The sequence below is a fragment of the Nothoprocta perdicaria genome, unplaced genomic scaffold (assembly GCF_003342845.1).
Source record: "Nothoprocta perdicaria isolate Ctin4 unplaced genomic scaffold, notPer1 scaffold_349, whole genome shotgun sequence".
NCBI classification, from domain to species: Eukaryota; Metazoa; Chordata; class Aves; order Tinamiformes; family Tinamidae; genus Nothoprocta; species Nothoprocta perdicaria.
The window spans coordinates 161,532-305,710 of record NW_020455587.1 but is presented as its reverse complement, the minus strand read 5'-3'; the positions used below and the strand labels follow the sequence as shown (position 1 = coordinate 305,710).

Below are 144,179 nucleotides of genomic sequence, written 5' to 3'. Positions count from 1 at the left end.
GTCTTCAGTCCTCTGAATCCCAAATCTCAGCGGGATCTCAGAAATCTGCTGTTTGTCAGAAAATAGGGATTACCTGCTTGAGGATTAGATTGCTATTATTATTTTAGGAGAAAGGCTATATATGTTGGGAGTGGTGGGTGGGAGCGGGAGACAGAGGAAAAGACAAAAATGTTTCTTTGGCAAATTTCGTGATAGGGGATTTCTTTGATTTTCATATTTTAAATTGCAACTGTGAAACATCCTTGGAGCTCAAGCAGTGGTGGTGCCATCAGGGTAAAGGGTGAATTAGTGGAAAGAACAGAGGTGTCTGATCCATAATGCAGTTCATCACACATGTGCTGTCATATGTCTTTGCCTGTGCCTACTGTTAGCAWTTCCAAAGTTAGGCCCCTAAAGCCATGTTTACAGTAAACACCTAAATAAAGGGCCTGATTTTCAGAGCATCTCGCTTTTCTCAAAAAATGAATTACTGTCAGGAACAGAGATGTCAAAAAAACGATGCTGGAATGATATGGAAACTAGCAGCAGCAATCAGGACTAAATGGTATTAGTCCTGGCGGTCCTGTCTGAGCTAGGAAACATTTAAACCTCTAGTAAAATGCAGTCTCTGATCTCCAAATTAGCTCTTGTGCCAGGAAAACGGAGGAGTAGCATGTGTGAGACCAATCTATTAGGGAGTCACGGGGGCTGAATGGATGAATTGCAAAGCAGTGAGTAGCATTCTGGTAGCAAATAAGCTGTTTAAAACTRCAGTTAAAATTACATTAAACACCTGGACGGAATAGATGTAGTCTGGAGCAAGCAGCTCAGCTGTGCAGAGGAGGGGGCTTTGGGGAGAAAAAGTGAAACACTACATGGCAGGAAGATGCTGCATGTATAGCAGTGTGTGGCAGGCAGAAAGAGAAGCAAACACCAATATATTAATGGATAAGCAGAGACAAGTGTGGAAAGGCAGAAATGGTAGTAATAAAAGAAAAGGCACCAGTGCTGTTTATATTACTAAAAGGAAGAAGAAAGCAGCAAAATTAAGCATATGTATTACCCTAAGGCAACATAACAAAGCTATAAATGCAGATAAAATATGTGGGTAATAGAAGTTTTGGGTTCTGTTTTCGTGATTTTCTTTTATTCAGAAAGATGCAACCCAGAGCTGGGCAAGAAAAGGAGGATTTACAGAGCAAAAGAGAAATCTTTTTCTGCAGTGTACTGTGTCCCTATCTTCTTCCGTAAGAATGTCTGCCCCTTAGCGGGAGAGCAGATATCCTGTCTGTTCTTCTGGATAATCTGAACCCAAGGACATCCTCCTGTCTTGGGAATCCCAGAATGGTTGAGGTTGGAAGGGACCTCTAGAGATCATCTAGTCCAACCCCCCTGCTCAAGCAGGCACACCCAGAGCACGGGGCACAGGGCGGCRTCCAGGCAGGTTTGGAAGATCTCCAGAGAAGGAGACTCCACAATCTCTCTGGGCAGCCTGTTCCAGGGCTCTGTCACCCTCACAGGAAAGAATTTCTTCTTCATATGGAGATGGAACTGCCTGTGTTTTAGTTTATACCTATTGCCCCATGTCCTATCACTGGTCACCACCAAGAAGGAAGGTCCAGAAGTGATGGGGAAGGGGGCTAAAAAAACATGTCCTTTTTAGCTTCATGTTTTATTCCTTGATAATACAAGGGAAGATTCTGGAGTGGTTGTTCCTGTTTACTCTTTCAACAGATCTAGGCAGTAGGACACAAGCTGCGTGCCCACACTGCTATGCAGACTTGCTTCCTGTATTAGAAAAAGGTGGCATATACAAGCGAAAGAAAATTGTCATCCTCCTTACTCTACTATCAAATATGTGCTGATTTTAGAGGCATTAATTGTATAATCACACTACTTYAGCTAGAAACATAGATACTAAACACCTAGCAGGGGCATTTTCACGTTGCACACTGCTGTCCAACAGCTTCATCTCCAGATTGGATATTTACATTCCCATTCACCCACAAAAGTATTCACTGTATTACTCTGTTTTTCAAATTAACYTTTCAGAGTTTCTTTCCAGTTCATATCTGTATTCCTTCATTAAAGTCAAGAATTCTTCCACATGCAGTTGCATATTGCCTGCAAAAAGCCTCTCTGCTCTCCTCTCTGTTTGCTGCTAGTAGTTTATGTGCTGCAGGAACTGGTCCCTCTGTGAGTTAGTCTGAGCCAGCCTATGTAGGGCTGGAAATCCCTATTTGCAGCTGTGCCTATTGCAGCATGCAGACAATAGAACTGGCTGTCATGAGAGAAAAATGGCACTTTTGCCTAAGCACGCCTGCTAACTTCTGCTTTCTGGTGGAAATTAGGCCTAGTGACCTCAGCGCTTAGTTCTTCAATCCAGTAAATGCTGTCATAAGCTAGGCATCTAATTGTCAGCCCGCGCACTGCTTCGTTCCTCTCCAGCTTCACTGTTTCTGCAGCCTTCTTCTTTTAAAACTGCAGTTCTGCTTATAGGCAGGGACCATAAAATGTGCAGCATTTTCTAGCAGAGGAATTAAAAGGTTTTTTTTGGTTTAATAGTAGTGCTCTGTAGGGCTTTCTTGAAAGTCTGCTTGATATTATCTCAAAGATAAACCTTTAGTGAACAGCAAGGTCTGTTTGTGCTTCCTAAGAGAAAAGTGGTGACCCTGTGGTTGCGGCAGCGAAGCAGATTTTTGAGATTGAGCTTAATCCCCAGTTCAGTCGTAGAGTTCATGTGCAACCTGGTGTGAATGAACTAAGCCTTGGAGCCTCCATATCCCTCACTGTGATACAGGGAGGGAGCTTTGTGCTCAGGCTGCTCGATGCAGCAGCTCGAGTGGACTTGCCCAGGCCTGTGCTCAGCAAAGCTCAGAGAGCCTCCTCAGGGCCGCGTGCGCATCTGAACTCGAGCAGGCCATTGATCCGAGCAGAGCGATCTCTTTGTTCTCGCTTGAGACGACAATGTATTTTTAACAGTAGCTTTGATGATATCTGGCGTATTTGATGTCACAGCTTTGTTCTATTTATGTGTTATTTGTGTCGCGGAGTTTGCATGGAAGTTATGAAGTGCCTCCTCTACCAGTGCTAATGACGCCGCTTGCCTTTGCAGAGCTACAGGCAGCCAGCGGCTTTTATTGTCACGCAACATCCTTTACCAAACACTGTGAAAGATTTCTGGAGATTAGTGTATGACTATGGCTGCACTTCTCTTGTGATGTTAAATGAAGTCGACTTGGCACAGGTTAGTCTGGAGACTGATTTTATCATGTACCTGTGTGTAGCACTAACCATTTTGGTTCCTCCATTTGATCAAAGTGTGGAGCAGCATGAGCTGCTCAGGAAGGGGTGCTGTCTGTGGTGGAATTAGACCTAGCTTTTAATCATGCCYGTTTTGCTCTGAGCAGGGCTGCCCACAGTACTGGCCTGAAGAAGGAATGCTGAGGTACGGCCCCATCCAAGTGGAGTGCATGTCCTGTGCCATGGATTGCGATGTGGTAAACCGAATTTTCAGGATATGCAACCTAACAAGAGTAAGCATCATCCTAACTATCTAATGTATTTTTAACACTATCTAGGCTACTATGTTTTTACTTTTAAATGATGTTGATGTGCTTCAGATATTAATCAGAGAAGCATCAATGTCAAGCATCGATATCTAATACTGACTTCTAGTGCTTTTCAGCTACACAGTAAATGGAGAGAGCATTAAGGTGAATGACTACGGTTCTGTAATACTCTCTGATGGCTACAAGATGTCTTAGAAGTATTTCAAGTCTCTGTACAGTGAAAGAAAAATCCATATAATGATCAAATAATGACTGGTTTTAATTCATAGCTTTCATAAGACTCTGTGTATGACACAGCAGAACCTGAAGGACTTACAGTGCATATATAACCAATACTACCTTCATTTTAAGGGATGAGAACCACAGCTTAGAAGACTGTGATACTCTACCTAGTAGAGTGTCAAAAAAACTCTAGAAGTTTGTCTAGCTCTGAAGACTTCTGCATTGCTTCACCTCAACCTACATTTACCATCTTTTCCTCAGCTTCAGTCTCACATGCTCTGTGGTTCYTTCACACGCTACACCGTGTGTCTCTCTGCTGGCCTATATCGCATCACACTGGTGCAGCATCTTCTCAAACCCTGTTTGACAGAATATGTCACCTTCTCCACATCACCTCTGTAAATCACTCATTTATGTTGCCAACAGGTAAAGATTTATAGCTATGTGGCACAATCTATACAGTTATCCCGCAGTCTGGTTGAATTATCCTTGTTACGAATAGCTTTCATTGGATACTGAACTTGCATACCRCCAGTTGTGACTTTTGCATACTTGTAGCTTGCATTAATGGTGAAGGTTAGCCATGAGTCACTGGGAAAGCAGWTTTTGCTGTGTTTACAGATCTTTCTTTGAGGGTGTCATATTTTCCAAAGAAACAGGGATCAGTTTGMATGCAGTTAATATTTTATCCAAACCTGTTATTTATTATTTATTTATGATCAAAGTTAAGAAAAATATTTTCAGTTCTCCATACTCTTTTTAGAAGATTAAGCTGTTGGTACACTGGGTAGATATTAAGCCATAAAACCTTTTCTGTTGTATTTTGAGATTTCTTCTTTTCTTTTTGTTTCACTTCTTATTTTCACTTCTTACAGATTTTAGCAGTGATGTTTTTACTACATTATTGATGCTAAGCTCCCTTGCAATACACAGAACTAAGCGAATTTGTCCATTTACAGGAAGTCAGAATGAGTTTCATTACTGTTTGGTAAACTGTGATATTGTTTCAATGTAGTTACTTTTTTTTAATCTTTAATTCTGTTTCTTGAGTCCAAGTTGTATGAATTCACAGAGAGCCTGCCATGCAATATATACATGTTGGAATCTGTCCATCATGTGAATGCTTAGGTTTTCAAGCTAATTTTCTGTTTTGGTTTTCTAAACCTACCTGTAAAGGTGCTATATTGACACAAAACTCTTTGCTTTCCCTCAGCCACAAGAGGGCTATCTGATGGTCCAGCAATTCCAGTATTTGGGATGGGCGTCTCATAGAGATGTACCAGCTTCCAAGAGATCCTTCTTGAAGCTAATTCTCCAGGTTGAAAAATGGCAAGAGGAGTGTGAAGAGGGGGAGGGTCGGACCATCATTCATTGCCTGTGAGTATTTCTGACAAAGTGAGTTCCTACTCCTCAACCTTATGCTTATACGCGTTCTTATGCTATATATGTTTATAGCATATAATGTGTGTACGTATGCTTATGCTATATATGTTTTAAGTTCCAGCAGCATTTGGAYAGCTACATTCTTATGCATATGCCATTATTTACATAAAAAATAAAATAAAAAGTACCTCTAGTACTGTAGATCGGCCTCTGGTCAACTTTCAGGTTTCTCTATGTTAGGTCAAGGTAGCATGGGAAGGAATATTGTGGGTCCAATGCTGCAGTGATATATAAAGCACTTCCATATATAATAGCATCTTTATATACAAAGTATGTGCAGATTGATTTCTTCTGTACAGTTTCAATTTTAGGTCTTTATTACTGAGTGCCAAATATTAATTTTTCATATACCTCTTTCATATGTTCTCTTACMTTTTTTCCCCAAAAGGCTAGTATATTTTGAGCTTTTTTAGACTAGCTATGTGAAATCAGAGAAATATTCTGTCATGTATTAAGTGATGCTGAAATATTGTTGGTAAATGACTGGTRGCTGCTTATTTAGTCTGATATTTAAAAGGAGATGAATAGGAAGTACTCAGTTCATTATTGTATTACCAGAGAAATTTTATCTAAAAAAAAAGAGCTAGCTTAAGAGTTGAAAAGACAGTATCTTTTCTTCCATGACCAGAAAATGACCAGTATCTTACCTTATTTAAATATAAAGTTATTGGACCATCTGGCTAATTTAAACTTAACAAGAAAAAATACCTATTCTAATTTATTTGAAATGAAGATTAAAATAGTTTGGAAGTTTTCCCAGAGGTCAACAAGATAACAGTGGTGCCCCAGCATTAGTCTGGCTTCATAATCATCCTGTTCCAGGGTRATTCATTTAAATGAATCTCCATCTAGAATTAAATGGAAAATGTTGTACTTGCTGTTGAACTTAGGTTTTAATTTTGAATGTCTATATAAACTAGACTTTAGCCTAGTTGGGTGACATAGTGAAGGTTAAGGGCTGAATTCAAGTTAAGTTATTGCATGGAAGGTCAGAAATAGCCAGTATCTCAGTCCAAATCCCCTGGATCTTCCAGGAGGTAGTGGAAGACTGGTCTCCTTCTGAAGGTCTTAATTCGCTCATCCTCATGAAATGAAAGAACTGAGGGACATACCAGGTGCCCTTTCATACAATYGTGAGGTTTAATCACCTGTTTTCCTTGTGCATAGAAACGGTGGTGGCCGGAGCGGGATGTTCTGTGCCATTGGCATTGTGGTGGAAATGGTAAAGAGGCAGAATGTGGTTGACGTTTTCCATGCTGTGAAGACTTTGCGGAACAGCAAACCCAACATGGTCGAAACTCCGGTAAGTGTGGCCTGCAGCGGATCCAGCAGATTGCGGGGTAGCCCTAGGACTAATGAGCTCAGTGTCCAGCRTGGCTCCTTCAGAGCTCTCCTGCCTGTGCTTCAAGCATTTGGCCTTTGGGCTGGTGGGTGAGCTACCCACGAGGCTCTGTGTCCACAGAACAAGGCAACCTGTGTTGGTCTTCAGTCCAACGAGAAGGGACTCGTTTCTTGGGGTTTTGGCCTTCTATTGTAGTATACGCTCCTCAGAGGCTGCTTGTGATTCTTACCACAAGCATTATGTTGGGAAATGTTGCATCCTGCTGTGTAGATGTATGCTATGTACACACTGGTTATACTTGTAAAAGGCTYGGCTGAGCTTCTCTGTTACTTTTCTTATAAGTGGTTTGGTGCTTTTCACAGAAGACGTTCTGAGTGAACAGAATGCACTTCAGCCTCCCAAAATAACCTGGTGTATTTGAAGCGAAGCTGCAGCGTGTTCTGCTCACTTAAACCATCTTGAAATTTTACAAAGCCTTTCACTTCTTGGTAGGAATAAGCTGTAAARTCTGGATCAGTAGCTGGAGATATGAATTTTTTACTTCTTAATCAAAGCTGCTGGTTTGGAAGCTGTACTGAATAATAAGATATGTCTGTTACTCAAATTTCTAGTAGTGGAAATAATACCTCCAAGCTTTAAAATCAAGGAAATTGTGTTCAGTATGCTGGAGATTAACATTTTAGCAATATAAACCTGAATTAGCAAAGCAGTGAGGCTAAATTAAATATTTTTACATACACTGCCAGAACTTGAAATCAGCTTTCAATGAATCTTTGTATCTGCAGCATGAACGCATAACTGTCCCTGTGATTCCCTTCAGTCTCCAAAACTGAATGTTGTGGAAAGTCCTTAAAAAAAAAATAAATGTCCTGAGTAGATTTTTTTTTTCTTCGTGATAGCTGAATGTGAAAGCAGGTTAGACAGTGCTTTGGTCTGTCTGCCATTTGACTCTCCCACTGGCAGCAGCCAGTGTCACTTTTCAGCCAGATGGCTGCCTGAAGCATAAAATTCAGAGATGCCAATTGAAATTAAAAATGTTTTGCAGCTTATGCATAGTGAAAATTGCTTCTGACCTTGTGAACTTGTGTCTTGAGCGGAGTGGTTTTAGCTGCCTTTTCACATACTGTCCCTTTCCCAGCTGCCAGCGCTTGCTAAGGACCATGTAGCTTCTGTGGCAGGATTTGCTTAATTATTGTTTATCCTTCCATCCACTGGAAGCAGATAAGTTAAAAAGATAGTTAGAGTGGTAGCAGGTAGAGCATCCTGTAGTAGCAGTAATATCAATCTAGTTTTTGCTGGTTTTGCTACAAATCCCTTACACTCTGCTGTGCTGTAGACGTCTCAGAGACAGCGCACTGAATTGCTGCCTGAATTTCAGTTCACTGCTGGGAGGAAAACAGGTCACATCACATGGAAAATTACTTGTGTTGCTGTAAAGAGAGGCCAAGGTGGAGTGTGTATGTTCCTGATAAACGATCTCTAGACTCGCRTGCAGTTTCAAAATGGTCCCGGATTCCATTGTAGCTCTAATCTGCGCTCACTGCATTTCCGGAGCGAGGTGTTTGTGTTGTGAGGGGGGTTGTTCAGAACCCTTGAGCAGCAGCAGCTGAGCAGTTGAGTCGTTAGAAAACAAACCAGGAAAACCAATATAACACTGTCAGGTGCCCTACATTCAGCAAGATGATCAGATAACAGAAATGAGCAGCGCAATGAAACCTTTGAGATATCCCCACCACTTCCTGCTAATGGATCACTCCGGCTTGCTTTGCAAACACAAATAAATCACCAGAGCAGGTTCATTTTGTGCAGTTGTAAGGGCAGTMGGGATTGAATTCATTTCCTTGCTTTTTTCCTCTCTTTACTGCCTCCTCCTCTCTCCTTCCCCAGGTGCTGCCTCTGAACAGCACTCTTGTTAAAGAGAATTATTAAGCAAGAAGAGGTTGGGAGTTAACTGCTTTACCTCCCCTTCTAAATGTGTCTTCCAGTCTCTAGCATTGCAGTACCATTACTGCAAAAGCAAACCTTGTTCCCGAGCTCAATATTCCCCGGCTATTAGCATCAAGCAGCAGGCACTCCTGTTAGCTACTAAATATCGGCTCACTTGAACATAAATTAGGGTTGAGGCTCTTCCCAGCAAGAACACTCTGATGGATAATGAGGACTTCTCAGGTTTGATAACTAATTCAGAAGCTGGAAAAAGTCAGGGAAGGGAATCACTGTATTTTGWGGACATTTTTTTCTTTCCAGGTTGTTGGTTAATCCAAGTTTTTAAATCAGAACTAGTAATATACTTGTGCAACAGAAAAAAAAAGTATTTCAGGCTTGAAGACAAAACTGCACAGTAGATAACAAAGAGTATTCACATTGGTAGATATCACTGCTCTTTAATATTTTAAAAATTGTGATTTAATTTTTTTTTTCCTTTTTCCTCCTAAAGGAGCAGTATCGTTTCTGCTATGACGTTGCACTGGAGTACCTGGAATCTTCTTAGTTAGAATGGAAGTGATAAAGTTCACCAAATATATGAATCCCAATAAGCTGTTTTGACAACAGTTCTTGATCCTGTGAAGAGAGGTTTTAGGGGAGGAAGGGGGAGGGGGATTTTAAATTTTAAATGCAAAGTATTTTTCATATGAAGTTGTGTATCTTAATAAAAGAACTCAATCTGTTTCTATGCCTGTATACAGTATCAACATTTAGTGCCACATAAATACTGTTTAATGAAAAACAGAGTCAGAAGAGATTTGCGCAAATTAGGATTTTTCAGTGTTTGTATATGCAGCCGTCTCTCAATTACAATAGAGCGACCATCTGTTGCATGTATCAATATTTCCTATATGGTATTAATTTTCTTTCTTTTTCTTTTGATACATTGTTAAAGTAAAATAACAGTGCAGATTGATAGTAAGGTTCATTCCTTAAACGTTTCAAGTGTTGCATATATATATATATTATATATAGTAAAAAAAAAAAAACTGGCTTATTTTGTTTTAATGTGCAATGATGGCTGGATCACATAAAGATCTTTATAAGAAACTTAAACATAAGCCAAAGACTCAAGTGTAAATATGTCTATATGGAGAAAGCACATGTATTTATTGTTCACTTGCATTCCTTTTTTGATGGCTGAAAAAAGAGAAGAATCATTTTTCTTGAAGAAAGCTTTTTTTGCTGAAATCAAGTGTAAACAATTTTTGTAGTTTATTTTTTGTATGTTTTAGTGTAAGTAGAAGACATACTTTTTATGCATAGACCAGGAAACATCGGTATAGTGGTTTTGTTGTGTACATGCTTGTGATTCAAATCCATGTAAACAACTCACTTAAAGAAGGTCTTTAACTACAGGACCAAAATCAAAACATTTTGCTGAAAATGTATAGTTTTTCACAGTTCCATTAGTTAAATACTGATCAAAAGACTCTAAATGGAAGGACACACATCAGAATGGCCTTGCCTATGACTTGCACAATATTGGAAGTAATTTTTAAGCACCATTATAATTTTAAGAGAACCAGTTGTTTAAAAATAATCAAGCACAGATCAAAAGGACAACTACTGGACAACAAGATGGCACTAGGTATGCCCTTAAGGGTACAAGGTATTTGTTGAGCAAATTGTAAAATTAAGCAATGTTTATTTTGATGTTTACCAACATGTAAACTCTGCTTCCAAGAAAGCAAAATTTGAATAAAACAATGCCAGATTCTGATYATGGTGGTGGTGTACAGAATATTACCGTGTTTTTGCTTAGTTTGTATCCATTTGTTCACAAGTTTTCATATATTTTGCCAACTAAAATCTTTCCGGTCTCTTGTTCGTCTTTTTTGAAATGACAGCAGAACAATACGGTGCTTATAAATATTATGTAAAGAGTGAATTAAACTTTTATTTAAAGATTATCCTATATCATTTTCTAGTTTGGTAACTTCTCATTGTCATTGACAAGGAGTCATTTTTGTCTTGGAAAAGCTATGTATTTAGATAAGAAAAATCTCAGCAGGAAATCATACTGCTTTTCACTTCAGCATTTCAAAGAGTATTTGGAAAGAACCCATTTCATCTGCTTGAAAATAGGAATCAAACATAAAGTTTCTTTCTTTACTTCAGACACATGGAACCATTCAATACTGTAAATGGCTGAGAAATGTTTATGCTGCTTTCAGATTTTTTCAGTGCTCCCATCTGTATTGTCTACAGATCCACCTCTTCCAGATCTTAAAAGAAAAAAATCTGTTTCTTTTCTTATCCAATGCTAGTTCCTGCCTATGAAAAGCAAGATAACAAGTCGGGTTTGAAAAAGTTTACTAGGTCTGTCTTCTGCTCTTATCTTCATTATGCAAGGAGAGGATAAGTTGCCTGCAACATCTCCCATCTTTCTTTATGAGGCCAAGGAACTTCAATTGGCGCTCAACTAACTGGCTGTCAAAATACCATATATATCATCTAAAGTTCATGTGCTAGTGGAGGAACCTCCATGGACTGATTCACCCCACCTTTTAGGCATCTGTCTGAAATTAGATGAATTGGGTTCTGGAAGAGCCTTCCTCCATTGACCCTAAAGGGCATTGAAAAGATTATACTAGTCTAAAGCTGTTGGCCAATTTTTCAACAGTTCGATGAATAGTTCTTAGGATTTGGGAATGCCAAAGCCAAAATTCTGTACTGACCAGAACAATTATTTTTAATACTTCTTTCCTGACTGAAAATATGGCATTAAAATTCGGCTGAATGGTTATTTTCAATGGCAGGTCCTTTGTTGGGCATAGTGGAGTCCATCCCCATCAGAAGTTCATCGCACTCAGGAAGGTCTTTGCATCTGATTTCCCTCGTGTGCTGAGCACAACCAGTACAAATGCCAGCACTGACCCTGGCATCACAGCAAACTGGGACAGAAAGGACACTGTGCCTGCACAGGAATGCTGCTTAAGTTATTCAGGCATTTTGACAGAGTCACGTAGTTTCTGTAACCCAAGCTGCTCCTGGCAGCTGAATGAGCTTCACAGGAGCTAACTGTTGAAAAACTTGTGGGAAATTCCTCTCTGTGAGGCCTGGGAAAAAGTATGGGGAGGAAATGGACTGTGGTGCACAAGAAGCACCTCAGAAATACCCACCTCCAGTAGTGGTATATCTTCGTGTCCTTTAGGCAGAACGTGATATTAAAAGCATCCAGTTGGAGCAAAATCAGCAAGAGGCAGGCTGCCTTCATTGTGCCAGCTCTTTCCCTCTCGTGCAGTAACAGCAAATATCGGGTCTGTTTTCTGGGAGCATCAACTCCTGTGTAAGACACAAGAAAAAGAGGTAGGAAGGCTGTAAATCKATCAGCGAGGTATAAGGGGCATTTCTTAAAACCAGTGTGCAATGGAGRGGTAGGATTCCATCCCTCTGGACCTTGAAGGAGGAAATGTTTTACTCCTTGGAGCAGTGAGAAGCCTCCAGCAGCACCATCTCAACCTGCCAGTAGCTGCTGGCCTAGAGCAATCCATGGATTTTGAAATTCCTCAAAACCTGTCAAYTGGCTACCACCCTTGTTGAAATATTAGGACAGACATGGCCATGTGGCTACAAGCTGCAAGTTTCCTGCATCCTTCTTTCCTCAGCTGTGTGAAATGAAGACAGGACCAGCATAAGGAGTTCATACTGGATGACCAAATGGGCGTCAAGTTAGAAGACACAGAAGAGACAGCAAGGAAGGGCATCATCCATGGAGGAGTGTTTGGTGATTCAAATTTGAAATGACTGAAGTTGAAACCAATTTAATGTCACATAGTGAAAGAGGAACCAAGAGAGTGTGGAAGCTACCCAAAATGTGGTTGTCCTATTTGAGAAGTGATTCTTTGCTCTAAAACTGAGAAGTGATGATTCTAGTAGCCTAGTCTCCATAGCCAGTAGTGAAAGAAATTTTGAATGTTCCTTGATGGCTTTGGACACTTTTGTAAGAAACAATAACCCCAGAAATAATGGAGGGATGTGTGTTAAAGCTAYCTGGATACTGCTTAATAGACATATTTTGGGATCTAGTCTCAAGGACCATGTCAGGCCTCAACCACCTTAAGTCCTTGCAAGTGCCTAAAACTGAATGATASCCCTTAAAGAGTCAAGTTCCCTAAAACAAGGGCTGCTAAATACCAGCACCCTGTATGAAGAAGAGAGACTTTTTTTTTTTTTTTCGCTTTTTAGCTCTGTGCCTTCCTGTCTTCATAGTGACCCCTTCCAGCTGAAAAAAAGGTGTGATGGGATCCAACTTTTCTCCAGGAGCTGAAAGATCACACCCTGGCTGGTTGCTGAGGTCCTAGAATTTACATTTCCTATTTTCTKTTTAAATCCTGTCATCAAGAAATGATGGTATTACATGAGGTTTCACCTTCATGGAAAGCTGTCACAGTCATAAGCTTGAAGCTTAGCATCCTTTGGTGTATGCAAGCAGTGAGTGGGATTTACYGCATTCAGGAACTCACTCAGAATTATGTAGCTTATGGCACATCTTCACCTTGCCCAAGGTACTACATTAGAAAACACAATATTCCTTAGTGAAACATGAAAGTTAAAGCTACTGCAGGAGTTTACTTGCATGCTAGTTCAAATAGATTAACCATTTCCAAAATGTAAGCTGTAAAGAAGTGAACTGAGGAAGCAAAAGTATTGAGTGCTGTGTCACTGAGTCTCCAAAGTGAATTGAAATCTTAAATGACAAGAAAGGGGCAGTTTGAGAGAAATTGTTGMTGAATCTCTGCATGACCAGGACACCTGGACTGATAAATGATTACATAAAAAGCCTTTTTTAAGCTTCTCTGCTGCTATGTCTGAGAAAAGAAAATAAAACCTGAAGATCTTGAAATAAACGTAGAAGCTGCTTTTATAGTGCCCTGCTCTGTTCTGAAAAATAACTAATTTTCGACTGTACTTTCCTGTGTGGCATAGACTTCGGAATTAAGTGATCCTCATCTCACAAAGGAGCCTTTGTGGTGGTTTATTGCTTGTGCCCTTCCATAGTTAAATAGGCGAAGGACTTGCAGCCTTTGCAGATCCAGAATAGGCAACCCTATCTGTGAACATTCATTTATGGCTTTATGCTCTTGAGTTAAATAATRTGTTAAAACCAGATCCTGTACCTTGATGACCTTTTCAGAATATGCATAGATTTAGTCCTATAAATTTTCCATTTCACCAAATGCAACAAAACTTTGCCTTTGTTATTTTTTWAATTTTAATAATAAGGGTTGGGATGATGACGATATAGAAGAGGTGTTTCTAGATCATTTAAAACTTGCTGGATGCTTTTTTCTTTAAGCTTGACTGAAATAACAATTTGTGATGGTGGTTGTTGACTGACATAAATATTATTTTGCCCTGCGTTCCTCAGAAATGCATTATTTCCCTGCTGGTGGGTTTGGATTCCTAATTTATACAGAGATTGACAGGTATGATGACAGGCACAATAGGTTGCTTACCTAATAATAATGTTTATTAACTCTGTCTTGGCCAACAAAGAACAGATGTTGAGATACAAAAGCTTGATTTCAATATTTTTTGTAATCCCTTTTAGCTTCCCTCTGTGTCAGAAAATAGTCCTGACTTTACAAATTATATCAAGATAAATAAAATCTCCATATGCTGAGAGTTTTTTCACCTCCTTACTAAGTAAGCAGAAAAAGAAAAAGAAAAAAAAAAAAAAAAAAAGGAAGACTGCATTAAAAAAAAGCAGCGGTAAAACCCCTCTTTTGGATAAAATGACTCTGAACCAGAACATGTATTTTTGCAGGTTTTGGAATATCATGGAGCCTTTTGGTAATAAGCACAAAATGGCATCTGGCAAAAGACAGTACCTCCAGATTGTGAGCGCACRTGCGTGTTTTGCTGCCAGGTGCAAACAGTGTGAGCTCTTTCCACTTTACGGTGGAAAACTTTTGTCTTTGTTTTGTGTACCTAGTCATTTGTAGAACTGTAACTGAAATGAGTCCTAAAATTTTGAAGAAAGTTTTTTTGTGCTATGATGGCAAACTTGAAACTAGAGATTACAGTATCTCTAGTATTATCTCTCCTGAGGAAACCGAAGGTTTTTTTTTGTTTTTTTTTTTGTTTTTTTTTTTGTTTTGGTGTAGCAGACATAAAGCCAAATTACAGAAAGGTTAAGCAAAGGTTTGAAGGATATTTGTGGTGTTAAAAATTGTATGTTTGGACATAAGTCCTGAGAGGTGAGATCCCTGTTCATTTGCAGTCAAGGAGCTACATCTCACTCATCACATATCATTAGTTGTGTATGAGCCAATTGCAAAGTCCCTGGGTGGGCGCTAAAGCTACTCCAGACTGTGGGTCCTGCTGGGCTATTTTGGTATGGGATCCGGTGTCGTAGCCTTTTCCCTGCAGTTTCAGGGTAAACTGTTACGAAACTTGATTGCATTACAGATTAGCAACACAGAATTATCTCAGTTTACTGAAAACATTGTTATGTTTGAAACTGCTTACTGAGGGGGTGTTGGCCATGAGACAGGTAAAACAGATTTAGGAAGCAATGGGACTGCTACACGCTTTCAGTTGCACAAAATCTTATTTTTTTAAGAATATATTATTGAAGTGTCAGATTTGAATACTTATATAAAGGTTGCATATATATAAATAAAATATATAAATATATAAATGTATATATAGCTAAAAATAAGTTAGATTGAATGCTTAGATTCATCTCCTAAATGATCAAGATTTGAAGCTTACCTGGCCTTAAGAAATACGGTGGTGTTTGAACAGTGCTTCTTGCAGGTCAGGCCACGGCAGGGATAAGAGCTGAACGTAAAAGCACTAGGCATAACACAGGGTTCATTTAATATTTCTCTTGAAGCAGGAGTACCTGGTTCAGCTAGTGTGACAGTGAGCTGTAATTACAGCTGTGAGAAAATAACTGTGCGGTTTTGTCTGTGGCAAAGGCTTTTAAAATTTTCTAAAAGAAAAAAAAAAGTGCTGTCTTTGTTTCTGCTTTACTGTGCCTTCCTTTCAGGTGCTTGTTGACTTCAAATAATAGCTCTGCTTAATACAGACCCTTTCTRTGATGATAGGGCTTTGAGCAGTCAGACTCAGAGTCTGTAGCACCCTCTGTTTCAAATACAAGTAAACCGTGTGGATTCAAGGCAGCACGTAGAGATATGGTAGATGCTGTAGCGTATTCAGAGAAGAACTGGAATGGGCAGAGGCCTAGGGAATAGATCTTGTGCTTTTCAATGGGCTAATTTATAATCTTTGTGCAAGAGAAAGAGAATAAATAGCCAGTAAATTGATTTGGACCAGCATGACAGTAGGAAGTTGCTGTCTGGTTACTTGCATAACAGCAGAAAAGTACTGGTATTGAAGGTAAGCATGGGCAGGATGGAAACTATCCAAAATTTAGAGCAAATGAGATTTTCGCAAAAGCAACAAATCTGTGAAGTATGTGGAAGATGTGAGAAGAAACTTCTAAGGAGTAAAGATTTCCMATTTCTGACACAATTGGACATAGGTGACTTAGTTTTCTATAGCTGKACACAACTCATCCCATCCTCTAATCTAACACTAGCCAAGATTCCTTTGCATCCCTCAAAACAGGAGCCTTGCAGATTGTCATTTAAAGTCTGATAGGGGTGGTAAGCAGGATGACAATAAATTAATTAAAGGGCAACAACTGCAGCTGCTCTTTTGTCCCTTTGATTGCTCCCCTGGGTGGGGAGAAGGTGGAAAAGGCAATTCCCTTCCAATTCTAAAGAGGTCTGTGGGTTTTAAAAGCAATAGCCAGCAGCACAAGAAAAGGTTTGGTTAGTGTTATGTTTAGGTGGGTTTCATTAGAAGAAAAAGACTAGCACCAAATGTATGGGAGGGGTTTGTTAGCAGAACTTTATAACTTTCCCCTAGGGGAAGGGAAGYATAAATATCTAGGGCTTAGGTAATCAGAACATAGGTAAAACAGGCATTTCTCTCACATCGGTTGCTGAATGTGCCATGGTACTGCAAAGTTATTTTAAAATTCATCCTAAACATTAACAAGTGAAGGAGATGTGGCAAAATTCAATTTCCATGCATTTTCCATGCACCCAGCTTCCAATGGGAGTGGGGAGTTGTGTTCTTCTCTCTTTGCTGTGATGCTGGGTTAACTGGGCCCAGAAGACAGGATTCTGAAATACTGTATACCAGGAAGGCCCACTCTATAAGTATCCAAAGARAGGGCAGGGCTAACCTCACTACAGGCACCTCTTGAGCTGATTGCTCTTTTCACTGCTGTTCTGGCAAGAAGAGAACCACAGTGAAGGCGGTGTTGTCCCTTAGAGGAGGAAGACCAGAGTAGAGCATACTGATGGGAGCGATCAACCGGTGGTCAACAAAATGAGCAACAGCTTCTGGTTATCTGCTAGTTTTAAGAGGGTGTACAGCATCCTCAATTTCATATTAGAAAAAGAATCAGCAATTTTCTTCATTTTTTTAAATCTTTGGGTTCTTTCTGATATAACTCTGCTTGCTTTGATTTTATTTTATCCTCTCTTCCATTAAGACTTTCAGTTTGGATTACACTTTTTTTTTAAGACTTTTTTTAAACTGCCTTCTTTTATATGATGTAATTAAATTTTCCCTGGCAAGCGGGTCTTCAACTTTGCTGGTGGATTGTTGGTGGATTTTATAGGTGAACAGAAAGCAGAACACAGAGAATAATAATAAAAAAAAAAATTACTATTTGTAAAGAGGCCTTCAGTGTAAGTGATGGCTTTCCAAATTTAAAATGCTATCCTCTAGCCATGGGGAGTCTGTTTGAATTAATATGTTGACATAATTCTACAAGAACATTTACATTCCTCAAAGAGATATGAGRGGAGCTGCCGACTGTCACTGTTTAAGATGTGCCTTGCTATTCATGCCAGTTGGTCCTTAGACCTCACAGGGTGCTCAGCACCCAAATGTCCCTAGCAGACATGAGGACACAAGGGTGCTGTGCAGCCCCATGGGCTCTCAGCACCCACCACGTTGGGGCCTTTAAAGCAATACGGGGAGGAGGAGTAAGGAGAAGTGTCCAACTGCTGCACTGTGCGCTTCACCCGTGAGAACATGTGCTGCGAACACMTTGAGGGAGGTGCCCAAGGGTCACAAATGTTCTTGGATGTCAAATAAATGTGGATGCAACAAACTGAAAATGAAGAGAAATGCTGGCAGAAAGACTTAAACTCTGAAGCGAGAGCCCCCAGGATGTTTCCTTACACACTATTTGAAAATTCAGATAATTTAAATTAAGTCTGCAGAAAACGACAAGGGGAAATAGCCTTGGCGGGATTTCAGCATATGTTCCATGTTGCAAGATAATATATGAAAAGAAATGGATGCAGTATATGCTACTAAGTAACTTCCATGTGAATTGTAATGTGAATATGTGAATTGTAATGAAATTTATTAAACATTTTAAAGGCAGACAAGAGAGTTGGTGAGATAGATTGAGCATCTTAATAGGTTTCTGGAGTATATTAATAGTATCTTAAATAGTTTCTGGATGGAATATCTTCATAGGAAAGGGTTAAAATACGTATTAAAGAAGCTAGAGCAAATGCTACAGGTGGGATCTTCAAAAAAATGATGTTTTTCTGCAGTCTTTTTATAGGTTGTTCTTGAGAAGAGACTTTGAGCTTCCTCTTCCTCCACAGTTGAGAAGACAGGCTCATGGGCCAATTTGATTAGAAAATATGTTTGTGTCGCAAATTAATCTCTGAAAGATAAACCTCTCCCTGTAGGAAGTGCTGCATGCTGTTAGTGAACTTCTTATTTCTAGTAGTTTATCACAAAAACAGCATAGAGTGTAGTACTGGAAGAAGGGAGTCTTTTGCTAGCTACTGGCCATAAAAAAGTACTGTGTTTCTCTGTTGTGAGGCAGGAAATGGCTTGTGTGCCAGTGAGGACCTTAGAGTGGACCTTGGTAACAACTCTGCCTGTAGACGGCACTCTGCTCTTGAGTAGGGAGAAGCAGGATAGGAAGAAGAAAACGGAATGGTGTAGGTGCTTCTCTTTGCTTGCCCTGAAGCAAAGATATTTGCTTATGATAGTCCCAGATTTCTGCATGACCAGATTTATCTGATTTTTCATTCTCTCCGAAACTAAATCGTGACTGCACTGGGGTCCTTACCTGAAACCAGATAACTTTATAGCTGATTAATAAAAATAAGCCTATGATGCAAACAACAAAATAGAGCATTACTTGTATTCTTGTTTGTTTTCCAAATGCAGATGTGTGTCCCCACCAAGATTAGACCTAGGGAGAACAGAGCAAGAGCTCCCTTGGCTCTCTGCTCTCTGCACTGGCTGAAATTCTGGTGGGTGCCAGGCAATGAATTTGTTGCCTGTTCCCATAAAAGACTCTTCAGACCCTCTATGTCAGAACTTAGTTTTCCACAACTTAGAAGTTTTCAAATTCCTTCATCTCTATTCAACTCCCTGGTGCATTTCCAAAAAATCCCCAGGAACAAGGTTCACCAATTACTAAAATCTTTATACTACTTCTTCCTTAGAAAGGGCAAGGGACTTCTGGAACGTGGCCACAGAATGCAGATCACTTAAACAGCAAATGCAACTAAAGCTTTTATATAGCAACCAAAGTAATAACAACCAGCATGCCTTGCAGTGGAGTTATATTAATACCTTGAAAAAGGTAGGAAAAGAATCAATTTAACTGATGTGTTGGCAAGTGTTAAGTGCTCTTTGTATGGAGTGTTGATTCTTTGATAAATCCCCAGCTTTGCTGTGGAAATGGTGTGCTTTTAGACTGAACTTCATACACAGAGTAGATGTAATTGCAATTAATATTGTTCTCCAACTTTCAAAGCTCTTTTCAAATTCAGGCCAATAAAATAGTGTGCTTGGTGAATTGTATCTTTCCCTGTCCCTTTTTTTAGAAAGATTCCCATTAATGTTTTAAAAAAGCCTGCTTATTTTTGTAGGTATTTTTAAATGGCAGCCAATATTTCTGTTGAATAAAAATGGGCAAAAATCTTCAGTGCCATCTCTTCATAGTTAATTTGAAAGTCAGACAACAAGTTTGTCATTTAAGATAAATATTGAGCATGACAAAAAAAATCAAGGTAACTATTATTAAAATAGATGCTTTGTTGTTTTCTTGGCTATTTAGACTAAACTCCGTGTTTTAATGTTCACATAAAAATCAATTATTACTGTTCTTTCTTTCTATAAAGCAGGCATTAGAGAGACAGGGAGTGTGAGATGCCAGTTTTCATTCTAGTTCTATTAAAGCTCTTTGCTGTCAGGGAAAGTCAAACTGTTTTGCTTCCCTTCTGCAGAAAATTGTCAGTTGATAGGTGAAACTTCAGGAATAATTAGTGAAAGTAGATGTGTAAATTCCATTGGGGGAATCAATCTTTCACAAATATATTTAAATGAATTCAGTGTCCTTTTCTTTGAGCAGTGGCAGGGTGTAAAAATTTATTTTGGATTCCTTTAACAGCATCTAGAAACCTACATTACCTCTTTAAAAATAAATTACAGCACACTCCACTCAGGAAAYCACAAAGGGAGGGCGTGATAGTTAAAATTAATTCAAAAAATTTCTCCAACATGTCTCCAACTGTCAAAAATGCATTGAAGATATGCCAAACATATTTCAAAACACTTTTTTTTTTTCATAATTTGAAGGTATCTCAAGTAATTTTTCCTGCCAAAGTAAATCTTTAATGGACCTGTACTCTCTCTAAAACTGTGATGTTGTCTTCTTTTTTTTTMTTCTTTTTTAAAYGCACACTCTCCCTCTCTCCACAAGAAAACAATCTACAGAAAGCAGTTACTTAATGAAATCTGCAGAAGGGATTGGGGTTGTTATTGCTGTGCTTTTGCTTTTCTTTTTCATTCAAGAGAGAAGAGAAAAACAGTTCTATGGTGGCAGYACACAGGTTAGGGAAATCTAGGCTATGGAGAGGACTTTGGAGATCTGGAGATCATTTATGGCTCTGCTGTAGATTTTCATGCGTACAAACTTAAAGAAATCATAAGTTCTCTGATGTGGCTCATTTTTTATAAAGCTTAATCATTTTGTCAGGTTTCTCTTTGTGCTGGAATGGCCCATTGTTTTTTGCTTCATCTTCAAAATGTTGTCTAAAAGCTTACAAATCAATCATCTGTGAGGCAGGTAGCATTAATTAATGCCTGTCAATAGAGGAAGGAATTTTTAACTCGAGATTTTGAGTGAATACAAGTGCAAGGATTACAAATCTCAGCTCACACCAGTCTCTCTGKGGCTGATAGAGCTAGCTGTCTCTTCAACATGTGACCCTACAGAGTTTCCACTGTCAAATTTCTATACAGTGCTAGAACTCTAAATAATTTTATTGAGATCATGATGCTGATCATCTTTATTAAGAGAAGGAGAGAGGGTCCTGGATATATGTTTCCCAGAGGTTACTGATTTAGTCAAAGCAATTTAATCCTTGTTGAAGAATTTTTGAGAAACGTCAGTCATTGTTCTTTAGAGGACTGTAACTTAAAGCAGTCCTATCAGCAAGGCATTTATATGGGAAGCCATGGCCAGAAAGCTACAACTCTGCCTTATAAGAATGTTCTCGAACTTGGTTGACACCAAGTTATCCATGAGTCAGCAGTGTGCCCTCGTGGCCAAGAAGGCCAATGGGATCCTGGCCTGCATCAGGAGGATGTTGCCAGSAGGTCAAGGGAGGTGATTCTGCCCCTCTCCTCAGCTCTGGTGAGGCTGCACCTGGAGTATTGGGGGCAGTTCTGGGCTTCCCAGTATAAGAGGGACGTGSWGCTTCTCGAGAGGGTCCAGCAGAGAGCGACAAAGATGATTAAGGGAATGGAACATCTCTTGTGTGAGGAGAKACTGAGTGAATTGGGCCTGTTTAGCTTGGAGAAGAGAAGGCTGAGAGGGGATATGATTAACATGTACATGAAAGAATGTAGGGAGGAAGTGACCAAGCTCTTCTCATTGGTGGCCAGTGACAGGACAAGGGGTAATGGTGCAAGCTGCAACACAGGMAGTTCCATCTCCATGTGAGGAGGAACTTCTTTACTATGAGGGTGACAGAGCAATGGAACAGGCTGCCCAGGGAGGTTGTAGAGTCTCCTTCTCTGGAGGTCTTTCAAACCCACCTGGATGCCACTCTGTGCCACATGCTCTGGATGTCCCTTCTTGAGCAGGAAGGTTGGACTAGATGATCTCTAGAGGTCCCTTCCAACCTTAAACATTCTGTGATTCTGTGATTCTGTGATTCTGTGATTCTGTGAATGTTCTTCAACCCCCTATTAAAATCAATGGAAAGACCTTTCTTACTTCAGTAGGGACAGATCCATTGTATGTAGGAAATACTCACAAGTAATCGTTGTTCAGTCCATAAAAATAGTCAGCCAAAAACTTACTATTTTTTTTCAGAAGGTTATGCTTATGCATATGCTTCTGGTCTCTTAAAAGTACCTGGGAAATCCCAGTTCTTCAAGTTCTTCCCTGTTCAGGTTCTTCCCTGTTCTCTGGAGTCATACAYTGGCAAACAACCCTCTAGGATCAGGAACTTCTGCTAACAGGCTTTTGTTCACACCTTCTAAGCCATTTAATTTTCATATTAAGAACATGTCTAAGATCTCTCTGCTGAGCCATAAGGAAATGTCAAAGAACCCAAAATATACTTCCTGAAAAGAAAGTTCTCAGTCCAATCACATGGCATTAAAATGTTCCAAGTTTTTAAAACCAGAAGAAACTATCTCAATTTGTTCAGGTGACTGCCTGCATAGCAAAGGGGGCAAGATTTTCACCTATATTTATATCACACTGAAAAACATGGGACTGGGCAAAGTAATAGCTTTAGAAGGGCAGAGTTTTTTCTTTGTCTAAGGGCTTTGACTAACAGTGAAGCAATATAAAGCCCAAGGGTTAACCATTCTTGTTCTTAAAAATGGCTCAAATTTAAGTTTCAGGTTTTAACTTCTGCAGGATCTTGTTTTATTGAGGAAGTAAGTCCACCTCTCTATACAGAGAGAAAGAGTATGGGAAGCATGCGCACTGCACTCCATTACCATGTTGCAGCTCTGCATTGGGACAGGGCCTTTAGCTGACTCAGGTCCTGTTCACTGTCAGTGYCCTGTTTGGCACTTCCAGCATATGTCATGGTAGAGGTTACACTGTTCTGTGTATGACAGGGGTGGATGATGAACAAGCCATATACTGAGATCATCAGTTTATGTAACACAAGCCATTGCAAACACCTTGCTGTCAGATGAGTCCATTCCTTCTTGTATGGGCTATGTAAAACCTCTGTGGAACTGCCAGAGTCAGTGCTGCCTGAGAGAGGAACCTCCCAGGCACTGCTTCATGCTGGCTTCCTCTCAGAAGCATCCTCCCTGTAATACTGCTCAGCCCTACTTAGCTATTGAGAGAGTCAACTCATGTAAATGATGATGACACTACAGCTGATCTCCAGCTATAGGAATGGATAACCTATCCTTTTTTCTTTATCTGAACTGCTCTTGATGATGTTTTACAGTGCTATATTTAGTTTCGACCTAAATGCCCCAAGTGTCCACTTGTCTCTTGGGAAATTATTTCACAGCTCAATGCACTTGTGTCAAGGAGAATTCCCTACAGTTTAGTCTGACTTTATCTTTAACGACAAGTGGAGTTTCCACTTTACGCTGGGTAAAAAAAAAGCACACACACACACATACTGAACTTCCTGCAGTAGTTCAATTTGATTCAAGTGGTAACATAACTGTTCAATATAAATCTCAGTCATATCTGCTTCCCAAGTCTTTGCTATTCCCAGTTACCCTGAAGCATCTAGCTCTTTGGAATTATTGTTCTGCCATCTCAAATATCAAACACATTTCCCTTGTTATAAACACAAGAGAAACACAGCTCAATAAATTGGGCATATCTTCCTGCCGACTTACATTCCCAGGAGATCCTTGATGCCTGGTTTCATATTTACAGGACCATTTGGAAGATTCCCTTCAACCAGCTGATTATGTTAAGAATAGGCTGGGCTTAAAAAACAAACCTTCACAGATTTGGTATTGATTTTATTTAAAACTTCAAACATTATTTTGGCTCCATGAAAAAGGGTAAGTAAASAGTATTCTGGATAAACATTCTTGGGAATATTTTTTTCAAATTCTTCCAAGTTAGCAAACCACTACTCTGCAGGTTTATTCCTCTACAGCTGGTTTGCATCTATCCCTTAGGGCATGACTCAGACAAGAGTGTGTGTGGGGTGCTGCCATATAGACTTGGTTCCTGTCCATGAACATGTTCCTGCTGTGCCCACAGCTGCATGGGCACTGCTGAGCATTGACAGGTTTCAGTGCGAGGCTCAACCTTCACCATAATGTTGGCTGGAGGGGTTGGAGTGACCAAAGAAAATGTTGCTTCCCAGTGCTTGCAGGACCCAGGGGATGGGGAGGAGCCCATAAACTTTGATTATGTAGAGGATAGTAAGTGGGAAAAGGACTTGTGGGAAGAAGAGGGTTGTGGCCTCTGTAAAGAACAGAGGCCATATGGAGAACAGGCTCAGAATTTGCCTCTCAGTCCCATCTCCAGCCTACAGCTGTTTTACTCATTTTGACTTCATCTTCAGCATTGAAACTGCAATTAAGTGAAAGGAATTTTTCCAAGATCCCTCTGTGATAATCTCTGATAAAATAACTCAAAAAAGTGATCTCTTTTTACCAGCAGTTCATGATGATGATGTGGCAATCTTCCACTTCAGAATGAATGATGGTTTGGAAATGGCAAATGATTTTTCTCTCTGCACTTTGCATTGCACAGCAAACATGGAAAAAGTTCCTGCAGAGCACTGGGGAGAACAGATCAGTGTTTCTCATTTACCACTCTAGGTGCTAACAGTGATTAGGAATTTTCTGGTAACTCACGAAAAGTGGATGAAAATATTGATCTGGATTGCAATTTTGGAAGACTGTATATATATGTGTGTGTATATATATATACACACATTTTTATATGTATGTTTTCTCATAGAAATCAGGGKTTTTTTTTAGGATCCGTGGTGAAGAGCTGGTCTCCACACACTGGGAGGAGCCCTGAGGAGCAATGGCAGGTAGAGGAACCTGATCACACTCAGRCCCATATCATGGCCCCCAAATGCTCCTCTTTGCGCCCGGTGGTGTTGARGGCATATAAAGTCCATCCCCAGCTGGGGGGCTCCAAACCCCCTTGGAAGGAAGGCCCCAGCTGCCCCCCAGGGCATCCCAGAGGCACCCAGCCCCAGGCTGGGGGCAGCCACCACAATGGAGAGGCTTTTCAGAACTGTCTGGACAAGGCTATCCCCATGGGAACAGCCCTTAGCACAGGGTGTGGGAGAGCAATATAGGTGCCAGGTATATTATAGGATTCTTGGGCGGGGTGGAAATAGAGAAATGGGTCAAGATTGGTCAGGAGGATCTAGAGTGGGAAAGCAGAGAGCTGAGAGAAGAAAAGGGACTGATGGAGTGTCACAAGGGCTGGTGGGTGTCCATGCCCGGCCATGGCTGTACCTGATCCCCACCTGCTGCCCTGAGTCTTCATTGCAGCCTTGTCTGGTTTTTTTCCTGGGCGAAGAGTGTGCCTCTGTGTGTGTGTGTGTGTGTGTGTGTGTGTGTGACTCCAGTGTCCGCAACCAGCAGCTGCTGCACTGTGGCCTCAGGGCCACACACAGCATCTGGGGACACTGGGTCACTTCTTACAACATGGATGGAGTGTCCAGGGACAGCTACTGTAAGAATCCACCCTGTGTTTTTATATATAAACAAACAAATGTATCTTTTCCTACTAATATATCTTCCTCCTGACCAACCAGAGAGGGAGATAGGACAAAGATGTTGGTGCTGGGACTAAAAATTGAGGTTTTTTACTCTGTGACCATTTTGTGCCTACATGTGTATGCTGCATATGTGTGTGCTTTATGTGTGTGCTTCCTGGGAATACAGTCCAACTGCTGGATGGACCTTTGGGCACAGAGTTGTGTCAGCCTCACCTCCAATGCATGGACAGATTTCGCAGCCCTAACAGGTTTTGTTTTCAGTTCTCTTTTATGAAATGCCATACCTCTCTATTCACTTGATTTGCTGGGATCAAGTGATATTAAAACTAGTTGTTAATTTTTACATCTATTTGCAGTCCAGGATAAATTATTTTTGTGGTGTTTTTCCTGGTGGTCTTATTGAGTCACAGTGCCAAACACAAGTGAATTTAGGGCAATTAAAAAGTGACCGTAAGATATCTTTTTCCATAGATAAAAAACATGTGGACAGGCAAAAACCATCTCCTGATAATAACAAAATATTTGACTATCTCAGCAGGGACAAGGATGTCAAGAGACTGAATTTGTTTCATCAGAGCTACTCAATTTTTAATCATACAGAACTGTCCAACCTAAAAAGCTGAAACTGGTCATGCATGCCCATGATCTGCACCCTATAAGAATAACTCTGCAGTGTGGCTCTTCTGATTAACACATTACCACTGAATGTGTGCAGTTTCCTCTGCTGTCTTCCACATAAATTACATTTCCTTAATTTTAGGTGTGTGTTGTTGTGAAGGGGGAAGGAGAGTCCTTTTATGTTAAAATAGTCCTTGAGTAACTGACTCTGTGTATTCTCTAGCTTGGCTTTTACTACAGGCTGTCATGCCTAAACCCAAAGTCCTGTCACTCATCTTGCCTGYAGCACTTGTAAAGCTAGCAGCTGGCAGTAGCTCTGCACCTGCAGTCTCCCTGCTTATAACCCCCTTTCACACTATCAAGACCAACATTTTCTAAGACCAAGAAAGAAATTCTTCCCATTGCCATATTTGCACCTTAGAAGCACAGAATTGCAGAATGGTAGACGGTGGAAGTGAAGTATAGAGATCATCTAGTCCCAACCTCCCCTACTCAAGCAGGGACCCCTAGAGCATGTTGCACCCAGGTAGGTCTTGAATATCTCCAAAGAAGGATAACAATATAATATTACACATAATGAATATGATGTGGAGGTGGGTGCGGAAATGACATGGCGGAGTCATCATAATGGGAATGAAATGGTGAGTAGGGAGGGTCAGGTAGAGGGTTGGGTGGAGGGGAAGGGATGGGATGTTAGAGGACTGGATAGAGAGGAGGGCCAAGGGCGGGTAGGCAGAGTAGGGGGTGGAAGGTAGGGGTTAGGGTGGCAGGTGGGGATAATTTAGAGCAGAGGGAAGGGTGGAAGGCAGCAGGTGGGGATAATTTAGAGCAGAGGGAAGGGTGGAAGGCAGCAGGTGGGTAAAGGGGAACCTCAGTATCTGCTGTGTTTTATCTTTGAATACAGGAATAAGCTTATAATCTCACCTGTAAATTATTACATAAAGATGTACCACAGCTAAATAAGCTGTTCTGGAAACAGAATAATAAATTCTGGAAAATAAGGCATTGGTTGTTATGCTTTTTATGGTGACAAAATGACAACCAGCTTCCTACTTTACCTGGCACCTTTAGGAGAGAGGAAAGAAGTAGTAGGAAATACGAAATCACATCATTTTTCTTTTGTTGTTGTGGTTAACTGATTCTGCTATTTGTTTGCTGCTCAGTCTTGTTCTTCTGAGGAGTCCTGCTGAGATAACAGCACTTGATAACTTTGATAATAGTGGAGTTGGGGACAAATCTGGGAGTTTGCCTTCAACACAGTCTGGGTTTCACAAAGTACTGAGCAGTAGCCTCCTAAAATTAACTCCTTATCTCATCATCTCAAATTTGAGCCCTCCTTCCCCCAACCAAATCACATTAGAAAATCTTACTATTTTGCATAACTGCATTCTGTTTCAATGCCCGTTTACATGACAAAGTAATTTGTATTCCATTTTTGTGTCTTAAATCTAGCTACAATCTATGGCAGCAAAAAGCATCAGAACAAAGTGGTTTCATTTTGTCTTTTCAGAGGGTGTTTGTGGTTTTGAAGAGAACACAYAATAAACTATTTTTCTGTCTTTCCACCCCCACCAAAAACCAAACAAAGAAAAGCCAAATGCAATAGTTTTTCCTGCTTTAGGCAGGGTTGATATAGTCAATATCTCCTTTTCATGAGGTCAGTATTTCCAGGTGGCGAATCAATAACTACCCTCAATGAGATAGAGTTTTGAAATGAATCCTCCTGCCCTCTCAGAAGTTCAGTCTCCATGGGAACTCCAGCACTTCCTGGAGCCATGTGTGGTACCTGCACAGGTAATGTGGTACTTGCACTGGCATRGGCAGCAGACACTAATGGTGGCAGCAGGTGCTGGCTCTTCTTATCTCGCTAGCTAGGTGTCTTTTTTTCCCACCTAAACCTCCAGCTCTCAGGATGAGGAAGTGGCCACCAAAGTGAAAAACCAGAAGTACCTCCCTTCTGCTCCTTACCCCTCCCCTCGGCCGCGGAGCCTGATGGCTCTCCCAGATGCAGCATGTGTGAAGCTGCAAGCATTGCTACCTTGAAAGGTTCCTCCTGGTCTTTAAGTGTCAAACCCATATGCTGCCTTGCTGCAGACCATGGCATCTACGTTGGAGAAGTTTATTCATTCTTTGGATCCCAGAGCCCTTCCAAGGGTCCTCCAAATCCAGTCAGGAATCTATTTCCAAGGTGAGTTTTGGTTGCTTGTTGGCAAGGCTTTGACATTAGGGCCATCTTAAGACAGGGATGAGGGTGACGCAGAGGGACGGTCCTGCTGATCTGGTGTCCCAGCATCTTCCCACCAGCTGGAAAACTCTTTTGAAGAAAGAAATGCAGTGATCAGTGGCTTTGGAGGTGTCTTTTCTATGGAGTAGACCTTGTCTTCTCATAAGTAGAGAGGAGAGCAGGCTTGCCTGTAACTGCAGACAGTCCTCATTGTATCCTGGAAAGAGTCCTTGAATGAGTCATGAACCAGCTTTACGCTTGCACGGAGCTGTCAGTCTAGCAATCTACCATCATCTCACAGAGATTAATTGATTAAACCTAGCATTGGTCTTCTGCGATTGGCAAGGAACAATTCTCTGCCTCAGAAATAGAGAAGCTGAGAGGCTGGAATATGACTTGAGGGACAAAAAGAAAAAGCATTTCCATGGATTTAAAAGGATGCTTCTCAGGTGCAAAAATGTGAAGGGATGTGTATTAGCCAGACACAAGCATCATAGGGACAATATTTTGCTGGATTTGCCTGTCTGTCTCCATGAGATTGTTTTAAGCCATTTTTTATTGTTGAATTCTGCTTACATATAAAGCACAATGAGAGGATAGGAAAGAAGTTTGCACTGGAGGGAAAAATTGTTCAGGGCATGGGTTCCATCAAATGACAGTAAAAATGCCATGTGGTGTTCAATTAAGTCCATATATCAATCTAGAAAACAAACAAAAAAAAAGTTATTTGCTCTCTTCTGCAGCTCAGTGGCTTGCAGAGAGGGTAGGCAGAGCCTCACACAAATAAAGTCCCTAGAGGGAGTATGCAGTGAAAAGTTGCATGTTACAAATTCCTACCAGAGACTAGATAAAACAGAGGGGGCTTTATGAAATGAGAGGGAGCTATATCTTCTTCAGSATCCATAGTATCTGCCTTTATGCTAATCTAAAATTCTCACACTTCTCTGTAGTAGAAGGAGACGGTATATGGCCACCATTAGTTGTGACCATGGAAAATGTGAGCTGCAACCTCTGAGCTTACCTGTGGTTGGGGTGGGTGGATTCTTTCCCTTCAGCACCCACAAAAAGAGTTCCCCTTGGGAGGGAAGGGAAAAAGACAATGACARGAAATCTAGGCTGCTATCATACAATAGTGTGTTGTCCATTTTCTGCCCACTGCTTGTCCTAGCCACTTTAAAAAGCGCCCAGGACTTATGAATCTTGCTGATGTACAAAATGGCATTCTGGGAAACAAACCAGACCAAAATTATCACAGACTTCTGAAAATATGATTTTCTGCCCATTCCTCATTTTGAAATGTGGCTTGCTCGTATTTTTCATTTTTAAAAGTGCCAAGAACTTGATTTTGACATAAAATAAATTAAAATCTTGATAAGAAGATTACTCCAAAAGTGAGGAAGAATAGAATTTATTTCACCAAAATGCGAGAAGAAAACTTCCTGGAGCTGGAGTAGCACCACATTTGTCTCTTTCCACACACGCATGCAATATAAGTTGTGTATGGATATACACATGAAAACAAAATGCCTTCAGAAATTCATGTTAGCCCAGCTTTTAGCAGGTTGCATATCCAGGGTCACTTCAGTTTGTATCCTGCTGCTAATGGGCAATGAAGCTTTGTCTTGGGAGTGGGAGCATTGCAATATGTACTTCAGTTTACTGCGTGGGCACATGTTGCAGTGGAGATCAAGAACGCAGGTGAGGCACCAGCGAAGGATATGGCGCATTGTGTGACAGCCTCTTCTCATTTCCTCTGTGAGAAAAGGGCTATTGCTGAGAGCTGCCTGTTGTAAAAGTGCCCTGCAGCCTTTGAAGGGGTTGTAGTGTGCCATGCGGACCCAGAAATGTTTGCACTGAAAGCTAGGCCCCTTGTGGAGCTCTGTTGATTCTTAAATCTTTGACAGCACCAACTCTTTTGCCCTCTGCTCCAGAGGTTTCTGCTCTATTTTACTTTCACACTTTTCAAACAGCAAGCTACATGCAATGTTAAAATGTCTCTGGATATTTCTTGCTTGTACTGTGAGCAAGTCACTGATAGGGAAGAGCTCCTTGGCTCCCTCCTCTAACAAAAGGCACATCGTTAGGTACTTAGAGTGATGTTCACTAATAGACAAGTGCTGTTTCCGCTCTCCTCCTCTTTGCTATAGTGCAAGTTTGAGTTGCTCTCTGCCTGAAACGTTTGCAGGATCTAGGGCTACAACTTGGGCCTTTCTCTCGCTCCCCATGGGCTGTCAGGCTGAGGAGGATCTGTTCTGGGCGCTTTGCCTCCCTTCACTCCTTCCAGCAGGAGCGAACACAGCGTTCTGTGATTGCGTTATGATTTATGTTGCCTATCTTGAAGGGAGTGTAGCACTTCGGAGAGAGTGAGAAGTAACTCCTGTTATATTGCTAAGTGGGAGAGYGCACCACTTTGTACAGGTTGAATTTCCATTAGGACAACCTTCCTTTAGTCCTTCCTTCAACAGTTTTTTTGGTTTTTTTTTCTCACCTTAACAACCTTTTGGATTTCTCTTATCACAGTCCATATACCAGCAATGACATGGGGGATAATGGCAGGTCTATTGACAGGGAACGTGGGTTTATTGCTGTGATTGTAGGGATCAAATCAGAGCATTTGTGCACTGATTTCTTTAGCTGCCAGCCTGCTATGGAGTCAGTCTGGATAGCTGATTCCTGTTTGAATTATCTGTTTTATGCAGCTGGATTTCAGAGGATTCTTAGTAGAACATGCAGATAGCAAGGGAAGAATGATATTTTTATGGTATTACAGTGCTGAGTTTGATCAATCACAGGCAAGGAATAAGCTTCTAAGGGTAAAAATGTAAAATAATGAGAACCTTCACATAGGGATTTTTACGTGTGTTTTCCTCTCCACACCCCAGTAAAATCATGGAGTCTCTTAATGTCAGATTGATTGGCTACATAGTGGCAAATGGAATAAACAAATAACTTCTAAATCAATAGAGCTGTCAAATCAAAGCTGTAGCAACAAACCGATGAAGATTGTGGTCTTCTTACTGTATCTATCTTACTGTAGTCTTATGAGGCACAATGATGTGATGAACCTTCCTTTAATCAGTCTGGAAGCAACATTTTGTTTAAACTGCTTTTAGTTCTAAATGTTTCTGCAAATATATGACTTGCAAATTAGTCTCCCTGCTCTTGAGAGAATTTCATTAGCTCTTGAAGCACAAGGAGAGCATAATGCCATGGAACTTCATAAGGATCGTTGCATTTTTTTCTCTGTAGGGATGTCCATTAGAAGCTGCCCAGTTAGGCTCCACGCTGAGAGTGGGGATTTGCTTGCCCTGGTGGAAAATAAGTTGGAAATGTGTGCTGTTTTGCATCCATTCCACCAATAATTTCTCTGTTGGCCTATACAAACTTATGTTTCTGCTATTGTCAAAAAGGTTATGATACATTTAACTGTAGCTGCCAAATRAAAGCATTAGACTAGACTATATAGACCCTGTTTCATTTCAAAGTATTTTATACTAGAGAGGCTAAGGGTGATTGAACTGGTGATAAAGTCTGAGATCTAGCCACCTCTCTGAGGAACAGTCCTTTCCTGTGTTCATGGCTTGAAACACAAGGCCTGCTTTCCTTGAGATGATAGCAGCTGTGAAATCACAGCATTTTTCATGCTGTGCCTGAGCTTTGAGGTGAAGTGCTACCCAGTTTGCCTCAGGTTCMATAGCCAAGGTCTGAGGAGCATGGGTACGTCCCATGTTCACAGACCCATTTGCTCCACTAGCATGCGGCCACATAGGCAGAGCTCCAGCCTRGAGTCACTGTCTACAACTGTTTGTGACTTGATGCACAAGACTGAAAGCAAAAATAGCAGTTGCCTTACATGCCTTATCTCTTTAAAATGAACATGTTGGGGCTTTACAGTAATAGCCTTGAGTCCTTTTAAAGAATTTTTCTTTCATCACATCACACTCTGAGGGTCAAAGAGAAGTGGAGAAATTGGCTTTRTCCCCTGTTGGGAAGCAGGAGGACGAGTGAAAGGAAAGGGTGGTTCTGCCAAGCCCAGGGATGTCACTCCAGGCAGTTGTTTCAGGCTGTGCATTTCACCTTTTTTTTGTCACAACATTCATTGATGCAGAAGCTGGGTAGCTGGATCACTGAAGGAAACAGAAAGCCTGATTATAAAATGAAAGCAAGTTTGCCAGATACAAATGTCTTGGTAATCAGCACTGATTAGAGAGGAACTACGGTACAGGCTGAAGTACAAGACAACTTAATAGTTCATTAAAATATGTTATTAGAAAATTAAACTCCTCAAACTCCATTGGAAACTGATTTGATTGATTGAATGCCTTTCTTTGAATAATTTAGTAAATATTGATGCTTAGTGAGCTGAGTACTATATCGCCACTGTTTTTTGCCGATAGCGTGCAAGTTCGGGCTTTCATCTTATGTTGCAAAAATTACGTCTGTTTTAATACTGATATATTTATTCTATGGGTAATTGAATTTAATATTCTGCAGGCTTAATTTAACCAGTGGTAGGATAGTAAAAAGTGCCAAACTTTAATTGTGAAAAATGTGCAGCTGATCAAGGCAACTACTCTGTTGGTGTTTCTGTCACTGGCCATATCCTCTGTGTGAGACCTTGCCACTTTCGCTCTGCCTAGCTATAGATCCCACATTGCCTTGTTTTATTCCCCAGAAGTGAGATGTACACATCAATGATGGGATTAGGACCCCAAGAACTGGGATTTGCCGCAGTACAAAGTAGCTCCTCGGTGCAGTTGAGCTGTTCAAAAGCAGCRTGTGTGTTGTGCAAGCCCCAGTGCCAGAATGGCTCCTCTTTACCGCTGACCTGTGAGTCTGGTCAGGAAGCTTTATGCAGTCCACTTTTTTTAGGGGCAGAAGGACTTTTTAAGCTGGCAAGCACCAGCACTGGAGATTGGGAGTTCAGTGAAGAAGCAGGCTGTAAAAGTAGTGCTGCTCTCTGGGTTCCCTCTCTGAGGGACCTGGAAAGAACCAGTTCTCTCCGTGCTGGGAGAAAAGGGGTGGGAAAAGATAACAGCAGATTCACACATACATCCACAGTTAATGTCCTCTGAGCTGCATCCTTACAGAGCTAGAGTTAGAGATGCTTGACACTGCCTAGAGTTAAAGGTGCTCRGTATTGCCTGGTGCAGATGCTGTCTCTGGCTGGTAGTTGGGTACACTGACAGCTGCACATAGAGGCAATGCTAAACAAAGCACTTGGGGATGCTCTGTCTCTTTGACGAATGCAAATAATTCCATTTARAACCTCTCTTAGGTGAACTGTAAAGCACATGAACATGCTTGGGCTCATGGTTCCTCTTGGTTTTCCTTCACTCGCTGCAAATGCCTGCCTGCCTGCTGTCTCCACAGTTTCAGTTTCACCCTTTCTGCATCCGATACTGGGAAACAGCACCTTTCCAGAATGAGCTTCTTTGAGCCTTTCCAGGCAGGGATGATTCAGCTGGCCATCAGCAACGCCCTGGAACCAATTACGAAAAGTCCTGTTAATCCTATAGCAGCAGCTAGGCAAACTAAATAAAAGAAGAAGATGTTTATGTCAAGCCTCAGCTGCTCAAGTTCTAATTTAGACAAGAAATCACACACAAYGCTAGCAGTTAGGAAATTATTATACCTTTTTTTACCAATTTCAAGGCAATCTAGAGGGAACAAATCCCACTTTCTCTAGCAGTGTGAAGAGCCGGTGAGTCAATGAAAAAGAGAAATTTCTGAAGTCTGACTTAAATAAGCAAGATGCCTCTTCTTGGCTATCAAAGRTGCTTTTTTCTTTAAAAAATATAATTTAAACATGAGCTAAAGCAAGAATGGCATTTAATAGCTTTGATGAAGACAATTAGGACTGTATATTTTAGAGATGGAAGATCAGTACAAAAAACCTCTGCCTTTACTGGAGGAGTATCATCTGAGTGAAAGTCAGAAAGATAATTGTACATGAAAAAAGTAGGAACTTGAGGTACAGTGTTTGCACTTGCTAATTTGACCCATTTTTTACAGATACAGAAGCTAAATTTGTCTGTGAAAATGAACTTTCTTTTTTTTTTAATGAACATTATTACATCCCTTCCTCTTGATTCAGCAGAGCAAGATTCCAAGGTGCAGCGAGAGTAACAGATTGTGTGACTTCTCTTCAGTGGTTGGTAGTCAGAGCATGCTAGTAAATTTTATCTCTATGAAAATGTGCTGCTGAAACTCTCCTGTACTTGCTCAAGCTGCTTCTAGAGYATGTTTTATTCCGAAAAAGAAGGAAAGTGCCTTTTAGTGAATGCAATATGAGAACAAAATCTGGCTTTTATGGATCAAATATTGCTCATTTTATTCACACCACTGTCCTCAGTGGGATGACTCATCCATATACAGTGGGAAAATGTGACCCTCTGCAGCTGGTACTCRGGGGGGAGCTCTTTTGAGTTTCTCCTTGGGGGCATTTTCTTTCAGCAACATTCAGCTCAAGGCCTTTCTGCAGATGGTGTAGGGCATGGGTGGAACAGACAAATTGCCTGGCATGTTTCATGAAGCAGATATTGGCCTGCCTTGATTTGTTGAAGCTGCCCTTAATGTTCTGGTTCACTGTAGTGGAGAGCACTCCCCTGCTTCTTCTTGCACGTGGACCTGAAGGTAAGAGGTCCTGCAGAATGGGGTCTGCAGGAGCCCTCTTTACAGGAGCCCTGTAAATGTGCGTCCTTTAAAAATGCTGATGACTCTCACAAACCCAGAAACAGCAAGCTCTTTGGAGGGAAGGAGGCATACATAGAAAGTTAGAGAGGAGGGAAGATCCTGGCATAAATATCTCAYGATGTGTTGGTCCACAACCACTTTGCCAAATTACAAGGCTTTTGTGCTTTTATTTTGTTTTCCCAAATGACTGGTGATCTATGCATGAGAAAAAATTATTCTCTGCTAGCTGTTTCTCATCAGCTCCATTGCACTGATGTTGATGGGTCAATGGGTCTGTCATCTCTCGGAGGAGGATGATGCTTAAGTATGTTTCCAAACTGTAAAGTGCTCTGTGCTCTAGTCGATGCTACTTAATGTAAGCAGCTTTCTTAATGCGAGTACAACAAAGCACACTTTTGCAGTTAAACATATAGTTAAATGCCATGAATAAACATACCTTAAGTAATTAGTGCTGCAAAGAAAATAAGTAAGACTAAAAAAATCATGGACAGTTAAAACAGCAGTGGTTAATGCTGCTCAAAAGCAGCTTTCAGCATTCTCCTCATTACTGCAGTAATTCCAGCTTGTGAGTGTAGAACCAACAAAAGGTCAAAGATGTTGCATTTGGAGCTGTGGTTTCACTTGCTCTTTCCATTATAGTGAGTGTTGCATGAACAATAGCTGCACTGCCACACACAGAGCATGAGCCCTCTGAATAGATGAGAATCATAAAAAAGAAAAAAGCCATAAACGCATCAGGAAAGAAATAAATCAGAAATCACAGAAGGGTTTCTCTTTTTTTTTTTAAATTCCATTATGATTGAAATTGCTTAAAGTATTTGACATTTAAAGTTTGACTTTATATGGCAAAAGATAAATCTTCAGCCTTTATTTTTGATGGTTTTGTGCTGGCAAAAATCGGAACCTCTGCAGCCAATTAGATATGAGCAAGGTGAGATGCTCTTTGAACAGCTGTTCAAAGGGTGTTTTCCTCCACGGCAACTCAGCACCAAACCTTCTTGGTGGATTTGCGCCCCAGACTCATCAAACCKGCAGCTTCTTCTTACTTAGGCATATGTTACCGAATGAAGCCCTAGCACACAGCCCAGCAAGCAGTTCTACTGCTTGGCAGGTGATTTACTCTAGCAATGTACTCTACCTGAGACTAGTGCTAGCCCTGGACTTCTGGAGCATCCTGGGGACACAGGGGAGCTAGGAAGTGGCAGATAAAAAACATACAGCTAGTTCATATTCTTTGTAGCCATTCTTACAGTCTAGGATTGGAGAGAGAAGCTGGAGGTGTGCTTCATGCTTTGCCTGTCTTTACAAATATGATTTTCAGCCTTTTTTTATCCGCCCAGCCCACAATGTTAGCTTGTTGTGGTGTGGAAAGTCCAGGATGCAGATTATCATCTTCAGTTCTCAAGAGATGGAGCGAAAAAAAAAAAAAAAAAAAAAAGAGAGAGAAAAGAAAAGAAAAAGTACCTTCTCAATGTCAGAAATTCACTGTTTAACCATAGAATAATCGTACTTACTGATAGAGGTAAGCAAGACTCTACTACCCACAACTTTGACATAGATTTATTTCTTGATAAAGAGCGCAAACTCTGAACAGTTCTCTTACCCCTAAATAATGCCTATAAAGAATGATATCTCTTTTAATGACAATAATTATAGGTACATTATGCCCTTCGTATTACTTTGAGAGCCTGCAGCAGCTTTAATACAACTCTGGTTTCAGCTGAACTGTGTTGTAGCAGAAGCAGACTATTGTAATTCTGAGTGACTGAATACTCCAGGGGGTCATGCCTCTTCATGAAAGCAGAACCATCTCACCAGCTACTGAAATGTAGTCACCTCTGATCTGGGAAGACAGCACCCATATGGGCAACCGATGACAACATAATAGTGGAGAAAGGAGTATTTAGAAAAGGACATTGGGACAAAGTTCTCCTCTTTCAAAACTTGTCGAGGCATCTTTCATCTGCTCGCAAAGCAGCCGGGTTCCTACTTCTTTGGATTGTCTTTCAAAGACTTCTCAGCCTGCCAACTGCAACGAATTCAGTGGGTACCACGGAGAGATAAAAGGCAGATATTTTTCCTTCAAGAATTCAAACTCGTAGGGCTAGGGAGTCAATGCCTAGAGCTTGGCCTGCAAAGCCATTTGGTTTTGTTAGGAGAAAAAGTTGGTCTTTGTTAGGAGAAGAAAAGAATCGGGGGTATTGCACCCTGTAGCAGAGAGACTATTAGACTGGGAGTCAGCCAGTCTGGATTCAATTCCAGCTCTGCTGAATGATCCTTTGCATGACCCTTGCCAGGTCTTTTGTCTTCATTGCATCTCTCTGCCTAGCTCTCCTTGCAAAAGTGCCTAGAGCTGTGTGAGCAAAGGGAGCTAGGTAGGAGTGATATATTACTACTATTTAGTCATGGACCTAATTTTGAGCCTTGCTTCCTATTGTCATCAGCAAAATGTTCACTCTTAATGCAGTCACTAAACACAGCTATGAGGAAAAGAAGAGACAATATTTACTTTTTCTCACTTATAAATATAACAAAAATGCTTTAAGTGCTTTTGTAATATTTATAAAATTATACAATTTTGTTTGCTATTCTACAGTGTATTATAAAATATTTATTTCAGTGGTATCTCATATGGTATTTCACATGAAGAATGATATGATCCATCTTGGGCATTCACTGTATTTATAATTCATATTGTTGTTTTTCATTAGAAAAAGACCCTTCTTGTATCTATAATGAGAAATAAATCAAATAAAGAAGAGCTTATAATAAGGATGAGAGTGTTGTAAAAGCTTAACATTTTAGGAAAGATGGAGGAAAAAGATACTGAACTGATTGTTATGGTTGCTTTGATGTGATCACAGCAGTTGCTAATATGGATTGTCAAACTAGAGATGAGCTTGTAAAAGGACATAAATGTGTTTTTTATTCAACAAAATAGCAATCCAAGAAAGGTGATTTCAGAGGCAACAAGCTCTTTAATTACAGCCTTCAGGGGCATTGTTTGATCACCATAAATATGATGCTTTATTCTAGGTTTTGCAAGAAATGAGAGTTTGTTTTGTTTTGTTTTGCTTTTGCATTATGTTTCATACATCTTTCTCAAATCAAAAACACTCAATCCTTAAGGTTACTGGATTTACATTTTCAGTGCATCTTACATTTTCTTTGTGGCTTAAATGGGAAAAACACTGGGAATTTATGTGCAACAAGAACTAAGTGCTCTAAAAGAACCATTTTAATTTTTATTTTGTTTTTAAATATATTGTATGTGGGGGTTCACATCACAGAGCTGAAGTAAAATATTTCAGATTTACACTGTTGCACAGCAGGTATGTTCAATACGTTTTAAGACTAATTATTCTGGCTTTTAATGGAAAGAGGATTTTTATTGTCCTTCTTGAAAACCATATAGTTTCCCTCCCTCTCTTTTAACAGCACAATATTTGCTGCAAATGCCTGGATGACAAATCACACAGGTAACGGTTTTCTTGTCTGAATGTAATCTTCATTGTACTATTCCAGGCAAACTGCCAACCAACGTCTGAAATCAGGGCTAAGGCAATCTAATTGCAGACAAATGTGTAATTACAATCAATACTATATGTACAATTGCACCTTCCAAAAATGAATCTGATCTTTAATGGCTTGCAGTTGCTTTAAAAAAAAAAAAAAATCTATCATTAGAAATGAGGTTTATGCAATCATCTTCTCGGACTGTTAAGCATCCTCCTCCCAACCTCTGACCCTTCTAAACTTTCTACCTCTTGGTCTGTTTGCAATGAATCTGATAAAGGAGGAAAGACCTTGAGAGACCTTGAATTAAGGCCCGTGAACCCATTTTAATTGGGTTGACATGACATGCATATATGTTGATAGACATATACTTATTAACGTAGATGCATACATATACATCTACCTATCTATCTGGTCATATATATAAGCATTGCTAAAGATAAGTTGTGTTTTTGGTTGGTCTTTGACTTTGCTAATTGATGGAAAATGTAGCAGTTACTCTGTGTTTCTACAAGCTGTCTAACTAGTTCCTCTTCTGGGCTGTGTTTTAGAATGAAAGGTATTTTCTTCTGACGATAAATCCTGATACTTGGGCACTCTCCACTTCTGTTCTGTTAAGAGCTTTTCTATCCCTTAGGAGACTCAAAACATACTTCCTAACTGCTTAATTCCCTTTCGCTTCCTGATAAGGCCAAAAATAAGGCTTTTATTTCTTTTTCCTTTTTAGATTAAAAAACATATTCTCTTTTCTTGAATTAGTACAAAGCAATATCTTTGCTTCTACCCACTGTCAGTGTATTTCCTGAATGGTAGGACACTCATCTCTTCTTGATTTTTTCTTATTCAAACTTTGACTTTTTAAGTTTTAATTTCAATATCACTTTTTTTTTTCCCTAGAAATGCTTTTAGATGCATGAAACATTTGATTTCTGCAGCAATGTTATGTTTTGTTCTTAATAAAGACTCTGAGATTTGGAGTGCTGCAAGAGCCCTGGCTGTCTATTCGGTGCACATTTTTTTAGTGACTTGTAGTTTGGCATTTATAATACATCTTTTTCTGAATGCAGTATCTTGGCCCTTAATGTTTGCAACAGAGCCTGCAGCTCCATGTAATGCTTTTTGTAGACTCCAGCTTGAATTCCATATGCTTATCTGCCTCAGGTACTTTATCTCTTTTATGAGTGCAGATTTCTCTTTTCTTGTGTATTTCACCCTTTTCTTGCAGTGTTTTAGATTCTTTGCCATTTCTACAGTGCCAAAMCCTCTATAGATCATTTTAAGTATATATTCATCCTCTGTAGATCATTTTAGGTATATATTTCTTGCATTTTGCAAATTCTAATTTCTTTGTCACAGAATAATTTTGAGATGGTTCAGTCATCTATTTTTGAGTGTTTGGCAAAGCTAGCCTCTTTTTATGGATACTGTCTGATTGACTCTTTAGTCCTGGACCTGTCAAAAACTGACTTTTTTTTTTTTTTTTTTTTTTTTTTTTTTTTTTTTGCTAGCTCTACTTACACTTTCTATTTTGTGGTGGAGCATAGGACTTCTCAAACTCTGTGTGGTACAATTTACAGTTAAACTATTGTTCCTGAGGAAAAGTAAATCAGATGAAAGTAGTAAGTCCTTCAGAACCAACCACAATCAGAAAAAAGGCCMTCTTCTGACTCTCGTTTTTATTTCTTCATGGTGCCACTCTGCTGCAGATACCGACCCAAGTAGTGGTTACATTTTCAATAATATGTTTCTACTCACATTACTGCTGTATTTGAAAGTTACTCAAAGCCAGTGAGGCCAYCCGAAGCCTGAATCTCTGTGTTCTTATGGATCAGCACTGCCTCACATGTAGATGCACAGCAGGTCTCTGCTGGATCGAGTGTAAGATTTGCAAACGACTGTCTAGCAAAGATGAAAGCAAACGTGCCTCGAGCCTGTAATTAGTCAAGGTAGTTACTTTTGGGTAGTAAATGGTTTCTAGGGCTCTATTTTCAAATGAGGCAATCTGGAGAAGCCAGCTGTAAATTTGCAATGAAAACAAAAAAAAAAACAAAAAAAAAAAAAAAAAAAAAAAAAAAAAGAGAGGGAGGAGATTCAAGAAGCAATGAACTATTTGAATACATTTTTGCAAATATTCATACAGGGGGCAAGAATACTGGAAAGCTTTGCTCATCTTTCCATGTTTCTAAAATGCAGAGTCCATCATACTAGGTCCTCTGAGATTCCCTCTGTCTAATTTAATACCACAGTTAGCTGTGATCTCTGTGCTGTGCCTGGTGTGAARAGAGAGGTACTTCAGCACAAAGCARTATTACCCTCTTCACAGCTGCTCAGTCCTCCCTCACTCTAACATGAAGTAACTATTGCACACACACTTTACAGACCGTCATAAAATATCCTATGGAGCTCGACCAAAGCCATGAGAACCACAATAATTCCTCATGTGTTTACTAGAGCAGCAGCCAGGCTGTTGATGGGAGCTGCAGCAGTATCCAGTGAAGATGGCTGAGTTAGTCAATGTGCAGGGACTAAAGAGAGAGCAAACCACTATGTAGTGTACTTACAGTAAGAAAAACAGATTGTTCTTTTATTAGTTAAGGTTTAGTAGCTCTCCTGGTTTTCTGCTTAGTAACAGCTGAAAGGCTGCATGAGCAATATGTTCTTTTACTTGAGTGTTGTTAGATTATGGGGGCAYGCAGGACATCTCAGTGCTAAACATCATGCTGATGTGTGAGTCACTAGCCCACTGGGGTACTTCAGGGTCCAAGTTCACTAATTCTCTTGGTCCCATCTGGAAGTCATAATAGGGAAACTTGAAGGTTGATGCTGCAACCTTCAGCCTGCCAAAAGCATCTGCCACATGACTTTTTGCCTAGGATCCCACTGAATTGTGGTGAAAGCTTTATCAGTACGTGTCTTCCTCAGAGGATTTATGGTGCCCATCTCAATTGCAAGAGAAATCCAGAGGCAACAAAAAGATTGCCTAAACATTTTTCCACAACAGAATAAACTTGGCAAATTCCTCATTGTAAATGGTACTCTACTTCCTATCTTGACACATACCTGTTGCCTGTGTGATCTTCCACTGAGGCTTTGAGGAAGATGCAAGAAAGGCCTACTAGAACAAAAGGAAGGRAAAATGAATTCATCCAAAGATGAAATGAAGAGAACCTGCTTCTTTTAGGCTTTTGTCAAAAATCACAGAATAACAGAATGACTGAGGTTGGAAGGGACCTCTAGAGAACATCCAATCCAACCGCCCTGATCAAGCAGGGTTACTCAGAGCATGTAGGGTGGCATCCAGGTGGGTTTGGAAGATTTCCAAAGAAGGAGACTCCGAAACCTCCCTGGGCAGCCCGTTCCAGGGCTCTGTCACCCTCGCAGTGAAGAAGTTCTCCCTCACATGCAGGTGGAACTGCCTGTGTTGCAACTTACATCCAATACCCCTTGTCCTRWCACTGRCCACCACTGAGTAGAGTTTGGCCCCATCTTCTTTACATTCTACCCTCAGGTATTTATACATATTTAAAAATGCAATTAGAGAAGGGACAAAATTAGCCTTTTAAAAAGTCTGGGGGAGGGAGAAATGAAAATGAGAAAAGAAAAATATATTCAAGCAGTTGAACATTAGTAGTAGAATGAACAAATATACATAGCTAAAAGTTAACAGTGGAAACAAGAAAAAGGTTTCTTACCACGAAGGAAATAAGTTTTGGACTGAGATTCCAAGCAGAATACTTTCAAATTGTCTCAGAAAGAGATTAATAAGTTCATGGAAGGAACTGCACAAAATCAGAAGAACTGATGCTGGMATTAAAGTTAACATTTAGGATGAGAGGCTTTCTGTGTTCGATTTAGTGCTATCTACAAATAGAATTGAAAGAAGACTTAATCCTCATGTGTTTGCTGCACTCTCCTTATATATAATTAATTAATCCCATTCCTCAAAGCTTTTGCTAATCTCCTGCAAGAGGCCAGAGAGAATTTTCCTTCTTCTGCATAACTTGGCTTTTGTTTTGATTTCRTTTTATTATCATTTATTTATTTATTTTTCCTTCCTTCTCTGAAACTGCAGAGACAATTGGCTACAGCTAGACCAGAAAAAAAGGACAGTACTTGGTAGGGTGAGCTGGCGTCCCAGGTCTCATTGGGGAAGTTTTTGAAATGATTCGGTTGCCTTGCTCATGTACTCAAAAATTAAACTTCTGAACCTTGCAGACAACAGAGGAACTTTTTTTGGTGAGGGCAGAACCAGCAGTTTCTAGGAGAGCTTTCTTCTGACACAGTGTGGGGCAGGGGCCACTTCCTAGGATTACCGCTGAGAAGTCATCAGCATTCGCATTTCTTGTGCATTCTTGAGGTTTCCTGTTGCTGTAGAAATTTCAAATCTTGATTGCATTTTGACATTTTTGATCTCCTTAAAGGCATCTCATAAGGTCCGTGCTTTTTATCTTTTGTTGCAATATGCTGTTTTCATTAGGATATGCGATGCCTTGAGCTGTTCCGAGGAACCTTTCCTGCCTCATCCTATTGCCTAGTGCTTTCCTGAGGCTGCCCTTGGTGACCCAGGCAGTTTCATGCTCTGAGTTGTTCTCTTCCAAAGTAATGTCTGAAATGCTCCTTATGCCAGTATGGAGACACGTATCTAAGAACAGTATGTATAGATGGCTAAGTTAGAGATCACTGAAGTCGCAAGATAGATTTGCTTGTGCCAGTAAGGAGGAAACCGAAAATCAGTTTATTTACTGAAGAATATTTCATACAGCTTTTTAAAAGTATTTTTGCTTTCATTCAAAGAGACAAAGATTCTTAAAAGTTTGGGGTAAGCTGAATATCACTTTTCTCTCCTTTTGTATTTCTTTGCAGGCTCCATCTATGAAATGTTTGGAAATGAATGCTGCCTGTCAACAGGAGAAGTGATTAAAGTTATTGGATTCAAAATTAATAAGCTCATAGCAAGTATCTGTGAGAATAATGAAGACAGCCAGATTTCAGCCAAAGTGGAATTACCACTGAATTTTCCTGGTATTGTATTTCATGAATACATGTTTCTGAGGAATTATAACCCTGATTAATCACCTTTGTTCATTTTATTGATTTGCTGTCTCAAATGATATTTGTCTGAGCTTACAGCTCAACTGTCAAGGACGTAATTTTACTGGATTGCACGAGACACAATTCATTTTTAAATTTCGGCTTTCTTATGGTTCTCTTTCCTGCCTGGATAGAACTTATGATTGTTAAAATTTTAAGTAGTAATGTTTTCTGCACTTCAGAACTTAAATTTGAGAGCCATAAAAGCATCTTTTCAGTTAGTGGAGACTTTGGTGAACTTCGAGCTGAAGTTTTACTTGTTGGGTGCTCAAACTCTAAGTTATTTAATATTGATGCGTTATTACTTTACTGTTCTGAATGTAAAATATTTTAAGTACTTAATTATATTTTGTTTTTATTTTAAATTTTAAATTTTAAATTTTAAATTTTAAATTTTAAATTTTATTTCAAATGGCCAAAGTGGCTGGTCCATGCCTGGGAACAAGATTAGGGGAAAGCATATATTTTGGAGTTTTTCTTCTGCTGTAAAAATCCCAGGTTATTCTGCAGAGAAGTCCCAAGATGGTCATTATTTGGAGACTGGACCTGAAATTTGGCCTCTGGTATTGACTTGATATTTAAGACATGTCTTCCTCTGTTCACGTGGCCTTGTTAGGGAGAACTGGCCAAAAACTGCATTTTTGGCAACTCATACATGTAATTCATTTTATTTTTCAATTCTGCTTTCATCTGAACTCTTCTGTGATTAGGGCCCAGTATGTTTTAAAAAGGAAAGTGACTGAATTGCAGAGGGGGAAGCACTGGAGTCTGTGTGTGTGTGTGTGTGCGTGTGTGCGTGTGTGTGTGTGCGCGCGTATGTTGAGGATGGGAGGAATGTGATGGGAGGTTAGAAAATTGTTAAGATTTGACTTGGATTTGGGAGCAGGGAAGAAGGATAAAGCCTTGACATACATAGAGATGGGACTGGAAATGGAAGCAAAGCTGGGAATTTGCATTCCAGGGAGACTATAACCCCCCTAAGAATAGATATGTACAGGATTTCCTGTGCTAGGAGAGCTGAAGAGAGTCCTGGATCCTCCAGGTGAGAAGGCTGGAGCTGAGGGAAGCTAGGGCTTGAGGATGGCACCTGGGCAGGATGGCGGCTCCAAGGGAAGCAGTGAGATGCTCACAGATGGGCTATGCAGGGAAAGGGTGCAAGTCATGCCTCTGCAGTCCCTGAGGCAGTTTGCAGGATGCCAAATTATGGGATTTCATGGTGAGAGGGATGTGCTTTTTTTTTTTTTTTTTTTTTTTTTACACAGTAAATTACATGCAGACATAGGAAAGTAAGTAGCAGTAATAGTAATGCTAGAAAAATATTCAGATATTCAGAAGATGGCATCTGTCAGAGAAAGGTTATCTGTGCAAGGGAGACAGTCAAGATCTGTAGGAAATAGTGGAGAACTCCCAGATCATTATTTGCCTGCAAGTCCATGTCACACTTGCTGCCCACTTCTGCTGCACCTTCTGCAACAAATGAGATGGGGATCTGAAAGATGACAAGGGTTTTCACTACCTCACTCTGATTCAGTCCCAAACCACAGTCTAGATAGTGCACTAAGGCAGCACTAATATAGAAAAAAAAAGTAGCTCATAAAGATTTAATTAATACTGTATTGCAATGGGTGCATATAGGAGGCTATATTAAGTCTTCATAGGGAAGCATAATATAGATATCTGCTAATGTTTGACATGTACCTTGGCATAACTGCTTGACTTCATAAGGTCATTGGTGTTCTTCTAATATACTGCTATAAATATGAGGACATGTGCATATATATTGCTTAGATTATGCCAGTATCCAAACTGTTACATGCATTTACATGCATTTTTGCACAGGAAGGCAAGATCTACTTCTAGACCCAAATAAAAACACATGTTTTTGCACTATGTAAAAACACATAGGAGTTCACAATTTCATCTGAATTCCACAGGAAAACTACTTATGTTATGCCTTCATTTTCCATCTTCAAAATACAAATTTATCCCTGAAGTAATCCTATGCATCATTTTCCCAGTTTCCCAGCAGATCTTCACTTTACTTTCACGTTCCCTTATTCTGTAAATCAGAAACATTTGTATGACCATTTATTAAAAAGGTTTTTCTTTTAGAATAAGTGCCATTTTCAAGCACTGATAGGGCTCAGGTGTCACAATCAAAACCATTTTAATTATTTGTGGCTATCTAGAGATATTAAAGGACTGCTATTTTGTGAACTCTCTATATACTTTGCATTTTTCTGGAATTCTAAGCTTCTTTGCTATTATTAAAATTTATTCCATCACTATTGGAGGTTATATTCAAACCCTTGATTGGCAGGAGTTTGAACACTAGAATCCTAAAACATCCAATGTAATTGAGTGATAATAGTAATCCTACATTTATTAATGTTGAATCTCCTGAATTTTAGGAGAGAGTGACTTGTCATTTCAAATGCTTCACCTTGATGATTCTGGATTTGTTGGCATTTAACTGATCTGGTTCACAGTTTGTCCTATCAAGCACATATTCAAATTCAGTGTAAGCACTGCAGTTTGCATGCATGCCTACAAACTTTCACAACTAGTATTATAGAAACTTGGGTATTCCTTTCTACACTAACTTATTTCACCAGAAGTATAAACTCAGGGTGCAGTTTGCTAAAATTGATTATTACTGTCCTATCAATAGCTAGTATTGAAGAGCAGCACTGAAGAGAGTAATAATATCACTTTTTATCAGCCCAATAAGGAACACCATTGTCTCTGTTTCTCTTGACTGTTCTTTACAAGGAAAAATTGCCCTCCTCGGGTATGGGAATTTTTTTTTTAGCTTAATCTCTTTATTAAAGCTGATTTATGTTAACTTTAATAACTTTATTAATACTTTGATAACTTTTTTGCAATTATGATCTGGGTGAAACATAATACTAGCTTGCTGCTGGCTTGCTTCCTCTCTAGAACAAAACACAGAACGGAATCAAAGTTGGCTTTTTTAACACTGTCACTGACTGACTTCAGTAAAAATTGTGTCTGTAGCACTCTGGCACTGTATTTACATTGTACTTAGAGTGTTCTCTTGCCAATGCTGATGTAAAGAAATCTTTTGTTTTAATGTTATTTTCCATTTCCTTTATTGTGAGTTATCAATTCCATCAAATGGGCCGATTTATCCTTTCACTATGTGCATGCTGGCATAAATAAGCAACAATTCTATTTAGGTTACACTAGGATAACATCTATGTGAGAGAAGAACTGGGCTCATTGGCTTTAAACAAACCTTTCTCTTTGTCTTTTTGAACATATTTGCAATCTACAGAATTCCTTTTTTTTTCTGCTCTGGCAAATCAGATTCTAGATAAAGGCCTAATCTGGGTTTTGAATTAGAGAAATCACTGCAACTGCAAATTCACTATCTATGTTATTTCATTTTAGTCTCATTCTAATAATTTGTTCTTTTTTGTTCTTTTCCATGCTTCAGAGGGCCAGGCTATTCTTTCTGTGCAGGCTATTCTTTGTGTGTTCATACACTGGACCAAAAAAAAAAAAAAAAAAAAAAACAAGAAATACTATTATTTTACCTACTTCAGTACTTCAATATCTGCATTTAAAAGAATTTTGAATCACAATTTTCCCTACTAGCAAGTTTGCAGAAACAGGTAATTTATACACCTTAACTGTGTACTAGCACAAATGATTTCTTTTTGTTTTATATAATCCTTGTTCTGCAAAACCCTTGCTGGATTCTCTGTTTTCTGAGACCTATGACAATTGTTGCTGCTCATTACTACATGATCTCCCGAATATATAGCTGAGCACTGTTGTCCCTTTGAGCTATCAGCTTTCATGAGCCACAAGACAGGAGACCTGTCTGTAGACATGCATCACACAAGCAGAATTTTTATTAGACCATAGAAAGTTTCTTCTGTGAGTTAAAATGCTGTCAACCTGAAGGAACCCACCTGCAGCTGGCAGAGTAAAATGTCAAGGCAAGGGTGATGTCTACTACGCTGCTTTTTGGATGGTGAAGGAGGGATGGTAAGGAGCTGGAGAGGGCCAAAGGCTCCAAAGATTTGCCTTTCTTCCTTTGAGCTTCACATCAGCATGGTGGACACTGACTGGGAAGGTAGTGGAGAAAAAAAATCTGGGGAGAAGATAAAGGACATATAGTGGTGATAGCAAGATGTCAGCCTTGAGAGAGGATGGGAAGAGGATGATGCTGGAGCAGAGGAAAGGGAAGAGGGAGGGCAGTGGGCATAAGAGAAAAGAAGAACAGCAATCAAGTCAGCTCCAAAGAGTTTGGGAACTGAGCTTTTTCACTTTTTCATTTTTTTTTTTTTTTAACTACAGAAACTAGTAGTGTAGGACAAGTTCTTTTTTTCTGCTTTTTTTTCCTTGAAAACTACGAGGTGATGCTTACTGCTGTTTATTTTGGAGGGGAGTGGGGGCAGGAAGGAGAAAATAAGAGAATGAAAAGGAGAGTCCTCTTCCTCAGTACTCTAACTGAGACTGAAAATGGGAAGTCTATAACAGTACAGGGTGGTACACTTTGTAGCTATGTAAGCAGTATGAGAGCCACAAGTTACTCTGTGAAAAGGTGTTTGCCAGAACAATGCTTTGCCATAGGACTAAATGGGTGATCCTCAGAGATTCTTTTCTTTTCCATACCAACAGAAATTACTTTTCTCAACATCTCAGCCCCCGCTCCTCTCTTCATTACATTTATATACATCAATGCTTAGAACCTTTTCTGGAAGCTAGCTTTGAGACTAATTATCATATTACCTTACCTACTGAAACGCTACTAGGTGTATTTATGTCAGTATTATGTGTGCATAGTTGTTCCTGACTCTCTCCATATTTTTCCCAAAACCACTGGTCAATGATGAGCCTTGGTTGCAGATCATACTATGTTTAGAAAGCAGATCTACGTGAGCAATAATGCCAACTCTAAATATGCCACATGGAACTTTTTCCAGATTCACTTTATCCCTCTACATCTAGTTCTCAAATGCCCACCCAACTCTCTCAGAAAAGTCTAAGTGAATTTAATTAAGTCATTCACTTTATGATTTATGAAAGAGAAAAAAAAATATTTTTGTTTGACCTCAAAATGTCCAAACTCAAGCATCTCAAACTTACCATATGTTTCCTAGTCCAGACGATTMTTCATTATGTTAGGTTTGGAAATCATTTGATTTTGTAATTTGATTCATAATGACTTTTGTGAGGTTCAGAATAGTTACAGAAAACAGTTTTTAAAGGCATTTCCCCATGAAAAATAAATAAAAACTTCAAGGAGGGTATTTGTGGGCAGACCGCATGGCAGATTTCAATTGCTAGTTAGGAAGCACAGGAACTTTCACCCATCATGACGGAGTAACTTTTTACATATTCACCTCTTATCTGCAGAGGGAGAAACATATGGAACTTTACATACCCATAAGCAAAAACAGGTGGCTCTTTGGTGCCACCTATTCCTATGCTCATCAACAGAGAAGCTCACTCTGCAGGGCCGCGTGGTTCTTTGGTTGCCTGTGCAAGCATTCTGTTACTGAAATGAAGAAAAGCAGTGGAATGGGAGGGGAAGAATTTTCTGCTCCCCATGCTGACAAAGATGGCCTGGGTCTAAGAGGATCATCAGTTGTGTAGTTTTGTGTGGGACCTGATGATTACACTTCCATATGAGGGCTGCTTTCCAGTTGCGGCTGCTCATCAGTTTGCTGCTGATTTCACTGCCTTCCAAATAGCTCATTTGTCCCAGGGAAATCAGTAGAGCCAGAGTCTAGTGTCAAACTCCCAGAGGAAAGGAGTGTTTCTCATACCTGTGCATTCCCAAATAGTCTCAACTGCAAATGTTTTTTTCATGTGACTTTTTAACAAACTTCTGGATGTTTTCTAGGGGCAGTAGGCATGCTTCTATCTGGTAAATGTGTAAAAATAGTTCTTGCTTTCGGGACCCTTCGTGTATATTTTGAACACATATTTTTAATGAAGAGTTTTCCTATGCCATTTCTTCCAGCACTGCCAGCATGACATTCGGACATTGTTCAGGGAATGTTTTCCTTTCCACCACTTTGGTTTATCATCAGGATGTTGTCATTAATATTTTGTAAATGCTGATGAGCCAAGCTTGTCTTGATCTGCATTGGCTGCTCTGATGATTAGGTCTGGGGAAGCTAGCTTACTTTCTCAAAATGATACTAAAAACAGTTGTCAGAAATGTTAAGCAGACTGGCGAGAATAAAATGGGTATTTAAGTAAGTTGTGCCTGTGTAGTTACATTCATGGACGCAGCTTTGCTGCAACCCAGATAAAAACTGGAGTCTTTTCCATAGTGCTGCCATAAGGACGTATGTGTAGAGGATATATCTGCACAAGCATTCTCATTTCCCATAGGATAAGTTAATTATCATGAAGACATGTGAGGCACTAAACTGTGGAAAGCAGTTACATAGGTACAACTAGTGACTATTTCAGCAGTAAATCAAAGAAGTGGTTACTGTTCAGGCTGTTGACGAGTGTGGTCAGAGCTGGTCACCGCAATGACAAGTGGTCTCGTGGGATACCTAGAACCCACCATGACCAGCCTGGTGCTAAGTTCCGCTAAAAGCTCTTCAGCACACGAAATCTTAACGGTATCTCCTTTAGCAACAAAGGTGCAAGACATGAATGCAGCAGTTTCTGTTGCAGTGGATCTAGGACCACAGTGATTCTGTGACGAAAAAAAATGGTTGTTATAGTGGAAGGCATAGTTTGATGCAACTTGGTTTTAGGAATATAAATCTGTGAAGCCGCAGTTGAAGAAGCCCCTGTGTGTAGGCCCCTCGGTTGTGTTGATACAATGTTGTGTTTCTGTGGTACAGGTGAAAAGGAACCAGTCTGACAGAAAAGAAGCAGTCTGGAGGTTATATTTTTAACCACAGCAATTTCCTAACCTAATTTGTTGAGCAGTCACTCAGTTAAGGGAAGTATACTGTACTCTTTTATCACAGAGTCACAGAATGGTTGAGGTTGGAAGGGACCTCTAGAGATCATCTAGTCCAACCCCTTGCTCCAGCAGGGACATCCAGAGCACGGGGTACAGGGCGGCATCCAGACGGGCTTTGAAGTTCTCCAGAGAAGGAGACTCCACAACCTYCCTGGGCAGCCTGTTCCAGGGCTCTGTCACTCCCACAGTGAAGTTCTTCCTCAGTGTTGGAACTTGTAGCCCTTGCCCTATGTCCTATCACTGGCCACCACTGAGAAGAGTTTGGTCCCGTCCTCCATACATTCTCCCCTCAGGTACTTAYGCTCTGTAGGAGGCAAAAATGTGGAGCAGCAGCACCCAGGGGTTTCTGGCCATTTGGCTTTCAGGGAGGGAGGGAGGGAAAAAATACCATGAATGTCCATTAAGAGGTTGTCTTTGACACTGTAGCTTGTGACCACCCTGGCTTGCAAACTTGGCCTAGGAATAACCTCTGCATTCAGTTATATTCCTTAGGAAGAGAGGCTGACTCCATGACCATGCAGGAAGGCTACAATATAATTCCAGGTGGCAGCAATCACACCACTGTGCCCTGGGAAGGAGACAGCTTAATCATCCAGCTCTGCCAAGCCCCGCTGTTTAGTCCTCTAAACTGTCTACTTCATCTTCCTCTGTGGAAACGCTCATACAAATACAGATATGTACACATTCCTCTGGCTGGGTGGACTCTTAATGAGACAGCTCCATGGTGCATGATTAACATGAAATAATAATGTCTCTAGGGGCTAGGGAAGCCCAGATGTATCTTTGACACTGCAGTTCTTCAGCACTTTAACTGTCTTGGGAGAGTCACCCTGCTCCTGTGGCCAAACTATGAATTACTCCATCTGCTTGTCTGGGCTATCAGTTGTGCTAAAATCAAGTTCTTTYATTCATTCTTGTCTATATGTGTTATTTTTCTTGCATGTGCTATTTCTTTAAGCATATTTGGTCTAGGAATACCCAGTGTACATGTGTAAGTGCAGGTAGGATAGATTTTTAGAGAACAACTTTATCTTGCATTTCACTGATCATATTAGCAYTACTCTTCCTCATATTGTGTCTACATTTATTTCTTTAAGGCTGCTTTCCTGAGAAGACAGATAGGAATTTGAGATAATTTGTCCTTTTTTTTTTTTGCAGTAGCAAAGAATCTAACTTTTTTTTTTTTTCTTTTTATCATGGATGTAAACAAGTCAGAGTTTTTTTCATTGCAGAGTAGAAAGGGCTAATTCCAGCAATTCACATTTTGTATCACACAGTTGATTTTATGCTGTATCACACAGTTTTGACTTTATAGAGTCACACTTCTAGCAATAAAATTATCAGCCACAAATTATTTAATATGCTCTGATGACCATTCACAATATAAATTATGGCACGGCTTTGTACTTTTTTTTTTCCCCTTTTATAACTCAACCTTTCCATTTTAGGTCTTTATAAGGTTGTAGCTGATAAAACTCCGTACCTCAGCATTGAAGAAATTACACGAAAAGTCTCTATTGGGCCAACACGATTTGGTCATCCATCTTTCTACTGCACTGAGGATATAAAATTGGCAAACCTCACCATCAAACGTGGTGAGCACATCACCTTCARCTCTCTGGAGGAGGTCAATGGAACAATGGCAGTGAACTGTGGCGTGGTCAGAAATAACCTGTCCCACTCCTTTACTTTGCCCCTTTCGCAAGAAGGAAAATTCTATGAATGTGAAGATGACCAGATATACACCCTGAAAGAGATTGCAGAATGGAAAATTCCTAAGAGCAGAAACCGGACTGTGAAACTTTCCAATACTTTACGCGTGTGGGACTCCTCTAACCCACTTCCTGAGAATTTTGGTGGCTACTTGATTCTCACGCCTGTCTATGAAGTAAAGGCAGTAATGAAATGTAAGTAAGAACCAGTTCCTCATGATAAGAATTTTCTTAATCAAACACAGGTTGTTCAGAATTCAGTTTCAGGCGGGGATCATTTTGGCTAAGAATTCCTGAATCATGTTTGCCGCTGCTGCTAGTTTCAARATTGTAAAACATAAAAATAATATTACAATTTGGTTCCTCTACTATCCCATAGTTTCTTTGTATTTCTTTCTCTTGCTATTTTATTGATACTARTATCACAACAATTAAATTGTATTTGAAAGGAAAATATGCTGCCAAGTGAAAAGCAGGCTTAGGAATACAGYTCAGTTCTCAGATTTTCTTACTTCAAATTTCTGACTTTGACCATGGAGAAGTCATTTGGCCATTTAGGACTCTGGCTAGCAATTGGAGAATAGAAATAGATATACATGTTGTAACAGAGGCTGGTTTTGAACTACATTTCATTTCTCAGACTGCTGCAGAAAGTTTCCCCATTACAGAAAGAAATGTCGATAGAATGTAAACAGAAAGACTCATGGACAATTTCTGAAACCTCTGGCTTTGAGGAAAAGGGAATGAATTAGAAAAGCACTATCCTTAAGAGCTGCGATTTGTGTACGCATTTAAAAAAAAAAAAAAAAAGGAAAAGAAAAAGAACTACTGTTTTGACCAYGAGAAGCAAACACTGTTCTATTTTGTTCCTACCGAAAAAGCCCACGCTGCTGGGTTCTGTTCTTTGCAATGTTTATACCTATGCCTATTTATGAGAATAAAATCAGAAGGTAGGCAAGGGTATGAACACAGCAAGATGCTCCTGAGTTAGGGTGGCTTGAAGAGCTGAGCAGCAGTAATGAGCCATGTGTGCATGCACAGCCTACCCTCATTGAGTGCAAAAAAACTGCTTAAGCCAAAAAGTTTGACCTTGCTTCTGAGACTGAGGGCAGCCTAGGCAGTAGATGGAAATTTGTAACCCTTCTGCTTTTCTGTGCACTCATACTGGTAAGGTTTGCATGATAGGAACTTAGCTTTTGGGTAGATTTTGCTGCTCATTTTCTTTACTACAAGTATGTTAGGCAGCTCTATAGAAACAAAATTGTATTACTAATATTCATCAGGATATTAAGCAGGAATCTTTTCACACTGGAGATTTTCCTGAGGAATGACATATGTAATTGGATACAGTAAACACATCCACACAAGTTGCTGAATGCTTTTCCTGAGATATTGCACTGTGTCTGTTTTTCTTATCAGAATCAATGTGCAAATTTGGAAAGTACAATTTAATGGATTAAAATACTTAGTTTTTCCAGTCCTGCAACTGGATCAACTTAAGTGTATCCTTATGCCCTCTTAGCAGCTATAGGTGCTGGAGTACTAAAAATTCATTAAATATTTCTTTCTTTTTTTTTTCTCTTTTCTCAAAGTGTCTTATAGTTATTTAAGAATTTTAAAGAATAAAAAGTAGGAACAAAATATTGGYTTATGGTACTGCAAGAAAATGTGATTCCAGGTTATAATATACACTGTGTGCACATCTAAGTAATATAAGTCTTAATGAAGAGGATCACTAAATAATATTTGCCTGTTAAATTTTATTGTCCTGGTCAGTGATCTGTGATGTCACTGATCTGGATCCAAAGTCTTAAACAAGCTTTAATTACATGGTCAGTTTTGTGCTTGGAAATTTTGCATCCAAAGTTTTGCTGTGATAAAGGAGTTGTTGTTCCCTTGTTGTCAGATCATTAAATGTGGTGGCTTGGTTCTGACAGTGAGTAAAACCAGATGCCTCAGAAAAAGATGCAACGGTTCAACAGAAGACCTTTGTAGGGAAAATGTATTCATTCATTCATGATAAATTTGTATTTGTTACATAAAAGTTTTTCTTTCTTAAAAAAACATGATACTATTTTGTCATAAGTATAGATTTTTTAAAATGATTGTTCTTATAAGTATCAGTATATTTTTTCCTACCATATTGAGCATAGCAATATCTTGTAATAATGAATCCTTAAAAGTAAATAAATTACTATGAAATAAATTAAAAAATGAGAAATACATCTTGTACTTAGTAAAAAGAGTTTGATAAGAGAAATAGCTAATTAAATTTGGAGGGGYAGTGAGAAAGACAGTGAACTAGATTTTCCTTTTCCTTTTGCTTAACCTTTTCTTCATTTGTGTACCTTTCTCTCATATCATCTTGTTTCTCTCTTCCTCCATGGGGAGTCTGCATTGTCAGGTAACTAGATAACTGCATATCTTGAATTAAGATAGGCAAGCTTTGACTGGCACTGGCAATAAATCCAGGCACACAAATAGTTACACAGCTTCTCAGAAAAGGTCCTTTACAAATTTGGCCTATAGGGCATGTATATTTTATTTCAGTGTCAGACAGAAAATAAAAATGAATGTATTTCTTTTTCTTTCCAGTTCGAAAGGATATAGTCCATATCCTCTCAGATCTGGATGTTGAAGTCAAAGATATAACAGACTGTTATGATATTAGCGCTTTTCTTCAGCCACTGTCTTTGGAAGATGTATTTGAGAGAACAAGCAAGGAATTTCCTATGGTTGCTGAGATAATGGAAGGGCCCCAAGGAAGCCAGAAGCCTTATAATTTATTGTATACGGGGAAAGAGATTGTCATCCACAAAAAGTATCAGGCAAAAAGAGTCCTCGCTTCTGAGATCAGAAGTGATTCCCCAAAAAGATATTTTTTAATCCCTATGAGCTACAAAGGAAAGTTCAAGAGAAGACCTCGGAATTTTCCGACTGCCTATGACTTAGAGATAGCAAGAAGTGAAAAAGAGCATCTCCACGTTGTAGCAACTAAAGCCTTTGATTCTCCCCATAAAGAGCTCTTTTCTGTTTCTGTTGGAGATCAGTTTCTAGTTCATCAGTGTCAGACTAGTGAAGTTCTGTATGAGGGAAGAAAGGAAGTTGTAGATGTTTTAGCTTGTGAACAAATACTAAGCAATACTTATAAGAAGGTGCTTCTCCCTATGTATATGGAAGGCGGTTTTGTAGAAGTGATCTATGACAAGAAACAGTACCAGCTTTCGGAGATTTGCACTAAATTCCGCCTGCCTTTTAACGTCAAGGTGTCTGTGAGGGATCTTTCCATCGGGGATGATGTCTTGGCTGCTGTGCCTGGTCTGCAGCTTGAAGAAGAAATCACAGATTCATACTTGTTGGTCAGTAGTGTCAGCAGACCAGGGGACAGCTGGGAGATCCCTGTGTATCGCCTAAGCATGTCAGTCCATTTGCTTGGCAAAGATGTCCAAACGGTTGTACCCGCTGCCAGTAGGACAACAGTGGAGGAGATCAGCGAAGAGCAATACTATATGGTGCGAAGATATGAAAACCAAACCCTATATCCACCACCCAGGCCTCCCAAAAAGCCAGCAACACTCGCATCCAAGCCCCTTCTTGCAGTACCTGTGCAAGCGGTATCTGGTGTACTGAGGGACCCAAAGGTAAGGCATCACTTCTTTGCCTTTGCTTTGAATCTGTTGCAATCACAGTTCACTTACTATCAGTTTATAGTGCCTATCTCATTTGTGTATCCTCGTGGCACCTTACACAGATGGCTCTCACTTCTCTGTAACAGACAAATTAGCAATTATAGACAACAGCTAAAATCTCCAGTGTGCATTAATTGAGCCATAAAGGAAATGTAGCCATGCGGACTCACAGTGGAACGCTTGTCCTGGCAATTCTGTATGGATAAACCTTTATGGGACCTAGGCAAAAATGAAGAGAGATGCTTGAAATGGCTGTGTTTAGGTGGTTATTACCTGTGTGTTTTCAGGATACATGTGAGAAGAATTTTGCTTACCTGGAAAAAGTAGAATTACATTTCACCAGAAAGACAGGTTGTATAGATATTTTTGGCTGCATGTTTTTGCACATACCCAAGTGGCAAATAGATTTTGAGTAAAAAGGGCAGCTGTTTTAGAACAGTCTTTGATGAAAGGAAAAAAAAAATGTCTCTCCTAGGACAGTTTTCTTAGTAGCAGTTAACCTAAGACAACATTCATTAATTTTCTTGCTTATAGTGAAAGAACTATTAAACCAAACCTTCAGCAAGGGAGACTGTCCAGCAGATACATAACTTAGGTGATAGTTTCTCTCTTTCATGTGCTAAGGCAAATTCCCCTGCATGGAGAAAAAAAAAGAAAAGAAAAAAGAAGGGAAATGTTGGAAACTTTTTCAAAATACTTATGCTGCTGAGGCCTCAGAACGAGACCCCAGGGTGGTTGTGCTGAACTTCAAATGCAATGTAATTCATGGAACTATATTTTGGGGGTTCTGGGAAATGTGAAATAACGATCAAATAAAGATCCCACTGTAATGATCCTAGAAGGGAGGCTTTTGCAATACCTCTCCTCACCTGCTGAATGATTGTTACCTTAGTGTCTATTCCACTGCACAGGTCCGTATTCCACATAGATCCTGGTAAGTGATTACAATAAATCATTGGAAAAGTGGATGCATAAAGTGGGTCCCTCAGATAATGTTAGTTCAGCAAAAAGCTATGCCATTTTCTTCAATGTGTGCTTGTGCTAGGAAAACTTCTTTCTGATCTTTTGTACAGTAAACTGTAGCAGCTTAATCCATTTGGTAAGGCTTGTGTGAATAAACAAGAGATTGGGTCCAGAACTAAGAGGAAGCCTTCAGCCTGGAGCTGAGCCTTGAGCCTTGAGCCTTGARCTCAAGGTACAGAGCTGGGCACTGGGGCAAGGCTTCCCCCAGTGCTGTGTTTCTGGTATGACTGTGCCCTTGGTCAGAAGAACTCAGGCTGTGTGTGGACACCAGCAAGTACGTGCTGACTTGTGCAGGAGAGAATATTTGTTTGAAGAAGGGAGAAAGCAATTAGCATAAGAGAGGGTTGAGTTCAAGTTGCCTTGTACATTCATGAGCGAGAACGAACTTAGACTGCAGCTGTCCAGACACAGAAACGCATTTAAGCAGACTGTTCCAGAGGACATCTTTTTGCCACATGCCTTGCTATAAATAAATAATAAACTACAGYCAGAATGCTTAGACTTATGCAGATTTGTAAATCTCCTTCCATGAAAAGGTGAAACAAGTAGAAATCCCTTATTCATAGGATTAAACATCCTAAGCTTTCATGTAATAGGTTTAAAGTTGTGCAGAATGCATTATCTCATCTGTCCTGAGCACAGCAAATCCTCAGAGAGGATGTGGATCTCAGCTGATGGGCTCTGCTCTGGCCTTTCAGTCAGTGATGGYAATAGGGGTGTCTGTGTTTTCTTCTCAGGGATGTCTGAGGTTTCAGAAAGTTGGAGATTGCACCAAACTGATAAGTTTTTCTCTTTGCATACTTTATGACTATGCCTAGATGTATTTGCATGAATAACAGACAAGAGTCCTAATGAGCCAAACTTAAGCCTGACAAAGTGGCAGCCTGGAATAAGCCTTAGGATTGCAGGCATTGCCACATTGCTTCTGCATAGCAGTCTACCTGGCATTTAGAGAACTCTGGAGAGAGGGTGGTCAATGAGTATTTTTTGAGGCAGGATCAGGCTTTCTGGGTTTTCAAGGTGAACATCCATGCGGAATAGTCAGCACGTGCATAGTATTCACATCTCTGGGGCAGCATTTTTCTCTTTCTTGTCCACTGGTTGGGACACTATGGGGTTCCAACTGGGTTTGGCATTCTGGAGCTGAATACTTTTGCTGGAATAGTCCAGCAAGGACTAAAATCTGGCCGTTCTATGTCAGGACCTGAGGATGTTCTGCCCAGGTGGATCACTGTTAGCAAGTGCTTCTGCTTGCTTAAAGCAAGGTCATGAGCGGAGACTGGCTCCAGCTGTCTTTGCCTGCTGCTTCCTGACCTTGATAAGGGGAAAACTAATGCAAGTAGAGGAGCTATATAGTGTTTGTTTCCTTGTGTACTTTTGGCCATGCTAGTCATTAAACTGGATAAAACTAGCAGTCAAGATGGACAGGAAGTTTCTGTGAACCTGAGGTAAGTGTAAGAGCCGCTTCTGCATCTGCACAAGGTGGAATATTGCAGCAGTGGRTATGTGTGTGTAGTTTGGCACAGCAAAACACCGAGATATCAGATAAATTCTCAAACACAATATAGCTGCATTCACAAAGAACTCTGCCCAACCTCTTTACAGAGCTAATTAAGTTGGCTTTGCTTCTGCTGACACAGCTTTCAACTCCAGAGCCTGGGGATCTCTTTTCTCTCCCCTCTGCAGGGCAGTGTGGACTTTACCTCTCATCTGACCATTTAGTCTGGATAAAAAACACCTAAACTACATAGGTCTGCAGTTTTGTATTAACTGATAATTGAATAGGGGAAAAAAATACTCAAAAGCATACATGCAAACTAAATCAAGGAAATGAAATAGCCTATGCCAAGCCATCAAATTCCTCTGATAGATCAAACTGTGTCTACTAAAAGTAGACAGATGTAAGATGCTACCTGTGGCATCATGTCTGCCCCAAACCCTAGCTGTTTGCCCTTACTCCCTCCAAAGCCACAGGTGACAAAATGACGCCTGGTTTGTCTTATAAAGCTTAGTGCTAGCAGTCATTCACCAGGCACACATTTCCCACATTTGATACACTGGAATAAACTCCTTAAAAGGCTCTCTCTGCCACTTTAGATTAAATGGTTTAAACCATGCCTCATTTGCAAAGTTGGCTGGAAAATGGGAATGGTCTAATAAACCCCTAGTAGTTAATGCCACTGATTTTAGAACAGGGGCATCTCACACTTGCCAAGGAGCTCTTGGAGAGAAGTTTTTCTAGGGGGATCCAGTCTGGATGTCACCTTCTCGAAATGAAAATTAATTTAAGAAAAGCAAGCCAGGTGTGTATTTGTAGGTTCTTTTCATAGTTAGGTCCCCTGTGCTGAATATAACAAAGTTATYAAAAGAGGGAGTATTTGCCTGTTTATAGAGTAAGAGAAGTTAGCTCCATCCAGTGCTATTTTTAGTGGTCTGCTTAGACATGTATCTAGCCTGTGGAACATTAGTATCACATACATAGAGTACTCACAAGGTTCAGGTTAGGTTTGCCTTTAAATACCTTTATGAGTGTGGAGCTGGAAAAGTCAGTCACAGACAGTGATTTGCTGAGCTCCAGCAATCAAGCTAAGAGAATTCCAGCAGGCCAAACTGGAATTTAATAAAATGGTAAGTATAAAGGCATGAGAGTTAATCGTCATTCAGTGCTAAGGTCCATTATCCTTCAAAAAGTCATTACAGTGATACAGTATCAGGAACTTTCTTGCTTTCTTGCTTTTTATTTAAAAATTAAAATGAAAGAAAAATTATCGCTTCCATCTGGGTTTGCAGTTCTACAAACTGAACTACCGAAATCTGTCATTAACATAGTTATCGCATCTGTCTTCACAGCAAAATGAAGACTTATCTGGAATTAAATTGATAAGACATAAGCAGCATTTTTCAGCAAATGAGTTTTCCTGCAACTCCTCTTYTCCTTCTTCCTAACTATTTCTTTTCTGCTTCCAGAGCATTTTTTAAGGATTTGGGCCCTTTCTATAGTTTGTTTAATGCACACATTTCTGCTGTGCAAGAAGACAGTGAATTTCCTAAATAAATGCATAGAACAGAAAATCCATGCAGGGAAATCAGCAAGGAATATGTGAGAACAGAGTTCATGGATCAATAATATTTTGGTACTAGAAATGAGGGAAGACAGCATGGTTCCTTAGCAGATGCAAATACAAATGTGCAAACGTGCAAATGTAAGAAACAGGGCTGCTGTCTGAGCATTGTGGCTCCTGAGGCTGCAGCTGGGCTTCCTGYTCCTCCCCCTTTTCACTCTTTACCCACGAAACAGGAAGTTCCCACCTTTTACTCCTGGAGTTTCACCGTCTTCCCCAACCCTCCCTTCTGCTCACCACAGGTATYGTTTCTCGTATCACTTTCCAATAGCTCTGTAAGTCCATAACAAATAGTGTGGGAAGGCTGGAATCACTGCCCATGCAGATTTATGATTCATGGTGCCCCAGATTCTGGATGTCTCCCAACATCTGTAGCCTTTCCCCAGCCCTGTCTTGCCTGCACATCCCCAATGTTCCTTCATACTCCTTCAGGCACCATGCCCAGTATGTGCTGCAGAATCCTTTGCCTCCTAAGCCCCTACTCAGTGCCCTGGGTACCCTRAAACACTACCCTGCAGTGCCAGAGTCCTTCAGACCAACATCCCTTTGGTGCCTCAGCTCCGCACATGTCTTCAGCTGACCAAACTTGTGTGACCACAGTTTCCCAGTCTTCTCGTCCTCTCTGCCATCTTTCAGCTCTTGATTCTTCTCAGAACATCGCTTCCTCTTGGTCTCCTCCTCAGTGAGCTGACATTGCAGAGTSGAAACCACAGAGACTTTCCAAATTACATATGGGTTTTCATCTTCTTCTGCAGCAGCGTAATGAGCAGACAGCAGAGCAGGAGTCTTCACTGAGATTTTTAGGAGCAAATCTAGAGTGATATGTGATGTCTAACTACTTAATTATTTCATATAGTCTGGACAGCCTCAGCTTCAGCTTAAGAAWTTGAATAAGTGCTCTGTCATAGAGATCATTACAGTTGCATCTATACCCTAGGGCCTGTGACCAGGTCCTAGGAAACCTGTATGAAAGCTGACTCCATACTAAGGCCTGCACATATGCCACACCTCATCACATCCTGGGCTTCTATGATAAAGAAATCAAGCAAGGATGGCTGGAGAAGAGCTTAGATCTCAGTAATGAGGGACAAGAATGGCCAGCTCATTTACTACATTTGTATGGGCCAGCTGGAAAAGGGTAGAGGAGTAGGAAACCTTAAAGCCCCAGATAAAAAATGGCTGGAGTTTTCCTGACATTTTCAGGATGCTGAGCTGGTATTAAAGGGTTTTTTTTTTTTTTTTTTTTTTTTTTTTTTATGATATTATGAGTTTAGAATTTCCAGAGAGAATCATCAAGTCTTTAGTAGGCACTTATTGTGGATTGATGTTACTCTCAAAAACGTGATAGAATTGGAAAGATTGCAATGTGCCTACCAGAAGGACAGGGGGTAGATAATTTTCTGAAAAAAAATTGCAGGGCAGTCTGAAGTGTAAGTCTCCTTGCAGAAAGTCATTACTGCTACAGGAATTGCTGACATGAAATTAAGGAAGGTACAGATGAACATTTGGTTATGCTGACTGATGTAAATGCCAACTGGTTAAAAGCAAATTGCTTAATTTAGAGCTAAAAAAGAATAACTTGGAGAACAAAGAGAGAAGAAATATCAAAAATTAAAACATGCCCAGAAGAAATAAAAAGAAATGAATGACAGAAAAATATGGGACCTCTGATAAGAGAAAGGAAAATCCTGAGTATATTGTTTGAGCCAAAGGCCATTGATGTCAGAGCAGAATTGGCTGGCATGTATCTTTTTTTTCTCCTGCAAAAATATGTAACATAACAAAACTGCATATTTGGATAATCAAAAATCAGGACAAAGAAGTAAAAAAGTTGACTGCAGCRGGATAACTCTTTTTTTTWAAAAAAAATGCAGGTTTCTGAAATGGATTGTTTATCTTGGGTTGCAAGCAGCCTGACTTCCAGCAAAGACTGTTCTCCAGGTTGGGATATGTCATTCTTGCCTTTCTCCTCCTGGCACCGAGATTGGAAAATCAGCTCCATAGAGGACGTCATAGGTGGCTGTTGAAGTGTGACTCATTGTGGCCTATATTTTGGTCTGCTGTGGAGTCCCCAGAAGGTTTTCTGTTTTGAACAGGTCAGAGTAAATCTGCACTGCAACGGATTTGCAGTGGAAAATACARTTTGCATAGTATTGTCATGCCTACCTCCTTGCATTGACTTGTCTAGCAGTCTCCAGGAGCTCCTCTCAGTTGCAGGTTCTCAAATTTGAGGCCAGTGCCAGACTCTTTTACCATGTCACTATTTAAATACAGCTGGGGACTTTCCTGGGCCCTGGGGAAGCTTGGCATGACATGGCTGATGTCTCTTCTAGCAGCTCTTGGAGTCTCCAGATATGTGTGGCTGCTTGCAAACTGCATACTGGCAATGAGCCTTTAGGGTATTCCAACTCTCACATTCTGCCCAAGAACTGTTTGGGAAAATGGTAGGTAACACAGGCCAAAACTGAGTATGGGAATGCTTAGAGGCAGTATTTGATCAGCTAGTGTTGAAATAGCCTCTTGCAGCTGGGCAGCCCAAAGGTCCCGCACCTGGGAAGCTGGCTAGCTGATAGTGTTTGTGACATGAGAGACAGAGTCCAGGTCTTCCAATTTCTGAACACGCAATTTTCTAGACACTTACCATGGAGTAGCATCAACTCATTAAACAAAACAAAGAAACAAACAAACAAAAACACACAAAAAAGGATAATCATCAGGGTCACTGAAGTACTAAATGAGGTCMATATAAAAGAAAGCACTGACATTTTTTATTTTAAGTTATGCTTCTCTTTCAGAACTCCATCTTTTTCAGTGCTGTCAGAGCAGGGCCTGAGTGAAAGCATCCCAGAAGGTTGGGATTATGCTTTGAGATATATTGCCCAATGAAATGAAATATTAAATTTGCTGTCAGTGTGACAGTAGGGTCAAATCTCGAAGGACCTGCAGGCAAGGCTAACATTTTCCAGAGAGTACTCACAGCAAGGAATCGAGTGATTATCAGGAAACAGAGACTGCTGTGGAGAGACTAATCAAATACATTAAAATTTATAAAGAACCAGAGTTCTTTATAAGAGTTTCTCTCTGCTTTTAGAAATTGTTAGTACATAGACATGAAGTAAAAATAGGACGATAGTAAAATGAATATATTGGGGTTTATCCATTGTTGTGTGAAGGACTCTATAAATGCTGAAACATAGTGTTTAATGTCTGAACTTTAACAATGAATTTCCCATCTTTATTGGTAGAGAACTATAATTTATACTCAACTTTTTCATGGTTGATATAGCACTTTGTTGTTGTTCAGGATATGCAATAATCTTACAGGTAAGTATTTTAAATGGCCATATACTTTCCTTTTTCCTTTCTCGTATATATACACATATATAAATATATAAATATATATGTGTGTGTGTATGTGTCTGTGTATATATATATATATATATATATATATATATATATATAAAGATATTTGAGGATACCCAGGCTTCTTTATTTACACCTCTCAAGTCTCTTAACAGCAGATGACTTGATACTCCAGCCACTGGAGAAAAAGGGGAAGTAGGAAAACTCCTTCCTAGTTTGTGGCATGCCTCTAGGGCACAATGCTGGGACAAAAAAAAAAAAAATCTGAGAATATCTGGTAAATTGGATGCTGGTTTAGCTCTAAGCGGAAGGGTAGTGAGACTGAAATCCACCAAATAAAACAAGATGTAGCTATTCCAAGTATCATTTTGTTTTTACTTTGCATTTAAAATCCTCTGAAAAAGAATGAAGAAGTATGAAATGAGGAAATTGTACCTGGCAGCTACCAATCTGTCTGTTTTGAGTATGTGGAATATGTATGTCCTGTAATGCTAATGGAGAAAGGAGACTCTGAATTTGCTTTGAAACTGCAGTCATTTGAAGGGAGATGTGCCAAGCAAGCCAACAGAGGCTGCACAGGAAATTCTGGCCATGTGAGGAATGGTGTATGAGCAGGAGCTCCGTGGATCTGAGTTAAGTTCCCCCTTCCACCACAAACTTCTTCCATGACACTACACAAATCACGTAGTTATCATTCCCTCAAGACATGAAGAAACCGCTGTGTAGAAAGCTAGGGTGTGGATTTACAGCTCATTAGTTCCTTTATGTGGATGTTTTAATCTCGGGTAAATATAAGATACGTTTCCGGGAGSTCAGAGCTACCTCACATTTACTCCGGAGCAATCACCTCAAAGACAGTTGCCATGGAGTAGCTAATGAACTGTAAATCCACACTCATTTACTTTGTGGCAACTAGTTCATGTAGCTGTCTTGTCTGTCTATGAAAAAAATGGGACATAATGCTTCTTTTCTCATCTTGGGTATTTATAGAGAGTCAGGCATCATTTCAGCATTTGTTTATAAAGCATTTTGTGCATTGGCTGCTACTATAATAGGAACAACAATAGCAACATAAAAATCGTGGCAACGGTGAAATTGCGGAACGCGAGCGTGTGGTAATCTCGGTTAAGTTTTCAGCTGAATGTTACTTTACAGAAAGGGTACAGAGAGAGACTCACCGTCATCTAGGACAGCTAAATTCTGAAGTGAGTATATCTGAAAAAAGAAAAAAAAAAAACAAGGCTAAAAGAAGTGTGAATTTGTCCTATTTAATATTGCATGGTGTTAACTTTGAGGCTCGCTAGCACATTTGTAAGCTTGATCTTTTGTTAACCACTTCTTAGCGTATTCTCCTAGCAGACAATAGCCTTTGAACTTGCCTATCACATATTTCCAGTTTCTTAAGTCTTGTCTTCACCTTGTGGCTTATGAAACATAGCCAGTAGTTTCAAGACCTGACAAGTTATGGATAGAAATTGAGAYGCTTTTCAGGATACCTGTGTAAATTTCCCAGGTTTGTTCGGCTTTTTGACAGACTATAACATTAAACTAAAAGTTACATGCTAAAGGTCAGCCTATGGAAGCATAGCAAGGTGTCAGCCAAGAGGAGAAAAGCGACTGCTACTGTATGAGTTATGTATGTATGTATGTATTTTTTATTGATAGATTGTATTAGGGTAAAAAGAAAGTGGGACATAACTGATGATGTTTAAATGCATGTTGACCTGAAAGGCCATTTTTCCAAGTCAGCCTTAGCACAGAGTTTGAACAGCAAATCATTTGTACTGCTTACGTTGAGCAGCCCCACCATACGGATGGAAGAGAGGATTAAGGAAGGAGGATAGGAAAGCGATACTGAGAACTAATGAAATAGAAAAATCGGATATCCAGTTATCCTCCATCAAAATGTGAAATGGGACAGGAAAACAGAATGTATGTAGGATGGTGGGAATTGCTTTTCTGTTGTGAGAAGGGAGAGGGTTTTTCTTTTTAAATATGTTGTTTTCTCCTTGTAAATATCCTAATTTTTTACTGTCCTGCCATATTTGTCTCTCACATAAAAAGATAAAGTAGTGGAAAAAAAATCTCTTCTCCTTGAATGACGTAATGATTTTAAAATGTTTGTGTGCACTGTAGTAGCATGCATTAGCTACTGTTTAATTTACTCTGCTGCACCTCACTGAACAGAGATTGACCAGAGAGGTTTTGGTTTGCCTCCTACTTATACTGCATCCAACTGTGTGGACACTCAGGTTACAAACCTCCTGCAGAACTGAAATTCCGTTTCTGCCTTTGTAGTTCAAGCAACACAATGTTGTTATGGATGCAAACTACTGAAGACAGGAGAAAAACAGAGACTAACTTCTTAATAGGGTTAGACTTTGCATGAGACTTTTTGCTTGCCAATATGTTCAGAAAATACAGAGATAAATTGTCTCATGAAGGATTGAAACCACTGCTGCCACACACAAACACTTGTATGTGAGAAGAGATCTCCCTCTACCCTCCAAAAYTGAAAGTAAACCTTCTTAAGAATGTTATAAGTTATTGAATAATAATATGTCAGCGTTCTGATGCTGCTATTGTTGAACTTACATGAAAAACCTTATTAATCATGGATTTGACAGCTCATTCAGTTATAATAATGTTTCCTGTCAATCCAAGCTCTCATTATAATTGGATCTTGCTCAAAAGGAAAGATGCTTCATTGACTGCTCCAGTACACGAAAATACAGGTTTAGAAATTAAAATATCAGTCTGAATATTGTTTCCAGGGAGTGTACTTATGCATGTGCAAGTTGGAAAGCACTTTAAAGCTTGCTGTGTGTCACATTTGGACTCCACCGTAATAAGATTCTCCTACTGACTGGGTACCAGCTCCAGAGTCATGAGAGAAAAAGTGAAAAAAAGAGGAGTAAATAAATTTTTTTTCTCAGGGATGCTGGTATATCTTCACTACAACATTCATTGCACTGAATGAACCAAAATAGATGACTTGTCTGTATGATGAAGTGTGCTAGACTATGAATTTGCTAACATTAATTTGTTAATATGTTAATTTGCTTTTCTGCATGGCCTCTTTTTTGGACAGTCAGTAGGCAGCCGTTGTTAGATATTTTATTTGCTACTGAGAGAAGGTCAAGTTGGCGGAGGCTCTCTAGAAGTGTCTGCAAACAGAGATAGTGACAAGGAGCCGTAAACTCRTGCCCTAACTTACTGTGCACCGTCTGTATTTAATAAATAGGCCCAGTGACAGGACAAGCAGCTGAGAAGGTTATGTGTTAAGAAGGCAGAAAAATATTTAAACTGAGACTAAAAGCCCTTGGAAAAGCATCTCAAATAAATGCTAGTTCGAAGTAACTCTGCAGGCCCAAACTCATGCACTGTGTATTGGAGGCCCTGATCCCACAAGTATAACAAAGAGAGGTGGTGTATTTCCAGAGAGGCCACAGTTCATTAAGCACACAGAGGCCACAATGAAAAAAATATATTAAAATTCCTATTAAAAATAAGGTTTTTCTATAGAACACACTTTTCAAGAGRGTCTGGGATGATAATTCCCAGAAGATGCTCTAGTGTATGGATAAACCATTGTGGCTATAATAAATAGGAGATTGAGGTAGTTTTTCGGAGTGTAGTATAATGCCAGCCAACATAGAGAGGCTGTATATTTTCTTCATTGTCTTACAGCAGAAGTAGTGAACAGTAATCTGATGACATCAGGGCTGTGTATGGATGTGAACTAGGGAAGATAATCTCTGATTTATAGGTACAAATAGGAAGTGCTCCCTACATTAAATCATAGGAGACTCATAGGTGTAGTTTTTGATGGAGCTATTTGTGAAGAAAATGTAAGTCAGAAAGCAGCACCAAGCTCTGCAGACAGAAAACAAAGAGAGGTAAAGTAGCTGATGTGGAGCTCTTGCAGCTGGTGTAAAGGGTATGGCAAGTCCTTTGGCAGTTCTTGTTTTGGGCATATATGTGTCTGACTGATGGACAAGCAACTTGAGCTCAGCTTCAGGCAGCCTCTGCCTCCCTTTAAAACCAGTTCAGGATCACCAGCAGGTTGGGATATGAGAACCACTTGATTATTTGTAGTGGTGACAGTGAACATGTCCYTACTGTGTCCCAGGAGTCTTTCCTGATGACGTGACTTGCAGGTGTAGGGGGGCTACAAGGCCTGCAGTCATAACTGCAGCAAAGCTAGCCTTGCTCAAAATATCCATTGAAAAAGGCCTTCCTTTTGGGTAAGCTAAACATTCAGTAATGCTGTTAACATGTAGTAGACTTCGGCTATGGAGGCAAAATCATGAAATTATTTTAATTAATCAGTGCCTGGCTTGTGATTTGTGACTCCCAAAATTTTGTTCTTAAAATAAATAAAAAAAAAMMMMRRAAAAAAWWARRAAAAAAAAAAGAAAAAGGAACCTAGTGTTCTGTAAATTAATATGCTGTTCTTGGAACTTCATGCCCTGGTATGATGAAATGTCTGATTTTCAGAGTACACCTAAGCTATTTCTCTTAAGGCCTATATATGCTTAATTTAATGGAATTCAGTGCACAAGAGTAAGCACAAGAGTAAGGGCTTATTGTTTGTGTGTTCGATCCTGTCCTGGATAAAAGGACATCTTTTCCTGATGAAAATCAGGAGAAAAGCATACGCAATCTTTTCTCCTTCAATGGCTTGACCATCTGAAGCACAGAAGGAAGGAGAGGCTGCAGTCCACACCAGGATTTTGCAGCCTCATTGAGACAATGTGCCCTCTTCTTTATTTGTCTTCAATCAGAGCAGCTCAGCACTATCTTTTACTTTGTTGTTTGTACTGGCAAACAGTAAATATCAAAGGGAATTTCTCATATTAATGAAGTCCAAAGTTCATTCAGTCATAGACTGAAGGTTGTCATGTGTCTCTGCAACCTCTCACATAGTGCAAATTTGTGGAGGTTGCACAATAGTTTGTAAAGTGCTTATTAGTATTAAAAAATGTACAATTTGCCATGCGACTATGTAATTTACATGATGGAACAATATTTCAAAGAGTATTTTTTCACAATGTATAACTCGATCAGCTACTGTTGTATGCATATAATTTATATTCATAGGAGATCTGTGAGAAGGTCAACTAGGAGACATTTTAATCTACGTTTTCAATTTGTGCCTATATGGCTATAGTAATACATCATAGCAGCTTTCAAAAGTAACAACAACAACAATAATATATGATGCTAAAATTTCTATGGACTATARATTAAACTAATTTGTTTCTCTTGAGCACCTAAATAGATTTTCTTTATTTGTTGKTTGTGATGTCTTACATAATTACAAAAGGAAATTTGATACCCAGTGATATAAAATGTATATTCTAACAATTTCAGATTAAGGCTAGCTTTCAGTTGATTTCAGAAGACATATTTCTAGGCGCTGCCTTCATTTTTTCTTTCAAAATCCTCATGCAAATCCAACTGCAGGTACAGCACAATCGCAGTAACAYGATGACTACCTGCAATATTAATTTATTGATTTAAAAAATCCTTGAGGAGTGTTTTATGTATTCAGCAGTGAATATACATTGTATGTATTCCTAACCAAAATGTTTTCCTGGGCCTCTTAAACACGTAGTGTAGTTCAGGCATAACATCCGATACTGCAGTATGGAAATGCCTGTCAGAAGGTGTGCTTGGTTTTTCTCTCTGACATGGATCATTAGGCAGTGCCAAACTGTTTCCTGTCYGAAACCCACACTATGAAGGCTCTTTCAACTGTTTCGCTAGCTGCTCAGCTGTGAATATATTTTGACTTTGTGTTCTGTCTTAGGCTGTCTGTGCTCAGATAGATAGAGCTCCTGGGAGGCGCGCAGGCTTGGTTTCAGAGAATAAAGCTCCATTTGCCTTACTGGAGTTGCAGTGTCTTCCAACGAGCATGAATTTGACTGGTTTGTGTTGAGAATGGCACGTGCTGTCCTGATGAGTGAGCCTGCCTACAGCACTCAAGGAGCTGGCTGAGCCCAGCTCCAGAGAGGCCTTTGCTTAGCTACCCACATGTGCACCATGTCTTCAAGCTCCTGCAATGGCCAGCACTCCCAGCTGTGTTGAGAGAGCTGAGTGGCTATTTTGGGGTTACCTCAGTGACCCATGGCTGTACTGATGAGGTTTCCTGAGATAATCACAGCAAGGACATGTGAAGTGTGTATATAAGTAAGTTCCAGCTCTGATGGATGAGCTGACCCCCTGGTTTAGCCGGTAGTGACTTGGCATGGAAAGATGAGTCTTATATACACTCATGTCATCCAGGAACCTACAGCATGCCCATTTCTAATAGAAAAATTACTTCAGCCCTCAGGGGTCTGTTATCATTTGCACCCAATGAGCTATTCTAGTGCCTTATTGTTTGGCTTTCTCAGATAYGTGGCATGTGTCTCTCAGTTTTATGCAGGGGTCTCATAGGGTCTGGAAGTTTGGCCATGTGTGTATCCAGGGTGAAGTTCATTTCTGCACTTCACATAGGACAGTTACAAATGTAATTTCCATGTAGTTCCTCAAAACAAAGATTTGAGGATTCATTCTGTCCTACAGTACTCATTTTATTTCTACCAAAGCGAGAAGGTCTTCAGCAAAAATGTAGAATTCATTATATTACAGTTTTTATTAATAGGACTGAGAAAACATGCTGTCTTTCAATTTTTTTTTAATACATATAGTCGTGCGAATTTCACTCTGGATAAAGAGAAAAAATCAGAATTCAAATAGAAGATATTCTTCCTRTATCACAGCTTTTGCAATATTAATAACTGAAGAGTATACTGGATTGTAAGATATCTAACAACCCTTGCTTTCATCCATCACTGTTGGATGAAAGGTGTTGTAGCTCCTTTTAAAATGATGACAGGCATGGATGAGAAGGTCTGTATGTGTTTTAAAGGCATGAGAAGGTCTAACCACTCAGAAGTGACAGCTATGTGGGTTTTTTTTAAGCAAAACTTTTGTTTAAAACAGATTGTGTTTGCTTAAGAGTTGAATCTTTGTTTAAAGTGAAATTCTTGAGGAGTCTACTTTGCCCTCTGCAGATACACATACACACATAATTAATTAGAAAGATGAAAGGTGTTTGACAGTCTAACCCCATAGCATGTCCTGTGCTTTTCTTATGAAAAGATGAATAACAAGGAGGTTTTTGAAACCTTCATCTTCACTCCTAGTGAACATGTCAAGTAGCAGCTTGAATTAAAAAGTAATTCCAGTAAGCTTTTAATACCTTTGTTGTGACAAAGAGAACTTTAATTGCATCAATTTACATTTGAAGAATCCATTTACATTGGCAGAAATATTTATGGTTTTATACTACAGCTATGAGTTTTGACTCTACTGTGTTGAAACATTGTGCATGTCAATGTGTCTGTTCAGCTCTTTTAGAATGGAAAAGAGCTGAGCTCATACTGTGGTTTTCCATCTCTCTTGGAACAGAAACTCTAATAAATAGTCCCTGCTAAAATTCTGTCGCACACATTCACATATGCATAACTGAAGAGATGTCTCTTCTCCCCTCCACTCCATTCTGCTCTGCTCCTTTCTCTTGGATATTGCCAGCTGTAGCTGAACAGGCAAAATCAAAGCTACAGTCCAATATGAATTTGTCRATTTTATTTTATTTTTGAGTATTTTTTAATCTGGACTCATTCATGCTCATCCCAAAAATATCTTATTATACTGACCAGCTGTTCTGTATACCTTTCAATGGTAGATACAGAAAAACATCCACAAAATAATTTCACACTGAATTTTTTTTTCTTCAGTATTTAATAAATGAGACTCAAGCTACTAATCTCACAGGGTAAATATTTTCATAAATAGATGTGATAAAGTATATTTATTTATATTTCATGGTTTCTTCTGGTCTTTACTTACATTCTCTAACATCTTTCTCATCTGGAATGTGTATATGAGTAGATATGAGTTGCAGAGAACAATGTTTTGCAAAACGCCACACCATACTGGGAATTGCCCATAAGACCTAGCAAGTTTTTTCTTTATATCAGCTCACATGAAATGGTCATGGCTTATGGCTGTGTTAACATTGGATAAGACTTTTTTTCAGTCTGAGAGAATTATCTACTGACATACAGACACTATGTATAGATTGGTACATGTATGGCAGTATTTCATTTAAAAGTCATTAAGTTAAGGAAAGAAGTCATCTTCACTGTTTCAAACAATCCCTTTTGTAGAGAGAGGAACCAAACCCAGAAAAAGCACACATTTTTTATTCATCTTAATCATATTCACATAAGAATGTAATTCATTTCTGCCTAGCCTAATAAAAAAGGTAGTATTAACTCAGCTAAAAGTTCTTAGCTACTTAGCCCATGGTTTATACCTWACAATAAATGAGATGATATAAAATTCCTGTTTAACCAATTGATTAGTCTGGGAGAATATCAATATCATGCAAGYTGCAGAATCTGAGTAGTAAGTAATATGTTCCCAGGAAAATGAATTTCATAGAAGTCCAGAGGATGAAACAATTATTAGTTCTGTTTAAAAGCATCATCTAGTCTCTTACTGCTGCAAATCCTTTTCCTTTTAATAATAGTTAAAATATATAGTATATATATTTTTATAAATATAAATAATTGAAAATAATTAAAAATATTATTTTACCTCAGTATCCTTCATATATTTCTTACTTGCTTACTTTACATTATTACTATTTTAAAATAAACAGAAAGGGCAGTGAAAATGGCACATAGGAGCGTGGGTACTGGCTTCCCAGGATTCACATGTGAACAGCTCACAAGTGAACTGTTTTAATGCGYGTCAGCGAGTAAAACTGCCATTACCTTTCAGAATTTCCTGAAAAGAAAAAAAAAGCAATATWGCATCACCTTTGAAGGACCATCAATGTTCCATGTAAAGATGAATAGCCCAGTTGTAATTCCTCTGTTTGATAGAATCATAACTGGTTGCAATAAAATACAAATGCTTTGGCTCCAAGGCAATGCTGAGTACAGCTATGCCATTGAGTCCTGTGATCTTGATGGATAGTATCATGGATTCTCTTCTTTATGGGTTTAAAGTCATGATTCCTTCTGGCTGTAATTTGTACTTTTTTTTTTTTTCTTTTTTTTTTCTTTTGCCAGGGCTTTAAATTCCATTACAGCAAAATTAATATTTTACCACTCTTTTGTGACTGGCAGCCCCTTGGACAGGATATTACATTCCATTTATGGATATTAACAGTGCATACCAGTGATGTGAGCAGCGTGCACATGCCTACTCGACTGCTGTTCCTTCTCTTTAGAAGGACTAATGTTCTCCGCCAAGGGAAAACTCAGTGGACTCTGACAAAAAATTAGTAGATAAGGCAAGGAATTTTTGTCTTTAATGTGAGCATTTTTACCTTATAAGCCCATTTTTTTCCTTGCTGGTATTTGTGGGGGTTGGAGACAGAATTGCACAAGGGTTATATAAGCAGTCAAGAAGCCTTGACTATAGAAACCACTTGTCCTACACAGCTTATTCCTGTGTTTCCTCTGCTTGAGAGCTGCAAGGTCTATTCCCATGGCTTTGTGAATCTACATATAGATTCTCCACATCTACAAATGTTATGAAATCATTGACACACTGRAGATGCCCAGAGGATTAATAATTTAAATAAAAACAATGAGGACAGGGTTGATCTTTTACAGACAACAACAACAAAAAAGGCCTTTTTCCTACACTGTTTCCCTTCTGGTGCATTTTGGCATAAATAATTCCTCCAGAGTTAGTGAAGCTATGCTAATTTATACCCACAGAGGACCTGGTCTCAAAAGTCTAATTTAGATGACAAAGCTGAAGTACCATTTTTCTTTGTATGCAAAGTACCAGGCACTCGAATAGCAGGGTGTCATTAAATTATTTCTAGAAAATAAATTGCCATTTGGAAGGCTAGCTCTTGGGTAAAATTATATCTTTTTGTATGACTTAAGACAGATGCAATGAGTTAATCTAAACAGCTCCTCTTCACTTGTCTAATTTTTTTCCTCTTCCCTATCCCCCATCTCTCCTCTGTTGAGCATGCCTTCTTTGCTAGATCTGGCTGAAATAAATACATCCTTGGATGGTAGCTCATGTATTTCAATGCAATATTCCCTGTGCTCTAAAGGGCTCTGGTAAAAAATGAGGTAGTAGGGCATAAAACTGGTTGATGTCAGTTTTAGCTCCTGGGGCAGCTAAAAGTGGGATGATAGGAAAACTATTTAAGTCATTGAAGCTCCCTCTTTCTTAGCTGCAAGTTTTTTTACTGCCCAGCACAGAGTTTTATCGAGGGGTTTCTGACTGAATAGTGATGGATCTGACAACAGTCATGTCTGCAGACTGGACATGTAACCATTAACAGGGTGCTTAGTTTCAGCAGAACCACATAACTGAGCCAGGGGATGTGGTTCTGTTTTTCAGGTCTCACGTTATTTGGTTGAAGCCGTATGCAGTTTTCCTTAAGCGGTTTTCACCTCAGCATTAAAAAGTGATGTATTTGCATCAGCTGTACCTAAGGCACATTTCCATATAGCCCAGGCCCAGCTGGAGAACCTCCTAGAGCTCAGACTCTGCCACTCTTGCACATTAGCCTTTACTTCTGACAAAATTAGCTCAGAGTCAGCAGGACAGCTGTGTAAGTATGTATACATAAGTGCTGCTAAACAGCGGAGAGGGCTGTCCATTGTGCAAGCACTGAAAAAGAGATGATCCTTACTGAAGTGCTTGCCATCTAAAAAGAAAAAGTATCTGGAGAGAAGAAAACGAGGTTGAAGCTTGTGTTGTAGTTAATATAGTAGTTAATATAACTGAAATGGAAAGCTTGCATACCCTATAAAGAAAATATGGGCAGCAGGGCATAAGGAAATCCTATTATTGCTGGAATTTGATGCTRTGCCTGTCATTTAATCTATATATTCATCACCGTTTACTTGCCTTGCAGCCCAGTGAAATACAGTGTACAGAGTAGGCTGGGTCAYGCTGGGGGCCAGTCAGTAATATTGTCATGGGCACTGGGACACATGGTGGAACCTCACAAAAAGCAACTCTTCATCTTTAGGAATCATTTTTAAATATGATAAATCATGCTTCTGCAAAGTCACTGTTTTCGATGATAGAAACATTGCTGGAGACAGCATTCATTCAGTAGCAGACACAGAGACGAAAAAGTCTTCTTTATTGGCAGAATGCATTTAAATTAACTCATCTTCAAATCCTCAAGTGCAATTTAGTGGATTTTTTTTTCTAATTTCAGACCTGTGTTTCAGTTAGGTGGTTTCCAGCATTCTGTATTTGAAATGCGAATATTTTATAAAGATGTAAGTATGAATGTTTTCATATTTCATGAACACAAATTGACTAAGCTGTGACTTTGGGGAAAGGGAGGGGATTGTATCAAATACACAAAAAGACAGTAAAAGCATAATACAGAAGAGAAGACAATAAAAATAGTGCTAGCTAGGATTGATGTGTGTGTGTGTATGTGTGCGTGTGTGTGTGAATGTGTGGCATTTGCTATTGCAGCTGTTTGTAGATTCAGTATCTACACTGCTGGAGGGTTACTGACATCTGGGGACTTGATTTGACCAATCACTAGAAAATGAGTGGGATATTTGTATGAAATGAGATTAAATTCCAATAAGAAATGGTGTAATGTAAAGTTTGCATGGATATTTACAGTTACTGGTCTTGCATAGAGCTCTCTTGGAGGGAGAGTCTAGAGGCCTTTGAACCCCACAGAAACAGCAAGGAGCAGCCCCAGCACTCTCGACGTTATTCTCTAAACAGGTAAGATAGCGAAGGCATAGCAGAAAGGACAGACAACAGATGACTTGCCTGTAGTCACACAGCAGGGTAGTGGCTAGGTTTATTGGCTTGCAGACCTCTTTTGTCATGAAATAAATCTCTGGACATTAATTTTTCTCTACAGTCTTTGGGGAAAAGGATAGACTCAGATCACAAATATGGAGTTTGTCGAGCCATCAGCCTATAAACTGAACTTGCAACCATTGCAGTATTTTTCTAGGTCAACAGTTTATTGTTCAGGTGGAATTAATGCTGTCCCTGAAAGGATGCACTTTTCACGTAAGTGAAATATGTCCTTATAAATCTACATCAAAACCTAGAGAGAAATTCTGTATTAGAATGGTAATGTGAAGGACTGTTTAGTATTATTTTTGCAAAACTATTCTGGGATGGCTAGAGATCATCACCAGACAGCTCTTTCATGAATGACACCCACTCTTGTACTAAAAGCAGGAAAAGCTTTGCCACCTTAGTCCTCTGGGTGCACCTTCTCATCCTCTGTTTATGGCAGAAAGATGAAATACAATAGATTAGAAGAAATCCTGGAGAAAGTGATTGCTGTACTTGGTTCTTCAAATCTTCGAGACCTATGCTTGACGATGCATGTTATGAGTGTCTCTCTGCCCCAGAACCTTAATTTCCAACATGTACAGGAGGAGTTGAAGTCAGAGGACTACCTGAAATGAAGGATTTTAATCAGGAGTGAAATCAACATTTATAGCAGATTGAAGTTAAGAGAAAATAGTTGAGGGGGTCAAAAAAGTTATTTTAGCAAAGAATAAAAACCGTCTGCATCACTGCTTTAATCCTGGTCTACTTTTAAACTGTTTCCTCTAAGGTGCACTGCTCAAGCCTGACCTGCTGCAGGGTGACAGCCCAGCAAAAATCTGGGACAGGCGAAYGGTTGGTATGCACAGCACAATCATCAGAAATAATATTCCCTCTTGATATGGTGTCATTCACTTCAGATCTAAAAAGCTGGCCCACACTATCATTTTCCAGATGGAGAAAAAAGAAAAACAAGCATGAAGAGAGCTGTGCAGGGGACTGCTGCAGTGGGTACTAAAACCGTGCTGAGTCCCCATCCCTTCTCAAGGCTGTTGGCTTCCCTGTTCCTGTAAGCGTTACCATCAGCCCCATCTTCTTCCCATCACTGGGAAGAAGTCTCTCTCATAACCATGAAGAACCAGCAGCAGGGGCAAAGCAGATGACTCTGTTCCTGCCTTCATAAATTATGTGTTGAAATCTGATGGGTTGTTGAGATATACTGTTCAGGCTTGACCAAGTCTGCTGATTTTATTCAATAAAGTAACACCTGCTGAAAACTCTAAATCCACAGAGAGCTTTGATTTTGTTTGGTCTTCAGCTTAGGGCTGTGACCTAATAATTACCAAGTGAAAGCAGAAAGTTGTTAGTTGATACATATCTGATAAATAATATATAACTAAGCAAACCTTTTCATCTATAAGAAGAAAAACATCGCTGATACTCATGTATTCACTGTGCTGCTTGAACCTGGGTTGATCTCCTTACTTTTAGCATTTACAAGACAGAAGTAGCCGTCACGAGCAAGAGATGCAACACTGAAAAAAAAGTGTAGTGTATTAATGACATATACTCAGCGGAGAGCCTATTACAGTATCTGTCCTCTCTCCTGTGCCACTGCAGAGTTAAAAGTGATTGATAATAACCTTGTAGTTACTGCACAATTTGCCTACAATTTTATAGTTGCAGTCATGGCATTGATCTACAGTTAAATGAGATAATTCCTGTGTGCTCYCTTGCCAGTCTGCCAGGAGCAATGTAGTAAATGTATCTGTAAAATCACAAAAAAATGAATACCTGCCCAAATCTAGAGTTTAGTAGAGAAGTTTTAGATAGTTATATTATGAAGTTGCTATAAAGAACATTCTCAAGTTTGTGAGAGAGATGTGATGATGACTACCTAAATCCAGAAAATTCTATTGTATTGCTGCTATAGCCAGTAGTGTAGCTTATAGCCTTTGCTTTCTAACTGTCACTGTCTGAATATTGTGAACCATTTTTGATGACAATAAGAGAAATTTGGTAACTGCAGACTTATTAATAAAGAGTTCTAAGTCACGGAAAAATCTTTATTCAACATTTACTAAATTAATGTGCAAAACTGGTAACTAGTAAAAATATTGAAACAGACTATTCAAAACACAAGATCTCTTCACTCTGTCTTTGCTTAAACTTATTTACTGTAGATCAAAACTGAAAATGTTAGAAATTTTACTGGAAGTTTCCAGCGAATTTCTGTTTAGGAGCAGAAAGCAATTAAGATTTCTTGCAAAATACAAAGATACATCTAAAACTTATATCTAACTTCTTCTAATCTCTAAACTGTACCTGTCCAGCTAGATCCCAGATACTACTTTGCAGGGTTCCCTTCCCCGCTGCTACTTGCTTGTTACAGGATGGGCCAAACGGACTCAGAGGAGTCAGGAGTTGCTATCCCAACAACTTTTGACTTGGATGGAGGCATCATAGGAGCCTAAGACCTGACTCCCCGGGTCAGGAAGTGTTGTTTCTGGGACTGCAGCCTAAAGTGCTGTATTTGAGATAATCTGTTTTAGGAAATGAACAGTGCTGAAAAGAGGGATTTCACTGTGAAGCCATTTGTTCATCTGGGTGTTTTGTCATCTAGAAACTGCTACTATCTCACAGAAACTGTCTGACRATTCCTGCAAAATGAATGAGAGATTTTAGTCCAACTCCAGGTAGTCAGAAGTTTTTCTTTCAAGAGCTCTTGTCGCATGCGGTGCTGCCTGCTGTTGAGTTTATTAGCTCTCCAAGGAGCTGAAATAAGTGTTCTAGGGTGAGGTTAACCGGAGATCTGTATTATTTATATACATTTTAAAATGTCACCAGGCATCCAGAAAAATAGATGGATTTGATAGTTTTGAAGTTTTATACACCTATGTAAATAGAAAGATACTAAGCCACAGAATTAATGATAAAAACCRGTACATTCTTCTTTTATTCTTGTCAGTCTTCTCATAATTCCTCAAAGAACCAAATAAATAAATGATGCCAAGTTATTTTCTTTATTTATCATTTGAATTTTGGTACCACACGTCATATGTTAAACACTGAATTCGTCTCAGAAAAATGAGATGATTTCCCTGAGCCTTCCCTGAATACCCTTAATTTTAAAATTTACAAGATTTGTGCATCTGATAGATTATTTACCTATGGTCTATGATTTTCTTAGTGCCAAGATTGGCTTTTTTTTTTTTTTTTTTTGGGTAGAAAACATACATTCCAAGGCTATGATCTTGCCAGCTCTTAGGCTTCTACAATATCATGGTGAGTTTTTCCAATGGGATTGCTCACTGTAGCAAACTTAAGTATGTGTGAGGTTGGCAGGGTCAGAACTTCTAAGGCTCTGCTCCTGTAAACACTCAGGCATGTGTACAGCTTTACTCACATGACCATGCTCATGAATTTTAATGAGACTGATTTGCTTCAGCTGATCAGATTTTTTTCATGCATTTATCTCAAGGGGGGCTGAAGAACAAAAAAACAAAACCAAGCAAATGCTTTTGAGAGTTGGGGCTGCTTTCATTAAATGCTCAGCATGTGCATTCTCAACCGTCTTGAAAGAACYATCAACCAGCTCATCGTTCTGGGATTTGCTGGGGCTCATTTCACTCCAGATTTGCCATTTTGTATGCATGATCTACTACTTTTTTCTTTTGTTCACTGTAGCAGCCAAAGGAGTGTCTCCATTTTTCAGGGTTGTGACTAGGATGAGAAAATGGTGGTATGAGAGACAGGCTGGTCTCCCAATTGGTGTCTCACTCAGTACTCATCACTGCCAGCTCAGCTCCAAACCTCTTCCTACAAAAAGACACGCACTCCATTTTTCTGTTCGAAATATTTTGGCTTAATTTAGTTTTGGGAACTTCTGTTTGCTATGCAGACACGGACTCCACAAGCATATATATTAACAAGGTGAAGAATGATAGCTACAGTCACAGGTCACAGAAARCTGGGACAAGAGAAAAATAAACAAGGCCGGCTAGGAGTGTAGAATTCACCCAAAGTCCATAGTACTTTCTATACTTAAGTTGACTTAGTAAGAACAGGTCATTGAATTTCCCTGGAATTTGGATGAATTTCAGAGCTGGAAAAAATATAATTGCATATGCCCTTTGCCTATGAAATTGTCCAAGGAATGTATGCAGATGCCTGTCATTTGRCATTTTTATTTTCTTCTTGCATGCAAAAGATAGTGCTTCAGAAGTTTTCTAGATTTGCTGTCACTGGGATTGTGCTAAAGACCTAAATGTCTGTGTTGTGCTGGGGTTTACTSTAGAATTTGTATAGCTCACGTGACATCAACATAAGGCTGCCAGGTGACACACAGGATCAGTGGTTTGTCATAAAATGCATGCATGTTGTGGCTCACTCAATTGATTTTGTACTAACATGATTTATTTGCACTTCTGCCTGCAAATATGCTGGATGTTACAGATGCTGAAGTGCAACAGATCATTGCAGGGTTTTGGTGTTGCCTATTTTTCCCAAAGTATTTTCGTATGGTTGGTTGGCTTGTGCAGAATGAAAAAAAAATCATTCTTTTAACACAAAAAAGCTATGCAGATAGATTTTTTTAAAACTCTAAAATCTTCCTKACTGACTGAAATGGTTTTGTAATGCAAGTTGTGGAAGCGATGTGAAAGAGATTTTGATACTACAGAAACCGTCAACATCATAGCTGCTGTTTAGCTCATAATACCTTCAGCATCATTAGCTTTCCTAAGCTGTTATCAGGCTGAAAGCAAGACTAGCCTTTAAACCACGGTGGATCTTTTCAGACCAGTTAAATGCAATCACACTGCCTGGAGGAAGGTGGAATCAGCCCAAATCAGTGCATACATCTGGACTGGACTATTCCGTGGACTGAAGAAACTAAAATAAACCCATGTGATCAAACTCATGAGAGACAAACAACTCTTTACCCTCAAAGAGCTTCACTGAAATCCACTTTCTTTTCAAGAAATGGTTCCAAGCATTGTCCACAAAACAGTTTTTCATTTGGTTAAATAGTCTTCTGTCTGGTGTATATTTGTGGTCATTTTGGAAAAGTCTTTTGAAGATATGTGAAGATGTATCTTGACAAGCTAGATCAACAGGAGCATGGAGCAAGAGTATCCATGCCAGAAGTTACTAATGCATTGATCAACTGTGAAAGTGATTTAAAAAATAGCACTTTGTAGGTCATCCTGAGCTTTGAAAACATGGTTTAGGATACATACCTCTTAGAACTTTCTCTACACACAGCACCTTTCAGAAAAAAAATAACAAACAAGCATTTTAAAAGATCTGGTTTAGTATACAAAAGCTATATGCAAAGATTTTTATATGCAAAGATTTAAAGACAAATGCATATGTAGCAGGGCTGAAATTTCCTGCTCTTCTTTTGATCTGCTGCATAGTAGCTCAATTGTAGAACTGAACAGATGGGAGGAGAAGAAGCTATTCAGTGAGATTAGTGAAATCCTCATCTGCCCACTTTTAATGGAAGCAAGATATCCATTATTATAGCTGAAGAATCTTTCTGAAGGGAAGTAATGGTCCCATATCAGAAAAAGACAAGTTTGTTAAGCATGCTGTCTACCTTAAAGCTCTAAAAATTGCTAGATATTTAAGTATCACAGGGATTTTATCATATACTTTTCTGTGTCCATCCAAAATACATCTCTATTGATTACTCCCATAAAAACATCTTGATTCCCTTAAGTATATTTGCCATGCATCAATGTTTACTTGATGGACTACTCATTTCTGATGAACTGTATCTTGATGCTACAGGTGTGGTAAAAATATTGTCACTGGTATCCAAACTATCAAGCCAGCTGCATGACTGCACATCTAGAAACAGGTTGTGGCAATAAGTGGGCTGATGGCGGTTGGATCCAAACTCACATTTTTGGTCATATTTTGTCTACTTTGCAGTCAGTGCCAAGAGCGGTCCCTAGGAGATGAGGTGGATCCTGATTATGCAGCAGACTGAGAACATAACCATAGGATTTTTTTCAGGGAATGAGAAYGAAGGAAATGTCTTTGAGCCTTTCCTGCAAGGGTGAACATTGATATATCCTAAGACCTCTGTGAGGGCATTACCAAGACTTGCAGGTGCAGTAATTTCATTCCCCATGTGATTATTTTCCCCCATGTGGCCTTTTGTCTCCATAGGAAAAAYCCATTCTGTATGATATATCCAAGAGGTCAGAGCAATAAACCAAAATTACTTATACCTTCAACTTTTCCTTATCATAGTGTGTGGGGCCTGACCTGTTTCACGTGGCTGGTCAGATGTCAGGTACCTTCTTCTCCATTGCCCAGGCTGTTATTGCATCCAGGATGCTATGCTTCCTGCATGTAGTATAAGAYAGTCTTGAAAAAATCAAATTATCAAGGTTGAATACTGGTCGCAGCTCAAAATTAATGGGAGTTTCTGTCTACCATGTGCAAAACATTTTATCATTTCCTCTTCACTTCAAACTCTTGCAGAGAGTATTGAAGTTTCAGAAGTATCACAGAAACACCAAGTGGCATTGGTATTACCATACCTCASTTCTGCTAAGTTCTTTAGCAGCTTAAATCCCTGGTCCTCTTCAAGAATAGTAATATAATGGCTTGAAGTAACAACAACAACAACAAAAATAGAAAAGGGAAAAAAAAAGGCCGCACAGAGCTCAACTTTTGCCAGTCCACCTCAAACCACTTCTAGTGTACATCATCCCCGTCCTGTCAAAGAGGAGTTGTTTGCTTCGAGTGCCTGTATTGGCAGCCTGTCAGAGCAAATGCGCTGTGTGCCTTTTGATGGGAGCTGGGATGGAGTATCTAAAAAGATGTCATGTTTTTCCTGTTACGTGTGTCCTTTATCAACCATGCTATATAAATATGTAGCATTTGCAAGAGATAGAAAGAGGAAGAGATCCTCTTTCCATCCATTTTATCCATCCATCCATGTCAGTGTTCTGCTCCATTTCTTAAATGTTCAGTTCAGAATTGGGAAAAGCACATGCATTAGGTTTATGCAAGGCTATTGTTGCATCATATGATTTATATTCCAGCTGAAATAATTCTGAGAAATTACATGAAAGAAAAAGATTTTTTTTTCCAAAGTGACATTCTCTTTCTTCTCCTCTCGCATATATATATATTTCGCTATTTTTCTATGTGTCTTATATTTGTGGTGAAAAAAATCTAGATTTAGATTTTCCTAAAGATTTTCTCACCTGTTTTAGGTCTAATTTGAGTGTGAAAGTGGATATAATTTCAAAAGTCAATACTGGAGGACTATTTTAGTTTTAGTTTACCTGAAACATAGTTACAACTTCAGCCATAGTTCTGCAGCACAGATAATGGGAACATTTTTATGTTCATGTTTTTAACAGTAYTCTAAATAAACAGAATATGTTGAAAATGAGTAACTGTAATCTCCAGAAGAGTTCTTTTAGGAGCATCAGAAAATATTGCCAAGAATACCACCACAAAYACCACCAAGGAAGAAACCACCTGATTGCTGCATAAAGCACTGGAGAGAAGACATAGTAGGCAGAATGCTGTGGTGGTAAAAGCCAGTGGTAYGACACATGCATGTATGTACAATGAACAATTGGAACTAGCTCCTCACACATTAACATGAACATATGTGCTTCAGGTTCTGACATCCACAGTACAATGTGCAATGCACAGTACTGGAATATGAACTTTGCTCTGCTATCAGAAATTTCTTAGCACATAAACAACGTACCACAGTTACTGCTTGTGGACCACTGGAACACCAGATCTGTCCTACAACTAATTAGAGACTAATTCTCATCCTCACAGCTTAGTACTAAAGTAGCTCCATGGTTGAATCTTCAGCTTGGCTCTAAAGTCAGACGTTGACCTCGACTAGTTGTTCTCCGCGCTCATAGCCCAGAGAGACCTCTTGGATCTCATAGCTCCAGGCAACTCCAGCATCCAAAAGAAGGATGATAATAGAAGAGGAGAAAGAAGCAGAAGTGAGACTATTGTATCACACAAAATTTTAATTTTGATGTCAGAGGGGGAATGGTCCTGCAAGCCTTTCCTGCCCTTCTCTTCCCTTTTGTTCCCTGATGTGAAATGAGGAGATTCAAAGTCTGAATTACTAGCAGTTGATTATTTATCAAACAGGTCTGAAATGTCCCTTTTTAATAGTATTGWTGCATACCTGTGATTATGAGTGATTATTAAAAGTGATCATTAAAAAGTCATGCTTTGCTGGAGGGAATATACTTACCAGTTTGTGAGACATTGAAATATTCAACACTTCTTTCTGATGAGAAAGAATCTTCCCCAGCACATTTTTCAGCACTGATAAGAAACCAACCCCTCGATGATTAACCAGATTTGTTGGCCACCAGTGTGAAGTTTAACACATCTGTGAGTGAATTCAGTGTCAGAGCTTTGAACTGATGTCAGAGAATAAGGAATAAATGGGGAAAAAAATTAAAAAGGGACAGAAGATTCTTTTTTCACCAAAATAACACTTRCTTCCAGTGCTCTGAAATATTTATATTCTCAAGCCTCTGTGTACATTTTTATATATTTATGTATATATAAATATGTGAGAAAGCAGATTCTTGATGGGATTCAAAGTTACAAAAATACCTGTTGGAATAGGAATGCATTTTACTAATAAAATAAGCCATTTTTTCCTTTCACTCCTGCTGTTAGATTCCCCACTGTGGTCTGGAAACCGAATGATTTTGAAAAAACAAAGAGTCTGATTCGGAATTGAGTTATGAGTGAGTAAATCCAGAATAGCTCTTTGGGACTGCAGGGAGTAACTTCAGATTTACACCTATTTTCTGAGATCAGAATCTGCTCTGAAGTATTTAATTCCTACCAACGTGGCGTCCTGCTGCTTTACTGAGGCTGCTGTCTGCCACACACAGCATTTTCTGTCACTCAGAGAGAAGCAGCCCAGTGTGAGCTCTGCAGCTGGACTTGCAGACTAATGCTAGGAAGGGCAGCACAGCAGTTAGGACTTGAAAACAATTTATTTGGAAAATCTCGCTTCCCCCACCCTGCTCTCTGCAGGGCCACAATTACAGGAAATGGGACGGGATACGTTCAGACCAAGGTGGAGCCAGAACAAGGCTGGGAGTGTATCAGGAGTTCAAGGGGAGACTGGACAAAAACTTGGAAGAGAGACCCCTTTGAGAGTTACTAAATAGACAAACCACATAAAACTCAGGAAATTCCCTGACAGAAAAATATTTAGAGGCTGAGAGGACATTTGGAGGCAGTTGATAGTCTTACCCTCTTCTTGCTTGTCTTTGGTATCTGCATATGGCCATCATGGAGGGAAGATATTAAGTGACATGTTTTGGTCTGAAACAGTCTGGCTAAGTCTCCTAATTGTTAGGGGAATAAAAGATCTGAAGATCGAGGGACAGACTGCTAGGAGTTCAGTGCCAGATTTGAGATTCTGTGTCAGGAGCTACAGGAAATTTTAGCCTTTTTTTTCCATTTGGTTTCAGTTTTAATTTTCCCCCCACTGTATTGAACTTTTTCCCCACACTAGATTGAACTTACTTTCGTGTTGACTTCAGCATTCAGAATTCGTTCTGTTGAATAGATTCCATCGGCAGTTTGGCAAACCTGCAGATAATTATCTCTCCCTTGTGATTAAATTTCCAGTTAATGTCCCATTAAGATAAATGAGAAGAGTTCATGTCTTTTGCTTAAGTGGTGATTTCACAAAATGCAACATTTCATAGCCTTTGAACAAACAAGCACTTCCATTCGCTGAGGCAAAATGTGTTTGTAATACAGGAGCATATCTTAATTATTAGCATATTTGGAACATTATTTCTCTTAAAAACTTCTCTGCTTACTGGATGGGTAGGCAATGAAAAAAACTGCTTGAGGTTAAGGTGTCCAACCYCCCCATCCAGCATCGGGGCTGTGCTCCTGCTTTGGTTCACACTTGCCTTTTTCGTACAGCGAGTGTCATGGAAACCAAAAATTTTCACAAGTGGCTACTAACTGTTTTTCATTGTCCAATTTGAGACAGCTGAGGCCAAATTTCTATAGCCGAGTGCTCCTGATCGGATGAAATCAATGGGCAAGGTGGCTGCGCGGTGCCGCTGGCGCTGAAGGCACTGTGACGAGGCGGGATGTATGGAGAGGTGACAGCAGGGGGGACTTGACAAGTTACTGCTCACCTTTCAAGGCTGTGTGGAAAAGGGCATGTTTCAATTTGCCAGCACATAAAGCTCAGAGAATAATACTTATTTCCCTTCCCTCTCCGTCGTGTTTTGAATTCAAAAGTGTTGTATAATGCTGTGTATAAAAAAAAAAAGGCCCCAGATACAGGCATAGCTGCAGAAACAAATAKCATGCAAACGTCATATACATTAGGGTAAAGATAAATAAAACTCTGCTGTCTGCTGTGAGGCTCTGGGATATGAGSCTTTCACCTCTTTATGTGTTTGCCAGTGAAGGGAGAGGGAAAGGATGGAGCTGGAAGCCCATATGCTGTTCTRTATTTTGCATTTTGAATTACTATGAAACAGATTTAAAAATATCTTTTTTTGATTTGCATTGTTAATAGCAAAAGACATAAGCCTGGTGGTTTTGTGCTGGATAAATAGAGCGCTGTTCATCCCAGGCCGCTCAGGGGTGCCCTACATTATTTTATGTTCTCTTTTGCTTGTAGATATGCAGAGCAAGAGATAAAAAAAAAAAAAAAAAGTCTCACAATTCTAACTGCCCATTGGCAATATGGATATTTTAGCAACAAAGCTTCACAATATAGATATATTCTATACCATTCTGGAATAGGTTTTTGGAAAAAGAAAATCTGATCCAACAAGAACTGGTTAAATGAGTACTGTGAGCAGTGAATGAGTACATGAAAGTCGTTGGATTACAAACAAAAAGCCCCGGGCTCTGAAATTCTGAAGCAAGCAAAGAATTTTGCTAGAATGTTAGAAAGGCACACACTTGCATGTCTATTTTTTTTTTTTTTTTTTTTTTGATAACGTTAAAGAAATTATCTTACTTCATTCAGGTGCTGAATATTCACCTCAACTGTGGGAAAGGTCTGGAAAGTGCAGTGATATTTAATTACCCACTCAAAACACTCATGAAATTTCTGTGAAAACTTTTACTGTGTTCACACAAGAGCTGTTCCTTAAAGGTCCCCCAGCTGGCTGGATGCCCATTTCCCCTCCATTTGCTCCTCCTTCCTCCACACCATTGCTTCCCAGTCTAATGACCATATTTCAACATTTCAGTGTGTATCATTGTTCCAAGAAATGATCAAGCCAGATGAAGAATATTTTCTTTCAGCCTATACCTAGATATAACAGCAAAATCCGTTCTTCTTGCCGTTTTAAAAGGCCGGACCAGAAGTATTTGTCAGATGAGAGTCTGTATGCAAAGTTTCTGCCTACAGTTCTGCTGCTGCATTGTAAGCCCTTGAAATGAAGTTTTAAGTGCAAAAGTTGTGCTGGAGCTGCTGGGATAAAGCAGGGAATACAGCCATCTAGTGGCTGTATCCCATTCTTTCTCTTCTCGGCCTCTTTGGTTCCCTCGTGAACAGGCAAAATCCCACAAACGGAACAGCTTGTTTTGCTCTTACAGAAATGCCATTTCCTTCACTGTTTATTCTGTTTTAAGTAGCGTGTATTTATGCAGGCTCACTGATAAACTGCTTATTGGGCAAAACTCTTAATGTTCCATATATCTGCTGATTTCTTCAAGACAATTCAATTCCCTACTTTATTTGGTTTGCCTTTTTTTGCAGAATTGGATATAGCTTGAATCTAGCTTTCTGCTTTGTTTCAGTTTTTAGATCAAAATGTTTCAATTCAAGCTCTGAACATGGATAATCTAATTCTTTTCTACTTTTAGGGAAAAAAAARAAAAGAAAAGCTTTTATTTGCTTTTTTTTTWAAATATGTGTTTTGATTCCTACGTATATGTTTACAGTGGCATTTCTCTGAAGTTTATCATGACTTCATTTCTTAGCATCTCCACTTTAATCCCTGGAAAATCCSAGACTACTGACAGAGAAGATCAAATTAATTGTGATATTGTGGCCAGGTACAAAAAGTACTTTGTAAAGGGGTAATAGTTAAGAATTTTAACACTGATCAAAAAAAAMCCCCAAACAAACAGTAATTTAATCAGTGGTTCTACATGCCTTTAAGGTAGACTATCCAATGTAATTTTGTTCCTGTCCTTGAAACCATGTAACCTTGGCCTATTCTTGGGCAAATACAGTTCTTCTCTAGCTTACAGTATCCTAGGAGCTCTGCAGGCAAATAATAATTCTCTGAAGGATTCCTGTCCTGTGTGTTAATGAGCCTAAATGAGGGTCCTCTTTATTGCCTATGGCCATTCTGAAGCTGCTTCTAACTAACTCCTCTCCTTTTCCACAGCCCAGTGGACTGTGGAAAATGAAGGTTTGATATCATGCACTGCAATCAGTGCAATGGGGAAGGCACTTAAAATTCTTCACTACAAAATCACGGACCCTTGTCAGTACCCTTAACTGTAGGTACAGTGTGCCCTTGCAAAAATTACCTCCATGTGCAAGCTAGTTGGCTTGCCAATAGATCAGGCAAAAAGGCTACCTTGGGACACAAATGAGTAATAATCGAATGGTAATTGTTTCCTTTCTAGTGGTATAAATCAGTCCTAACCGTCTGCCATAATAATGCAAATTTCCTGTGAGGTGTCAGCAGTTTCCAGCTGTGTGTTCCCATTATTGGAATTTGTGCATTCGTTCGCCCATTCATATCATGCGTGAAATTTTATTTTGACTAAAAGTGGTGTAAATCTGGATTGAAGTATTTGGAAGGAATGTAGCTACCCCAATTTACACTCCTGCAAGCCACCAGAGAATTTGGATCTGTGGTTCAGGATGGCTTACGGATCTGACTGTATGATCACTTGCCCTGGTTTTATATTTATACAAGAAGCAAAACCTGGGACTCTTCTCTGATTACTGCAGTGTTGAATTCTTTGTGCAGAAAGTGAAGCATATGTAAGGAAGATTGGAGTAAAATGATCCCTKTTGGTTTAGGATGTCATCCTGTGAGTTTTCCTGAGACTTATGAGATCTTCTTTATAAAACAGCAAAAATCATCTTCCTGTCTCACTTTTAGACTGATTTTTCCCTCTCTACCCTTCTCTTATCATGGCTATAAAATATTCTGTAAAATACTAAAAGCTAAACCTGCATAAATTCTGGTTTGGACTTCCCCATGAGTACACTGCCATATGACTCTTACCAAATATTCTTTTGTAGCTTGTGTTGACAAGTTGTCTTTTGTTTGAAAATGGTGAAGAATATGTGGACTACAAAATTATTTATCACTCTCTCATTCCATGTATTCAGCTTTTTTTCTTTTTTTCTTTTTTTTTTCTTTTTTTCCTGATTGAAAGGTCCGTGAAGCAATTAAGCATTTTACGGGTAAATATACCAGTGCAGTATATGCCAAAGCAAAGATATATGTCTAGAGCTCTGACTTGAGTTTCTGGAGTGTGCCACTCCAGATTGCAGTAAAAGGTTTATGATCTGTGTCTAGTAGCAGGGGTGACTCATAATAAATGTACTCCAAAGGTGTAGTGCCATGTCCAACACTGATTGCTCCGATAAATGAGTCCTCCTCTTCACCAGAGTCATTTGTAATCATATAACAGCTTGACTTTCTGTCTGGAAAGGCAAGGCTTTTTCACACTGGTTTACGCCATTACATCTCTCACAGAGTTATCAGAGACCATGACAGCTGCTGGTTTCATATTTACTCCCACATTTTTCAGTTCTTTAAACAAATGCTTCTCCTTCTTTGCTTTGAATGTTCTAGATACTGTTGAGGCTTTCCCCTCCCACTCAAAAAAAAAAAAAAAAAAAGGCATAAAAAAACCCCCAAATAATAATGTGTATTATGAACATATATATCTATATATTTAAATAGATTTTACAGATTTTATTTTCTCTCTTGCTTGAAGAGCTTCTTTTTCAACTATTTGGTCTTGGTTGTTGCTGTTAATATTATTGGAGCTCCCCTCCAAAGTTTTTATAACTTCTGGGCTATATTCTTAGCTAACTGAGCAGTTGTCAATAAACAGTGCTGTTTCACGTAGGTGTCATATACAAGGGGCCTTCGGCAGCTTTTGGGCTGTTTCCTGAAAAAAAAAAAAAAAAAAAAAACAGAATTCTATGATCTGCTCCATTGCTGAATATAATTTGACTTCAGTAAGAGGAGAAGTCAAGCAGACTAGAACTCTTGGGCCATAAGAAGAGGTGACTCAAGAGAGAGCTCATGTATGCCTGTAAATTCTTGAATGCAAGGAGGAAGGGAACTGCAAGTGATTGCAATAGCTGCTTGAAATGATTAGGTAGGAGACTTAAATAAAGCAAAAGAAATTTATACAGTGTAGAAGTAAACTCGGGAACTCATTGCCACATGATGTGACTATCAGAAGAGTAACTGACTTCAAAAAGCAATTAGACATAGAAATGAAAGAAAGTCATGAGGAGACCACTTAATTTCTTCAGGCAGGGAAGTTTCCTAGTTTGTTCCCTGGTTTGTTCTTAAACGTCTGAGTTCTACGTATTTTAATTTATTTGTGGCGTGCCCTGGGAAACCATTGTATCATAGTGTGTGGTTTTGCTGAATGACTGACAAGATTTGCACTAGTTTTTTTTGTAATGAGAGGATTTTTCCCTTTTGACACCAAAGCATTTTCTTAAATTACTTAAGACAATGTAGAGCACATAAGCTGAACGTACTCCATGGTACCAACTGCTGCAATTAATATGTTCAAAAAGGAGCTGACTAGACAAGAATTACACTTTCAAAGATACTTTATTATTTATGTTATTTTCACTGGGTTTCTCGAATAACTTAAAGGCTGAATTTTGAGGGGAAGGAATGTTCTGATGCAAATCATCAAGAAAAGAAGGGTCATACTCTGCTGGTGAAAAAAAGGCAAATCTCTTATAATTTCAGGGAAGTCCCTACTCTATAAATCAGCYGAGAATTGTCCCAATTTGAAAAAATAGTATCTTTTCTATTAGGTTATTTTTTCTTCTTTGCTGTTAAGAATTTCTTCTGACATTCCTGTCCTCTTGGCAAGCTATTCCAGGATAGTATTTTTTTTTCTTACAAATCCCCAAGGTCTTTGTGAATTTTATCAGCGCTTACAGCTTTGCTTGATATCAGAGGTTGTTTTGCAATCGAGAAGAGCAGTACCTCAGAGTGCCCAGAGACTGTACCTGGGCTGCTCAACCTTGCACTGAATACTGTCACTCAGTTAACCCCTGTAGATAGGGCTTCRTTTTCACTGTTTATTTCAGAGAATGCAGATAATTTCTGTAGGTTCCTTTAACGGAAAAATGAGATTCCTCCACTTAATGTCATGCCATGACCCTCCCACTGAGAAAAATTTACCACACAGATTTCATCTTCAGTTGTTCTACTAAAAATACTGTCTCTAGTTTTCTGTTTCAGTTACCAATGGCTTTTTTTTAACTTGCTGATATTTCTTTCAAAATAGACAACTTGTCATAAACTGTGATCTTGTGCTGTGCTTTCYCAAAGTGCAAGTTGATTTTAAACAGATCAGACATTACTACTGTGCAACTACTGTCAGTTTTACTAACATCACTTTCTGTCTCTGAATGAGATGGCTTTAGCATTGCTGATGAAAATCTACATTTGATTTTGAAAGGAACATCTTTTTTTTTTTTTCTTTAATAAGGACAATTCCTGATATAGTGATTACAGTTGGACTATAACTACACTGAAATTAGTGTATAGTTTTGATGAAGGTTTGATTTATGATACTTTTAATTGACATTTATACAGGTAATTCATACCAGTGAAAATATACATACAATGGAAAGTGCTTATGATATAAATACCTTCTTGTTAAAAAAAAAAAAAAAAAAAAAAGAATTATAAAAGTGCATATACCAAGCATGAAATTTAGGAAATGCAAGTGTTATAATCACATAATTTTGCTTTTGCAATATAACAACATTATGATTAATACTGCTATACTTGTCTGCTGTCTAACTGTCTAACTATTTAGGCTGCTGAATAAGTATAATTGAAATGCCAGAATTTATATGATTTTGTAATGTACTATATAATAGAACTCATTAAATTAATGAACAATACAATAGAAATAGTTGATCAGAAAGAAATCGGTATCAACAGAAAAGGATACATCTTTCTGTGCATTTGCATATCCGTATATCAACACAAAGGAGAATAGAGATTTTTAAGGGTAATTGCCTCACATATAGTGCCATCTTGTCATGTTATTTTGTGATGCACGTGTCTCAAAGACAGGCATTGGTGTTAAATGTGATTGATAACTTATTATGAGAAACAGAAAAATTGTGGTTAAAATTCACAGAAGTGCCCAAAGAATGATGCTCTTACTTGTCACAGCTGTGAAAGTATCCAGTTTGGAATAACAATTTATGTGTGAAATCAATGCGCTCTTCTATCTAATTTCAGAATTTCTGTGAAGACACCACCAAGAAATTCTGCTCAAATCAAGCCGCTGATGTTTCGGATTTACAAGTTAGTTGTCAGAATGATTTGATGCACCATGAGAAAGAAAGGGATGTGACTAGGACAGCTACATTAGTGGAAGCCAATGTGATTAAAGGTCAGTTAAGCTTTAAGATTTGAGTATAATTAATATAAGCATTTTTAACACTAGCCCTGATAAATAATTTACATGCAAGATTATTTTGTATGATTTCATTTGCAATCTGTGAATTAGTCAAAAGAGAGAAAATGTGAACAACTCTGTTCTTCCACCATAAATGCCACAAGGCAAATTCATTTGAGTTCTCAACAGAAGCATGGTATTAAACTCTGTTTGACACTACAGCGTGAATATTCAGTAGGTTTCAAGAACTGACTTGCRTGGAAAAGATGCAGCTTCCTTTTGCTTTAGGAATCTACACATCATCTTCTCTAAAAAATGCTGTTTCCAAGAAGCATTGAAGATGAGCAAGCAATTTACATCAAAGATAGGAGGATTTCTTCAAGTCACATTTTTGTATTGAGAAGAAAAAGTAGTATTGAGCAAATTGCAAATTACTTGACTGTTAATTGTTTTCAGTCACGCTTTCCTTAGATTTCCTGAGTATTGATAAATACTTAGGTTTTCTACTTATCTTTCAACTTTTTCCTTTCTCAGAACATATTGAAGCTTAGAAGCTAAATGATATAAGGGCAAATCCTAAAGACTTTGAAGTTAGTATAAAAATTTCAATTGATTTCACTAATCTGTCAGTCATGGGTTAGATCTGAAATATGAACACACATCACATTAATTGCATCAGTGGAACATTTGGACTGGGGCACTGTCATTGCATTTGTTAACTGATATTTGATATTAATATAAAAACTTCTTGTAAAGTTTTTCTTTATTGTCTCATCAACCAGTGTGTAACACTCTCCAAAATGATGGTCCGTATATTTAAAATTATTGTCACTGAGACTCCTCCAAAGTCAAATTAAATAGTTTTTTTYTTAGTAAAAAATCACTGTAGGTTGTTGAATATTCAGCAATTCTCATGTCAGTGAAGTTAATTATTTGGGGGCAGATTTTCAAATTATATTTTGGTATTCAGCTACTTGTGAAAGATAATATTAAATTTGTTGTTTTGTGGCTTTGAAAACCTCCCTGTAGGCTCCATTTTGTCAGTGCATAATAATTTGATTAGATTTTATAGCACTGAATGATGAAATTTCCACACTGCCAGCTCTGGAAAATGATACCTCCATTTAAACCACAGAACAGAAATAATGCCAAGGTGGGTTGGTGTTTTACAGTCTTGTGCCGAGAGTCTTACATGCAAAATACTGGGGCTTGACTTTGAAAATGGTTGTTCATGAAACAGGAATCATCTGGATCAATCATACGGGTTAATCTCTGTGAGGYAAGGTAGGTATGAGGTATAGGAAGGGACACCTGAAGAAAAGCTGCCTAAGTCATCCTTACTGAAAACAACATCAGGCTTGCAGTTTGTGTCGAGGGCTGCCTTTTCCRCAGCTGCATAGCTCTGTGCTTGTGCAGCTGCTTTACCACCTTGTGCTTGAGCTCCTCGCAGGCATGAAAAGCAACACACGTTGAAGTCATGTTGCAAGTTTTATAATGGAGATTTTTTAAAGATTTTTCTAAACGCAGTGGCTCAGTTCAGCACACTAATGTAGTGAAAAGCACTATATTACAGTCACTTCCTGGGCCTCTGTTACACAAACAGTGCAGTGGTTTCTGAACTGAGATCCTCCAACTGAAAAGGAAAAAGAGCTTTGAAGATCCTGTCACTACTGCTGCAGTTCAGTTATAGCATTAGAAGGTGGCTGCTCTTTCCCTTCTTTTTGTCAGAACCATCTTCATAGTCTGAGACATTGTTATTGCTCTTGCATCTGCATATAGGCAGAAAGCTGGTAACTGTGTTCATTTCAGCTAGTACCAAGTTGTCTTTTCTTTCTCTGGAGGACAGGTTTAAGGYTAAGGGGAAGGTCTTTCCTGCCCTCATCCTCAATCTGCATCCCTCTGTAGTTCAAGATCTCAAAGGGAAAAGAAGCAGTTCACAGTACAAACAGAGGCTTACTAACTGACTTMTGATGTGCATGCATTAATGCTGTGTCTTCAGTAAGAAGAAGGCTTCCTATTCCACTCTGAAAGACTTCCTGGAACAGTAGTTAGTCTTCACATCATACATTGGGATTGCTGGCTACTTCACTATTGGAGTGTTCAAGCAGCTCTGAGAGTATATGTAATGTTTTAGACAAACAGACATGTCTTTATCTAGTCTCTGGTGACTTGGTCAGTCACCACAACAGGATGCTACATAGGACTCCTGCTTTGTCTTGCTACCCTGAAATTACTTGCAAAAATTTTTATGATTCTCAAGGTTTTATAGCACCACAGCAAAGTCAAGGCCTGGAGAAAACTCTGGGGATCCACTAGTCTGAATCTTCCACTCAGAGCAAAATCAGCTAGAAAACTATGTCCAGCTGGGTTTTGAATATCTTCAAAGACATTCTGCAGCATCTCAATGTAACCTGTTCCATTGTTTGATCACCCTCACAGTAATAAAGTGCTTTCACACTTAAATGGAATTTATTGTGTCAATTTGCTCCTGTTGCCTTTTGTTCTGCTGCTGCAGCCACTGAGAAGAGTCTGCCCCTATTTTCTTCACATCATCCCACTTAAACACACTGATAAGATATCCCTTGAGCCTTCCCTTCTCCAAGTGGAGAAGTTCCAGCTGTCTTAGCATCTCCTTGTATGATGTTCCCATCTCAGTCATCTTCATGTTCCTTTTCTGTACCTCCTCTAGCATGTCTATGTTTTTCTTGTACTGGGGAGCCATATCAGTACTCTTGATGTGGCCTTGTTTATGTTGAGTAAAATGAAAGGACTATTCCCCTCAACCAGCTGATGACTCTCTTTTTGTAATACAGCCCAGGAAGTTAGCTGGCTTTGCCATGAAGGCACATTGCAGGGCCATGTTCAGTATGCTGTCCAGCAGGATCTCCTTCCACTGCAAAGCTGCTCTCCAGCTACTCAGTTTTCAGCTTGTTCTACTGCATGATGTTATTCCTCTCCATGGGCAGGACTCTCCATGTCCCTTTGTTGAACTTCATGAGGTTCCTCTTTGCCTATTTCTCCAGCCTTTTGAAGCTCCTCTGAAAGATAGTGTACTCCTAGTTGTATCATCTGCAAACTTGCTGAGGATAAAATCTCTTCCATCATCCAAGTAGYTGGCTGTTCACCCTGGGTTGCTAATGACTGGCCTCCAGCTGGATTGTGTGCTGCTGCTGAGTATCCTTTGAGCCTGGCATTTCTGCCAGATTTTAATCCTCCATACTTAGCCATTTAGCTACACCTAATAGATTTATGTCTCCCCTTTGAGCATCACACCATCGGTTACTCCAGTRTCTGCTGGGGACTGTGCCTTGGGAGTGCATCACCACCATCACTGAAGATATGCATTTTGGTCAGAACAGTYGCGAGCCCCTCTGTAAAAACTACTGGGCCTATTGACTGCCTCTGTGCTTGGATCCAGCACTTTCACAGGCATTTCATCAGAACTTGCTAAAATGGTGTTTGACCYTCCCCAGTCAAGAGTCAGTTGGGATCAAGAGCTCAAAACACTCTTGTGTCAAGAAGAGCTGTCAGAGCTCAATGGAAGTTACTGGAGTGTACCAGATGTCACAGCCTCCTGCAGCTATCRTCACCCAGCAGCAGCAGGCACCCTGGCGTTCCTTAGAGGGCTCCCAGGAGACCCCTGGCCATTTCAGATGATGATGTCATCAGAAGATCAGGAAGGTCTTGACCAGAGTCCAGAAACTCCTGCATAAACTGCTGTTTGTTGCTATCTCAGTCAGCTACACTGGTGGCAGGGTTTCTGCCTTGTTCTTCACTCTGCTCATCTTTCGTGTTAGTTTGTGTAGGTTGCAGGTCTGGACTCTACAAACAGTCCTTTTACAGACGTTGTTGATTTGAAATTTTCCATTTACTTGCATTTATTTGAATGAAGCTCCCTAGGTACGCTTCAGTAGTTAAGTAAAACAAGGCAATGTTTTTCGCAGTTTCATCTGCATTGCTTAGAGTCTCTGACTGTTTTCTATCTCTTTATTCATTCTGGGCCAATAGTGTTTGTCTTTTGTCCAACCCATTTATATGCCTGATAAACTTATTTATTTGTTTGTTTGTTTTTGAATCTCTGATAGCATTTGAGTTTGATTTGCTGTTTTTTATTTTTTCAGCACTTTCTTCATGTTTTTAATTCCAAAATACTCTACTTATCAAGGAAGCTTGTTCTAGTGTTAAATTATTCTGTCTTCATTTTTTCTCTATTTCTTTTGGGTTTCATCCATTAAGAAAGATCCTATCCTTTGATGTATAATCCCTCCTGTGAAAGCATAGTGCTTTCTTATCTTCTGGTTGACACCCACTCATCATTTGTAACAGTAGATTACTGACTTTATACTTCTTGCTTCCAGTAGAAACATTTCTTTAAACTTTAGGTATCAAATAGGCTCGGTTATTTTCCTCTTTCACTGAGTTTATGCCTAGAGACCTGTGTTTTGCAAGTAGCTATAGATGCATGCCTAAGAACACGAGAGAAAACATAGTTATTAGTGCTACAGGATGCTGCTTGCCTCTGGTCCTGTAGAGGTTTAAAGCACTAACTATTCTCACCAAGTCCAGTTTCTAGCGCTCCTAATTTCAAAGCCCAGGGAGTATCTCTCCTACCTTATCCTCACAAAAGTTGCAGCTAGTTTTTTAATCTCATCCTATATACTGTCTTAGCTCTGACTGCTCACAGCAGTAGATTAGATAAAGAATAGCTTTATTTATTGAAAGCTTTCAAACAAACAGTTCTGTTTTACACATAGAAAATTAAGCTGAACTGTCTTCTTGTTTTATAAGGTTCTTTGTTTTACAAGGTTAGGAAACTGTGTCATCTTTAGCTGTACAGGGATATACTCTAAGGCAAACTGCCTAAATTTGGGTATAGCATGAGTTAAAAGTTGGAGACTGATTTAACCTAGACCAAAGGGCTGAGGATGGATATACTGATATATTCAAATAAAAGGTAAAGATGTGGTGTGTATTTTTTTTCTAGATGTGTGTTAATATAGCCTTTTTTTTTTTTTTTTTTGGTTTAATGCAATGGTGGATGGAGAATTATATAGGAGATTGGTTTAGAGGATATAACAGTTCCTCCTGGCCAGTCAAAGGAATCCAGAAGTCCAGTGCTGCATGCATCAAGCTGTTCTGCTGTGCTAGCCCACAGGACAATGGATTAGAAAATATGTCAAGACTGAAAATACAGACCTACTCCTGTGGGTTCTGAGTGGGAGTAGCTGTGCCATTTACTGACTAATCTTTAAACTTCTGCTAGTGAATGCTAAGCCATCCTCCAAACACCAACCTATTTCAAATGCCTAATAAGGATATTGAATCTGTGCTGTCAGAGAAACCAGTTATAGACACAATTACTATTTTTACCAGAGGCCAGGTAATTCTGAAACAAAAAGCAACATATTTTTCTTTCAGTTTTAAGGTCTCTCTTGTGTTTCCTTGCAAGATTCTTGTTAATAAAGATAGGATTTATTATCTTTGCTTGCAGGAAATTGCACCTTTTTTCCTCTGTTGCAATTAAACCCTTATTGGCCAGTTAAGATATTATCTTTTTTATGTATATTTGAATTTGACTGAGTTTGAATTCATTAAAAAAACAGCAGTATTTGTACAATCATAACTATAATCTGAAATCTGCTAAATCAATTTGTTTTACTTAACCTTGACATTTATTTTAAGTGGAGTTTCTAAAGCATTGCCTAGTCTTCTTGCTAGTGGTTTACATTTCTGGAATCATTATATTTTGTAATAAAAATGTGTTTGCATTGATTTTGCTTATTGATGCTAGGACATTTCCAGGCAGATATTTATATTTTCTTACTTTAGGCACCTGATTTAGGAGGCTAGTGTGCTGGAAAAAGAAGAAAATGAAGAGGCCTTCTGCTTGCGATTGGAGATGTACACGTAGCACATAATAACTTTCATAGTGAACATGRTTTTAGAAATTTCTGAAAAGAAAAGAAAGCAAAACATACAATTCTGAATTAATTTTCAAAATAAACATGCGAACAAAAAAAAATCTCTGTCTTTGATGGTATCATGGAAAAGCCATATGACTGTTCTAAATCAGAAACTCAGACACATAGAAATAAGCAACATGATTTAGGATTGCTAATGTGTGGTAATACATAGGTATGAAAACTCTAGGTTTGAGCCTTTGGCTCCATCTTTGACTAGGCCAAACCTGTTACATTACACAACCTTATTCTTGTCTGACACATATGCTACTTAAGATTAAAAGAAAAAGAAAGAAAGAAAAAATCAGATAAGGAAATGACTTAAAATGGCATTTAATAGGATGGTGAGTATACTTTGGTAGACTATATTTAATGATTTTCAATCAATCTCCAAGTTGTTATGATGCAGAGTAAGTAAAGCATGGGCCTTGTATTCCTGTGTTTTCCTTATTTATTACTTATAATTCTTTTTAATTACAATAATACTTCAATACTGCCATTTCGGAACTTGGAGAAGTAACTAGCAGGAGAATGAGCTGCAGGATTACTTGCAGAGTTACTAGAGATGACTGCTGAAGCAGATGCATGTCCTGTAGCTTCTGATTATTACATTTTTAATGATGGCCTTTAATTCTAAGTGAAGTGATGCAGTTGTTTAAAACTTGCAGCAATATTTCTCCTCTGTAAGATTCATTGATATATTAATATATTTATATTACAAAAAAAATGAAGAAAAAAGAAAAAGAAGCAACAGCGGTGCAACAATGGAAATTCATGATCGAAAGACTTAAAGAAAAATACAAAGATAAATTATAAGAGAAGAGACAAAGAAAAAGATTTGAAGCTAAGAAGGCAAGAAAGAGATCAACAGCTGCACCCTTCAGATTTTTTTTTTTTTTTTAAGAAATGAGGTTAAACTTCTTTGCACAAAGATTCAGCACATTCCAGAAGGATATAAATGCTAATCAAATATAATTTTTAACCCTGCAATGTATATAGCACTTCACAGCTTTTAAAAATGTGCTAAATCATCAAGTGAAGAAATAGTTGATGGATACCAGCTGAGGGAACAGTCCATTAGTTTTATTGGCTCTGATTCTGCTGGCTTTCAGTAGCACTCCTGAAGGAATTAGCTCTTGTTAGCATGTAGGASAGCTAGAACCAGGCCCACAACAAATAAAGCACTACTGTTCATAAAAACACTTTAGATTTACTCCCATACTCTTCAGATCGGTGTGCTTTTAGTGCAGTGATGTTCAGAAAGAAAGGCATGATTCCCCCTTATTTATTTCGCAGTAGGCCTCGAATTGCAGCATGATAATTCACAACTGTTATTTTTTATATTAGGCATAAACAGTGAAGGTTATTAATGTGGCTGGTTGTTAATTCATGAATCATAAATTCTGAACTGAGATACCTCACCATAGCTATAAAACTTGCTTGTGGTCATGGATGGGTGTTTTTTGGTGCTCAGTCTTTTACAAACGAGATTGAGTTTCTAGCAGTGGTTGCATTTTAGCAATGGTCTTAGTAGCTGGATAACTTCAGTTGCCTGTATTGTGAGGTAGGATGGAAGGGAAGGTTAAGACAACTCTTTGTGACCTTGGAGTTCCTGAATGAATAGCAAGTACATTCAGAAATCAAACACACACACAAAAAACACATATACAAAACACACCCCCACACACCCCCACACAGCCCACTCAAGGAACTCAAGGATGTGATTTAGATAAATGGAAAATTTTACTCTGCAGACAACTCTTCCCCAATGGAAAGACTAACACAATTATAAAATTTGTTCCAGGAAGAGCAGAAATAATGAAATTTGGTTTAGTAAGGATTCAGGTCTGATGTCTCTTGCTGCTTCTTTCCCCCTTCCTTCCCTGACAATAATGAAAACTCTCCCTATGGCATTTTTATCACATGAAGAGTAGATCTGTAGCTACCTGTGTGTTGAGTGGCCAACTAATATGCACATGTTGATTTATCTGCTGCCTGCTGCCAAGGGAGTGGGTAGCAGCTGTGTTCTGCATGCCTTTCCTTCCACAGAGGAACTAATCTAAGGCTGCCGTTTATAATCATGCATGCATTTTCACTAAATTTGGTAGTTCTGCCCCTTTTTCTAATTTGACTGAAATTGGCAGCCCTCCGTAGTAAATACCGAAAAGCCTGACAGATGGGTAGATAGACAATGTGATGACATAAGCCTTGTCTTCTTAGCAAGTTAAAATGACATGCCTGATGCAATAGTTTATGGTTGAGACTAATGGATTTTTTTTAAAGGGAAAGCAAATTGCATTGATTTCAGGGTTCAATACTCCCTTGAGATTGTTCAGCTTGTCCCATTTGTTGTTTAATGCTTTATTGAAGTGTAAATGTATACATATCAACAGGAACCCCACACAGGTTTGGGATTGGGGACATCTGTGATTTAGTCTGGCCTTATGACATTAATTTCCTTTCTCCTTGAGCTGTCTTACTTAGAAGCTTACCATTTTGTTTGCATATGTTTAATAAAGAAAGTTTAGCCATGACTTCCATAAGCAACCAGTACTTTACATCCATATTAGCAAGTCTAAGTGCACAAACAAAATTTCCCCTGCTGAAACACAGGGATTAGCTTATTCCTTCARAGTCTGTTTTATTCATTAGTTTACTTTTACTGATATCACACACAGGCCACTTGCAAATGATCAACAAACTTAGAAGTGTTTATTTAGAAGATATATGACTAAAATTATGAGAGAAACATTCATTATATTTCTCATCATAGTTTTTCTTCCTTTTGGTGCACAGATCTACAAATATGTTGCTGATTTACTCAGTGCTAGAAAGAAATAGGAGAACTAGTGGGTGAATATGTCCATGGGAAACTCTGCTCTGAGAGGCTAGGTCTGTCTTAACAAACATAGTCATTAGCTCAGGCCTTAAAAAGATCTTTTATGGAGTGGGAAATGAATCCATTTTTTCAGGGATATGCAGCTCAGCCTTTGCAAGTCCAAGCAGGAGCATGAGGGGATTTGGTTCCTGCTGAGAACATATGCAGCTATTTCCTTTGTGAAGGGGAGCATGGTGGCCTCAAGGATAGGCATGGGAGGGTTCGTGTGTGAGAACCCATAAACAAGGAGCTCTCTGATAAGCATGGCCTTGCCAGGAGGTTAGACAAACAGGGAAGGCCTGTGTGCACATACTGGCTGTTGCAGGTCACATTGCAGCCTAATATCCAAACAGGAACAGCTGCTCCACGAGCCGTGTTTCACACCACTTTGCCACTGCACGTAAAGCCGCTCGCTGCCTTTTGAAGCATGTTATCCATTACTGGGCCCAGGGTAGATATCCCACGCACTGTCCCGTACTCAAACACAGCCGAGTGACATGAGCTCTGCCGGAAGCTGCTGGTGCCTGCGGACTGCTGCGGTGTCAGGTGTGCTGCAGCGATACCCACCAAGGCCATGGTCCTGAGGGGAGTGAGAAACCATTTCTGCATGAATTTTGCTCTGAGTAGCTCTGCTAAATGTGAGACCGCATGATAAAACTGACCTGCAGAGTGAGCAAGAGCCCCTGCTCCTGTGGAAGAAGGCATTGCCTTTGGGAAAGTTTTTCCTTAGTGTTACTGCAAGTTGATCTGGGTAGACACAAAGTTACATCTGTCAAAACTTTTAATTTTAACCTCAGGCCACATTCAAGCCTTCCTCTTTGTTTGTTATATTGTCTTCCAGATGAGAAGAAATTGAGGCTTTTCATCCTAGGAAAGAAATAATATTGATTCCTTTTGACAGAGATTAATTTCTTCAGGCAATGAAACATAGGAGCATATTTGCGATAGAGATGGCAGGTGGACTGCTTGTGGCAGGTAGACTGCTCTTTTCTTTATATTGTAAGATTTTTTTCTGTCTGCTTTTACACAGTTAGTGATCACAGGTTTTCACCATTTTATTAGATCTTAGAGTTATCTCTGGACAGAGAATAGCGAATGGACAACCAATTTGTCCAGAGCCTTTGAGCTACAAGTAAAAAATGGAAAAAGATCTCCTAAAAAAAAGTGTGAAGACTTTTATAAAACACTCAGCTGATTTCATTCCTCATCTGCCACACAATATCCTTCGGAAAATTGAGAAAGTCACTTACAAACTCTGTGAAAATGAGAGAAGTGAGGATATTATGAAACAGCAAAACAGTGTGAGACTTTGTGATACRGTAAAGCTTTGTTTCCTTTACTTTTTACTTTTGTGCTCCTTACAGTGCAAGAGCAGTATCTGCCATTTACTTTTACTTTTTTTGTGTGTTAATTATTTAGGTCTGACAAGCAAGGTGCTTGGAAGGTGTGAGAGAGAAAAGGAACAAAAAGAAGAGCATACCAATGACTATGTGGATGAAAAYATAATTGAAAACATAAGAAAAGCATTTCAAGACACTGCAATTCAAAATAAGCATGTAGTCTCTGAAGAAAAAAGGTGAGTGTGTCCTAAGATCCCTATGGATGYAAACAATGCAGTCAGAATGATTTTTCTGACTGATAGCTAATCATCATTTTTCAAAACAAGCTAGTTTTCCTAGGAAGTCATCGCTGTTGCAAGCATATGTTTTAGGAGCCAGTCAGGAAGGGGTCTCTGATGCTGACMGTGCCATTTATGATCCACTGCCACTCTTAGGGGTGGCATCTTTATCAGAGTGATACCTACTGCTTTCCTGGGGATATAACTGCACAGACTTCTTGGTGGGGACAAAATCTTAACTARACAAACAATTATACTTAGAAAGAAAAATGCAAGAAAGAAGAAATGCAAGAAAGAAGACTCAAAGAAAGTCTTTGTATCTGAAAGCTTGTCTAATTTTCCCATTTGTACCAATTTTGTGTAACAAAAGCTAAACAGTGAATAGAGACCTTGCCAGCAGAAGCCATGTAATGTATAATTAAGGTTTGTCTATTTTAAATAGATACCCGGGAATTATTTGTATTTCCACTGCGCGCCTGTGGTTCTGCCCTGGCTATCTGCAGGAGGCTCAAAGAGCTAGTGAAGAGGCCTTTGCTTCCCAGGTGCTCCAAGCATAATTTCCAGCTAAACACATCTTGAACTTGCATCTAGATCTGAGTGAAACTGTGTAATCTAAACTCTTTTCACTCATAGTTGAACCTCTTATGAACGTTTCTTTAGTTACCTCATCAGTTTCTCTTCTTAAGAGCAATCTCTGGCAGCCCAGCAAAACCTGAATGATTTCAATAATGGAAAAGATAAAATTTATTCTGAAGTGATTCTTTTTTTCTTTTTTTTTTTTTTTTTTTTTTTTTTTGTTAATGTCATATAACATTTCCATCCTGTTTGGACTAGAAAGTGAACTGGATCCAAAATGAGTTTTCCCACCTTGCCTATGTAAATGGGAGGATATGATATTCTATCCCTCATCTAGTCCTGGCATTGGCTCGTTGCAGCTTGTTCTGATTTACCTGGTTATTTCTGTGCCTTCCAGGGCAAGGTTTAGCATCACCTGCTCACAGCCACAGAAATCAAAAAGTTACAGGAAAGGCAAGGAGGCAAGGGAGGCAAAGGAGGTGCTTTGTACAATGCATGGTCTTCAATCCATATGCTGGAAAGGATGGGGACTTGATATAGAGTGGAAACAAGGCTAGAAGGAGAGGAAGGGAAAACAAAACTCCCTTTTTGACCAAGATAGCCCTTTTGACTATAGACATTTCAAGAAGCAATGAATGCCTGGAGGGGCAGTCTGTTACTGTACTGCTTGCTGCAGTGTCATTAGCTATTCAAGTCTTCATCCATATGCCCTTTAAACTCCCTATCAGTGGAAGACAAGTGACACTTAATTAGTTATCTTCATTGAGGGCTTTAGCAAACATGAAAGTAAAAATCTTGCTGTCCCCAACAAGATCCCATTTTCTCTTGAAAAGTCCCATAAATTGTAGCCCGCAGTGGATGCCAGAGCAATGTCCTCTCTAAGGTCATTAGACAGCCAAAGAGCACATAGCTCTTCTAGTCTGCTGAACTTCCCCAACCCCAGTTATCCAAAATCTCCCATTATGGACCTTATTTGTCATTTAAAATTTCTATCAAGTTCTGTCCTTGCACTTCTGTGAGCATTTTTAGAAAAGTGATTTTGATTTAGGTATTTGACACTAAACTTTAATGTGTGCAAAAACAAATTTATAAAATTGATAGAGCCTTAGAATCAGCTTTGGTATATGTATGCCATACGACTAGTTGAAAAGACTTTAAAAACAAACAAATAAACAAAACTCTTTTAGGCTTACTTTTAGTCAACTAATGAAAAACAAAATGTCTCTTGCATCTCTGCCAAATTGCCAAGGGAGAACTCTTTCAATTAACTCTTTCTCATGCATGATCTTGCCCTTCTTCAGGACCTTTTTTTTTTTTTTTTGGAGAGCTATCAAAATGAAATCTATTCAGCCAAATTACTTAAAACTGTAGGAAAAAATAATGAAGTATAGACAGAAAATTCAAAAGTCAGACATACATTAAGAAAATCAGTCTTCATTATTTTCAATGCTCATTAGTGCCTCACAAAAAAATCCTTCCAGAGTCAGGGCCAAAGTACAATAGGATGACACTAGTAAGAACTAGTCCTCATGGCAGACAGAAGGGAGTAACAAAGAACAGAGATTTGCCTGAAGTTATTACTGTGTTAATTTTAACAAAATAAAAGTGTCCAGAGGGTAAATGCTGTTAACATGACCTCATCATTGCAGAACAATAAGCAATTAAACAAGTGATTTGGCTACAGAGGCCTCAGCTTGCTATGGCAACAACTGTCATTAACATATTTTAACCTTTCTTTAAAGAATCAAGGGAAAGTAAGAAAAAAACATTCAAAATGCATTGAGTAAGGCTTTCTTTTTAATGACATCAGAAATGTCTTTCCTTTTACTGTTTTTTTTTAATGCATAAACTCAGTTCGACTGTCTTTTAGGGGGTGCAGRAGTTCATAATAATTATTCTTCTTAAATGGAGAGAAATTTATTGAAAGGAGCTGGAAGAGCTCTAATGCTGCTATGATCACTCATCTCATGTCCCTGAAAAGAAAAACGAGACAGAGGCAAGCAGAAGTGACACAAACAGAACATCAAAACAGCATCTGTCTCAGGAGCTGATAGTAGCATCGTGTCTGGAGACAGACAGAAAGGAAAATGATCCAGAAATGCAGAGAGCTGAAAACATGCTTGAGTTTCAGGCTGCTGCAGGATTGCTCTCAAGACTTGAACTTCATGTGATTTCTACCAAATAATGGTATTATTTGACTAAGTCCCAGTTCTTAKCAAACGAGCCAAAAATTGAGAGGTAGAAAAAAGAAAGGAATAAAGTATAGAATGAAAGAGCTGCATGGGAAATGTTAATAACAGGAATTAAGTCTTGTATCAATGTCCTAGTAGTCTTTAGATAAAGTTGTTGACAACAGGTGGTTTCACTGCCAAGTCAAACTGGTGTTCCAACTTGTCTTGGAAAAGGAAAGCCCAGAAGGAGCATGATGGGATCAAAAACCCCACACAGGTTGAGGAAGCAGATGTAGTGAGAGATGATAACCGTCTTTTAGGCATTCATTTCCACTAAATCTTCATTTTTAATATCTCCGAAAGACACTTGTGGATAGAAAAGTCCATTTTGTTATTATTTTGGCCTAGTTTCTGTAACACTGTCATTTTAGTGCCTTGGTTCTTGACTTTGTTCTCTTCTTGCCATGAGTTCCGTAATGGAAATGATTTTGTTTGGACAAATTGAACCTTTTATTTTTARCTTATATTAATTTTTCTGTGATTGTATGAAATAGACTGGAGTCCTTTCAACACTGAATATGCCTTTTTATAGTGGGAAAAAAAATGAATGGAGGATCCACTGGCTAAGTCTTAGTGGTATATTGCCACTAGCTTCAAGAAAGGATCAAAATTTCCCCGCAGTCTCAGGCCTGCAAATCTTTTACCTTTGCTGGAGAGCCCACCAGTTAGAGATGGCAGCCMAAGAAGTGGGCTCCTGTTCTGCTCAGTCCACCAACACAACGAAGGCTCCATGGGTGTAGTTATGCTGGAGAAATAAGAGGAAAATTCTTCACTGGAGTCACAGCTTGTATGGAACTTCTTCACCTGTATGGGTTAAATATTTCCCTTTACAGCATAAACTATACTAGTAAAAGAACAATTTACTGATATGAGTTTCATGTACTTAGGCAAAGTTGCTGGCATAGCTGCATCAGTGTCATATATTAGCTTTATTCTTGCTGTAGTCTCTGGATTGCYGGTATAATTGGACTGACAAATCCTTTTATGGCACAGAAGAGCCCTAACTCAAAGCCATTAATTTGATTGAAGAGATCAGTCACTTGCACTCCTCATGTATTTTTTAAATACAAATGTAAAGGTTTCCTGTTTCATTCTGAAATTTTATTTTGTTTGTTTTCAGAGACATCTGAAGCAGAATAATTTGGAAATTAAGCAGAAACAAATGGAAATTTGCATACTTCACATATTAAGATCAACCGCTGTTATTAGCAAAAGCTGTTCGAGAAAACGGGTCCTTCTTCTGTCTCATGAAGAGCATATAAGCTGTAATTCAACTACTATAATACTCTGAGAGACTAAACTACCTACTAGTCCTAAATAAGAAGCAACACAAGYTAATGTCTTACGACCCTGTGAAGGGACAGTGTTCTTCTTGTACATATTTATTCATGAATTCTGACAGTAATGACAAAACAAATCCTTCATTCTTATTGCACCTGAAATATCAGTTATTTTTCTGAACCACTGTAGGGCATATATGTAAGGAGCAGCCCTTACTGAAAGAGCTGCAGAGCCATTTTGCTTTCTGGAGGATGGAAGGAGAAGTGTCCATGCCAGCCATCGTACCTGAGAAAAAGGAACATTCTCTCCTTGCTGGACCCCTTTAAGAGTGTCTCCTGCTTCTCCTTGTACCTTGTATTCYCACATCATCCTTTGTCCTTCCAGTGGTTAGAACAAGCAGGCAACATCTGGTGCTTCTCTGCTTCGTATGTAAATAGTAAAGACTACCCCAGAAGAGTGAAAGCACAGGAAGGAGAGCAGAATGTTTTTTCTCTAAAAACAAACACATTTTTTTTCAAAGGGTTTCCTTTACCTCTAAATTTCTGCAAAATGAAAAATATAGAGGCTATGTAGGCATGGCATCTGAAATGATGCAAATGTTCCTTTCCCAGGGCATGAGAAACCTTCCTTCATTCCCTACTTTGGTACTTTGTGTGCTGAGCAGTGATGCTGAGAGGTCCTACTTGCATGGATGAGTATCTCTACACACCTTGCAATGAATATACCATTAGTGTTGGTATTAAAGCAACTGTATTCCTGTGTGAGAATGCTGTGCACCTGGCAAGTCACACACAAGCTGCACAAATTCAGGGCACTTAATAATCTTGAGAGGTACCAGACCTACTGCGAATGTCCTGGCAGAGCTAGTCTGTGTTTGCAGAGTGAGTTTAATACCCAGCATCTGTGGCACATAAGTGAAGAACTGGGCAGTGCTTGCACAGTACATACTGTGTATCTAGAACCTTAAATCTAGAGCAACTGCATATACATCTGGCAATGTTTTTATTTTCAGTGAAAAATGTTGAGAACTGATGTGTAAATAGGCAGTGATGTGCCAAGAATTTTTAGACTCCCTGAAGCTTGATCTGAGTGGCATAATCAGAAATCCCAGACAACTACAAAATGCTCAAACTTCTCCCAGACATCTTTAGGGTGAAGAAAAGAAACATATTTAGAGAGGTTAGACATACTGTATTTTTTGTCTTACTGAAGAAGCACTGTGCTTTAAAGAAAATATCTTTTCAGACTGACAGTATGGTATATTCAGACTTGATTATTAACGATCCACTAAACGATTAATCATCACTAATGAAAATAAATTTAGAAATGCTCTATTTTGTTTTACTTAAATATATTCAATATGTTCATCCTCATTATGAACATCCTCAAATATTCATCCTCATTAAAAACAGTTACAATCTAAGTATAAAGTACAATATTGACAGTATTTTGATCCCATGCCCATGTAGCATATAGTATTTTGCATATCTCCAGTTAATTTTGAGGGGGARGCTATGTGTATAACTGGCTAACACATTGCTTGTGGATTTTGAAATATATTTAAAATACTTGCACAAAAATGCATGTATTTCTCTGTGTTCAACACAGCCCAATCTGTTACGCCATCAAACCCAGTTCGGTGTGTGAATAAAAGGAATTTGTTCTGTTTTCTTCTGTTTTCTTGACTTTTTTTTTCTTCTGAAAATGATTTTATTCTTTCTCTGGATGGCAGAGAGGTGTTATGTTAGGTGTTAACAGAATTTTCCTTTGCTCAAATGTCAGAAGTCTGAGTTCTCTAGCTAGAAGAGTAGAGAATGAAGCCCGTGGTGKCCTGGACTGCATAAGGAAGGTTGTCCCCAGCAAGTCAAGGGAGGTGATTCTTCCCCCTGGCTCAGCATTGGTAAGGCCACGTCAAGAGTACTGGGTCCGTGTCTGGGTTCTTCAGCACAAGAGAGAGATTGAGCTCCTGGAGAGTCTAGCAAAGGGCCACAGAGATGTTTAATGGCCTAGAACATCTGTCAGATGAGGAGACAGTGAGAGATGTGCAACTGTTCAATCTCAAGAGGAGAAGGCTCAAGGGGATCATATCTGTGTATTTAAATACATATTAAGGAGTGCAGTAAAGAAGACAAAGCCAAATTCTTCTCAGTAGTTTCCAGGGCTATCACTGGAACAAGAAACAATGACAACCAGCTACAACACAGAAAAATTCATGTTTATGTACCTGTGGAGGTAGCCAGCATCAGGACAGGTAGCCCAGAGAATCTCTGTTCCTTGAACATAGTCGAAAGCAAGTGGAACTACATGATCTCCAGAGGCCCCTTCCAACCTCAGTTATTCTGTGGTTCTGCGATTTGGAGATCAGTCCTATGTTTTGCTGCACACTAGTGATGTGATGCTGAAAAACCTGGACTCTGCTTAGTTCTGCTGTTAGGATGAGGAAGATCATTGGGAGATAGTTATTTTCATGGCAAACCTAAGCTTGTTTCACACATACCGTAAAAGCATTTGTGATGTGGTTTGTCCACAAAAACAAGACTTATCAGCCCTCTTCTGCAATATTTTCCTTTAAAGTGCTTCTAGAGAAGCRAATTCTCTTCTTTGCACAGGTTTGGTTACATAAAGAATCTAATTTTGCTCCTTTGTCATGTCCAGCAATCCTGTCTCATATATTCAGCCTTATTGTGTGCAGTGGGCTGTTCTCACGTAAGTAAAAGCAGAGGAAGYTTATGAGCCTTGTAAATATATTATTGCAGAGATCTCTGCAGTATCTTTTCCTCAGGCACGTGAGCCATCGTATCCTATCCCTGCAAGAGAACTGGCCTGGCAGTTCAGCTTGCATGTCACAGTGGGACAGTGATGCTGGCATTTATTGGTGTGGAATGGAGGCCCTGCTGCTGTGCTGCTCGTACAGGAGATATGGACTGCTGGGGAAAGTGGGAGGGAGGGAGGAGATATTAAATAACATTCAAGAAAAAGKCTCATATTTAGTATTTAAGACTTAGTAAGTGATGTGACTGACTTCAGCTGCTAAGAAGATCACTTTAATTTYCTATTCTTTGCTAAGGCATGTTTGGAAAAGCTGCAATGTCACCATGTTCCTGGAGGGGCCTGGTTATCAATCCCAGACGTTACTGCTCAAGTAGACTGTGTTCAAGAGGAGAAATGTATTTGCAGCTGAACACGGATCACGATCACTATGCCTGAAGAGAATACAAGTATATTTAAATAATAAGGCATTTGCTTTGCAAAAGATGGGCGTAAGCTTTTGCACAGACCTGTTAGCTTAAAGGCTTATCTCATTTAATGCTAAGAAGCGTTTCCACTGTGTTCTCATTGAAGGCCCATCTGTACACGGAGCTGCTCAGGAACAGCTGTTTCTGCACCTCTCCATGTGTACATAAGCCCTTAGTGAGGCAGCATTTTCTATTTGGATGATCAACAAGCTCATTTTTTATATACCCAGCCTTTGTGTCTGGTAAGATAAGAAGAATCTTCTCCCAGCATTTTTTTAAATGCCAAAAACCCTTTTGTTTAAATACAATGTGCTCCTTCTGTATGTGTCAAATAAATCCTTATCTATGATACTTCTTCCAGTAAGAAGCTGCTGTTTATTCTTTCCGTCTCTTCACTTAATGCATTTTATACTTATGCTACCTCTCCTAAGTCTGCCTCAGTGTTTTCCTAATGTTTTTCACTTTGATGTCCCTCTATCATGTTAACTTTCAGCTCCTTGACATCATATTAAAATTGATAGTCCTTGAAGAGAAAAAGTTTTATGATTTTACTTCATGAATTAGTGGCAGGTTTTTGCTGATTTCTTTTTTTTCCTCTCTCCCTCTTTCTTTCTTTCTTTCTTTTTTTTTTTTTTTTTAGTGCATTTGCTTGCTGGGAGTGTTCTTGAGCTTTGCAATAATACAGCTTGCTGTTTCACTGACTTCCTGTCACTTTTCTCAGGAATATGTATTTCCCAGGATACCCTTTTATGAATCTCTCTTAGACTGATAAATCATGAGGGTCTGGATTTAAGTGCTCGTTCTCAGCCCCTGGGTAGCTATATCAGAGAAGGATTATTTTGCATTTGCCTTGCTTATCCTGTTCCTTCCCTATTCTACTATTACCAGTCACTGTCAGAGACAGGGTTTTAGTAAGACCCATTCAGAAAACTTTTATATTCTTATTTAACTTAAAATTTATCTTGTGTGTTAAGTTTTGGGAGCATGTGGAAATGTCTAGGCAATGATTTAAGACCCTAATCCTGTTGGGATTTTTAGAGACACTTATATGTGTAAGCACCTTGTCCCTATAGTCTCTTTGCATGCGCCTCTGTGGCTCTGGGAGCTGCAGCAGCTGCTCGTAGCTGCCGAGCCTGCTTTGCTCTTCTGAGGAGAGACACAGAAATTATGCACTTTCTTCCTTGCAAATACACCAGTTCCTTCAGAGAATCTCTGGTCCTTACTGAACAGATGAAGAGTCTGAAAGAGGCTTTAGGGAGATTATCCCATGAGACACTTCATTTATGTTTTAAGAAGAAAGATTCTCCTTTTTCTGCCTTATTCCATTGGCGTAAGATGCRGTCTCATGCTTTCTGTAGGGTCAGTGATCACATCTGCTAGTATTCACAGGCCTAACATTGCACAAGAGGAGACTTAGAAACTTAGCCTTTCTTTGTAAAATTAAGCTGCTTCTCTCCAGTCACCAAGRCTGCTTTATATTCACTTTATCTGTCCTACCACACCTGCTGCAGCTTTCTCCTGCAAGCATTCACACCAGTGGCTTGTGTGACTCTATAGGATAGTTACAAAGGGTTTGCAGAAGGAAGTGAGAGTCTTTATAGATTTACCTCCATTGCCATTTCTGTTGTGCAGAGTTTGGCTAGGAATAGATCAGTAGAAATAAACAAACAAACAAATCCACTATTTTTTATTTTCAAGATAAATATTACATAAATTGAGTCACATTTTGATAGACATATCAAATGTACCAAATCTGGACATGACTCTGCCTCTATTCCTTGTCTTCTGCATGGTGTTCAGAGGTACTCTGAAGCTCAGCACTTCCAAGCATAAGCTACAATTCCCATCTGAAGAATAAGCTGCAATTCCCAGCTGCTGCCAGGCTGGAAAGCTCTAGTTTTTTTTCAAAATCTTTACCAGCCCTTACCTGGAGTAGTGTGACACTTCATGTAATGCAGCACCTTGTGGCCTGTTTTGTCTCATCTCTAGCACAGAAGGTTAGAAAAGATCTASAGACATTTTCAAATTCTTAAATTCTATTGAAAGTGATGGGTATTATGAGTCAAACACCTTGTGGATCTGGGCTGCAAACTTAACGAGAACAGGGCACAGCAAGCATTCAGATGTCCAGGGTCACTGTGAAAATGAAATGGCAGTGGGAGAGGTGGTATCAAACAGAGATCTTTCTTCAGATATTAAGCTGGAGCACATTTCAGGCCTTTCTGTGGTGCCTGCTCTTTGCACATGGTGTATGGAGACTCAACATGGGATCCAAAATAGGCTACATGCTGTTCCTGGAACTGCTGAGAGGACAGAAATATTGCAAAAAGAATGTGTCTTTCATCTCTTCCCACTCAGCAGCAAGAATGCTGCTGCTCAGAACATGCTGCTGAAGGCAGCCAGTCAACATACCCTGTACTCAAAATGAATATTTTTATGTTGTGCCTCAACTGCTAAAATACTTATCCAAATGCGAAAGGATGCTACCGTATAAAAGTCTACAAATGCTTTGTTTTCTGCGTGGGAGGGTCCAAATCTACATCTCCTGCTGCTTTCCAGCAAGACCTCCTAACTGCCGGGTTAAAGATCACTCTGGGCAAGAATACCTTTGCTCTTCTTCCATACCCACCAGGTCTGGACATAAGTGMTTTTTCCTATTGGAAGAAAAAGCTTCCTTCCAGTAGCAAGGAAGGTTCCAAGCTTCCTTTAATTTTGCTTTAGAGAACATAGGTTGAAAGGGAAGAGTGCCTAAATAATTCTGCATAGATTAAAGATTATAGGGAAAGGGAAATCCAGGAACCCAATTTCTAATAGAAAGAAAGATTGTTTCATGTCTTTCTGCTAATGATGCTCATGCACATAGGTTCTGTGACCCCTATCTATGTCTTGATGCCTAAGAAACCTGAGAATTGCCTACTGGTATGTGCTCACTCACAGGCCTGTGAAGCTTTCCTAGAAAAGGAGAAGGRTAAACTATCAGTTCTAGTGAGGCCGCACCTGGAGTACTGGGTGCAGTTCTGGGCTCCCCAGTATAAGAGGGATGTGGAGCTCCTAGAGAGGGTCTAGCTAAGGGTAACAAAGATGAATAAGGAACGGGAACATCTCTCGTATGAGGAGAGACTGAGTTGGGCCTGTTTAGCCTGGAGAAGAGAAGGCTGAGAGGGAATATGATTAACATGTATAAGTTCATGAAGGGAGAATGCAGGGAAGAAGGGGCCAAGCTCTTCTCATTGGTGGTCAGTGACAGGACAAGGGGCAATGGGTGCAAGCTACAACACAGGAAGTTCCCTCTCCATGTGAGGAAGAACTTCTTTCCTGTAAGGGTGACAGAGCCCTGGCACAGGCTGCCCAGGGAGGTTGTGGAGTCTGCTTCTCTGGAGGTCTTCAAAACCCTCCTGGTTGCCACCCTGTGTTCTAGGTGTCCCTGCTTGAGCAGGAAAGTTGAACTAGATGATGTGTAGAGGTCCCTTCAGCCATTCTATGATTCTGTGATTCTGTGATTTTGTGTTTCTGTGATTCTGTGTTTCTGTGATTCTGTGAAACTAACAAGCTACAATCACTTATGAATTTAGTCCTTACCGTATGCCAAATATATTTGTAACATTGTTTATTAAAGAACATGTCAGTTTGGAGGAGGAGTTAAATATAACACTTGTTTCAAATGGATAGACAAGGACAAGATCTCCCCCATGGTCCTCTAGCCCTTCCTCGGAAAGGAGAATACTCCTGTAGGAGAGGGGCTAGAAACTGCATGTCTTTGAGAGATCAGGAGCAGATCTGCCTAAAATGAGCCTAGATGACCTACCAGGATGAGCTTCTAGGCAAGCAGCCTAGAAGCAGCAGGAGAAGACAGTGATTCCCCCATCAGATGTATGCAGCTATGGTAGGAGAGTTGAGTGCTATTGACAAAACTTTCCAAGTGACTCTTTTTTAGGTTATTTTTACCCAAGTTGCTTTTTTTCCCCTTTTTTTTTAAGCATGTACTGATTTTTAACCTTCCCTCCTGAGGTTTTTTGTTTCAATTCCTTTAGGTTCACTATTTGCGAATGTATAATACAGTTTAACTTCCTGGCTTTCTGCTGACAGTTGCATTTTTGTTTTTTTCTAGCTACGGATCTGTGAAATAGAAAGTGGTCTTTCTTAGAAGCAGGCAGCAAAGAGATTGTGCATTTGAAAAACAGAAGAGCAGGCTTTAACCCCCCTGCCCCAAACTAACACAAAGTAAGCAAACTTGCCTCATTTTGCAGGTGCTGTTCCCTTAGACAYCCCACCGTACTGCCTTCTCCTGGTGCTTTTCTCTCTGCCTAATTTCTTACACCCATAGTATGTTTTCATACTAAGCCATATCTACCCTATTTTAGGATACCTGGATCTGCTGTGCTTGTTTGAAGCCACCATCCTGTGGTCTGCATAGACTTTTCTGTATGGCTCAGCCTTCCAGTCATGACTGGTGCTCAATTCCTAAAGCTTTTCCTTAGCTTTTCCTTAGCTGACTGGCATGTTGTACCAGGAAAGACACGGTGCCTGAAATCAGTATGTGCCCAGTGTTAAGAAAGACAGCTCTTTTTTCAGAGTAATTAAATTGTTTCATAATGTTGTCCTAAATTTGTATAAGGAAGCATTAGCTTGTTAAAATGTGCTTTGGAAATATCCTCTCAAGAGCATCAGTATAGCTTTGTTGTCAGTGTTTGTGTTAGGGGCTTATTGTTTTCTCAAAGTCCATCTAAGGTTAAATCTAAGTTAACCACAGAAAAGGTCAAAAATTATTTCAAACTTTTCTGGAGCACAATTAAGTTAATATTTTAACATCTGGCAGCTGCAGTAATTACTTTTAGATTATACCTAAAGTCTGTTGATATATAATTACTCTGATCTATGAACCAGGTAATTAAGGTAAAAACTCCCACATTTTCTTGGACCTTATTAACTTATTTCCTTTGAAAATTATTAGCTAATGATGATACATTAAGAATTTATCTATAAAATGACAATGAATAATTGAAATCTTTGTCCTGGGACATTAAAGGACAAAATAGTACTTAACTGCTGAATGTCTTGGTAATTATTTCTTAATTTCCAGTGTAAATATCTAACAGTTTTAGGATGGAGGACCAATAAAACTCAGAAAATGGGGCAGAAAGATGCAAATGGTTTTCTTTTCCTTTTACTTACGAGGTATGCAGCTAATAATTCGGGACTTCTTCTGAAGTTCATTTATGAACTTCATAACTTCATAACATGAACTTTCACTTACGAGTAAGTGAAATGAATTAAATGCTGGTACAGCTGCTGTGGAATAATATTATTGGATTCAGGACTTCTTTGGATTGACTTAACTCTACAGGCTTAGGTACTTTCTTGGTGTAGAGCACTATAGATAGAATCCGTCTGTATTGAAGTACTTGATTTGAGAATTTTCAAAGTTGATTGCTGCTGTCCTGCAAAATAACAACTGCTAGAAAAATGTCATGACATGTGTTTTTAATCCTTGTTTCAAATAAATGTACTGGATGATTATTTGTTAGACTATCAGGAACATGAGAAATTGCATATGTGGTGGGATCCTTGTATACAGGGGAAAAACAGTCTGAAACAAAACATAGTTTGCCTATATTTAATTTTGTCCCCAGTAATGACAGATGATATAAAAAGTTCAAATAGCTAATAAAGTCAGATATTATGTGAAGTATTTTATTTATCAGAAAAAGAATGAAGTCAGGAGCTAATTAGGAAAATTAAGGATAGAAATGTTGATCCAATAGGAGAGCAAAGCACATATGGCTCCTCATTAAATCCTGCTCTATGAAATTATCAAGGCCAGATTACCAGATTCATTGCTGTTAAAAGATTAAATCAATCAATACTGATGCTGTTTTTTGTCAAGAAACTGGGTGCTGCCAGATCACCTCCCTTCACATCATCATATATTTCCATTGGGTTAAATTCCTGGCTTGCAACCAAGTCTTCAATCATTTTTCGTCCCAGTTCCCTTCCTGCTTCGGTAGACATAGCCTTTCTCCAGAGTTTCAGCAGCAATCCTCCTTGGAAAGAGACACAACGTGACACTGTCAAATTAACACAAAGCATATGCACACACAACACAAAGCTTGCAGCACACAGGAGATGTAGCAAACATCCACTACTGCTGTGGACAGCAAAGTGGGGACAAAGCTGAGACAGACTGAGGGGATAATAATTGCCTACAAGAATGTCCGTAGACACAGACCATCCATTCAGCTCAGGACCCTTGGTATTGATTGAGAGATGGGTTTGCTCTCTTTTCATCAGCATGGAGAGTCAAAATCATTGAAGACAGATGCTCGGGTCTTGTTCTGCAATTGTGCAGAGCTCACTAGCCTGTTATTTACAACCATGTGCTTTGTTGCCTTCTGCTGTAAATCGGCCCAGGTTTTGTGCTCCTGTCCAGCTAAGGCCTCAGGCTAAGGAGGCAAATGATCCTAATTCCTCCATCAAGGCTATAAGAGGTCACTCCCTGTGCAAGTACACCTGGCCAGTCTAGTATTAGTACTGTCAGCTTACAAGACATTCACTGCCTGTCCTCCTCTGCTGTCCATAGTGATCTTTATGATGAACAAGGAGGCCACAGAGGAAATCTGAAAGTCCACTAGAAAGCAAAGAGGAGTTAATCCGTCTCCTGAAAAAGAAGCTTCTGCCAGTTTCATTCTCACAGGATTTTACCAGGGAGCTGAAGAGTTAAGAGAAAAAGGCTGCAAATATCCCTCTTCCCTATCCTAGCAGCCACATACCTGTACTGCTCCAGGCAATCATGTGAGAACAGTAGGAGAAGTCCAGGACAACAAAGCTTCTGCCCTTTCCCCTTGGCAGATCAGTGAGGGGCAGAGCATCAAAAATAAAGCTTCTGTCTCTGTCACCCAAGAGATTTTAGAAGTAGCAGAATACTGTCTGAGCGCAGCGCTATTCTAGATGTAGAGAGGCAGGGGTAGAGAAAATAAGGAGTATTGAATCGAGAAATCAAATGTCACTGTTTTGGACAAGGTCCCATCCTGTGAGGTACTCTATTTATTACTGAAGTTTCCAGCACCAGAAGAGCACTCCACATCTCAGAGAATGTGTTTGAAACTTTGAAGCAGCTGAATACTAAAGCAGGATGTCAGGTTTTATCACACATGAGTGTTACTACAATGAGACCTAGCATTTCAGTTCCCCGCTCAGATGTTGGACCCAAACTCAAGCCAAATACAGTCGGAAGCTCTGTTTCTGATGTGCAAAGCAGTCTTTGAGCTGAGTTAATAGGCATTWACTAACTAGGAGGTATTTACATCCCTTCACAGAAGGACCAGGAAATCCCTGGCTAGCGTTTCCAGCCTCTGACTTCGTTATTCATGGCCTGCACACATATGAAAGTTCTCCATTCTTCTCTTCCTACTGTTGTCTTCTGCATATATGCTATTTTTCCTCCCTCTTTCCACTGCTGTCTTTGTGCTCTGGTCCTCACTTACCCATGCTCTGATGTATTGGTGTCTCTGCTTGCTGATCATGCCTTTCTCCCCCTCTCACCAAGGGGATGGATACTGGAGATAGCTATAGGAAGCCTGCATGATGGGAGAGCTGACATAGATATAGAAAGCCGGCATGGGGCAAAGCTCTAAAGCTGCCTTGATCAGACTGTGAGGCTTCCTTCGCTTTTTGTGTAAGGTGTAAGGGAAGCACTCTGAGTGTWAGGATGGTCTTTTGTAACATTTAATAGCTTCATTAATTGGGTTTTGTCTACTAGGAAATACATTAAGCATGAGACATTTCACTGAAATGTATAGGCAGAAGAAAAAGATTACAAAACAAAAGTCACGGCTATGGATAATCATTTTATAATGTAGAAATCCTATATTATATTTTCACTTAAAGATACAAAAAAAAATCCTTCATAAAGGAGGGGAAAAAGGCGGTATCTGAATAAACTGAAGTTGAATGAAAGAATGAACTCAAGCCACAGAAATCTGTAGTTCTGCATGTCACCACTGGATGGTGATGCACAACTTATTTTGAATAAACTGATGCAGCCAAGATTGTCTAACAAAATAGTTTGCTGAAACAGATTATATTTGKTTATTATGTTTGGACTGGGAGAAGAAAAAATAGAGAATACTTCTGGGCACACAAACTGTTGTTCATGACTGTCTATTTTTTCTAATGATTCCAGCTGATCTAACAACTTAATTTACAGCCTTAGTGGGTTTCAGATTTATCTGGAGAAATGGAAATTTTTTTTTTTAAATCTGAAGAAAAAAAGTTAGGTCAACTGCTCAAGCAAATGATGCATTTCACTCATGAAATCTTCTTGTGTGAAAAATTCATTTCATGAGTTTTGCCTCAAGATGCTTTTGGTGTGTTATGATTTTGTTTTTATTGTACTATGCTATCACTAGCATCTAGGAAGTGATTATACTATTTTATATTGAAGGTCAGTATGATCATTTCAAGAGAAGTTTASAGAAAATAAGATATAAAATATATGAACTATGGATATATATTGATCAGACTCATACCTGTTAATTTATTTGTATTGTAAAGAGCACTCAGTGAAAACAAGACTTTGTTTTGTTGTGGACTGAAGTCATGGATGAATGGGATAACATCCCCTTCAACAAGCATCCTCTGAGGCAGGAAAGCCTGGAAGTGGTGTGTATTCCACAAATCTGTAGAGAAGTGTGTTGCTGCAATGAAATCTACACCATTAGCCCAGTCTTCTCCAAAATTTGCTTCTGGATCAGAGAGATATATTAATCTGAAATAAATCAAAAGGAAAATGTAGCAGATAATTGCAATCAAACATAGAACTTATTAGTCTACCATTTAYGCTGGAAATATTTATTCATTATAACATTCTGAGCAGTCTCAATGTCACAGTGTCTTAAACTCACCTTCAGGCTTTTATACTTAGAGGCATCATTGCCTCTAGGCCAGATTAGACAGAGTTTATGGCCTGAATCCCAGATCCCAGAGAGTGCATAGCATCTTATATTTAAGCACGGCATGGCCTGCTGGTGTCAGCCTGGACAGTTAGCAATGCAGGGGATAAAACTCTTACTGCCATGTAGATCTTGGCTCCAAGAGAGCCAAAAGGCAGAGCTTAAGAAAGCACATATTGACTTTACTCAAATATTATCCTTATCAACAGGCAAAGAGGTGGTGAAGGTTCCTTTTGTCCATGGATCTGATTCTCTTACCTCTCCTGGAACTTAGGTAAAGCATGAGCAATGGAGGCCACGTGTGCCTTCCACATGTGATGGAGGGCATCATCCAGGCTGAAGGAGGATTCTGTTGTAGGGATCTCAGCTTTTTGGTCTGTAGATAACAGATACTACAGCAAAGGGGAGAGAAGTCAGAAAAAAAGTGTTCTTTTTTYTCAAAATCTGATTTTGGATTGTGTGCATAGTTCACAAAATGGTCAGTTTGCAAGCTGAATAAAATTGATTCTCAGTAGACCGAATGGGTTGCTTTCACATTCTAAGTAATAGCTGTACTTGGTTTTGAGATAAAAGTTGATCAACATGGAGGTCCAAAGTAAATGCATATCCCCATTGAAGTTAAGAGAATTTGCACTTCTTTGCTTTTGACTGACCAAGTAATGTGATTTAGGCTAAATGATCTGTTGCAATAATTCAGTGAAATTTTCTGTCTGAGTGTCATGGAAACTTTCATGCTGCAATAGCTGGATTCCTTGAAATACTTTTTGTASTCTTTAAGCTGCAAGTAATCAAGATTTTCAGAAAATAACTGACTCCTAATGGCTGTCAGTAAGTTTATTAAAGTAGAAGACCTTTTATACTTTCTCAACTTCCTAGTTAAGGAAGAAGAAACAACAAAACGGATAAAAACAGATATAGTCATAGATCCCATCTTCCTTTATAATCTCTTAAACCCAGAAGGGTTTATATTTAATTTTTTTTTAGATGTTAGGAAGAATAAAAGATGCTGTAAAACATCATTTCATTTTTCAAGGGTAATAGTCTGTCTCACATGCTTATCTTGCATTGCTGGTATAAGCACTAACACATTACAAGCTTAACTGTTAAGACAACAGCTTTTGGGAGCACAATCAAAAGTATAGAATTATTTTGAAAGGAAGGAACAAATCTGTAGCCTGCAAAAATCCTAGACTTCTTATCTCTGCTTCACTTTATGTAGTGCTTTTCATTTTTCCTGCTTATTACTTATGTATCATGTTACTACTGACAGCAAATAAAGCCCTCTGAATCTTATAAACAATCATAATAATTTTAAAGTAATATGCTGGCTTAATTTCCTGCAAAATATAAAAATAAAATTGTTTACTTCAAAATAGGCCTTCCACTCATCCATGAGCTTGGGAATGCGAGAACGGCAGTCAGCAACACTATAACAAAAATCCTCTCTTAGCTCCTCTGGTGGTATTATCTCTATTTCATATGGCAACTCTCCAAAAAGGCCAGCTTCCACTGCACCCAAAAAGGGTATCATAGACAGGTAGTAATTCATACCTATAACAATAATTAAGAAAGAGGAGATGTTAACCACAAGCAAATTAAAAAACAAGCAAAAATCTAATCATTCCCTAATATAAAATGCAAGTCTTTCAAATTGCTGCTGGCACAACTGTGTTCAGCAGCAGGGACATTTTTACTGGAATGCACTAATGGTGGCATTTATATTGATTTAGATATGATTTATAACTTTCCTTTCTATTTCGCTCATGAATAACCTTGCATGAGTTAAGTCCATTACATTAACAAATGTCTCAGGATGAAAGCTGCTCTCTAGTAGCTTTGTATAAGTAGCTTTAGACCAAATGTACATTAACAAATGTCCCAGGACCAAAGCTACTCTTTAGCTGGGCATCATTGCTAAGCCAAGTCTTGCTTCTTGTTCACTATTTTCATGACAAGTGTTGAAATGCGGACTTCACGTTGCAAAATATTTGTGTTCYTTTAAAAGTGCCTGCCTACATTATGTATTTATGCCTGTCTGGGGACTCATGAAACAGAAAATAATACAAAAAAGAAATACAATTCTGGAGGAAGAGACCAAACTTCTTAGGCAGCAGTCTTGTGATGTCTCACACCTCAGGGAATATTAAATGCCAACTCCTGGTTGAGTTTCATTCCCATCTTGGTATGACTACATGGGCTAGAGAGGACTGCCCTAAATGCCCATCAAAAGCACTCATGCATGTCTTTAGAGCAGTGCATAACATTTCTGCATGCTCTGCAAGACTTCTGCAGGGCTTCTGAGTTTATAAATATTCTGGAGGCAGCAAAATCAGTGTCAGGTGATAGCATTGTTTTTGGAAGCAAGTGAGGAACAGGAATGCAAACACTAAGGAATTAGAGGAAGTTTCTGCTCCAGGGAGGTCACCTGGCGCAGCTGTAAGCAATGACTGTTCTTACTCAATCACAGCCTGAGACATCTTTCCTTGGAGGATCTAGTGCTCGCCACCCTCAGAGACAGGAAATCAAACTGAATGATTGCACCAAGTATTGCCATGTCGCTTGGCTGTACTGTAAATTTACATATTTAATTTGCTTACATCTTTGATCGCATGAAGATATATATATTTAATTTTGGGCTCACTGCCTGAAGCTTAATGCAGCCTCTACAACAAYGTAGCCGTGTGGCAATGAGGGTAAGTATGTTGTTTATGGCAGCTCGCCAGCGGGTCTTGTGAAGAAAGAGACCGTATAACAAGAGAGTCTGAGTAGGGAAGCAAAGGCAACGAGGAACAGGGGTAATAGAGGGAAAAGCRCTAGAGCTTAAAAGAGGGGCAGTTGTCCTCTAGGAAGAGAAAGAATATGGAAAATAAAAGACTGATATAAGGCTTACTTACTTAAAAAGAGATTTTTGTCATGCTATTGCCTTTATATAGAAGTATTGATCGTAAGCTATGTCAGGATTATCTTTTTTTTTTCCATCCTACCTGTCAGTTCCATCTCTGAAAAAGTAGAGAAAAGAATCGAAAAGGGTCTGAGTTCCAGTTTCAGAAAAAGAAAGAAAATAGAAGAGAGTCTAAAAAATATTGACTTTCACTCAGATTTTAAAAAATAGAAATTGTAGATTTTTTAAAATAATGTGTTCATTCAGTTTTGAAAAGTGCAACAAAAGCATTTAGAAGATTTCCATTCAGAGTGGCTATAATGTACAACTCAGTTTGGGCATAGGCAATAATTGTCCTTTATGTTTTCTCCTTGAGCTCAACAACACAACAACACAGTTCGCAATGTCGTTTTGTAAGACCAGYTCTGTGGAAATCAAACAACAACGCATTGTTGTTTGAGTAGTCTACTTCCATATAGGTACCTACTGTAAAAAATAGCAGAGGGAAATAAGRTTATTAGAAGATCATTAAAACCATTAACATTAAGAAGTAACATTAWGAACATTAAAATCCTTAGTTGGCAGTTTCAACTGTCAGGTTTCTTATTAGAGCAAATATAAGGCCCTTGAGACAGAGCATGTTGTACTGTTGGTGCTTTTTCTATAGATACTAAAACTGCTATCCCTTAGACTACCTTCGTGCATGATATAAGGATACCCATGAGTTGTACAGAGCAAAGATTATAAAATTATCATCACCATTTTTGTGAAAACATTGGCCCCTATAAAGCTTAATATTTGATTAGGTGTAATGAATAGGCCCATTCTCCAGTTCCATCACAGATATATTTTTGCTATTAAAATGCTGATATGCTTCATGATACAGGAAACTGTGTAGACTATCAAAAAYTGTTACTTGGCCCCTCCAGTTCAGTAGGGACACCTATGAATGAGCTGAATTATCAAAACTATCCAAGAAGTTTGGATGTTTCTATTTCAGAAGGACTGAGTGAATTAGTTGGATGTATATTTTTGAAGCGTTGAAAATGTCACTGGGAGTGACACTGGGAAATCTGATCTTTAAGCTCATTTCTCTCTCTGTCTGTCTTCAGCCTCTTGCTACTTATTGGGATAATGTGAGATGTTTAGTACAATTTCAGCTCACTAGAAATTTAAAGATGGTATTAAAATGAGCATAAATTATCTTATAGCCTGTGCATCTTATAGCTCAAGTTTCATATGGATATTTGAAAATCCAGTGGATAAATGCTATCAGCATAATGAAGATAATGAAGTTGTTTGGGTGCCATGGTCATAATGTGTCCCTTTGTTTTCCCTTTTGCAGTCAACCGTGAAGATACAAATGAAGGCTGAAAAGTCTGATCATATACATGCTATCAAGGATGATACAAGAACCACTAAAGTTCCTGTTTGACATTCTTACACTAAGTTTGAGTTTAAAGTACCATGGTTAAACAYTGTTGAACAAATCTGGAGTCTCCTTCTTTGGAGATATTTAGAACCTGCCTGGTACAATCCTGTGCCACGTGCTCTAGGTGTGCCTGGTTGAGCAAGGCAGTAGGACCAGATGATCTCTAGAGGTCCCCTCCAACCTCAACCATTCTGTGATTCTGTGAAATCTGGCATGGAGTGATTGAAAAACATAATCTCTACAAATGTCTACAAATATAGGTACCTATCATGGTATTTCCCACTTTTTTTTCATGCTTTTTTGAAATACAAACATCTATTTAGGCTCTTTTTTCAGAAAAGTTATCAAGGTCAGTTAGTTTTAATTTACTTAGTCATACTTAGGTGCAAGGCTCAATTTTTTTAATGGAAGGTTATGTAACACTGAAATTAATTTTTAATATAGAAGATCAAGTGGATGAAAGATTCTAAATTGCCACCTGGGACATTAATTCCRTATTTTGGAGAAGAGCAGTGTAACAGCATATACTTACAGGCCCACCAGCTTCTTATAGATATGCACAGAAGGTCTCCAGCTTGGTAGCCACAGGAAGTCACACTGGAAGGATCTGCTAATCTGCCTGAATCAAATGAAATAACATGCCAAATGCTGCTTAATTTTTTTCATGTAACAAGCCCTCTGAGACCTAAAGAAAAGAACTTATATAAGTAAAGCATGCAGAATTTTGCTCAGAGAAGCAAAACAAATGCTGTTGTTCTGCTTCATAYACTACTGTTCTTACAGTAGCTGAATTTCTCAGTCAGTACTTCATACAGTGCATAGAAATCTGACTGTGTTTTACAGTTCAATTTACTGCTCACTGAAAAAGTATTCTGAGTGTTTATGAAGCTGTCTGAAAGTAGAACTTAACGATCTGATATTTTTATAGAGATATAAATACAGATGTGCATACAGACATAACCACATGCAAAACTAAAACATTTTTGATAGAGGTAAAGCCGATAATATAACGAGCAGAATATCATAAATTAAATGTGAGGGTAATTGCTACACCTAACAGACTGATATGATACAGAATCCCTTCCAGTTTAACCATGCATACAAAAAGACTTTTAATGTAAAAAATACAAGCAAACATTATTGTATCTGGTTAGAAAAATTTACAAGCATCTATGTTCTTGCAAACATTCAAGATATTTCACATGAAGAAAAGTAAAGACATTTAACTTTAAGGAAAGATTGATGAAGCATTGGAACAGGCTGCCCTTCTTCCAGGAWGCAGTAGASTCACCATCCCTGGTAGTRTTCGAGAAACATCTAGAAGAGGAACTTAAGGTTATGGTTTAGCAGGCATGGTGGTGATGGATTTACATTTGGATCTGATGATCCTGAAGGTCTTTTCCAGCCACAATGATTCTATGATTCTACATTACATGAAGAAATAGCTTAACTCATCAAAGTACTTAGGTATGTACATAATGTAGACATGTCAGTATTTATGTAGTGAGTCAGGAAGCCTGGTTAATGACATGCAGTTCATGGCATGCAATGACATGATCAGGTCTACTAACATGAGCTGATCCAGACACTCACAAACCACCCTGAAGAACACATACCCTCTGATGACTAAGCTGAATACAGTCATTGCCATTCATGTCATATCAGAACTATCCTTCATGCCATTTTTAACAACCAGCATTTGTGGTAAGACACCTGATACTGTTTCCTTAGGGTGAAGAGATGATTGTGGATCATGTGCAYACAAATTTTCCTAATTATCCTCCCCAGCTGACTGGATGGAGCTTGTAGGCTGGGGSGTGCTAGCTGATCAAGCACAAATTCTTTCAGTAGAAAAACACTGAGAGCAGGAGCTTGTGCTAGAGAGAAATGCACTTCTTTTTTTGATTGATATTTCTAAGGATTCTAAACCTTTTTTTTTTTTTTTTCCCCTTCACACTTTTTTTTTTTTTTGTGTTCAGTAGACAGCTGGAAGTAGCATCATGATCATAGGTCCTGGTTCCCCTTGGGATCTTCAGCTACCCTGATACCTGCTGGAAAGATAACACAGGTAGGCACAAACAGTCCAGTAGGYTCCTGTACAGCATTGATGACAACTTCTTGCCACAGGTGATGTCATTGAGGTATGCTGCTGGAACTTGTACTAACAAATAAAGAAGGAGTGGTTGGAGATGTGGAAGTTGGGGGCCACCTTGCCTGCAGTGAGCATGAGATGCTGGAGTTCGGGATCTTGTGAGAAAGAAGCAGGGTAGTAAGCAGGATTGTAACCATAGACTTCAGGAGAGCAAATTTTGGCCTCTTCAGGGACCTACTTGAAAGAATCCCATGGGCTAGGGCCCTAGAAGGAAGAGGGGTGGTCCAAGAGAGTATGAAAGCATCACTTTCTCAAAGCTCAAGGTTGGTACATCCTTCTGACTAAAAAGTCAGGTAAAGTGGGCAGAAGACCTGAATAGATGAACAAAGAGTTCCTAGCAAAACTCAAACAGAAGARGGAAGCATACAGAATGTGGAAAAAAAAGAGAGAAGTCATTTGGGAGGAATATAGGAATGATATCAGATACAATATTGAGATATAATGAGGAAGGTTAAGACTCACTTATAATTAAATATGACAAAGAATGTTAAGGACAAGAAGAAGGACTTCTTCAAATACATCAGTAGCAAAAGGAAGGCTAGGGAAAATGTGGGTCCACTGATGAATGTGGTGAGTCCTGGTGATACAGAGTATACAGAGAAAGAAGAGTTATTGAGTGTCACYTTTACTAAGGCCAGCCCTCAGAAATCCAAGACTGTGGAGACAAATCTTGAAGTGAATTTCCTTTATTTGAGGAAGATTGTGCTAAAGATCATTTAGGCAAACCTAACAATGGCAAATCTGTGGGCTCCTCCGAGGATTATGATCAGCTAGCTGGCTCACCAAAGTCTAGTTGGAGGCCTGCGACCAGCACTGTACCTCAGGGGTCCATATCCAGTCTTGATCAATTTCTTCATCAGTGACCCGGATGAAAGGACAGAGTGCACCCTCAGCAAATTTGCTGATGATCCAAGACTGGGAAGAGTGGCTGATACACCAGAAAACTGTGCTTCAGAGAGMGCTGGACAGTCTGGAAATTTGGATGGAGAGGAACCTCATAAAGTTCAATGAAATACAAGATCTTGCACCTAGGKAGAATCTTACACTCCATGCACTAGTACAGGTTCGGACCTGACCTGATGGAAAGCAGATTGGCAGAGAAGGATTTGAGAGTCTTGGTGAACAACCAGTCTTCCACGATCTAGCAATGGACTCTTGTGGCCAAGAAGACCAACGTTATTTTGGGTTGCACTAGAAAGGGCATTACCAGCAGATGGAGGGAGGTGATCCCCCTCCTCTACTCAGCACTGGAGAGGTCACATCTAGAGTACTGTGCCCAGTACTCTAGGGCTCCCCAGTACATGAGAAATGTGGAACTACTGGAGGGAGTCTAGTGTACGGCTGTGAAGATAATTAGGTGACTGGAAAATCTCTTCTGTGAGGAAAGTGACAAATGCACTGAAACAGGCTGCCCAGAGAGTTTGTGAAGTCTCCTTCTCSAGGAGGAAACTAGAATTCAACCCTCCTTTGGATATGAACCTGGGCAACATGTTGTATGTGACCCTGCTTGAGCAGGGACATTGGACTAGATAATCTCCAGAGGTCCCTTCCAACCTCAACCGTTCTATGATKCAGAAGTATCTGAGGACAGCAATACTTATTCTCAATTCTGTATGGAGAAAGTCAGAATTTTACATAATAACTTAGGATTATCTGGCATTACTTTCTTTGGATTACTTTCTTTGGTAGCATTGTAAGCATAGTGGTTCTTACTCAAATCCAACTTTGGTTGTAGAGAAGATTCCACCATCTTCCTATTGTATTTTCCTAAATATTTGGATCTTTCCTGATTCTATCCACRCTATCCTTTATTCTTTACTGTCTAGCACATCATTAAGATACTCTTTTTTATACCTTTAATTTTCATATTTTCTCAGCAACATAACTTTCATAATGAGAGAGAACTGTGAATGCAACACATTTCACTTGGTTTCTGAGGGTGCTCTGTTGTCCTGCACTATGAATTCAAGTCTTTCAAGTTGATTGTCCAAGCTCATTATGTTGATACACAAATACATCAGTCGCTTCTCACTATTCTAAGCAGGTTGCCTACTTGAATTAGGTATAAGAAACTACTAGCCTCACTACTACATATGCCAAAATTTTATCTTTTTATCCACTTATCCACATCTTTTTATCCTCTTTATCCACTTATACTTCAACATACTTTTCAATTTCAGCTATGTTAAACTCTGTCTCGAAGTCTTGCACCCCTCATGTCCAGCAGGCATCAGTTCATCAAGAAAAGGCTTTTGCCCCTTCCTGCTTGCGAATACTGAAATTTYGCTTGCATCAAGTTACCATGACTGTAAATCTCTGATGGCCTTTATTATCTTGTCATACTTTCATCAGATCATCCTCTGCTAAGATCTGAAAGAAGTAAATCATTCCACTGAAGATAGTCCAGATTTCTTTCTTTCCTAAGCTTCTTTCTCAGAACTATAGGAGATGAGACCACACTACCTAAACAGATTGTTCACTGCAGGTCCACRTTCTAGTGCAGCTTCTGCAATTAGTCTCTTTGTCCTTACCATGTGCTGGGTCAACTTTTCTGCTGCATCCCATATATAAAGAAGGGTAGGGTAAAAGCTTACTTAAACTCCAAAAATACTTCTCCTGCTGCTCTCTGTCAGCTAGTTGTCTTCTTGGACTTTGCTTACTCTACCTTCTTTCCCTCTTTTTTGGTAACAATTGTTTTCCATACCAGGAGCTTTCCTTCACCARCTGCAGAGTCTCTTTCTACAAACAAACATATAGCCAAACCACCACCTCAAAAAACTTTGGATTGTTGCCAGTAAACAGAGCAAGTGGAGAAATACATTTGCTTATAGGTAGGTCGAACGATTTACCACACAGTACTAGCACAAGTTCCAACAAGCATTGATGATTATTGATCTCTGTTCCTCTTCTAGCTGCTAGAATAGGGTTGATTAGTTAGCCAACTCCAGCTTTGAATGAAAAGCTTCACTGTATGTGAAGCAGTGAGTGGAGATCAACAGACAAGGATGAAAGCCCCAGACAGCAATCAGCTTTTGTAGAATAAGYTGATAGAATTTGAAGCTCATTAGAAAAACCCAGAAATGTATATGAGGTAAAGTGCATGCATTGTTCTAATAATATATATTTAAAATATAACAAGCCTACTTCTAAATTCATCTAAAAGAGTGAAAAGTGAGACAAAACAAAAGTGAAACAAAAGTGAAACAAATAGACTAAAAAAAACCTAAAAACCCAACAGTTAACAAATGAAGAATAATACTGCAAAGTTGCAAAGTGCAAGCCATAAGATTTAACTTCAATATTCTTCAATAGCTAGAATATCTTTTGAAGTGTTTTCAGAAAACTGAAATATTACTGTCTTTGTTTAATCTAGTAGTATTTCTTAATCACAAACCTTCTTGATTCTAATCGGTTAAATGGGTTGCAATGTCTTTTCCTATTGGAAAGGTCAGGGTGCATTGTTCAAATAAGCAGAAGTTTGCTCTAATTCAGAAATTCTCATTGAAATCATTATTTTAGCAGATAATGTCACAATTTAGACTGTCTGAGGGCTTGCAAAGCAGAAAGTTTGGAAGCAGTGACCCTAAAGGGGTCTGACAAAAGTGTAGTTTTTTCTACTGCCTAAAGACATAATTCATACCTGTATGAAACTGCCACCCATGTTGCAATGCCAATCCCCAGAGAATATTAGCAAAATTTTGGGATCCAAAAGGAGAAAAATATTTGGCTGAAGCATTTAGCAAAGTCTTGTATGCTCCCAGACGTTCTCTATAGTTCCAAGCGTTGATGACAATTTTGTCGCCTTCTACTGGGAAATCCAGAAGGTTTTCAGGGACAGAATCCCACAGAGGAGGATAGACATCTTCTCTGACGGTATTTTTCCCTCTGATGGCAGCCTCTGAATTCAGGGTAGCAGCTGTTACAAGCAGCAGAGCATGTATGCCACAGCATGTCCACATTGTGGAGGTTTGTGATCCAGGTGTCTGTGGCCACACAGGCTTTATTATGAAACACGAGGGCTGGGCAAAAAGAGTGAGTCAGGCAGAACAAGTCTCCTGTCTTTGTCCTACTCTTTCCTATGAGCCTGACGTGGCGCTGCCAGATTAGCAAGCTGTGAGTAATACGGAGACCTCTGTCCTTCCATTGAGAGCTGGGGAGGAGCCCACAATATATACCTAGCCCCCAGGCCAGAGCCCACCCACCTGAAAGGCCACTATGCCATGGTATTGGTTATAGTGGTATCATATACCCTTTAGTCCATGTATTAAGAGCTGACAGCTTCCCTCTCCCTGCCTAGCTCTTCAGCATTAGCAGTGGACAACAATATTGCAGAGCTGATGCCTACAGCAACACTGCCGAGGGACAGTGAGCCAGAAAGCTGAGTCTGACACTGATGTCTTTGGCCTTGAGAGAGCTGACTGTTCCCTTGCCAGCAAAGTGCATAGGGCAGCATCCTTCTAAGCTTTGAGTTGCCTGTGTTTTCACATGAACAAAAGGACTTCAGTAATTCGTATTTAAAGAATCCAAAAGTTGTATTTTTTTTAATAAATCCCTATATATAATAAAAATACTTTTCCCGAAGCTTATTATAATGCATTGTATAGTTCTTATGTTGTTTTCCCGCTTGTGGGAAATTCCCACTTGAGTAAATATGTGACTGAAGTTTTATAAGGCTCTAAAGGCAACTTTCCTTTGAGAAATCTCTACACTGGAGTTTCATGCATGAAGTCCTGTAGCTTTGCTTCCCTGAGCGGATGTGAGGACTCCTGTGATATTAGCTGGACATGAGTGGTGTCACTTCATGGACATTGATTCATACCACCCCCTCAGAGATATCAGCATTTTAAATAAGCAGAAAATTAAGGAAGTTTGGAAATAATATCAGCATCACTATTTTAATCATCAGTCTCTTAAAAAATACTTTCTTTACTAGTTACTCACTAATGTTTAGTTCTTACAGACCTCAGAGCAAAAGCAAGTCCTGGAAAAGTTTGTGGATAATGACAGACAACAAATTCAGGACTGATATGCAGTTATTTCCAAGTTTCATGAGAAAAGACTACAGTTTTCAGAAGAGTTGCAGAGCTTGCCTCAAGATAACACCAAAAATGTTAATAAGCAGTAATATTAAACTAGATGAGTCAAGGCCATCACCTATTAGTTAATAGGTCATCACTTATTAACAGCACTATTCTGTTGCCTGTGGAGAAAAAGCAGGCTGTTGATAAAAAGATTATAAAAGAAGATATGCTATCATTTATATTGTCATGATCCTAATGTCATGTCTCAAATCATGTAATAGCTAGGCAGCTAGTCTAAGTTAGTGGTATAAGTTCCTTCTGCAGTCAGTGTTAGGAGAGAGATGCTCCCAGAAGGTGATGCATCTTAATAAAGATTCTCATGATACTGACAGAAATTTCTCTCTAGCGAGAATATCCTCTTTACATTGACTACAGATGAATTTTAAACAACTATATCATTCTTTCAAACAGTTACTCACTTGACTGGGTGAGCTGACTCTTACCTTTAAAGGGAGTACCGTTTGGAATACAGCAATATAGGAAGGCCAAACAAACAGAAAAAACAAAAAAGCCGTTTTTTTTTCAAGGCTGTACAATATCAAAACATCCTTAATGTGTACAAGGAATGACAGTATTCATCAGGATTTTTCCATCAGTTTAACAGAAATAAAGGCCACAACAAATAAAGTCACAAGACATTGAGGAAAGAAGTGACAGGCTGCTAAAGATGACCCATCATTTCACTCACTGGAAACAAACAAAAAAACTAGAACTCATACACAGCTTTGCAGGTGAGAAACCTTCATGTAATTTAAGGATGGCCTTGTCTTTCGGTCAAATAAGGCAGCATTTAAGAGAAAGGTTCACCTACGACTATTTAGGGCAAAAGTTCTATGGTGAAGAAGAATGAATTTTGTTCTGGATAGAATAACAATCTAGTTAAGTCTTTTTTCACCTGTCACCTTTGCCATTTGCCCCAGCTGCTATGAGTGTTTCTGGACTATGAGTGTGCAGCAGTCTAGTGCTACAGCCGGGCCAGGATAAACAAGATTATGCTGTAGCTGAAGACATTTGTGATGTGTTTTCCTGGATAAACCTGTAGCAGTGCATATAGCTAGGTGGATTACCAATTTCTATTGCTATTGTATGGTTATTTCTCTGAACACATTCTCTACTTCTTTTTGTCAAAGGCTGTTGGTATTTGACATGGGTGATCTTTATAGCTCCAGCGCCTCCTCAGCAAAACCCCATGAGAAGGCTATAAACACGTTTCAAAATTCCTAGCGCGCTTCTCTTAGGTGTGGCTGTAAGGAAAGATCATGGGCCAAACGTCATGGCCGTGTGGGCGGACTCCATTCCTAACTCAGTGGAACAAGTGAGCTTCTACAAAGTGAGTGATTACAGTTCACGTGTGGTGAAGCAAGCCAAAGGCACTGTGTCCTCATACCTTGGCTCTTCCGGGCATCCTTGGGCTTAAYGTTTCTCCTCCTTTTGAAAACAACGTTCTCATGCTATTTCTTCATCTCATTGTTAAAAGAAATGTGGGCTAAACTGATCATAGGGTATCTATAGTGCTCAGTCCCTTCAGGTAAGGTCTTCATAATCTTTTCTTCAGTAAYATTCACCATTAAAGACTTCAAACATACCTGCAAATTGTGATGAAACCCATTTGTCTGAGGCAGACATAAAAAATCACTCATGGAACACACATTTAAAACTGGTGAAATCAAAATAGACATAATCTTGAAAGCATCAAGAAGAGGGCAAATTTTCGATATATCTAGTTTGTCTCAGAGATAGTTACTCAAATATAGAGATAAATTTGCTTGCTTATAAATTCAAATAAATCTTTTCCTGATCATCTGTATATCTAAACTAAACTGCAGAAAAAAATAACACGAACAAACTGTTATTTGGCTTTATTTCAATTATTATGCATCCATTTATAAATTTATAAAACAAATTAATTGAAATCACATTTATATTTTTAGCATAGCATTTCAATTAGATGAAAATGAGAATAAGTGGAATATCTAATTAGAAAAGAATCAGCATAATGCAAAGATTCATTAAAAGGAAGTCACAAGCATCCAAAGCTGTAAATCTGGAGCTACATGTCAGCTTGCCCAGATTACCTGTTGCGGAGTAGGCAAAATGACAGAATCAATTAGAATCTTGGACTGCAACAGATTTTTTTTTGACAGTTGGAGGAGATAAAAAATGAATCAAAAGAAAATTACATCAGGAGATATTTTCTCCTCTTCAAATTCAGAGATTGCAGAGAGTTTTCATAGGGCTGTGATCCATCTTTTTTTTTTTTTTTTTCTTTTGCAGTAATTTTTCCTTGGATGAAAAAAAATAGAAATGAAAGAGAAGAAGGTTCCTTGCAAGAAAGCAAAGTCAAGCTATAAAAAACGCTTCTCAATAAATAAATWAGATGTTATTGAGAAAGCAAGCAAAATAAGTTTTAGCACAGGACATTCCTTAAAAAAATGTAGTAATAGTTATTTTGGAAGCAAAAATGGAAGATATAAATCATTCTTATACTTATTGCCTAATCTACTTTCGCCATTAGAAAGAATAACAATTCTGTTTCTAATTGAGTAATTTGTTTCTTCTGTTTCATTCACYATGACAGTGGAATTTTTTTCAAGACCAGACAGATTGTCAGGCTTGTATAGGGAACTGTGAATAACTTGATAAAATAAATATCAAACACATCTGATTAAATTAAGATGTTGACCTAATATGTTCTTTCTACATTGTATTAGTAATATCTGAAATATAAATATGGAACTGTGGACCTTTGAAAAGTGTGTTGGGTGCAAATAAATGCATGGGAAGATGCAAAAAGGGAGAGAAAAGATTGGATATTGAAAGGCATTTGGCAATAACACTGGCCAATGAAGTTGGTATTATCTTGAAATGAAAGCTATTGACAGTAGTTGGAGAGATGTCACACAACAATGTGAAGAGATGGTGGAGTGTACTTCTTAAAAAAAAAAAGAAAAGAAAATTTTCCTGGAAATTGWTATATTTCTATTGTTCAATTTTCAATAACCTTGGTTCACTTTTCTTCACTTTTGTTTCTGTTTCGCTTGCATCTCAGACTGTATTACCTGGAAGCTACCCAGAACATTACTGGTGAAATTTCTGACATACTGTGAATTCATATACACCTATATCACTTCCATAGCAGAAGTGCATAATAATGCATTGTGAKTCATGAGAAATGTAGGTGATGCACTTATCTCTGTACAAAGTACTTGCTCACAGAAATGAGGATGTGAGAACTAATGCATGATATTTTTTGATAGCTGACAACAAGCACAGACATGATTACTAAATACTGCAAGGCCTCCATGTTCTAGACTGATAATGAAAACCCTGGTTGCATAYAGCAAGGCCATTTCTGTAGGACAGAGCTTTCTAATCCCTTGCCTGTTGTCTTAGAAAGATTAGGCCTTGGCTTTTCAAAAGTATGGAAGAAAAACAGCTGGGTGCTTCGGCAGCAGGAGGTCCCTAGCTGCAGGATCCAGCCTGGCAGCAGCCTCACGGAGCTGCTCTCCAAGCTCGCTGTGCTGCCAGGGAGGAGAAGGTGGCTGCTCTTCTCCTTCTCATGATAAAGGCTGCTTTCCTGGAAAATCATGACCACTTAGAGACACACAATASTGTCCCTGAGAGAAGCAGCATGTCCCTTGATGGCATAACTTTCTGGTATCAGAAAGTCTTTTAGTATAGTCTAGCTTTAAAAGAAGGCCTGGGGATAACTTCTTAGCCTCAGTTTTGACTTCAGTGTAGCCTAATTTACACCTTTTGATGTAATACATAGTCATTTAAGTAGTTATGTGCCACTCAAAGAATCTTAAGCTTTCAAGAAAGAGCCAAAAGACAAACTCCTACAGAACAGTGAACATAAACACTAATAATAACGCATGGGATAGGTTTGTTCTATAGTTGTCAATGCTAATAGTATGGGCTTGATGTACCTCCTTACTTAATGATCTCTTTCTTCCTTAGAGTCCAAAAACTGACAGCTGGAAATAAAAGATTTTCATACTTCATATTTTCCATTCAAGTCAAAATGTGACAAAGGATGGTGGGACTGCAGCCCCTTGTAGGTTTGTATATGACCACTAGATGATGCTATTTAACTTTTCAATTTGTTATTTTCAACTATAACTGAAAAATTAACACCAAACTGAGATATATGTTTTTAATATTCTTATATTCACATAATATAAACGTATTTAGCAGCYAAGTAAAAAGACTACATTCTTGTCCCAGTTTGCATTTGTTGGCAAATGAATACCATGAGCGTGCTTTGGAGTATCCTTATGCCAAATCAAAAATAGTGTGGTTATGTGATATGCAATGATTTTGTACAAGCCTCTGACAGTAAAGGTTTGCTCAAAAATGGTAAAAGGGTAACTTTGCCTTGCAAATTTTACTCTGGATCAGATATCATCTGTTTTCCTGTAGCCAGGATAAAGCCTTAAGCCAGKGTAAACATCATCATATGCCATATTTAAATCAGTTTGCTCTTGACCCAGATGAAGCTTGTTCGGCCAGGTGATGCTGCAGAGAACAGGATGAACCCCGATGCACAGAGCACCCCTGGCAGAAGGAGATCCTCGTGGCCAAATCCATGCTAAAGCTGAGCTGTGCTATCGTAGTGCATCTTAAAGGCTGTATGTAATAGCTAGTCTGCTCTGTGATTTATATTTTAGATTCAGCAAAGCTGTGAATATATGCTTACTTTCCTTCATTATAGATCAAATAGGAGGGTTTGAGGCATCAGAGAAGGGAACTAAGAAATACAACAAGACAAAATGTGGCAACTCACCATGCCACTTCTCACTCCAAGAAAAAGACTCTCAGAGGCACTCTGACTTCTATTTTTTCTTATAAAAAAAGTCATAAAGTTTATTTTTCTCTATTGAGCTTCATGATATCTGTAGATAATCCTTGAGTGTGATGTCTTTCATACATTTTATGTTGCATCATTGCTCAAGAACAAACCAATTAGTAAATCTAAGTCTTTGGATGGATATTGCTATATAGATGAGGCCTTGTACATAAATAAATGACTCCATCAAAAATTTCCAAAAAAGGTGAAAGGGACAATACCAAATTTTACTGCCTGGGAAGTGGATTAACAGCTGGTCCCACCTTAGGGAAATATTGATCTATTTGCTTTCCAGAGCTCCCTGGTCAAGGGGATACTGCTGATGGACTAACRTGCTAATCAGAGAGAGTCACAGAAATAACTACCCTTGTAGATGTGCTCATTTCACATCACCATGGAGCAGGTCATGGCTATCTTGTGGTAGCCTGACTCAGACCAAATGAAAGAGTGATTGATGAGAGCACACACACTTAAGATATGATTTATGCTTGTGTGAAGGATAACTAATTTGATACTATGTCAAAGTTTTTATAGATTGCAAGACTTAGCATTAAACAGTTCTTCAACAAAGCTCCATGAACCCCCTCCAAAAAGTGAGTAATCTTATTTAACCAAAACTAATTATTTTTTATGCATTTTTGTCTCTTTTTTTTTCTTTTTCTTTTATAGTATTGCAGTAGTGATGAGCAATTTTAATTTTATTTCAGGACCTGATTTTACAAGATACGACTTAAGCACAGATCCATCCACTGGATGCACAATAAATTTCTAACTCAGGCATGTGATTCAAATGAGTTTTATAAAGCACTGATTATTAGAGGTCTTAGTGAATGCAATTACCTATTTTGTTTGCATTAACAAATTTAGTCAATCTGCCCACCTGCTGAAGTTTAAAATATACTAATACATTTGATTATATTCATTGTGCTTCATATTATTTATCTGCTTCTTGTCCACAGACACAAGATAATATGCTTGCCACATGCTGTTCACAGAATTCCCTGCTTCATATCCCTTAATAATATTAATTATAGCATACTGTTAATGAATACTATTAATATATTACAGTAAAATGACAGTATATATATTCAATCTCTAGTTATTAAGACACAAATTATGTATGTGTATTTTTATGTTATTTTATATTAGAAATAATTGTGCCTGTACAAGAAGACCTCTACATAGCATAAAAGTATAAGGATTTTTACTAATTTCCAAACCAGTAGTCAGTATTCTTTCCTATTTCTGCATCAAACTGCAATAAGAAAATCAAAACAGGTCTAGTCCTTTAAAAATAGATTCAATGTTACAGACCATTTTTGCTTGCCTGGAAATTTGTCCTTTTACTTACATGTTGCTGTGCTTTCTTTGCTGTGCTTGCCTTTACAAGAGCCTGCAGTGATTTTATTACTTGTGAATACAGTGTGCTTGTCCTTTTGGGATATCTAGGGAGGAGGGAGGATTAGWTTTTTTGGAAGTGGATTTAATATTAAGACAGCACTTGCTTGGTCATACATTAAACAGACCCCTACACACACTGTGCTGTTTTATATATGAAGTCAGATATATAAATGCGTAAATGTTCTTCTGCTCTTATTACCCTTCCAGTCCTGCTGCCTCTTGATGCATCTATCTCCCCACACTCTTCTTAAAGCTGGCTCTAAGTGCTGGCTCTTCTCTTTCTTCCTTTTGATTAGATCAGAGGAAGATATCCTATCAGGACTCCCTGATCTGATTTTCTTACGGGATTCTTACTTTTTAGCAACTTTTAACAAAATCCTCCAGTGTTTACACCAGATCTACATGACAAATAGCTGATGTGTTTAATCACAGAAATTGCTCTTTCTTCAGCAATGTAGGTAGTCTGTATGGAAATAAGGAATAAATAAGAGTGAGCAAATCAATGATCCTTAATTTCTGATCTAATGTCAAGAAGGAGATGACAACTGCAAGTAGATAAAAAGTCTGATAAAATATATTATTAAAAATATTCTAGAGTGAATACAATGAAAAAAAATACAGCAATTCTACTAGTGTGCGCCTAATTACTAAGATGATGCTCTTATGTCTGAACATATTTAGTACTTGTACTTATTGCAGCTGCTTTTCATTTACCATCTATGCTGAGGAATAAAAGTCATCAACATGCACATGGAAAACAATAGATACAGGTTTGAGTTTAGTAAATTTCCACTGTTCTACTAAATTTCCAAGCATCTCAAATGGCAGAATCCAATTCTGATTCCAATTGTGGGGACAATTTGTGTGGCCCTTTCCTAGTCTCAGAAAGGTGCCTTTTCTGGCACTGCTGCATGTTCCTCTATCTTCCCATACCCCATATCTCCCACCTCTCTTCCTGACGGCTCGGGAAACATCAGGAGCAGGTTAGGATGGCCCAAGAGAGATGGAGCAGCCTGTGGTAAGATTGCTCCATTAAAAATGAGCAGACCTGCATCAAATTACTCATCTGTCTTCTGTGAAAACAAATAGGGAGATCATCCAGCAGAAGTCAGCAAAATGTAATTGAGCAATCCTGTTCAAGGCAATCACCCCTATAGCAGAGATGTATGTTCTCAAATAAGATGCAATAAGCAKCTGTGAAAGCTGATACTATTGTAGAAGAGAAGAAAGAGACCTCTGTAATAGTAGGAGTTTATCATACTTGAATTTTAGCATTGTGAGGATTAGAGTACAGGATTTTATARTGCTCTGCCTGAGCTTGAGAGTAACTCTGGTGTGTGTCAATTCAGTATGATTTTAAGACTGCAATTACTGAATAGAAGCAGCTGGATCTTTGATACACACTAGAGAGCTCTGCCTTATATTTTCAATCTCAGCTACTTATTGCATTTTTAAGATTATACTTACATCAAGAATGTTTTAATGTACCAATGAACTTATTATTTCTGCCCTATAAGCATTTTCAGCTTCYTGTGATGAAAAATAAAGCTTCCTTGCACTATGGCCCATCATTTTCCTTTTCATTAGCATTATTTCAACACTGAACATCTATCTTACAGTTCTCTTCTGTATGTCTCAGAAGTTAATAATCACAGAGATRAAGCTAAATCACAGTTGATCAGATTAACATCCTCTTTTGTGCATGTGAAGAGATTATTAGCTTTTTCAAGTATGCCAAGAATGTTGCTATAGAAATGTTAGTACAAATGTGACAGTTTCATAATATTTGTGGTCCTTCTGCAGTAATATGTGGTCCTTCTGCAGGACCACAACATTATTTTTGGTTGCATTGTACAGACAACACCCAAATGCAATCCAGTTTTCTGCTTTGTTATAGTTATGAAGCTTTCACATATAGCCTAGGAAATGCAGCTGAAAGGCTATAAAATAAACATAATCAAATCAGATTTGTACTTCAGGGCTTGGACTCCCAACATCTCACAAAACATCTTGCAATGTGAGATGCATTCACTGCAGCAGTTGTTGGAGAGGAAGCTATTTATTCTTACTGGAAGGGAGAGATCCTGAGCTCAGAAGGAATTCTGACTTACATCTTTTGTGTGTTTTAATGATAGTGGAACTTTCTGCACTACACTTTTCCATGCTTCAAGCTGTTGAAAGTGTGATAAACATACATAACAAAAAAAAAAAAAAAAAGGAATTATGCTTATTTAGGTAGTTTTTTGAACTAGTATGCATTAACAGAAATTGTATGCAAATCAAAAGTGCATATAAATCCAATTTTTATTTCAAAAGACAGAATTCAATCATCTCTGAGAGAAGGGACTTACCTTCCCTGAACTAATCTGTTTTTCATCACTCTTCCCAGGATTAACTCTCAGGGCAGGAGGGGAAGAGAGACTAGCAGTCATTATCATCATTTTAGGAGACTGCAATACACAAGTCACGCGATGCATCCAAAGCCATAATGCAGATCAGGATGCATTGCTCGAATCTTCGTAACCACAAATGGGTAGAGACCCTTAGTTTTTAGTAACTACAGTATTCCTCTCAGAAGAATAGCAGTTCTATAAAATTAGAAACTACTGCTTTCCTGCAATAAGTGAATTTTATCTTGCTTACATTTTTTGTGTCATGGAAAAATTTCTTGCAAGCACAGGCAACAAAGACAAACTTTGCTTTAACAAAGTCCTTTATATGAACAATTTATTATTAAATTTGTAGTACACTTCATTACACGCAGGTTATTTTTATGAAGCTTTTCAAATGAAGAGCACATTGGATTTTTCTGATCCACAGTGGATATAATTACTGATTTGAAAAGATGCATTAACTTTGCAGCAGTTAATCTAGCAAAGATTCTAAATTAAATCTGTCGGTATTCAAATCATTGTGAATGATCCTTTGCCACCTTAGAGGAGACATTGAGTGAAATGGCCAGTACCTACAGGGCAAGCCATGTTAATGGCAATGTGAGATTTGCTAAGGACTTTAGCAGAGACAAGATTTCATTCCAGAGGATTAGCTGGAAAATTTTAAGGAGAAAAGTGAAAACTTCTGTTGTAAGAAGTTTGGGTGCTTCCAACACTTTCTCACAATTACGAGACAAATTGGAGCCCAGAGTAAGAAGGCAAGTTCTGAAAGAGCGGATAACATATTTTTAGTGAGCATGATCTAATAGCAGCACAAGTTTATGTGCCTTCACTGGATGGCATGGAACCTATAGGACATGCTCTCACAGATGCATATTTCATTAATAACTAGTTAGATAGACCAATCAGAAGCACTAGGATTTATTGCTGACCTTACTGAGACAGATAGCACCTCAGATTCAGAGAAAAGCAGAGAAAGGTGTTAGTTCAATCAGTGCACTTCTTTACTCAAAGGCATTATCTCAAGCTTTAGGGTAACCTGTAATCACGGCGCCCCAGATCAATACAGGATTATTTCAGATCTGTCCTGTAATGTTCTTCTTCTCTATGAGCACGATCAAACAGCCCATGTTCACCATTGCTATAGCAATGTGGCACTGAGCCCCTGGGCTGAATTCTGATCTCCTCTGCACCAGTGCTACCCCTTGAGCCTGATTGCTATTTCTCTTGTAATAGAATTACACCAGCATGAATGTAGTGCTGAATAACACTCCTTGAATGGGATTCAAATTAAGAACAAGCTAGCAGAGCTTTGTGCCTCATGTGGCTCTACAAAATGCGGAGCGTGCATGAGAGAGTTAAGGTAGAGACGGATAGCTGCCATAGGCGACTTACCCTGCAGGAACTAGATCAAAAAGGCATTTGTCTTTTCTGCATTGTCTGAGACTACCAAAACAGCTACCAAGGTAGCACGCTTATTCCTGTCATTTCCCAGACCCCTCCTTAGAAATCCGGCTTCCCGCTGCCTCCCTGCCCCCAGCAGGCAGTGCCTGCACGGAAAGGGTGCCAAGCGCCGTGTGCAGGAGGCACTGCAGCTGCTTGACAGGGTGACATGTGGATGTTGCCATAGAAACCGGGACTCCAGCCTCATTCACACACACACACACACACACACACTCACACACACACACACGCACACGCACACGCACACGCACACGCACACACACGACGCTCTCAGGCAGCCCGGCAAGCGGTCAGAAGCTACTGGAGGTATAACAAGACAGCCCATCAAAACTGCCTCTAGTTCGAGACCTTATAAAGCACGATCAGCGTTCAGAGGGAGGGATATTTGGGATGGGTTGTTTTCTCAATTGCTGTTCTCGTATGCAGCCCCTGGATCAAAAGCCATGCAATGAACCTGCYGCATTTACCTCTTGAAAATCCATACCACCTGCAAATACCGCCTGCAAATCGCCTCCCCTCCTCCCACCCTTTTTCTTTTCATACARGCAGGATTTAAATGTACCTGCAAAACAAGATATCCTGATTTTATTATTTCRGTATGTGCCAGAACATCTCTAATTCCTTGAAAAGCAATAGGGCATTATGTAGGAAGTTAACAACATAACAGATAATGTTAAAAGGTCCAAAAAACTGGTAGCTAGAGAATCTGTTTCATMACTGATTTATTAATTTTTAACTTACATAAGTACAGAGATTTTTCCATGGCCTTTGCAAATATAAATTAACAACTAAAATGTCAGGCTTTACTGTAGGATTCCAGAAATATTAAATATAGTTCTTTATACAGTCGTCATATTCAGAAGCAGTAAGCGTTAGAATGAAAACTTGTTTTCAAAATGGCTTTTGCTAAGTCCTTACAGACATTTAGGACCATGACAAGCAGAGAGAAGCTTGCTGACATTTTCAAAAGATTCATAGTCCATGAGTTATCTCTGTAAATGGCAATAAGGTCACAAACAACTTGGGACACATACAAAAAATCACTGTTCATAAAATGCAAGTTATTGTAAATAAGCCATTGCAAGAGAAAATAAAGATCATCTAAGAAGATGATAATGAGGGAGACAGCTATTAAAGAGGCACCAAAAATTTCAATTTTCCACCATAAGGCAACATCTTATCTAAAGCTAGGTCTTGCTAAGACTATGGTGAGCATCTGGAAATTTAGAGGTATGGTGCAAGCTGGAAGTCAAAATGGCAGGGCATTCTGTTCCAGCATAGGCAGCTGTGAGCCTGGGATAACTCTGCTTCTTCTAGTTTCCCTGCAGACCTAGAGGAAGGGCTCTGCAAATACCCCAAGATGCAGAAATTTCTGCAGTCACTTTTAGATGAGGAGAGGAAACAGGGTTAGACACTCTGCAACCTGTTTGAGAAAGCCACAGAAAGGCTGAGTTAGATGCTCAGGGTGAGCAGCAAAACCCTCAGGGCTGTGAGTGGGGCACCCTCGGTTCAATGCACAGCTTGTGGCTGGCCGTGTGCATGCACACAGACCTTGGGGTGCAACCTGCTCATGACCAGCTTTGTTAAATATGGTACTAAAGTAGTGGTCTGAGGATTGTCTTCTAACATAACCCGTATATTTGTGTAGTGTGTAGTGTGTAGTGTGGATGTACTGCTAATATATTAGGGCCCAGGTAAAACACAGTTTTCTTTAGCAATCATAGAATCATAGAATCACAGAATGCATAAGGTTGGAAGGGACCTCAGAGGTCATCGAGTCCAACCCCCCTGCTCACACAGGTCACCCAGAGCACAGGGCACAGGGCTGCGTCCAAGCGGGTTTTAAAGATCTCCAAGGAAGGAGACTCCACAACCTTTCTAGGCAGCCTCTTCCAAATCAGTGAGCATGTTATTTACAAGCAATAGAACAACGTACAAAATTGCTTAATTCACAGAAATTCTATACTTTGGCTTTCATCCCTGCAGTCTTAACTATAAAATTATCTGCAGTTACATTAACTTCATTATGTAACCAGTGAGCCTTAGTTACAAATGCAGTATGATAGGATTTCTGCAAGTTTCATATAATACTACTTTCTGAATATGGAAAAATGATCCAAGTAGAGCTATAGGAAATAGAGTGATAAAGATTGTTTTCTTCAACATAAATGAAACGTTAAGTCCCATATTTATGAATGATTATTTCTAAAGCAAATTCTGGATGAGCAGGAATTCAGGAGAGGCAGAGGGAGCCTGGTAGAGGTCATTGTTTTCATTTAAAATGTCTGAGAACACTGGCCTGTTTCAGGGCATGCTCAATTCTGTCATCATCTCTGAACAATAGGTACAATTGATTTCTGTAGCAATAAAAAGCAGGAAAATAAAACTTCCTGCAGCCTTCAGAAAGAATGAAATGTTTGATTGCAAAAGCAGAACCACGTCTTCATCCCATAAATATAAGAACTGAGTTCTAAAAAACTACAGATCTCTTTTCATTTAGTTTTAGTCTACATTGACTCTGCCAAGGACTCCTTTAATTTTAATTATAATTTCAATTTGTGTTCCTTTTCACTCAGTGTTAGGCTGAGAACCTGTCCAGTTACTGCAATGGAAGAATTAAGTTTTACCTAAGATGTGTGCAACACAGTGCATGACATAACAAACTTTCTGAACTGGGATATAAGAAGCAGTCCATTAAATAAAGACTGAAGCCAGTGGATCAGATCCAGCTGCTTCCTCCAGAGAGCACTGAAAAGCAGACCAGCCTACCTTTCTTCATTTGAAGATCTCCCAGCCAGAGCACAGATGGTGTAGTTGTTCCCATGATGCAGCATCCTGGGCTCTTTTTTTKGGGTGCTTTGGATTATGAGGGCACAGATGAACTTCTGTTCCAGGTGCCACTGCCATGTGCCACACCACAGTTGTATCTGCTTGAGGGGCAGCYGTCGAGAGGGGGAGGAGGAGAAAACCAAGAGACATGACAGCCAGGATTGCCGTTGTTTTCTACAATGATGTGGCCAAATCTGTGCGTCCAAGTATGGCCACTTTAATAAAACACTTGGTGCCATTGGCACTTGTTTCTATTTAAGTTATAAGTGTTCCAAGTACTTGTTCCTTTTGTTTTTGCATTGAAGTGTAATCATAAAGCCTGCTACTTTTTAATATGTCATGATTTGGTGCAATGCAATTCTGCTGTGCCGTAAGTCTTAGAGGCTTTTCTATTTCCCTATAAATAACAAAGCAGAGCAGTGATAAAGTATTCCTTGTTTACCTTTAAATTATTGCTTGGTATGATAGACATTAGGACCTTTTAGACAAAATGACAAGACAATGAGATAATGAGTTAAAAACACAATTTTTGAAATTTCTGGAGATGGAGAAGATGGAAACTAGCCTCAATGTGACCAGACATATTGAGTACATCTTCTTGGGCAATCATTCCACTGGGAATGAGGAGGATACTTTGGAAATCTGTTTTGAAAGTATTCTTTAAAGTATTCTTTACTGAATGATAGGAGGTCATGCCTTGGTCATACTTCCAGGGTGTTATGTAAGGCACTTCTCATTTTCACCTYAGAAAGGGACTCTATAGGGGTTACATGGAAACTCTTTTCAGAAGAGAAAATCTCCCTCTTCTTTCCCTTGTCCTCCTCTTCTGTCAGTGCAATGCCCTTCTGTATTTGCACAAACTCAATTAAATAGAAGAGCAGGCTGGATGCAGAAGTCTCTCTCTATGGAAACAAGTGATAATGGGAATTACAGAGTAAAATATTTATGGTCTAATTTGGGTCAAAGCACTTTTAGTTATAGGAAGTTAGAAAAGAAACAAACAAAAACTACTAAGTGCAGAAAAAGGTATACGTATGCTATATCAGGGTATAACAAGTTGTCAGTTATTTACATAACGTGAAATCCAAGG

The 144,179-nt window shown here is 39.1% G+C and overlaps 3 protein-coding genes across 8 annotated transcripts in view; 2 read left to right on the top strand and 1 right to left on the bottom strand.

The window, feature by feature from the left end:
* Positions 1-10,265, top strand: part of PTPRK (protein tyrosine phosphatase, receptor type K) — a 293,985-nt gene extending 283,720 nt beyond the window's left edge. For 4 of the 6 annotated variants that reach the window (XM_026044054.1, XM_026044057.1, XM_026044055.1 and 1 more), the window contains 5 exons: positions 3,095-3,226; positions 3,390-3,515; positions 4,987-5,150; positions 6,384-6,519; positions 8,996-9,290. In XM_026044054.1, coding sequence (XP_025899839.1) covers positions 3,095-3,226; positions 3,390-3,515; positions 4,987-5,150; positions 6,384-6,519; positions 8,996-9,049 — 612 coding nt within the window. In that variant the 3' untranslated portion in view covers positions 9,050-9,290. Of the gene's footprint in view, positions 1-3,094; positions 3,227-3,389; positions 3,516-4,986; positions 5,151-6,383; positions 6,520-8,995 lie in introns of all 6 variants that reach the window. The other 2 variants (XM_026044058.1, XM_026044053.1) reach the window with 1 other exon arrangement.
* A 17,766-nt stretch (positions 10,266-28,031) lies between these two features.
* On the top strand, positions 28,032-108,425 carry THEMIS (thymocyte selection associated). The gene is made up of 8 exons (XM_026044060.1): positions 28,032-28,122; positions 43,234-43,392; positions 51,880-52,338; positions 54,739-55,784; positions 91,720-91,877; positions 96,973-96,988; positions 102,169-102,273; positions 108,396-108,425. The coding sequence occupies exons 1-8, from the start codon at positions 28,032-28,034 to the stop codon at positions 108,423-108,425; spliced, it is 2,064 nt and encodes a 687-aa protein (XP_025899845.1).
* A 7,087-nt stretch (positions 108,426-115,512) lies between these two features.
* On the bottom strand, positions 115,513-129,031 carry CUNH6orf58 (chromosome unknown C6orf58 homolog). The gene is made up of 6 exons (XM_026044052.1): positions 128,713-129,031; positions 123,453-123,539; positions 119,974-120,158; positions 118,866-118,999; positions 118,185-118,423; positions 115,513-115,700 (listed from the first exon to the last, which is right to left on the bottom strand). Exons 1-6 carry the CDS (start codon positions 129,029-129,031, stop codon positions 115,513-115,515), a joined length of 1,152 nt encoding a protein of 383 aa, XP_025899837.1.
* Positions 129,032-144,179: the final 15,148 nt, after the last annotated feature.

Coding starts and splice junctions, on each gene's coding strand:
- CUNH6orf58 (XM_026044052.1), bottom strand. CDS start 129,031: ATGTGGACATGCTGTGGCATACATGCTCTGCTGCTTGTAACAGCTGCT. Junction 123,540..128,712: donor TGGGTGGCAGTTTCATACAG/GTATGAATTATG, acceptor CATTTGATTCAG/GCAGATTAGCAGATCCTTCC. Junction 115,701..118,184: donor CAATACAAATAAATTAACAG/GTATGAGTCTGA, acceptor TCTCTTTCCAAG/GAGGATTGCTGCTGAAACTC.